Here is a 144,179-nt window from a genome sequence, read left to right as displayed (position 1 = left end):
GTTCCCACGCAATGGAGCCATCCACTGCACATAGCTGCAGCTATACTGGTAAAGTACCCTTGCTCTCATATGTTCTCTCTTCTTCCATTCTCTACTCACTCTGGCTTCCTGGGATTGCACTTCTGCATTTGTTAGCTAAGCAAACAACAAAGTACCACCTGCCAGGAGACTTAAACAACAGAACTTTATATTTCTTGCATTTCTGGAGGCTGGAAGTCTGAGATCCAGGTGCCAGTAGGTTGGTTCATTCTGAGGCCTTTCTCCTGGAGTCGTAGATGGCCGACTTCTTCCTGTGTTCTCACATGGTTTTCCTTCTGTGTTCATCTGTGTCCTTGTCTCTTCTTACAAAGACACTAGTCATATTGGATTAGAGCCTGTTTTACCTAAATCACCTCTCCACGTATAGTCCTATTCAGAGGTACTGAGACTTCGACATGTGAATCTGGAGAGGTAGAATTCAGTCCATAATAGCTCCCTAACACAGTGACAGCCCATGAGTCCTTTGCTTTCTGGGACACTAAGACCTCGTCAGTTTGCTCAGCAAAACTCTAAAAGCTTGGAGCCGTCTTCATATTTGTATCCTTTGTGCTCTAGGCAGAGTAGGTATTAAATAAAACATCCAGGAATGAGTGATGTCATGAGACATAATTCCCAAATGCCCAAAGTTTGTCCATTCATGTACGTCTTCTCTGGGGATAGATTGACTCCAGTGCATGTACATTGTTTGCACTCAACAAATCCCCTATAGAGTAGTGTTTATTACTTTTTAAAAAGATGTCACATGCATTATTTTATTTAGTTTATTGCAATCACACCCTTAGAACCAGGTGTCTGAAAGCTAACAGATGAGGAAGCTGAATACAGATAGGAGGGCTTGCCCCAAATGCTCCCAACAGAAGTGGCCAACATGGCCTACTTGGGTCCAGGGTTCTCTGAACCCTTTTCCCAGCTGAGATGAGTTTGCTGGGTGCCTTTGCCGCAAGCCAGGACGTCAAACCTTGTGCCATGCATTCTAGTTCATAGTATTACCTGATTAGTCACCAGAGAAAAACTCAGAACAGGAAGAAAGGCCTTTGGAGGCTTGGAACCTCCAAAGGAGCTAACTTGCCAAGATTTCTGCAGCCAACAGTGCTGTAATTTATTGTAACTCATGGAGCTATTGCCAGGTATCTGAAGCAGACACCACAAATGAGCACCCAACAAATAAATGTTCATCCACCATCAATAAAACCAGCCGTTTTTTAAAAAAAGATTTTATTTATTTATTTATGAGAAACACAGAGACAAAGGCAGAGGAAGAAGCAAGCTCCCCACAAGGAGCCCGAATTGGGACTTGATCACAGATCCTGGGATCACTCCCTGAGCTGAAGGCAGATGCCCAACTACTGAGCCACCCAGGCCTCCCAATGTGACCGGCTTTATCATCAACATCATCATCAATATCATTGTCATCATCCGCAACCCTGTCACACACACACACACACACACACACACGCACACGCACACATATCTCTCAGCTCCTCCCAGACCAGTTTGCACCCACAGCCCTCACCCATGACTCTCAGCTTGACCTGCACTGGGGTCCCAGAGCTATCCTTAGCCCCTCCCTCCTGGATACTTATTGGAGCCAGTCTGAGCACTTTCTCTGGGGCATGCTGTTGATGATAACCTCTGGCCCCAAACTCTGCAACACAGGGGCCAGACAACAAAAACAAAGCAAGTCAAACATTCTCAGACAAACGGCTTTATCGCTAATACTTCCTAAATAAAATAATAAACATGAGCAAGGGTTTGAACTTTCGTTTGGCACTTCTGACAGAAAAGACAGAATGATGAATGGTCAAAAAGAGCTGATAATACTTGCAGTCCTCATAATTAAAAAGATGGTTCAATCTGAGAGAGGTGTTCCAGTCACCAGAAAGATCTTTTCGCCCGATAGGTTATCAATCCATCGATCCGTCTGCCTGTCTGTCCAGGGGGAAGGCATGAGCCATGACAACCTGTCGGTTTCATTCTAAAGCAGAACCTAAAGTAGCCACGTGTGTTGGGACATTTCACAGGAAAGGTTTCATTTTCGGGTTTTCTTGCTTTTAGGAGAAGATGCCCAAGATAAGGCAGCGAGGGGTGGAACCCGTCAGAGCCACGGCCAAGGGGCTTTGGTCTCAGTGAAACCGAGAGATGGGGAGCAGACACTGCAAGGGAGAGAGGCCGACAATTGCTGGGTTTTATGACCCGAGCACACCTGGCCACACTGTGCACCTTCTCATTAAGTTCCCCTTTCCCAAGCTCGCAGACATGGACATGGTCTTTGGTGGTCCTGGGAGGATGGGCACGGCGTGCGGGCGGCCGTTCCCACGCCGTGGGGGAAGGGTCCCGCGCTCCCTGGAATGCTCCTCGCCCCTCTCCTGGGAGGGGTCACGCAGGCGGGCTGGGCTTTGAAAACGCAGGGGGCAGGGGGCAGGCAAGGCGAAGGCGGTCCAGCCAGCCACCCGGGAGACGCAGCCAGCTAAAGGACAAGCCACTAACGCCACGGGCGAGTTTCCCCCGAGGCCGCCTCACACGCAGGACCGGGAGATGGTGGCGGTCCGACCGCCTTGCACCCGGAGGACCAACGTCGAGCAGGCTCCGGGCCAGCGGGGCCGGCGTTTTGATGTCCTGTTTACACAGCGCAGGCCTCCGCGGCATTGGAATCCGCGTCCGGGCAGCCTGGGGACTGCGCCGGTTCCGCCGCATGTTTGTGCAGCTTTGGCCGCCGCCGCCCCCGCTCTGGGCCGCGGGCCCCGCGGGCTCCCCCGCGCGCTGGGGAGCGAGTGCACCTGCCGCAGCCGGAGCCGGAGCCGGGCCGAGCCGAGCCGAGCCGAGCCGCGGCCGCGCACATCTGCGCCCTGCAGGGAGCCCGCGCGGACCGAGGCCTCCAGGCCCCCAGCAGAGCAGCAGAGCAGCAGAGCAGCACTCGGGGCCGGGCCTTTCTCTCCCTCTGTCCAATTTCAAAGCACAGGACAGTCACTTTGTGCCCCCGGACGGAGCAAACCAAGGTTAAATTATAAACTAGTAGCCAAATGTGATTGAATGGGAAGTCCTGGGCACCGCCCTCAACGCTGCGCACACGTGAACTCCCGCTTTACAAACAAGCAACCAGCAAACCCCCGAGGTCACCCCTGCAGGAGCCAGGGACTGGTGCTATTGGAATTGAGCCTGATTCTGAACCCTTCCTCCCGACTACCTGGTTATTCCAAGTTTAAAACTGTCATCTCCAGCTCCTGTTGGGACCACTTTCCCTGCCTCCCCATCCCGCATGCTCCATTTCATTCGCTCAGTGAGGCCAGCATGGGTTGCAAAGTTCTACATGTGTGGGGCCTCAGAGACAAAGCTCCAGTGTCTGTCCTGCAGCCACAGGGCTTAGCTGGTCTCCCGTTGTGGGAACATCCAGACCTGCAGACAGGCTTAGTATTTCCTCCTTCAGATGGCGTCCTGCCCGAAGCCCAGTGCTCAGAACCCATGCAATCAAAAGCAGATGTGCTATCATGGAATCCGAAGCTCTGGGGTTGGATGTGACCTTTACGATCACATCAAGTTCATCCCTGAGGGCCCTGCTCCAGGCTGTTCTGTGAAACCTCCCCCACCTATTCACCCTGACAAGTTTTAAGTATCTGGATTACAGGCATTTCTACTCCAGTCCAAAAATGAGGAAATGCTCTTATTCCCTTAAGAGTCTGATCACTTACCATCTTCAACCTGACTTCTATGTCTCTTTGAACTTTAATATCCCCTCAGCACCATGGCAGTCTACGTATTTAGGAACACCAGCAAAAGGTAAACGCTGGTGGAGTTGAAAAGAGTCAATATTTCTTTGAAGCCCATGAGTTCTTTTTGCAGGCATCCTCTTGTTCCTGAAAACTATAATGAGACTCTTGTACTACTTATCATCCTCGTCAACAGCAAACATTTTTTTTAGCACCTGCTACATATTCATTCAAGTTAAAACTGGGTAGAGAGGGTGGTACAAATATACAAATCTATGTTAAAAATATCATGCATTGGGGATCCCTGGGTGGCGCAGTGGTTTGGCGCCTGCCTTTGGCCCAGGGCGCGATCCTGGAGACCCGGGATCGAATCCCACGTCAGGCTCCCGGTGCATGGAGCCTGCTTCTCCCTCTCCCTGTGTCTCTGCCTCTCTCTCTCTCTCTGTGTGTGCCTATCATAAATAAATAAATAAATAAATAAATAAATAAATAAATAAATAATTTTTAAAAATATCATGCATTGCCCCAAGGAGCACACAAGAGACACACAGACCCAAACATCCTTGGTATTCATGTGATACAAAATCTGAACGGGAAGACCTATGACAAAAGCAATGATTTCTACTCAGCCACAGTGGAAATGCTTCAAGCAGAGAGTGACCTTTGACATTACAGTTGGAAATAAGGGATACATTCACAGGTAGAAAAATCACCCACAGAGGATGCTTTCTGAGCAAGGAAAGGACACAATACACAGTGACTTGAGAAATCAAGAACGTTCTGCCATAACCAGGGATTAGAAGGGACGATGGAGATTGGGGGAGAGCATGGAGTAGGTGATGGGGCAACTGAGTCATGTTCAGACTCTGGAAGGTCTTGTGGTTCAAGGAGCTGGATATTCATCTCATCCACTGCTTTCTCCCTCAAGATTGGTGTCCTGTCCATTATGTCAATGCTATGGGAAGAAATGGATGGGTTGCCTTGACAGCAGTGCGGATGCCACAGCTTCTTTTCTTGGCTGTTTGTTCCTTTAGGTGAAGAAAGAAGCTCCTCCGAGGCATGTCATTCCATCTGATCACCTGTGCTGCCTTGAAGGTCAGTTAAAAAGTAGCCCTGCCCGACACTCTGTCCCCTTCCTTCCCATCAGGGCCAGTGAGCCTTCTTTCCCTCCACCATCGCAGACACTATATATGCTTTTACTAAGGCATTTAACCCATTTATCATGATGATTTATGGGCCCAATTGTCCTTTTCACTTAAGTGAGAATTTGTCAAGAGAGGGATGGTTTCTTACTCTTCACACCTCACAGGGTCACTTAGGACAGTGTTAAAGAGACCCATTTATTCAGAATCACTTAGCACACAGGAAGCACACAACAACATTCATAGGAGGACAGGGGATGAGAGACTGGGTGGGTAAAGTTTGGCACTTTCTATCCCCAATGGACCCCCAAGGCCATCCATGTGAGAAATTGCTGGAACTCGGGAGGTAAATAACTAACAGAATATGACTACTATTAATGGGGCCCTGGTCCTCCTCCCATGGGCTCTTCCAATGGAGACAGGCTCCAAAAGTACGTATGACCACTTGTCCCAAACCAAAAATAAACATGGAATGAATGCCTGGAAACTCAGCTTCAGTTTGGCCTTGGGTGGGCTGCAAGCATTCATTAAGTATTTTTTAGGGACAAGACGTTCAGCTGGCTATCATGAAGGATGGGAAATGAATCAATCAGGCTCAGATGAGATCAAGTTTCAAAGTCCCTAGAAGGACAGGTAGAACCCTAAGGAATGCCAAGGATTAAAAAGCTTGCCTCCAGCTTGGGAGAAAGAATTGGGGCCTACACTATGGTAGAAGGTGCCTATATACTTCTAAACCATTGTCCTCTTGTGCTGTGATATTATTGTATTAGCTGAGAAATGAGTCTGTAGAGCATGAAAGAATAAATCTCAAATCACGGTGGTAGAATTGATAGATACAAATGAAAACTGGCCTTGTGTACTGATTTAAACATTCACAATCTCTTAAACCTGGAATCTGTGCTATTGACATTCTGGTCTGGTTCTTTCTTTGTGGAGCTCTAAATATGGTAGGGTGTTTAAGAATACCCCTGGCCTCTTCCCCAAGAGACATCAGTAGCATCCCCACCCAAGTTACAACAACTGAAACAAATACTGCCAAATATCCCCGGGCAGTGGGGCAGCAAATCACCCTCGGCTGACAGCCACTTCCTTAAGCCCAGAGAGCATGCCCACCACTCCAGATGGCCCTCATTCCCACCAGATACCTCTGCATGCCTTCATCTGCTATCCACTCTGGCTCAGACGGTACCCAAGCACAACAGATGCTATCCCCATTGACTCTCAGATGTCTCCCCTCTTAGTCATCACAAATAGGGTGGCTCTTTGTTCATTCAGCGATCAGTTCCCGTGGATGACATCCATGTGCATTCTGATGTCACCACCCCACTCTGAGGTCACCTTTCCTGTCACTTGCCCTCTGTGCTCACTCCTGCAGCATAACATCCATTTGAAGTGGCCTTCCCTCATCTGGATGTGTCCTACATTGACTCTTAGCAGACCCCACATTCTGGATTCTTAGAAATACATTCCATGTCTCAACTTCTGTCATCTGTAACTGAGCAATTAGAAAGATCTAGTTAAGTCCCCATCAGGGTGTTACCTAGCTCTAAAGGCTATGCAGGAGGAAAGAAAACAAGCATGCGATCCCCACACAACCTCTTCCCCTGCAATGGCTGCCCTGTGCAGCTGAGCTCCCTGAGAAGAGGAGTTCTGGGTGGCTCTTCTACACAGAGAGGAGTCTTTAAACTCAGTCTCTTATTTGGGGGCACCCAAAGGCCCCAGGCATCTGCTAGATGCCTAGACCTACAAACTAGGCCAGTTTTCACACTAACATCTAAAGGCAGTACTTGGTGGAAATCTATGTATTTTCATAGAAATCCTGGTGAAACCTCCAGCTGGTTTGCATACATCATTGGCTTGCTCTATCAAGCCTCCCAAACAAGAGAGAAGCCATGCCTTCCTGTCATACTTTGACATTTCAATGGGGCATGGAGGCTGAAAAGTCCTCAGTGTGTTTGCCAAGGACAGAGATTTATTTCAGAGAACTTAAGGGGCCATGAAGAGAATACTCAATAACCCTTAACAATTCCACACAGTGTGAGCTGAAGTCTACGGTGCGCTTCGAATCTAGTGGCTCGTGCTTACTCAGCTGAAATGTGTTCACACCCGGAGTGCCAACAACAACAAGGAATGGGTCATCTTCTCAAATATTCCTGACCCACCCCCCCCCGCCCCCGCCATTGCTCCAGGTGGACGGCTACCAGGAGTCACACATCTCGTGCTCTGAAGCAGCATACGGGCTTCCTGGAGCCCCAAGCTTGCTAACCGGACCCACAATGGAGGCAAAGGTCCACTGCACCCCAAGGAGGAGGAATGATGCTGGCCTGAGTGGTGTCAGGTGGTCCAGGCCGCTCCTGGAGTGAGGAGAGCAGCACCCCCCAGCCCACTGAAGGTGATTCAATGAGCAAATGATGCCCCGTGGGTCTCAGGTACCTGGTTCAAGGCCCTTGTTGCAAGGGTGCCCTTCAAACCTCAGTCTCATCATCTGGAAAGTGGGGCCATGCTCCTGTTGATAGTAACCCTGACATCACATAGCCGTGTGATGATGATTAAGTGGGACACAACATGTGTGCTATGATTACAACTCCAGAAACACTAGTGTTTGTGTGCTTAGCACATGCATAATGTTTTAGGTGGATCATGCCCTAAGCTTTCCGAGAGCATTCGCATTCTTGTTCGGGGCCAAGACAGAGCATACACCAAGTAGGAGAAGCAGCTGCAGGAGGCCGTGAGGCCCACAGTCATCCTGGGCCTGGAACTCATCCTAAGTGAGCTTCTCACCCACATGCAGCAACATCTCCAGCAGGTTCCACCAGAGCACAGAAACCTTTTCTCCTCTTACTCTTGGTGTGAGTCATCACTAAATGAAAACAAAATAGAAAGTGTCACTGTTTATTGTTGCAAGTTAGAAGTGGTAATGAGCCAGTTCAAGCCTGGAAATTGAATCTGATTCCACTTCCCAGCCCAGCCCAGATACTGCTGCACTTGTTTCCCTTCACCCCAAGCTGCAAAAGCTGCCTGAATGATGTATACCCATGTGTCTTTATCTACTAAGTGGAGTTTAAATTCTTGGCCATTTTTATTAGAAAACAAACGAGAATTTGTTTGGAGGGACACATCCCAAGTTCTGCACTTGAATGTTAGGTGCCCTTTATGTTAACTTCTTTGCCATATTGGGTCAAAACACCCTGAAATAAAGTCTCTTTCTCTCTCTCTCTCTCCTTCCCTTCTTCCCTCCCTGGAGTAGTCACTGGAACTGCATTCTCTTCACAGGAACTTACTGACCTACACTAAATAAACAATCTGTGAAACAGTCAGAACCATAGAGATAGCAAAAGGTCTAGAGATATATTGATGTTTGGAGTAGGAATTCATGAAACTTGATCGTGGCAGTTTGCCTGAGAAAGAACACAGACGCTTTCCTAGGTGTACGATACTTACACTGAGAAGTGAAGATAGTGTTTCATTTGACCCATGCAGATGCAGGTAGAAACGGAGGAAATTAAAAGCAAAGCAAAACAATCAGGTGCTGTAGTGACAAAGAGAACCATTTCCAAACTCGAGACCAAATTCCCTCCTCGGCATGGGCCACTCATAGGCAGTGCCGAGGGGTGTCAATGGATCAGATGACGAAGATGATGACTGCCAGGCACGGAGCTCTTTGTGGGGAGAGAGGGGAGGGAGGGAGGCCGTGAAAGTGGTCAGTTCCACCGGCTGGAGGCTAAAATCCAAGAATGAGCTGTTAGAACTACTGAGCTCACTGTGATGTGCATTTGAGTAGACCTTTTGAAGAGACCATGGGGCAGAGGTCTTCCAATCTCATTGCTGATCAGAAAAAGAGGCTGTTCTGTCTCCCCAACACCAGAACCTCTCAGGCTGATGCATGGAAATAGCCCCATTCTTGCCCTCTCCTTGCACCCCAATGGAGACATTTGGAATCTCAGACTTCAGGAGAATTCACTGATTCTATATCCTGGAGGGACAGATGCCCAGCATAACCCCAGCTTTCCAGCTAGGCCATCCCTGCACTAAAACAACAGAACAGAAAGATTCCTGCGAGCATCCCTCATCTCAAAACATGTTTCATTTAAAATAATAATAATGATAATAAATAACAGTAACAGGGTCCTGGGAGAATGTTACAAGGATATGATCCAATAAGTAAAGGGTTGAAAATCATAGAACTTTGAAAATCGAGAGGCACTCTATAGGATATTGAGTGACATGGATGCTCCCATGTTTCACCATATTTCTTCTTTAGTAAGAATTCCCCAAACTACACTTTAAAAATGTAGCTGGGGGTGGGGGTGGGGGAATGATGATTAAAAAAAAAAAACAAAAAAACAATTGCCAAAATGCATTATGTTGGGATTTGTCATAAGATCAGCAGCAGCTCAGGGACATGCAAGCAGCCAGAGCCTCGGGAAATATTCTGTATTTGCTCTAGGAATGCTGTTAAGGGTTATATCTCACAGTCACCTCTAACAGGGTCAATGAGAAATATTTCTCTTAAGCCTCAGCACCAGGAATAGCTGTGACTGTCCTGAGCCACTGATTTGGGTTTCCTTTATGTGCACTCTGACACATAAATGATTATGTTACCATCTTTCCACTTGTTGCTAGGAAACTTAAAGCCAAATATGTGGCCTGTCTCTGGTGGTTACAGGATCTTCTGGAATGCATTTTACCTGCCAATATAACTGTTGGGTTTCTCTATTTTCCCTATCCATGCTATACCTTTGCTAGCTTCTTAACTAATATTTGTATATATGGCTGCATTATATTTTTAGCAGTCATCTTAAATCCTTTTAGGATTGAGAACATCAAGAAATCAATGGTTGAAGAAATAAGTACAAATAATGGTTTCTAGGGGTACCTGGGTGGCTCGGTAGTTGAGCATCTGCCTTTGGCTCAGGTTGTGATCCCAAGGTACTAGGATTGAGGCCCGCATCGGATTCCTCGCAGAGAGCCTGCTTCTCCCTCTGGCTGTGTCTCTGCCTCTCTCTCTGTGTTTCTCATAAATAAATAAAATATTTTTAAAAAATGGTTTATTTTTTAAAACCAACAAACAAAGGGGGACCTGAGAAGGTGTACTCACTCAAGGTTCACAACCTAAGTTCAGTGAGTACACACAACATGAGTTGGGTGGTGCAGGACATCTTTAGCAATACCAGTCAGATCATGGTGACCACTGTGACCCATTGCAGACACAATGTTTTAAGAGTAATGACTAAAGACCTCAAACACATCAGAAGAAGAAAAGATAGGAGAAGTATCTGGAAAGTTTGAGGAAGTACCAAAGAAATGTGGTTAATCTGGAAAAGTAAGGACTTGAGAGAATATTCTAAGAAGTCTTAGGATTCTTGGAGAGCCATCACATGGGAAAGAAAAGAATGCACTTATTCTATTTTGATTCAGGCATCAGAATTAGAACCAATGACTGGCAGCCGGAGGGGGTGAGGGTGCAGATTGGGGATCAATGTGAAGCGAAGTTCTGACCAGGATGTCTGTGGAACAAAGGCATCTGTGTGCAGTGCTGGGGAGTGGGGAGCGGGGGGCGGGGGGAAGCAGAGCCTGCATTGCCGGGGGGGTGGGGGGTGGGGGGGCTCTCACAGTGTCTGGGGGACTGTAGTAGTCCTTCTCAAGGTTCTCTCCCCAGTGGGGGAGTCCAGACCCCACCACCCTTCCAGCTAGCTCAGTGACTAAGCAAATTGCTTTCCTTCATGGGTCTCACCATGCTCACGCCAGATGGAAGGCTTGATGTGCTAGGTGTCCCTCGAGCACAGGTAACTGCTCTATTATGCACTACACCATTTTCTAAAGGAAAAGTTTACCAGATTCACTGAGCAAAGCACTGTTATGAGCAGTAGACCTTTCGGCATCAGAGTGATTGAGACGTGCTTGATCAGCCAGTTGTGCGGTCTGCTGCTTGGCCCTGTCCCCTCCACTCCACCAGGAGAAGAAAGAAAAACACGTCCCTCCATGCCACATTGCAGGCCAAGGCAGAGTTCACTCGTAATTGCAGCGGGACCAACCTGGTGCAGGCCAGGCCAAGGGAATTAACGAAAACAAACCCAGGACAGACTCACTCGGGCAGTGCATGGATGAAGAAACCAAGAGGAAATGAAGTCAGCGAGGGTTCCTGTATGTTTATGTCAGAGTTGATAGAGCATAGTCCTAACTCCACAGAGTTTCTGATTTATAAAGTATTTTTATTATATTACCTATTTTATATTATATTGGAGGCTCTGCTCCTTGAACCAGAAAAATAAACAGCAACCCCACAAGAGCCTTTGGTCTAGATAGAAGAATATAAACTCCTACACCCTTCCTGCTCTGAACCAAGATTTCTGCCAAAAGTCAATCTGGGTTTTTGGACTTCTGGAGCCGGCCTCTGTGTATTGGGAAGATGCGGTTCACACAGAATATAAATGTTTCTGTTCTGTAAGTTTTCAGAAGGCCAAGGGTTTAAGGTTTGTTTGACAAAAACCAACAAAAACACTGTTGCCTGCTGCTACAGAAAATGTGGGTTTCCTATTTTGGCGGTGTAGTGGCTACATAGCTCCACTTTGGCACAGCCAATTCCACAAGCGGACAAGATTTTATCAGCCACTCTAGTCTCCCGCCCTTCTTTGGGGATCGCAGCCCGCCAGAGAAGTCAGGGAGCACAGGTCCACCTTCCCTACTTCACATGCGTTTTGTTTTTTCAAAGAAGCAATTCTTCCACTTGAGCAGATGCCAGTTCCAACGGAGAGAGCTCGCCTGGGGCTTTTCTGGCTCCAAAGAGCTGAACTAAGTCATTGTTAGCAGTGAATTAGTAAGGCTTTATGCTAAACATGTGTTACTGGACTTGGAGCATGCCCCTCCCTCAGTGGGTACCTGGAATCTTTCTGTGTGCTCTCAGCATTGGCACCCAAGGTGGGGAGGTGCCCAGGCCCCTGCTGGTGGCTCAGGGGTGCAGATGAAGTAGCAATGCTTTTCCTCCGCAGCTCTCCTCATGGGGACGTATGTGGACACATGCTTTCTGCTCTTTGGCCTCAGCTAGCAAACTCCTGTTTATCTTCCATGAACAGATTAAAAGCTCAATGTCAGAATGTTTACACCCGTTAATTGGGTGAGTACATGCCTATATGTACTTATGGCCCTAGGACCAGGCACTTCCCTGGCACAGTGCTCGCTCCGAACCTGTCCCGCGGGAAACCCCGCTGAATGATGAAGGACAGAATGAACAAGTGAGTAAAGCAACATATTATTGGTACAGATGTGAAATGATCAGCAGCTCACGGTAAGGCAAAGACATCAAACAATCTAACCAACCTCCACTTCCTGCCTTATGATGCTTGCCCTCGGTTTCCTGCCAGGATCTTGAACTAATACTCCTGCTGAATGAGACCCGACAGTGTCGGCATCACCGCTGGGAAGGAGACGAAAGCATTAGATACCTCCACGGCTACAGAGCTCGAGATTCAGAATGTCTAATGGCATTTCCATACCCCTCAGTAAAACACGGTCCGGCTGTACTGAACCTCCCTCTTGTTTTTAAATTGTAAGTTAAATACACAGAACATAAAATTTACTATCTTAACCATTTTTAAATGTACAGGTGGGTAGCGGTAGGTGCGTTCCCACTGTTGAGCCACCCTCACCACCATCCAGCTCCAGACCTCCTTCCATCTTGCAAAACTGAAACCCTGGCCTTAAACACGGGCTCCTGGGACCCGTCCCCAGCCCCTGGCAACCACCATTTCGTTTTCCATCTCTATGATTTTAACTACTCTTCAGTACCTCATATTAGGGAAATCACACAGTATTTACCCATTAGTGACTGGCTCATTTCGCTCAGCATAAGGTCCTCCAAGTGCATCCTTGTTGTATGAGCCTCCCCCCACCTCTTGTCCCTTTCTGTACAGGATGGAGATGGTGCCTCCCTCTCCAGGTTTTCCCTCTCTTCTGGAATCCCAACTCAGATTGGAAGGAAGCCGGACTGGCTTTTTAGGATGGCTGGATGGTGCCTCATTATGCTGTGAGCTAAACTCTGCTTATAAAAATGGGATTTTGCTGTATAACTATGGAAAATACAAGCTTAAGCAAATAGGCATTTTCCCCATTCATGTTAGAAGGTCAAGTTGGTTAAAAGAGAAAAGGCTGGGGCAGATCAGCTGGTGGCCCAATTAGAAAGCTCAGAGACGGTCCAAGCCTTTTTTCACTCTCCCAAATGAGGAAAAGCAGCAGCTAAGGCTATGTGCAGCCGAGGGCCTGGGAACAATGCACAGTCCATCTGGGCCGGCTGGGCTTTTTAGTCCTGTAGCCACAGGATTGAGGAGATGCCCAGAGGGAATGTGTGTTTCCACAGTCTCCAGGCGTCACGGCGGCCCACCCAGCCGCTTGAGGGCCCAGCTGAGAAAGACTGCACATGGTGGGTTAAGACCAGAAGCCCCCTAGTCACATTCCTGGGTGTGCCCTCTCTTTTCTCTCTTCTACCTTGTGGGAACCCTTTGCTTTCTCCTGGCTGAGGGAGGAGAAACCCCCCAGCGCCTGCGCACACCTCTGCACCGCAGTGGCCTCTGAGCTGTGGACCAAAAAGAGCATTGCTGAGGGCTGGGCGCAGATGGATGACGAGCTGGGGGAGAAAAGCCCATCCCACCCCAGTCCCTTCCAGGCTCCACGTGGCCAGTCCAGCCACCCCGGGGCTTGAAGTTATCGCAGCATTCACACCCCAGAGTGGAGGGTGGCACTGGGAGAATCAGCAGGCACTGGTGTGATGGCCTGACCTAGCCTGGTCCTTGAGCTCACCCATTCCCTGCAAGTGACCCATGGGGCAGATACAACTGAGCAGGCCTTTGAGATCCAGGACGCGGTTTTCTGCCTGGCTTTGAGCTTGGAGTGAGGTGCTAAGAGGAGTAAATGCCAGGAAAGAAAGGAGGCAGGAAGTGTCAGGCACAAAAGGGACACCTCTCAAGGAAGACCCTCCAGGCCCATGCTCAGCTGACAAAGAGGCCTGGGGAAGGCATGTGACCAAGGACCAGAGCCTGGCATCTCTCAGCATCTCAAGTCTGTCTATCTGTCTCTCTCCTGATCAGGCTGAGCCTCCATGCTTGCTCTCCTCAACCAAATGCACAAATTAAATCATGCTGAACTAATACCCCTAATATCCAAAAAATCCATCAACAAAGTTCAGTTGTTGCTTGAAAATCACTCCCCCAAGGGAGTGGGTGTGTTTAAAAGTACTTCATAAATTATCTAAAAGGAAATCAGAATCCCTCTAGTTCTTAGAAAAGTCCTACAAAGACAACAGGACACATATGATCTCATGCTGTGTGCGCGTGCGCACACCTATGCAAGTTTCACCCCAGTCTGGTTGGTCAGCATTTCAGGGGGAAACCTGACCCTCCCCATGGCCATTCCCTTCCCTTCCACCCCACGCTGAAATTTTCACTGGCCAAATTTGCAGGATCTTTTCTCTGGGCTTGTTTTCTTGATAAACAGTCAGTGCACAGTGTTTGAATTTTTTAATAGTTTCATTGCTTCATAGGTCCTGGGAAAACAATGCCATGGGGGGAACCTGATAAATGAAGCTGGAAATAATTGAGGAGTGAATAAGAAGTTGGTTTTATTCTTACTCCTTGAATTCCAGGAAAACAGGGACATGGCACGGTCCTGTGCAGAGCGAGTGCCTGGCAGCCAGCCCAGCACACAATGGGATCATCATAGGGTCACCAGCTCCCTTGGTGATGGACAGCGAGAGACAGCAACCACCCAGGCCCTGGAAGTGCTGAGCCGCAGGCAACTGACAGGGCAAGCGCTAGCTCCTCTTCTTCTGCCCAGCATAAGAGTTCAAAAAGGGACCTGGATGGAAGAACTGAAGACCATGTTTTTATGAGGGAATTTGCTACATCACCAGAAAGTGGATTCTGGGATTGGGGAGGAGAAGTCACCCTTAGAAGCCATGAGACATCCTGGGGAAGACCTGGGTCTGAGAGGCAGGTGGCTGGGCCTAGGCCTGCCTCTATCTCTTATCAGATATGCCCCTGGGTCCTGGAGTCCTTCGGTGTGACCCAGTTCCCTCACCTGACAACAAGAGGACAATTCATGTCTTTGGGAGCGTGCAAGTAGTCATGGAGAAAATGTATTTGAACAGTGAAAATTTAGAAGTGGGCAGCTGGACGGACAAGTTAGGCCCCGTATGCCCAGGGGCTCCCTGAGGCTGTTGCCTCCCAGCAAAGTCGACACACTCCAAATCATGAGGAGCCAATGGCTGACCAACACCGGCTCCAACATCTTCTCTTTAGCTCTGCCAAAGTGCCCCAAATGTGGACATGTCTCAGCATTGGCCTGTATTTCGTTTCATGCATATTTCCTTCATTTATATTTTTGAAGACCCAGTGGGTGCTTTAGGAAGAGCCTGAGATGCACAGAATTGGGCCAAAGCCATCCCAGGCTCAGACAGGAGAACTAGAGCAGGGGCAGAGACTGTGGGGCGGCAGCTTTAGGCTCCATGATGAGAGGGGCTATCTAGCAGTGGCACTCCAGCACAGGTGCTACAGCCCTGCAAATGCTCGCACAGAGCTGGGCACCAGGGGATGGGTAGGGTTGACCATATAGCCAACCACGGTTTTCCCATCTCCTAGCCCGGTCACTGAAATTTCTTGGCACCGTAAACTGATCTCAGTTTTGGAAAATTTCCCCTTATCTTTATGTGTCTGACAGAAGGAATGTAAGAATACTGAAAACAATAAGGGACTCTGAACTCTAGGAAACAAACTGAGAGTTGGTGGAGTGGAGGTAGGTGAGGGGATTGGGTAACTGGGTGATGGGTATTAAGGAGGGCACGTGATGTGATGAGCACTGGTTATATGCAACTGATGAATCACTAAGCTCTACCTCTGAAACTAATAATACACTATATGTTAATTAGTTGATTTTAAATGAAATTTTAAAAATAAAGAATAGTGGATATAGGAAAAAAAAAGAATATTGAAAACTAGATATTTTAAATGGTATCCTTGGGCCAATGGCTAAGCTTTTCCTCTCAGTCTCCCTCTAGAAAATTCTCTCTCTCCAGGGTTGTTTAATAGGTATAGGATTCTTATCCCTTCACCCAGAACATTGTGGGGTGGTTACAGAGTCACAGTACGATGGACGCATCAGAGAAGGGACAGAGTCTGTCTTATCCACTGCTGCTCTTTTAGGGCCCAGGACAGCATCGGGCATAGCACTCATGCTCAGTAAATGCATTGGTTGGACAAATGGCTACTTGTGGGCTGCTCATCTCTTTAGATCTTGGAACAGGCAGCAGACAATGATGCAGGAGACCCTACACAGACCTTTCCAGGGAGGTCTGGAATGTGGCAAGTAAGGTCTTTCATCTTTACATCTTAACTCTCTTTGGGGAAACTAGAATATTTCCACTTTCTCTCTAGGTTTCTGTTGACACTTAGCAAAGTATCCCCACTTCACTCCATGCAGGGGTAAGGAGTCTGCCCCGTAGGATCTGGGAACCTTAATTCCGAAGGGGCTGGGCCTCAGCAGACTTATAACCTTGGCAAATTGGCTTCTGTTTCTGTGCCAAAGGGCACCCAGGTCAGGAACTGCTATAAAAATGCTCTCTTGCCCATATTGACTTCAGCTACTGATCCTAGGCTTGTTTTTTCAGATTGAACAAAGGATGGAGAACATCCATTCCTGAGTCTCAGGAGCTTAATGTGGTGATGGTTAATGGTTCAGTAGCCTGGACCCAGAGTAGGGAAAGACATATATAATGGATGCTGCTGCTCCAATGTGCTTCAACTTTACATTCGCCAAATGCTGTGAATGCAATGTTATCATGTCTATTTTATATATGTGTGATAGCGACGCAGACAACTTGGTAACTGGACCTGCCTAGAACTAGTTGCAAGACTGGGGACTCTATCTTTGCCTGCAACTGGGATGTCATGATTCTCTAAATCCCTTTCTGAAAGAAGCACTCAGGGGGTATTTCATGAATGTGTCAGCCCAAACACAGCCCAGGAATAGTCCAGTCAGTCAAAAAGCAGTGTGTACCCATTGCCTTGGCCTGTGACATTTCTATAGGACTAGACTAGAAATCAGGAGACAAACAGTTGGCTCCATCTTTTGAATTTCGGTTTCTGTGACTTTAAGATAGTCCCATCATCTTCTGGCACTTGAGTTACCTCACTTTTCATGCAATGTGTACCTTTCTCCCCAATCTCCTCATCTGAAAATCAGGAAGCTGGGGTCTCAGAAGTGAAATGACTTGTCTAGGCATATGTAGAGCCATATTTTAAGTCCTGGCTTGACCAACTGCAGGTCTATGATCTTTTCCATACACCAAGGTTTACTTACTCCCCAATAAGGAAGCTTGTCGCCACTTGGAAAGGGCCACCATGCAGAATGCCGGAAAGGACACAAAATTCACTTTATTTTCCCCTTCTCAAAAATTATGGCTTACTCTTAAAATAACTATTAATGTTCCTTTCATCCCTGAATGATCTGAATTTCATCAGCTGGCCTCAGAACCATTATAACTATATCTTTATGAAGGCCATGGACATGACATGGAAACAGAATTTCCAAGGAACTACCTTGGGTGCCTAGCCTAGTAAGTAGGCAGACAGGGCTTTCACAAAGGTTTGGATCTGACAGCACCTGCCATCTCTTCCACCACCTGGCAGTCCATGATTCAATGCCTTAGAGCCACTGCTGAAGTTGGATACATTCCCAATGACAATTGTTTTCATAATAAAATTGCACCAGTGGGGTCACAATGTCCATGAAGTACATAAATGCACCTACACCTGTGTTTAAACTTCATGAAGGGATCAAAACTGAAGCAACGTCAAAGCAATGCACTTGAGCTCAAAGTGTATTTGCTTCTGGCTTATTGACTCTTTGAGGCTTTGCTTTTCTTTAGAAAGAACAAGAAAATGTTATTCTAATATCTCTCAGGACAATACGATTACATATCAACTCTAAGCTCTCTTGGTTACCTTGGCAAGCTTCTGATATATCCTTTGGCATCTTCATTACTGAATTGGGAATGGACAAACTAAGATCCACATTGCAATCAGTCTTCCTTTGGTTCAATAAAATATGGGAAATGGAAACGGAATCAATCCACGTGGCACAATAAGTGAAAAGAGCTTTGAACTAAGCATACAATCTCCTCTAATAAAATTCTACTTTGAGTTGCTTTAGTAATCAACAGGTTGAGTTGATTTTTATTTTTCCTAATGTGTGTTCACCATTTACACTTTGCCTTAAATGAGGCTTCTTATTGTATTTTTTAACCTTTTATCTAATCTATTTATGACTTCTTAGATTTTTTTACAGATTTGGAGAAGATTGTAAGAGATTTTTTTCTGTCATACTTGTCACAACTCTTAATTTTAACTTTATTAGTGTTTGTAGAACAGAACCTTTAAAACTCCTTAGGCCCTAAAATTTTTTAAAGATGTAACATCTTTATAGTTTTTTATATTACTTTAATACTTAGAAAATTCTCATTCCTATAGTCTTAAAATGTTTTGTAATTTTATTTTATTTTTTATTATTTTATCCAAATTGATTTTATTTTATTTTATGGAGTATGAATCTTTTTTTCTTAAGATTTTATTTGAGAGAAAAACAGCACAAGCAGAGGGAGAGGGAGAACTCGATTCCAGGACCCTAGGATCATGACCTGATCTGAAGGCAGACACTTAACTGGCTGAGCCATCCAGGCACCCCTAATGTAAAAATCTCAATGACTTTTTCCATATTGTAACAACTTACCCTCAAATCACTTTCTTTAAATGTACATTCTTCATTGATTGTGATAGTTACTCTACATATTAAAATTGTATTTAAAGAGATTCAGTGTTTTAGGTTCCTTGTCTGTACTGGTTCACATTATATTTTTAAAAAATATATTCTAATATCGAATAAATTTGGTCAAAAATTCTTATATCATGTTAGCTTCAGAATGTCATTTGAAATCCTCACAAACTTATTTCCCATATACTTATAGTATGACTTTATTAACCTTAAACAATACACCACTACTTTTCACTTAATTAATTTGAATATGTATTTATGCTCAAGGATATTTATAATAGTGTTATTTCTTAAATGGGGTTAAACTCACCTAAATTTTGAATAAAAATATGACAAATTATACTTTAAATATTTACCATCATAGCACCATTAAAATAGTATAAAGCAACATATAATGGCATAGACACAGCTCTTATTATAATCTTAAGTAAAAGTGACAGAATGCATTGTTCTTTAAATACAACGATCTCTATAAAGTAATGCATTTATACTCATTCATTCATTTAACAGTTATTTATGAAGCTTCTACTAGGGGCCAAGCACTATGTAGAGCATTGAGGTTACAGCAGTGAACAAAGCACACGCAGACCAATGGCCTCATGGGACACCCGCATGGGATTTCCTGGGGTGGGAGAGCCAGTGGTGTGCTGGAGCTGGCTCAAACTAGTCTGCAAGAGCAAATTGTGAAATACTCAGGCATTTGCCAGCCTGTTGTCAAACAGCCATCCTTGCAATAGGCCAAAGCAGGGATACTTACTCCTCCCGCAAACATGGGGAGTGGGATGACCCCACCCTGCCTTGCAGAGACATTTGTTGTCATGGTTACCCATTTACCAGAACCCCATGGGGGGAGTCAAACAATGAAAAAGATACATAAGTATCTTTTTGTCAATTGTCTAGTAACAGGTCTAAAGGGAAAATTTTTTTATATAAATTTATTTTTTATTGGTGTTCAATTTGCCAACATTAGAAACGACAAATACCCACCATTTGCTTCGTCGTGGATGGAACTGGAGGGTATTATGCTGAGTGAAGTAAGTCAATAGGAGAAGGACAAAGATTATATGGTCTCATTCCTTTGGGGAATATAAATAATAGTGAAAGGGAATAGAGGGGAAGGGAGAAGAAATGGGTGGAAATATCAGAAAGGGAGACAGAACATGGAAGACTCCTAACTCTGGGAAACCAACTAGGGGTGGTGGAAGGGGAGGTGGGCGGGGGGGGTGGGGGTGACTGGGTGATAAGCACTGGGTGCTATTCTAAAGGGAATATTAAAGCAGTGTGAGAAGGAGAGTTTGCGGTTGGAGAAGGTGTGGGCTTTGGGATCAGGTGACTGGGGAAGAGCTCACTGAAAAGGTGACATTTAAGTAAAGACCTGAAGAGGCTGAGGAAGTGAGGCATGCAGCCGCATGACTCTTGCGTGGAGAGGACTCCCAAACAGAGGTTAGCCAAAAGCTCGGCCAAGCTGCCTTGCCCATTTTGCAGGCAGGCAGACACACAGAGATTGGGGGAAATTTTGCTTCCTCCCCTGTGCAGTGGAGGGTTCTGCGGGGCTGACTGGTGAGAATTTGAGGTCTAAAGCAAGCGGTCTGTGGATCAAAGATGATAAGACTATTCAGTGAAACCAGGAAACCAAAGCAGAGGTGCAGCAGGAGAACTGCACCCACATGGTGGGTCTGCCTCTATGTGCAGATGTCATTTCACGCTGGGAGACCCAGGTAACCAGGTTTGAGCAGTGGACTGTGGCATCCCTGTGCTAATCAGTGGGAGGCGGGGGAGGGTGGGGAAGAATTTTCAGTAATTCTGAGCCTAGGAAGATTTCAGTTCATCACTGAGGAATTTATAGACACTCGAAGAAGAGTTGGAGCAGGCAAGGGATTCAGTCAGCTTCCTTCAAAGCTTCTAGATTAACAATAATGCCAATAAATCCAACACTCCATACCCCTCTCATTCTAGCTATATCCATGCAAGTGGGGGGTGACAGAGACCCCCCAAAAAAATGAATTGCAAAGCACAGTTCATCACTCTTCCTTTTTGAATTTAGACAAGGGAATCCATGGTTGATCCAGTTCTGGATTACAGGACCCTGGGAAAGATACATGAAAACATTAATAGAGTCAAGTGTCCAAATATATAGTATTCAGGAATGCACATAAGGTAATGCTCTTGAACATTAAACAAACGTAAGGACAAAAAAGAGGAGCCCTCAGAGGGCAGTATGGCCTGGTGGGTTTGGAAGGGCATTAGCCAATGTTTCCCTTCATTCCTCATGCCCAGCTAATCCAGACCACTGTATTTACACAGGACTATTCTAAACCAGCTTCTATTGACTTGTTGACTTAATACCTTTTGTTTTGGGTGGTCTGGTTTCCAGATTGGTTCTTGCCTTTCTGATGGCTGATGGGGTCTCTGGTTTCTCCTGGCTGCCCTAGAGGGCTCTCGACATCCTTTGGTTGTGGAGCTGGGGTCTTCTTACCTGGTCCCCGTGTACCACTGCTCTGATGCCGCATCCTCTCTGGGGGATGGAAATTATTCCCTGTGTTCCAGCTGTGGTTTAGCCTCAGAAATGTGAGTTTCTCAAGATGCTCTGCTTTGCTTTTCCTTTAAGTTGCAAAATACTTTCTTGCGACCAAGGGTTCTGTCCTATGCTTTGGGCTTATTTTGTTTGGTTTTCAAAATTGTTGCTCTTAGGTTTTCTTTTCTTTTCTTCTTCTTTTTTTTTCCCCCAGCGTTTTTCTCGGTGTCTCCCAGACCTTTGACATGTGACCTCTTGTTTTGTGTGGATTTCTCATGCATGGTTCCAGGAAAGATAAGAGCTATCATGAAGCCATTTTTGACTATCAATCTTTGTGGAGTTTCACTTTACAATGTTGGGTGAAGCATTCCAAATTCAAATGAAATGATGAATGTAGAGTGACTAGCTTATAGCAGGCACTCAATAAATATTTACAGAATGTGAGATTGTTTTGTAAGCTTCCAAGATGACTTTAAAATTTTGGACAGTAATAGTCCCTCTGCAAATCCACAACATGCCTCACCTCTGTGCCATGGTTATTCATGCGCTTCGTCTGTCTCACGCAGAGAAGGGAAGTGCCTATCAGAGGCAGAGAAGCAATCTGCTCCTCATGAAAGCCCCTACACTCACCACTGAGCCAGGGAGGAGCAATAAAAGTATCAATGTCCATAGCAACACTATAATAAAGGATCAGTAAAATATAGTCCTTGAGAGAATCCATAATATCTCAGCCACAAAATTGAGTTAATATTTCTTTGAGTAGCTCTACTCTTTTTTTAACCTCTTTTGCCAAGTGAAGCATTTATGGTCTTATTCTTCATGGAGCATTGCCACTGAGATTTTCATTTAAGGATTTTATTTCCAGGGAAAAGAATGATAAACATTCCAAGGTGAAAAGATCTAGTTGTATTTTATAAATCTGCATAATGGTCCATTTCCAGAAGCTGGTAGGTTGATTACCAAAAAAATACACCAAGGGAAAAAGTGCCATTTGGATTTGTTTACACAATATTCCACACAAATCCATCTTCCCCAGCAACTATAAATTTATCTCATTTCCTATAGAAACTTATTTTTTAGCCAGCATAATCACTGTTTCTAAATAAAATCATTATATTTATTCAGCGAAACTATTTTGGTTATTAAAATGACATAAAACATTCTGAACAACATTGAAACCTGGGCATAGAGCAAGTTACAGGAAATCAAGGAGAATAATTGGCTCCAACGTTTACTTGTCTTATAAATATTTTTTCTTCTTCCATCACTTAACATTTTCTTCTTGACATTTTTTGATTGAACTCATGCAGATTCTAGCCCTCCAAGGAAACAACCCACTTGGGCAGTATGAACTCTGAAAGGTCACATCTTTTGGAGTTATCTGCCGCCAAAAAGAATGGCTTCCATTTATTTTTCAAGTTGAAAAAGTTTATTTTTTTCCTGTTCATGAAATTCAAAAATGCCCAGAGTAATTTAACTCAGACTGACCAAACAGAAAAAGCACGTTTTATGCTATGACTGGATCTGGAATGTCTGAATCTGGAAGGAGAATTATTTGGAACTTTCTTTTGGAAACCAGGCTGCCAAATGATGGATTTTGTCTCAAAAGCTGAGCTCTGCTTTTCTACTGCAATTTGTAAGGCAAGAAACCTGAGGGTTAGTAAGGCCAGAATTCTTCTACAATGGATAATTCAGGTAAGCAGCAAAAAGACCAGACCAGTGATTTCCATAACTTTCTGCTTGGACATTCCTATCAGTTTAATAAAAGAAAAATTGGAAACTATCATCCCAATTCACATGTAACAGGATGTCACAGTTGAAGTTTTTGAAATTAACAATGGGTTCGAGACTGTACACTGAAATGCCACCACAAGAATTTACAAAGGGAATTTTGAGAAGAGCCTCCATTTTGAACAAGAGCCTGACCAATGATTAATGGACTCCAAGAGTGGGGAAGAGAAAAGCATGCTGAGTCCACATCTTCGAACAGAACTAGGGACCCCACTGGAGAGAGACAGGTGATGACACTCCCTCCCTTAAGCCTTGAGATGCTACCAAAAGTTCAGAGGCTCTTGGGCTGCTGCCAGACCCACCCCTGAGACACCTACAACAAGCAGTGCACAAGATGAATAAAGCTAGCAGAGAGCCAGTCCACTCCCAGGATCTCAGCTCCAGAAGCCATGATGCTTCTGGAGACCAGCTGGAGGTCACTAAGGAGAAAGAGACAGAGTAGCAGGTGTGGAGTTCTGTCCAAAGGTCCACCTGCACAGACAGAGGGACCAGTAATAAGAATCTCCTGAATCCTAGGTATTAGAGAAGGAGTGCCAGGGAGCCCTCTGGAATAAAGAAGCATCTCTCTTGGTTAGAGCCTTTTCCAGCCAGCTCTCCCTGAAACTCATTGGTGCCAACAAAAGAAAAATCTGCTTCTACCACTGTTCAGGCTCAGAGAGAATGAACCCCCTGGCTAGGAGGCCACCGCCCTACCTGTGATCTCTCCTTCATCCTCCTCCCTGCTCCTCCAAAACAGCACCTAGAAAGTGGTAGAGACAATGGAAGCTGACCACTCTTTTCCCTGAAATAAGCCCCAGCACGGGAGGCATCAGAAACTTTGACTTCTAGTGAAGATCAAAGCTTTTGAACAATATCCTCAATTGAATGGTTGGCTGAAATGAGCTGTATTTTCAGATTAGAGCCACCATAGGTCCCTCAGGCCCCTGAAGCAGGTCTGGCTCTTGGCAAATATACATCAGCACAACCATCCAGACTGCTAAACAGTTGCCCTCCCACCCCAGCTCACCTCCAGGACCTCAAGCTTAAATCGCATAATCTGCAAATCCCTAACCAACTGCAAAGAGATAGCTAAATCCTGGTGTCCTAGAAGCAATAAGATGAATGAAGAAGTACCTGTCACTTGTGTGCTGGGGGCTCCTGCTCAAGCATTGGTGACATCACATTTCTGACTGGAGGACCCCACATATTACCAGGCCTAATGTTTTCCTTCACTAAAGCAATATAGGTCAGTATGTTATCCTGAGCACCACCACATAAGAAGCCATTGAAGCCCATAGTAAATGCCAAGAACTACACTGTGAGGTGGCAGAGATTATCAAGACCTGGCACTTGTCTTCAGGTGGGTCCTCAAAATTATACTAGCACCCGCTGCAGCTCTCCACACCTGGACCCCACTACATGGACCTGTCCTTTGCAGCTGTCAGGATTGTGTCCAGCAACATTCCCTGCCATTTTAGGGCACCCTACCATCTAACATGCCGCAGTGGCCGCGTGGTCTTCAGACGCACACTGCATTGTGCCCCCGCCCCATAGGTCCACTGTCCATCCAGGCTACAGCTCTAAGGTAGCAGAGACCCCTGCCTCGCTCACCATCCCCGGCATTTAAGACATTTGGTACAGGACAGCTCTGAATAAAACCTTATTTACACTGATAACAGATATTTGGACACCAGCTCCCCCAGGGGCCTTCCATTCCAAGCCCCTACTCAGCTCTCCATCCTGGCAAGAACCCCACAGCTTCAATCTAGTGAATGTGGGGCCTCCAGGAAAATCTGTCCCACCAGGATGTGCTTTGAAAGCAGACCTAGGCTGCGATTGCATCAGCACTGAAACAAAAGCATCAGGTCACCATTATTCTGGCTCCTGAAAGGCAAGATGGATACATTTCAGAAGGAATTCCCACAGTTCATGTCTAATGAATTTTTATCAATCTGGAGGATATAGGTCTGCAAAGCCAGGTTTTGCATGAGGACTTTGGTGTTAAGATAGAAAGAAAATTTTCCAAAAAGTTCTTCCCTTTGTTCTAATTGCACTGCAATGTTATGCTTGTGCTGCTGTGGATAAGATGGAAATGTCTCCAAACTCGGAGTTACGATTAAAAACACTTCATGGCTCCTATTGGCCTTCATAACAATTTCAATATCTGCCCACCAATGTGTGGAGTCCTCATTATAATAAATTTTTGAGGAGTCCTTTCCTTTCATTATTTTGCTGACATGTTTCCTCCAAAATAACTGAATCTACCTTTTTTTTCTGAGGCTCTTCACTTCTCTTATGTAATTAATAGTACACTGATTTTGTCATAACACATCAAGAAATACCTCAAAACAAAAAGATGTTCAGGACACAGCTCTAACTCAGAGTCCAAATTCTTGAAGGAAGACAGTTGATTAACTGAAAAAGGGATTTTTCAGTATACAACAATATAACATATTCAGTGATTTGATACAGAAGTGAAGGACATTCGAGTAATAGAAATGAATATGAAAACAGCTCATTTATTACACACTTAGGAGCAGAGAGACATGAAGCTGGACACTTAAAATACAGTATCTTATTTGATCCTCACTGCAGCACTAAATTCAGGTGCTATTATTAGGCCCATTATACAGATGAGTATAGATGAGACTCAGGCTAAGGGATTTGCCCAAAGTCACAGAGCTAATAACGCTGCAGTTCAAACCTAGATGAGTTTGATTCTATGTAACATTCTTGTTGTTTTAACTCACATGCTTATCTCATATATGAAACCCCCCTTGCATCTGCTGTGCTTTGCATCCTTTCCCCCAAATAAGTGGAGAGACCCGACTCTCAGGACAGGCGGAGTCATATTGCTCCCACTGTAATAAATGGCATTTATAAGTCATGGCTTTAAAACTAGATTTTCAAAAAAGAAAAACAAAACATGCTCATAATTTTTAAAAATGGCATGTATTCTTTCATTGCTGAATGCAGAATTTATATAAATATCCATAAGATCAAACTTATTAAAAATCTTTCTAATCTTATTTACCCTTACTATTGCTTTGCTAGTTGACTCATTGGTTTCTCCCCCTGTGGCTATAAATTTTTTTAGGATTGTAATTCTATGAATTTTGACTTCTAGATTTTGAGACCATGTTGTTAGTGACACTTAAGCTGAGAATAATTATATCTTAGTAGAAAAGACATATTTTTATTTTTAAGAACTAAATGGCTTAATTTCCAAAATGCTTTACCTTTTATTTAATGTTAATATTGCTATAATCACTTTTTGTTGGCTAGTATTTCCATGGTATATTTTTTGTCTCCGTTTAATTTTTTCTTTGCCATTTTATTTATTTATTTTGGTATAATTAACATACAGTGTTATATCAGTCTCAGGTATACAGTATAGTGATTCTATACATTTCTCAGTGCTCATCAAAACAAAGGTTCTCCCCTTTATCTATTTTACCCATCTCCCCACCCACCTCTCTGGCTACTACCAGTTTTTTTTTTCTCTATATTTAAGAGTCCGCGATTTTAGTTTGCCTCTTTTTTCCCTTTGTTCATTTGTTTTGTTTCTTAAATTCCACATGAGTGAAATAAAACACAAGCTCAAAATGTATTAAAGACCTAAATGTGAGAGCTGAAACCATAAAATCTCTAGAATAAAACATAGGCAATCATTTATTTGTTATTGGCCATAAAATATTTTTCTAGATATGTCACCTCTGGCAAGAGAAATAAAAGCAAAATTGAACTATTGACACTATACTAAAATAAAAAGCTTTTGCACAGTGAAGGAAATAATCAACAAAATAAACAAGCCATCTATGGAATGGAAGAAGGTATTTGCAAATGACATATCTGATAAGGGGTTAATATCCAAAATATTAAGTTCCAAAAGAACTTTCACAACTCAATACCAAAAAAGCAAATAATCTAATAAAAGTGGGCAGAGGACCTGAAAAGACTTTTTTTTTTTTTCCAGAGAGGACATTCAGATGGCCAACAGACACATGAAAAGATGTTCAACATCACTGATCACCAGGGAAATGCAAATCAAAACCATGATGAGATATCACTATATATCTGCTAGAATGTCTAAAATCAAAAACACAAGAAATCCTAGAGGAGAACGCAAGAAGCAACCTCTTTGACTTTGGCCACTGTAACTTCTTGTTAGACATTTCGCCAAAGGCAAGGGAAACAAAAGCAAACATGAATTATTGGGACTTTATCAGGGTAAGAAGTTTTGTACAGCAAACAGTCAATGAAACTAAATGAAATGGGAGAAGATAATGGCAAATGTGACTTCTCAGCTAAAGGACTGGTATCCAAAATCTATCCAAAATCTATTTATATCTATAAATCTACTTATCAAACTCAACACCCAAAAAAACAAACAATCCAGTCAAGAAATGGATAGAAGACATGAACAGACATTTCTTCAAAGAAGATATACAAAAGGCTAACAGACACATAAAAAAATGCTCAACATCACTTGGCATCAGGGAAATACAAATCAAAACCACAATGATATACCATCTCACATCAGTCTGAATGGCTAAAATGAACAACTTAGGAAACAACAGATGTTGGCACGGATGAGGAGAAAGGGGAACCATCTTATACCTTTGGTGGAAAGGCAAACTGGTTGCAGCCACTCTGCAAAACAGTATGGAGGTTCCTCAAAAAGTTAAAAATAGAGCTACCTTATGACCCAGCAATTGCACTCCTAGGTATTTATCCAAAGAATACAACCATAGTGATTCCAAGGGTCATCTGCACCCCAATATTTATAGCAGCAATGTCCACAATAGCCAAGACATGGAAAGAGCCCAGATGTTCATGACAGATAAGTGGATAAAGAAGATGTGGATATATATACAATATACAATGTATATATACAATGATATATATACCATTGTGGTATATATATAATGGAATACTACTACTCAGTCATCAAAAAAATGAAGTCTTGCCATTTGCAACAACGTGGATGGAACTAGAGGGTATTATGCTAAGTGAAATATGTCAGTCAAAGAAAGACAAATGACATTTGTCATTTTATTTTAGATGGAAGTTTAAGGCTAAGTCTTGTATTTCTTTGTTATAATCAAACATAAAATTCCCTTGATTTATAATGCAAATTTAGAGTTTATATTGCAATATTTGTACTTATTGTCACCGTCCTATTTGGTGCTTTATCTTTAAAAAAAAAAAAAGATTTTATTTACTTATTCATGGGAGGTACAGAGAGAGAGGCAGAGACATAGGCAGAGGGAGAAGCAGGCTCCCTGGACTCAATCCCAGGACTCCAGGATCACGCCCTGAGCTAAAGGCAGAGGCTCAACCTCTGAGCCACCCAGGTGTCCTGATGCTTTTTCTTTACCAGGTTATTCACTGTTTCTTTACTTCTTCTTATCTTCTATCAGATTGATTAGATTTTAATTTATTTTTCCTTCTAATGGTTTTGAAGTTTGCATTCTATTTCCATTTTTGTAGTTACCCTCGAATTTTTATTTTATATACTTAAGTTCATAAATATAAAACTAACCACCTACCTCCTGAACACTACAAAAATACTGGAACACATCACTTCTGATTCTACTCTTTCATCTACCATGTTATTGCTTTTTAACATTTTATTGCACCTTATCTCTAAGCCTTCCAAAATTTCTTTCTTTTATTTTTCAGTCAATGGTCTTTTAGATTTTCTAATATTTTTCTGCCATTTTTTTAGTCCTGTTATTCCTGGCAGCTGACTCCTATCTTGCATTTGATATCCACCTTATTACAGCCTGTCTTTTTGGTAGTTAATTTATTGATGACTTTCTAAGGGAGAAACTTACTCAATCCCTGTTTTCCTGAAAATATCATTATTCCTTTGCTTTGGCATTAATTGTTGCAGTAAACAATCTTTTGTCGGTATACTATCTTTGGGGGGGGGGGGTGGGAATTTACGTCTCTTTCATATCTTCCAGTCTTAATTAATCTGGTATGGTTCTGTTTTATACATTCTTCTCAGAACTCCTGTGCTTCCCTAGAAATGAAAATGTATATTTTTCTTGACATCTGAAAGATTCTCAGCTATTATCTTTTAAGTATTGCTAGTCCTTCATTTGCTTTATTTTCCCTTAAAACTCACATTTCAAGAAATCAGTTCGGTTTCTTCTCCACATCTCTTAGCTGATCTTTCCATATCTTTTCCTTCCTGTGATGCATTCTGTTTGACTTCCTCAGAACTACCTTCCAATTTACTAATTCTTCAGCTGTGTATCTAATCTGTGCTTTATCCTACCCACTGGGTCCTTACGTTCAATGACAATAGTTTTCACTTAAAGAACTTCATCACTTTCCACTCTGACTAATCTTTTCATTGTGGTTTTCATTCATCCTCTTATCTCTTTAGTACTGTGAAATATACTTATACCATTGTTCTTTTCAGATGAATGTACTCTTTCCACTTTTGAAGGTGCTAATTATATTTCATTTGTGGATTCTGTCTCATTGTGGTTCACTTTCTCGAGTGGTTGGTTTACATTTCCCATTGTCAGCTCATCTTCAGTGAAGCTATTTTTTTTTCTATGAGACTCCCTTGACCCTCAGGTTGTTAAAGTTTCCCTACAGCAATAATTTCACATTTGCTTCTGCTAAAAATGTAGGACTTTAATGGTCCTGAACAGTTATTTTATTTCTCTACTTGGAATTCCCACACCAGGCTGGTAGTACAAATTTGGATTGCACATCTGCATGTGCACAGACCTGGCATTTCAATTCTTCATGGATGACTTTCCCCTCTCCCCTTCCCTTGGCAGAAATTTTTTTACAGAATTCTTGAGTATGTTAATTTCTATTAAATGGAAGGGACAGCTCTTTGAGGCTCTAGACTTTATGCAGGGGCCTCAGTTCTAGCCACTTCTCCTCAGCACAGTCCAACATCTGATCTCCAGTCCTACACAAAGGTGAGACTCCCAACTTCTGCCCCAAAGGTCTCTGAGCATCAAATCCTCATTTTGACTCCTGGACATTTCACTTTTTCCTTTTTTGTCTAAAGTTAGCTAAGCATTACAAATAATTTTAGTTCTATCTTATGAAATATAAAGTGCTCTTCGGAATTTCGCCACTAAATATCCTTACACACACACACACACACACACACACACACACACACACTCACTCACATACATTGCTGTTACCTGACTAACTCCTGCTGCTTTTCAGGCCCCAATTTAATTTTTTTTTTCATAATAAATTTATTTTTTATTGGTGTTCAATTTGCCAACATACAGAATAACACCCAGTGCTCATCCCGTCAAGTGTCCCCCTCAGTACCCGTCACCCATTCACCCCCACCCCCACCCTCCTCCCCTTCCACCACCCCTAGTTCGTTTCCCAGTTAGGAGTCTTTATGTTCTGTCTCCCTTTCTGATATTTCCTACCCATTTCTTCTCCTTTCCCTTCTATTCCCTTTCACTATTATTTATATTCCCCAAATGAATGAGAACATACACTGTTTGTCCTTCTCCGATTGACTCATTTCACTCAGCATAATACCCTCCAGTTCCATCCACGTTACCCCAAAGATACAGATGCAATGAAACGCCGGGACACCTACACCCCGATGTTTATAGCAGGCCCCAATTTAGATACATTTTCTCCACTAAGCTTTCTCTGACCTTTCCACTCCAGTGACAATAGGAGGTATCCTTGCCATATACCCCCAGGCCTCCATATGTATCCTATCAGAGCATTTCTCCTCCAGTTCCTACAACAATCTGTAAGATTTCTGAGAGCAGGATTAAGTCTTGTCCCTGTTTATACCCAGCAGTTTAGCTTGAGTTAAGGCACTCTTTACATGTGCTGTGATCACCTCTCACATACTGGATGCTATCCTGGTTGAGGTAGGTGTACAGTGCCATTAGACAGAGCCCAGGATCTTATTGGAAGAGCAGATCCTCTTCTCCTTATCCCTATGGCCCCATCTCAAACTCAGTGTATTTCCTGCAATAATTTGCTTTCAGGACTTTCCCATAGATTGTGAGTTTCTTGGGTATAGGTAAGAGAAGAAGGGTGTGGAAAACAAAACGGAGTCTCTCAGTGAGCCTTAACAGGCTCTCATCTGAGGTCTCAGAACTAATGAGATGCCTCTTGGTCCAGATCTGATGGGTCTGGCCTCATCCATTCTCTTCTTGTTTGCCTCAGTCTCCTGCTGTCCTGGCATCTGGACCAACCAGGAACTGTACAGGCTTGTTGAGCAGAGGATAAGATGAGGGGCCCAGATGCTGCTTAGAATGAGTGTGGAGATGCCATCTTGCTATTCAGATGTGAACTCCTAGCAGCATGAGTGTCTCCCAGGAGCTGGTTGGAAATCCAATTTCATGGGCCCCATCCAGAACTGCTCAATCAGATGTATACTTTTAACACAAAGCTTGTGTGATTCACTTCACATTTCAGTGTGAGAAGGGCTGACCTACAAGAAACCTAAGCTCTGTACATAAGGAACTTGGAGCCAGGTGGGTGTGGACTGAGAAAGTGCCAGGCCTGGGGTTGAAATTCAGGGTTAAGCTTCTCTCTTCTATACAGCACTTCTCCTGGACACAAAAGGTCCCATGGGATTCCCAGCCTAGTGTTAATTCACCTCAGTCTGTTCCCAGCCATAGGACCCCTCAGGCTGAGAATTCCTGGCACCCCTGAGGCCTTTCTTTATGTTCCCAGCAAAGATAGGCTTGCTCCTCACTCTGCCCAGGCACTCACTATAGGCAGAGAAGATTCTGAGGAGAGTGTTGGATTAGGGACTCCTCTCTGTCCTTCCTTCTTGGGTTGCACTGGATCCCCAGGCTCCTCTTGTGGCTCTGGGTGTGAGAAGACAGCCAGGCCAGGAGGAGAGAAGGCCCCCATATTTCAGTCAGCCAGAGCAGCCCTAACACAGTACACAGGCTGGGGGCAGGGGTGGGGTGGGGGGGGGCAGGGAATAGTTGCTTAACCAGACATTGGTTCCTCATGGTTCTAGAGGCTGGATATCCAAGATCAAACTGTCAGCAAGTTGGGTTTCTCCTGAGGGCTACTCCCTGGCTTGCAGCCTGTGTCTTCTCACAGTGTCCTCACCTGGCCTTTTCTCTGTGCATCCCTGGTGGCATTTCCTCTTCTTAAAAAGGACACCAGTCCTCTGGAATCACCCCCACCACCACATGAGCTCCTTTAACCTTAATCACCTCTTTAAATGTCCTTTCTCCCAATATAGTCATATTCTGAGGTGCTGGGGAGAGGGCTTTAACATACGAACTGGGATATACAATTCAGCTGTCTGCAGAGGAGGAGAGTCTGAAAAGTTGCTTTCCCTCTGCACGCTGCATTCTGCATGGCAATTCTTGAGGCTACCCTTGCCATATCCCTGCGGGGCCTGGTGCCTAGGAGATTGGGGCATAGGTTGTGGAGAAGAGAGAAAAATGAATGAGGATATGGATGTTTTCTCTCTGGTCAAACCCAGACTGATCTCTGAGAAAGTAGCCCTGACTTCTGCTCTGCTGTGTGTTCTTAGCTGCTGCTGCCCCAGAACAGGACCTCCTCTTTAGCTCACAGCGAAATTTGGCCCTGTCTCCTTTTTGTTGTTTTTAAGTTAGAGTGCTTATTTTGATCCATGTGCAGTCTACCCGCTGGAACTGAAATGTCCGTGAAAAATTACTTCAAAGACACGTTTTTAAAACCCACTGTCCGTAAGTCCCCTGAGAGGGTCTATGACAACTCTGGAAATTCCTCAGCCCATTATGTTCTCAATCCTGCTTAATGGGGGAGGGGGACCATAATTTATTTTTTAAAAGATTTTGAAGTCTTCAAATGTACCCCCTGGCTAGTTGAAAGTCAAAAGAAATCTCATTTGTATTTCCCTAATGCTCCAAGATTTGATGGCTAAGAAATGCTTCCATCAAGATTTTTGCTTTGGTTTCTCCTCATTTCCTTGACTATTTATTAGCGATTCACAATTAGAATACACAGTTACCCAGAGAAGTTTTAAAAGGACTGAAGTTAAACCCTAGAACAAATTAAAATAGATACAGACAAGCTGTGTAAATAGAGGTTAAAAATAATAATAACGTGCCCCCATAGCTTGAGAGAAAAGCAGACTGGACCTCTCCTTCTAGCTTAAGGGAACGCCTTCCCCAAGACATCTGAGATTCTCCAAGCACTCGCATCCAAACAACCACCTGAAGTCCTCCCCAGATGAGAGGCAGTGAAGGTGAAGCCCCACCGTAGCCCAGGACGTGCTCTGAGGATGCACAAAGGGGCCACGCTGTCATTCTGCCAATGCCAGAAGAAGTGCCCACCGTCTAGGGATTTCCCTCCACAAGCAAAGGCTCTCTCCGATGGTTATCCCACTTTGGTTCTGTCTCAAATATGCTTGTGGGATTTGATTTGACCTTCATAGAAAAGGAAGTACCATCAGACCACATCAGACTTTATAAGTAAGCAGAGAATAGTAACAGGCTGCCATCAGGATCCACCTACCTGGGGACATGCCAGGAGAGCTCACCACTCCTCTCCAGTGGTTTTTCCTCACTTGTTAAAAAGCTACCACACTTTTACCTTTTACCTCTCCCTTTGATGAGATTGCCAACTTCTAGGCTCCCAGACAGCTCTCCTCTTAAAATGGGCTTCCAGCCATGATCACTGTGCAAACCCACCTAATACAGAATTCTATTCCTTTATCTTAGTCGGTGGGGAAACTGAGATAGTGGCCTGGTCAAGAATCGTCAATTCAGAACAGAATGTTCTTGCCATACTACAGGTCAAAGCTTATGTGGATTTGCCAGTGGAATTGGATTCTGGTCCTTTCCTTCAGATGTTATGCACTTCCATGGATTGAGAAAGGGACAATGAGGCGGTTCCTGAAAAAGAAAGATCTGGGAGAATGAGCCCCTTAACCCGTTCACTGAGGTTCAGAGACATAAAAATATAGGCAGTGGTTGAAGATGCCCAACTAAAGTCAAAAAAAGATAAGGGAATTACATTAAGAATGAGGACCAGGGCATGGATATTAGAGAGCAGTGTCATAATGTCCAGCTTACATTGGATCCCATCCTGACACAACACATTGGCGGCATATGCAAGCCCAAGGGCAAAATATATGTCTGTTGTTTAAAAAAAAAAAAAAAGAACTATAATCTTTCGGAATTCAGGTGTATTGTGTATTGCCCTTGAGACACCCCTACTGATGGATCCAAAGCAACCCAGCACCCAAGCATCAGGTGACACCAAGGGCAGTGAGCCTGCACCACCAGATATACAGCCCATGGGTCTTTAGAAGGCACAGTGTCCGTACTGTATTTTTACTGAAAACACCAGAGTTGTGCATAATTTGTATCACAACAATGGCTGGAGGGTTAGGATAAATTTATTTTGTAGGTGAGTGTGAGTCCCCAACACCCACATCAGACAAGCTGTGAGGACAGGCTGGCCTGACATCAAAGTCAAGAGTATGCTCCCATTTGGAAGTCCTGGGAACATTTATGCAGAAGTGTCCCAGGGCACCACTAGAACTCTTGCTGCTGAGGGCGGCAGTAGGAGGGGGGAGTTGCCATTGTAAAGGAATCCAGTGTTTATGGGATACAAATGTAAATGTGACTGCCTTTGTCCTCTCTAACTGATAAAGTGTGGGACTTGCTGGTTTGGCTATGCAGGTATTGTTCTCACCAGGCCACTCCTTGCTACTCTCCTGTCCTGTGTGATATGGCCCTGCGCCTGTGGATGCTGGTGTTAAGGCAATAAATGTTGAGCCTATTTTATCAAGTTTTAGTTATGGTTATTAGAGGGAGGCCTGAAAGGCCAGGTGGTTACTTGAGGTTTCCCCTGAAGGGGGTGGGGGTGGCAGGCATTACTGAAGTCAATAATTAGGAGAAAGAATTTATCAGAAAGGAAATAGGAACTTCCTCTCCCTACTAAGGCAGACAGATAAGGGACCGCTCTGCATCTCACCAAGTTCACTCTGCTTTTTGGATTTGGGAGGGTCAAAGACTACTTGTGGACCTCTGGCTGGGAAGCACAGAGACAGAGCCCACTATCTAGAGGAAACAGGAGCTTAAATGCAAAGGTCCTCAAGCATCTAGAACTGGGGAGCCAGACCACCCAGATCCATGCTACACTATGGTTCATATTTGTCTTCCTAACATTATCCCGGACTCCAGCCAAGTCTTATCTAAGTGTCCTGGCCTCGCCTCAGCTTTGTTCCTAGGAAAGGGGTAACTATCTTCACTTAAGACTGAGTCACTCAGGGCCATGGAGTCCCCTTAAGAAGGATGAGAGAGTAGGGGTAGCCACACAGAGACCCAAAGGTAAAGGTGAATCCTGATGAGACCATGTGCTGAAATAAGGAGAGGAAGAACATGCACAAAACCTACAAATATGATTCTTATTCTACATTTTCATTTTCCAGGTCTGCCAGCAAACCCCACCAGATGACCAGCCATCAGAAGGGTGGGCAAGGTGTACAGGTCCAAGGACACAGCCTGTATCTACAGAACAGATGGAGTTAGAGCCTCCTTCATTTTGAGTAGGGAGCCAGCCTGAAGCTGAGACAGGTGGAGACTGGGAGGGTCAAGTACTGGTGGGGAGGCAGGGGCTATGTAGGAAGAATTCACCTGGGGTAACCAGGCAATAGAGAAGTTGGGATGCCAACTGTAGCATCTTGAGGGCAAGAGAATGGACCCATGCCCTCCATTCTATCATCATTGCCCACACTGAGGAGTCAAGCTCTGGTAGTGGGAAGAAGCTCCTTTGGGATCATTTTGTCCACAGATGGAGCAGTGTAGCTGGGATAATTTAGAAGCAAAAGACCCAGGACAGGCTTCCACCTCTATTGGAAACCCTCTGCCTCCTAGAAAGTTAAACCATCACGTGTTTCCTTCCTAGTCAGTATGTATCCCTCAAATCTGGGATAGGAGCTTAAAACTTAATTGGTAGAGTTTAGAAGAATAAAGATACCTTGAAGGGGAAAAATAAGCTTTGAAAAGATAATGAAAGGTTGGTTGGTTGGTTTTAAAGCAAAGTTGAGCTGTAGGGGTGTTCTATTTTGTAAACAAAATGCCACAGCCTAAACTCAAGGCTAATGGATCAGAAACAATTCCAGGCACCAAATTCTGGGCACTCAGGCAAGAAGATGAAACAGCAAGAGCTCAACTTTCCTGAAGCTTAGAGAAGGAGCTAGAACTGATTTCAGGGCTTCAAAGGCCTCCTGCATCTATGGTAGCCTCCAGGGAGCAAGGATACCTCACCTTGTGTTGGCAAAGGTAGCAGGTTCTAGCTCTGCACTTGAGGATTTTTTAAGACAGATTTGACCTCAGCAGACTGGTGTCTCGGAGCAGAAAAATGAAAGAAGGACCATAAACAGGTCACATACCCAATCTCATTCACTCATCTGTGCCCATGTGGCCAAGGCACAGTCATCACTCAAGAAAAACCCTCTCAGGGACAGTCAAAGCAATTATCCCGTGTCATGTGGTGAGGCGCTAAGCATCTTTCCATTATCCCCATCTTAAAGACACAGAGCTGCAGGCTGAGGATGGGTTCAGCTTGAATCTTTTCCAAGTAGAAAGGCTCGATGGAGACTAAGGTGCGATTCCAAACCTCCTCCCCGGACCTGTATTCTAAGCACTCATGTGCAGAAGCCTCCTGCCCCTGTAGCAGCCCCATGTCAGCTAGTGAACCCATGCCCCTGGCAGGGCTGTGGCAGCACTGCAGGTGACCACCTTCCTAGGTGATTATGAGGTCAAGTTCAGCCATTTCCTCACTCTTCCAGACAGCAGACCCCACTCTATCCAGAATTATTCCCTTTACCTTAAGTTGTGATTTGCAACTAGGCTTTAATAAAATGCATTTAAAACTAAAAGGGTCTAGAACAGAGTTGAGTGTGGCTTTGAAGACAGATTTGGGTCCTTAGTTCAGCCTTGGTACCCTCGCTGTACCATCAGCAGAGTTGTGAAGCATATGCTCCCTGAAGTCACAGGAAGGGCAACAGATCAAGCTGGAAGAATGGGGCAACCTCATGATATTCCAAACCCGGGCAAGCTGCTTCTGCAGACAGATACGTCTCATTGGCTAAGTACGTAGGAAGGCAATTTTTTTCCCCACTAAAAACTTGAAGACCATTCTAGATGTTGGTTTCATGGTTAATTTGCTTCCAGAAAAGCAAGTCAAATCAACTATAGGATGGAGAAAACTTCAGAGGGAGTCACACCAAGGGGTCATGGATGAAGACAGAAGAAAGATGTAGATGTGCACAGTGAAGTCAAGTAGTGTAGCACAGACATGAGAGTGCAGACCCGGAACCACAACACCATGCACATCCTTTGCTCATCCTGTCTTTGTGCATGTTACTTAACCTTTTTTTTGTCTCAGTTTCCACATCCAAGAAATGGGAAAAGTATCTTTTCATGTGCTTGTTGTGAAAACAACTGGATTAACACATACAAGTGCTTAGTCAAATAGCCTGGCGCATAGTAACACTATGTGGGGTAGTTCTTCATATTGTTTTATGAAACTCTGTTCCTTAGGCACGTTTTTTCACTACTGACCTTCAGAGGGATATTGACTGCAGAAAAGATGCCAGTTACAAATTTCTGTGATCTCTTACCCTTGAGTTTGTGGATCAGAGCTCAGAAATGACTGAGGCACTCACCCTGAACTCAGAATGTTTCTGGCAGAACTTTTTCCACTCCAAGGAGTCGCCAACTGATTATATTGAATACATCTCACTCTGAGCCAGAAATGTGATAACACACATTTCCTTAGAGGGATGACCAGCAGGCTTGAAGTGAAAACACGCAAGAAGATGATAAAACATGGAATGCATGTGTCTCCACACCAAAGGGGAGAAAGAAGAGGAAAAGGAAAGAAAATGAGGAGTAAGAAGAGGAACAGAAGTTTTCAAAGGGACTTCAGGTTCATGTTGCTTCCACATGGAGGTAGAAGTATGCATTCAGACCTGCTTCTCCACCTACGGTCTATGCTTGGTCCTTAGTGGCCACAGCCACACATAGGCTGGACAGAAAAGGGTTTACCTTTTCTGTTCACTCTTCCCCCCACCATCTGATATACCATTAAACACTGTTGATTTTGTCTAATCCTGTGCAAGCTCATGATTTCACTTCCAACCAATACCTCACTCAAGGAAATCTCACTACATCTGTCTGGATCTCCCAAGCCACGAGAAGTGGAGAGGGTGTCAGGTTACCTAGCCAAAGTCAGCTAGTCCTAAATGGGGACGGAGAGAGAAGAGGAGAAAAAAGTCAGTATCCACCAACCAAAAATGTTCAATATGCAGCCCCCACTGCAGTGAGGCATCATTCATTCCTCTGTGGCAGACAACAACTGTGCCTGTCCCTTATGGGATAGTTTGGCTTTTCGCCGTCTCAGTGTCTTCTTTTGTTGCTGCCAGTCAAATGCCCCTTTGCTCCCACTGGCTTTTCTGTCTGAGGGCTGCTGCTCCTGAACTGTCTCTCTGTGAGTCATCTGGCATACACAATTCCAATGTGTCCACATCCCTCTGTGTGTCTCATTTTTAAAATCCAAAAGAAAGAGGATTTAACTGGGTCAATATGGTGCCATATGGAGCAAGCCTGCTGGGCAGGGCTGTTGCAACAGGCCACAGCCCAGGAAACCTAAAGACAGCTGCTTTGGAACAGGCTCACACCCAGAGCCCTGTCATTTGTGGCAAGATCATATAAAATTAAAATCTTCACTGACCTTCAGTAGTCAACGTATTAATTTATAAGTCTAGATTTTTTTGGGTGGGGTGTGACTTCAGTGGATATAGGCATTAAGGAATACCCAACTGTAAGTGATATCAGAAAGATAGGAGAGAGGCAAAGAACAACCATTTCATGAACAGTCTGAGATATGCAGGAATATTAAAGCTCTTTTAGGGTCATTTTGCACTTCGCAAATTCAGACCTACGGGCAAGCAGAACAAGAGTGTGTCATCCTAGCCATTCACAAATTTTTTTTTTTAAATGTCCTTTCTGATCAGCAGTTTATGGGAGGAGTTTCTCTACCCCAACAGGTCAGGGCAGCCCCTCATGTGAAGTCAGCATTTAAACATTCAGCGGGGATGTGCTGGACCACCCAGACTCCCCCAGCTCCCACCCCAGCCGCCACACTGAATGTCCCTGTGCTTGCTGGAGTTCTGGGATCCAGGCCACAAAGATGCTTTAAGATTTCTGACTTTGATACCAATGCAACTGATTGCAATAGTACACACATCTAAAGGGAGAAACACATATTTCGGTGAGTGATAGAGGAAGTGGCTTGAGAAAATATTCCAGATCTTGTTAAAATTTTTTTGTGGCCATGGGAATCCTGCTTAACCTTTAGCTCCCTTAGTCATAAAAAGGAGATGTAGATATGCACTCAAATGTGCACACAGATTCCAGCAGAGATTAATAGGAGCAGCCACTTATAAATACAATGGCTGAGGAGGGTCATTTGGCAAGGGGAGGCCAGTTTCTGAAATTGGCTTCAGTTCTAGTAACCATAGAAAGCAGGTGAGATCATCACTCTGGCCTGACAATTCCCTTAGATTTACCCCATTATTCCATCTTGCTCTGTTCATTTTAAAAAAGTTGTAGCTAAAAGTGTGACTTTAATAGACTAGCTCAGTGGCTAATATTATTGTATTGGTCACTCCATTTCCTTCCTGGGGTAGTAAATACCTGTACTTTTATGGTGTAGACTTTTGTCAGTTCTAGTGAGCTTTTCTATGTTCCTCTGGGCTAAGAGCAACCATGGCAGCCACTCGTGACTCAGCTTCCTGTGCACCTGGGCCTGAGTCTGGTCCCCAGGGAGGTCGGCCTAGGGGAAACAGCACCCGCTTCATGAAATCAGTTTTGCTTCCCAAACATGAAAGCACTGGAGCCAAAGCCTTGACCAGTCACTGCCATGTGCTGAGCCCAAGTCTGCCCTGTGTTCACAGATGGAGCCCTCGGCTAGGTGAGCTGGCCTCACAATCTCGTCTTGGCTGCACTTGTCACACAGCCTGGGCTTTTCATGCCAGAGCCAGAAGAGCACCAGACCAGCTGCTTTCACTCTGCAAATAGGATGGAGGGGGACTTCTCCAGTCCCACTGGGACAGGTGAGCTCTTGCTGGGAATCTTCAAGGATATCTGAGAGCCCATGGGCCTGTAGGAGCTCTTCACTATGCTCACAGCCTCCCTCACTCCAAATGAGAAAACAAAATTGTCCAGAAGGCCCAAGTGAAATGGGGCTCACGGGACCAGGCCAAAGTCTACTTCCAACAACCTAGACATTCAAATTCAAAAAGTACACATAATGTTAATAACTGGCTAAAAGCATTTACATACATTTTAAACTTTATCTCAAGCTCCTTTGAGTGAAATTAAAATTAGAGATCAGACTTTGAGCTGAAGGAGAAATTTGTATGGCTTGATGAATACAGATGTGACGGACCTGGGATCTGGCGGTATGTTTGTAAGATCCGTTGCATGCAATGCATTGGAAGTGCTCAGTTATGGAGTGGAACCGCCTTGTTTCAGAATATATGATGCTTGAGGGCTCACAATTATCTGAAAGAAAAATCCCCAGAAATAAGATGTCAACAACTTCATTTTTGTAGCCTATATTGATGACTGTGAAAAACCCTTTGGCATCAATAAAACTTGAGTGATTGCCTTTTCCAATTGTCCAAAATGAGAAGCAGACCCAAAAAGGCACTTTTCTGCCAAGGGAGATTTCTCTTAATTATCCTTGAACCTCATTTGCTACAGGCTTATAAACAGCCAGAGCCTTTCCTCCCTCTCTGTGACCCCATGCATGTGCGCGTGCACACACACATACACACACGTCCACATGTGTCTGCACTCTTGTGCACAAAATGCACACCTATGAAGACAAACTAGCAGGGCCAAGTCAATTGAGAAAGATGGCTATTGGACTTGCTAGGTAAAAACACGGACACTGCAAAGAACAGTTCTAAAATCTTTGCCAAAAGTTTTATCAAAAGAGCCCCAGTTTGCTAAGTGGTCCTTCAGCCTTTATATTTGGATAAATGGGGGTTTAAGTAACTCAAAGTGACTCGCCTTCTAAAACCACACAGAATTCTTCTTTTCCCAATAAAACCTCAAAACTTTTAAATCTCATAGAAGTAAAAAATAAAAAAAAATAATTAAAAATAAAAGTCCCTTAGGACTAAAATAGAAAGGGAAGAAACAGCAGCCAAGAACATTATTTGCAGCTTCCAGGGGACTGCCTTTCTGTTCACATGCCCGTCATGATTTGTCAAGGAGGTTAAGGGTCCAGCTTACCCAACCAAGATGAAAAACTTGAGGCCAAGAGGTGACTGCCTGGAGCTGGGACTGAGTAGGATGGAGAAGAACACGTGTCCTTTCCAAACCACACCAAGGGTGCCTCAGTGCTGAAATCCAAGGAGCCAAAGACAGTTTTCCAAAAGACTGTACTTTGTAAGGGCAGAAGGTGAGGGGAACAAATGATGCTCCATCTCCCTCAGGGTTTTGAAGATTATTAGATTACCATTTTGAGACAGGAACATTCTGACATGATGTAGTAGTTGGACTAAAGAGTGGAAGGCTGAATCAAAAACAAATTTGTTGAGTTTGGATGTTGGGGAAGCTATTTCACTTCTCGCAACCTGACCATTTTCTTCTTCTGTTGATTCATTACTTCTACAAACCCTAACACTTTTACCATATGACTACTATTACCCTCGCTATCTTCCCAAGCTCCCTTATGGGAGGATCAACTTATGCTTGTTAAACATGTCAATACCACAATAGGAACAATCTCAGGCTTTGACGCCAAGCCAGTACCCACTGCTCCTTCCCTCTTACCCATTCTCTTTCTTCTTTGTCCTCTCTCTATCATGGTATTTGGCCCCAGTTGACCCTAGGAAAGGTTCTGCTCCCCCACCCCCCACCACTAGTGCTGAGAGTTTCGGCAAAGAATACCTTTCTGAGTATTTTGTAATATGTGAAACAAACCCTCCGTGGGGACTAGATGATATAGTCACTGAGACTGAGCTCATTTGAGAAGGACTACCCTAATCACACAAGCCCTTTAAAAGTCAAGAGTTTTCTCTGGCTTCTGTGTGGTATGTAGTCCTGTGAGCTCCAAGGGTCTCATTTCACCAAACTTTACCACAGAGCTCCACATAAAAGTCACAGGAGCCTGCTCCATCTGAGGGAGCCAGTCAAGATAGTTTGAGAGCCTTTCCAAATAAGTAGAAATATGGAACAAGCTGGCATACTTTTTTTAAAATCTGACCCATTTTTCAAGATTGCCATTGTTTTCTCAAATTCACTTTCCTTCCTTTGCTTCCTGTTCATGAAGAAAGTTCACACTCACACACTCAAAACACATCACAACACCGAATGTGCATGATGTCACCCCACAAGGACCTCTGTTCAGGGGAATTCCAAGTCAGAGGCCATGTCTCCATTAGGAGCCATTGCCAATCTCTAGCCACTGTCCAGCCTGCTGGCAAGCTGACCATCGCCACCACCCTCAGAGGATGCACACGTGGGTCTGAATGATAGCAGAAGCTGTGTTGGCAGAAGGAAGGAGAAGGGAGCCACAGGAAGACCTGTCTGCTGATGGGCTTTCCAGATAGTGATTTAAATCTTTTGAATTACCTGAGATAACACTGGTCTTACTGTTTTAATCTTTTTCTTATAGACTTTTTAATTCTAATAAATAAAAGGCTTTTAAATAGTTTTACATAAAGGTATAAAATTACCTCTGGAAAGAGAAAAAGAATTAATGCATATAAACAAACCTACACTGTTTATAATTTGGGATTGAATAAAGGCCAGGGATACTTTTGTTCTTTTGTGTACTCTTCCCCCTTCTATTTAGAAGGAATTCTTCATCTTCTTTTCTGCTTTCTCCTGCTATTCACATAGCTCTGAATACCACCTCTTTGATGAAAATATTCATTACACTCCTCTCTCTCCCAGGAAGAATGAGCTATTCTCTATAACTAATGCTTTATTATTTGTTTCATTTCCCACGGCAAAAAATTGATCACCTCTGATTATCTGTGTAAACTCTACTACTGGAGTCACTTAAGGACTTCATGAAGGCTTATAATGCTGATACCATAGGGGGGCTGCTGGTCCTGGAATAAACAAAGCATTAATCTTAGAAGCCACATGACAGAGAAAAGTCTAGAGTCTGGGAGACTGGGGTAGTCATGGTGTTGGTTGATCAGAGCAATTGAGTGAACAAGTCTTTCTCAAGAAAGTACACTGAGTGACCAGAAAGAAAGGGAAAATGTCCTGTTGGATTTTAGGTAGGTGTTGGGGGATCCCTGGGTGGCGCAGCGGTTTGGCGCCTGCCTTTGGCCCAGGGCATGATCCTGGAGACCCAGGATCGAATCCCACATCGGGCTCCCGGTGCATGGAGCCTGCTTCTCCCTCTGCCTGTGTCTCTGCCTCTCTCTCTCTCTCTCTCTCTGTGTGACTATCATAAATAAATAAAAATTAAAAAAAAAAAATTAGGTAGGTGTTGGTCTCTTAGGTAAAAGGAATCATATGCATTTCCACATCACATGGGCCAAGGATAGCAAGAGCTGACTTCTCAGCCTGGTGCTTTTCATGGTTGCTTGTACTGTCCCTTCTCCAAAGGCAAAGCTGTAGCAAGAAGGGAAAGCACTGTGGATTCGAGATGCTCCCTCCTTCCCTGAGAAGGAACTTGAAGAAAGATAGGTTCTCTGAGGCTGACTTTAAAAATCTGCACTACAGTGATCTCTTCATCCATCCAATCAACTAGAAGGTAGGGAGCATCCACTGTATGTAGCTAAGGCTGTGTTAGGTTCTAGGACTAGAAAATTCCCAAACTTTGGAAGCATGCAATCTTCTCAAGGAAGATAAAAGAGGTCTTGTTAAGAAGTTTTCTCAAATCCGGGCAGCCCTGATGGCTCAGCGGTTTAGCACTGCCTTTAGCCCAGGGCCTGATCCTGAAGACCCGGGATCAAGTTCCATGTCAGGCTCCCTGCATGGAGCCTGCTTCTCCCTCTGCCTGTGTCTCTGCCTCTCTCTCTCTCTCTCTCTTTCATGAACAAACAAAATCTTAAAAAATAAAAATAAAAAAAGTTTTCTCAAATCCAAGGAGGAAAGAACAGCCAAAACAAGTGAGACAGGCATAGGAGGGGAAGAACCCCCAGTGGCAGGTCTGAATGTTCATCAAAGGAGATGGATGGCAAAAGCAGGTCCCCCTAGGAGGCCCTGGGCAGGGTCCCTCTGGTGATTATCCCAGGGAATGCAACTAGAAAATGCTCATCTTGAGGTTTAACTCAGAAAGTAGCCCCTAGCTGTAACCCAAGAAGAGCCAAGGCCACCTAAATTACCACTGAGGTCTGAGCACGGAAGTGTCTTAGCTGGAAGTTGCTTTCTTCAATCCAGAGAAACATGCACAGTTGTGAAAGAATTCCTTGCCAATGTTTGGGATAGCAAAGCCATTTTGGTTAGCTTTACCAAAATGAATTTATTAAGATGCTGGGGGAAAGGGAGCCACTGGGGACATTAGGGACGGAGGGACTCATTCTACTCCATTCAGGGAGGAAAGAGTAGAGGTTTCAGAGAAGAGTTAATGTATAGTTAGAGCTAGAAGAATAAATATGCATTTGTCACATAGAACGGAATGGGGTAAAAGCAATCTTGGCAGAGAAAACTCAATGAGCAAACACAAAACAAAAACATAGTAGGATGAAGTGTGACCAGAGCATGTGCTTTGAAAAGACTATAAAAAATAGGATTAGATATAGAGGGCCAGATCCCAGGGGCATTGTAGAATGTACCAGGAAAGCTGTATTCCATTGGATAGGACGGTCTTCAAACTGTTAAGGAGAATGATCTCATACACTCTAAGCACCTTACATCATAGCTGAAAGGGACTCTGTGCATATAATTTATTTTAAATATCTTAAAATATTCCAGTCTGAGCTTCTACTCAATAAAGCATTGATACCTGTTCTAATATTTAAAAATAATTCTAAGCATCAAATACAATTGATACTCCAGAATAATGTAACACAACCTTCAAGAGGCTTCAAGTGCCCTGGAGCCCAAAGAAGTGTCCTCTGGGGTGCTCAAACTGAGTTTGAGAAGAACAGTTATATGCCACTAGAATTCTCCAAAGCATTTTAGGAAGTGGAATAATTCTAGTAAATTAAAAGACCACTTGGATTATGTGATTTGGAGATGAGGAAGAGTGGGAAATACAAAGGTTGTCAAGATGGGAGATGCTTAGGATATGGTGACTGGTGGAAAATGGGAGTGAAGGGAAAAAAGAATGGGTGGATAAGGTGATGTGGATGTTGGCTTCAATGCCTTCCACTTAGGTGAGGAATGTAAGTGAATCAAGACACACACAAGGAATCTTGTCTCACATTTAGATCTTTCATCCATTTTGAGTTTATCTTTGTGTCTGGTGCAAGAGAGTGGTCTAGTTTCATTCTTCTGCATGTGGATGTCCAATTTTCCCAGCACCACTTATTGAAGAGACTGTGTTTCTTCCAGTGGATAGTCTTTCCTGCTTTGTCGAATATTAGTTGACCATAAAGTTGAGGGTCCACTTCTGGATTCTCTATTCTGTTCCATTGATCTATGTGTCTGTTTCTGTGCCAGTACCACACTGTCTTGATGACCACAGCTTTGTAGGACAACCTGAAATCTGGCATTGTGATGCCCCCAGCTATGGTTTTCTTTTTCAATATTCCCCTGCCTATTCAGGGTCTTTTCTGATTCCACACAAATCTTAAGATGATTTGTTCTAACTCTCTGAAGAAAGTCCATGGTATTTTGATAGGGATTGCGTTAAACGTGTACATTGCCCTGGGTAGCATTGACATTTTCACAATATTAATTCTGCCAATCCATGAGCATGGAATATTTTTCCATCTCTTTGTGTCTTCCTCAATTTCTTTCGGAAGTGTTCTGTAATTTTTAGGGTATAGATCCTTTACCTCTTTGGTTAGGTTTATTCCTACGTATCTTATGCTTTTGAGTGCAATTGTAAATGGGACTGATTCTTTAATTTCTCTTTCTTCAGTCTCATTGTTAGTGTATAGAAATTCCATTGATTTCTGGGCATTGATTTTGTATCCTGCCACGCTACCAAATTGCTGTATGAGTTCTAGCAATCTTGGGGTGGAGTCTTTTGGATTTTCTATGTAGAGTATCATGTCATCGGCGAAGAGAGAGAAGTTTGACTTCTTCTTTGCCAATTCGAATGCCTTTAATGTATTTTTGTTGTCTGATTGCTGAGGCTAGGACTTCCAGTACTATGTTGAATGGCAGTGGTGAGAGTGGACATCCCTGTCTTGTTCCTGATCTTAGGGGAAAGGCTCCCAGTGCTTCCCCATTGAGAATGATATTTGCTGTGGGCTTTTCGTAGATGGCTTTTAAGATGTTGAGGAATGTTCCTTCTATCCCTACACTCTGAAGAATTTTGATCAGGAATGGTTGCTGTATTTTGTCAAATGCTTTCTCTGCATCTAATGAGAGGATCATATGGTTCTTGGTTTTTCTCTTGCTGATATGATGAATCACATTGATTGTTTTACGAGTGTTGAATCAGCCTTGTGTCCCGGGAATAAATCCTACTTGGTCATGGTGAATAATTTTCTTAATGTACTGTTGGATCCTATTCACTAGTATCTTGTTGAGAATTTTTGCATCCATGTTCATCAGGGATATTGGTCTATAATTCTCCGTTTGGTGGTGTCTTTGTTTGGTTTTGGAATTAAGGTGATGCTGGCCTCATAGAACGAATTTGGAAGTACTCCATCTCCATCAAAATCCTAGAGGAGAACACAGGCAACACCCTTTTTGAACTCGGCCACAGTAACTTCTTGCAAGATACATCCACAAAGGCAAAAGAAACAAAAGCAAAAATGAACTATTGGGACTTCATCAAGATAAGAAGCTTTTGCACAGCAAAGGATACAGTCAACAAAACTCAAAGACAACCTACAGAATGGGAGAAGATATTTGCAAATGACATATCAGATAAAGGGCTAGTTTCCAAGATGTATAAAGAACTTATTAAACTCAACAGCAAAGAAACAAACAATCCAATCATGAAATGGGCAAAAGACATGAACAGAAATCTCACAGAGGAAGACATACACGTGGCCAACAAGCACATGAGAAAATGCTCTGGATCACTTGCCATTAGGGAAATACACATCAAAACCACAATGAGATACCACCTCACACCAGTGAGAATGGGGAACATTAACAAGGCAGGAAACCACAAACGTTGGAGAGGATGCGGAGAAAAGGGAACCCTCTTGCACTGTTGGTGGGAATGTGAACTGGTGCAGCCACTCTGGAAAACTGTGTGGAGGTTCCTCAAAGAGTTAAAAATAGACCTGCCCTACGACCCAGCAATTGCACTGTTGGGGATTTACCCCAAAGATTCAGATGCAGTGAAACGCCGGGACACCTGCACCCCGATGTTTCTAGCAGCAATGTCCACAATAGCCAAACTGTGGAAGGAGCCTCGGTGTCCATCGAAAGATGAATGGATAAAGAAGACGTGGTCTATGTATACAATGGAATATTCCTCAGCCATTAGAAATGACAAATACCCACCATTTGTTTCGACGTGGATGGAACTGGAGGGTATTATGCTGAGTGAAATAAGTCAATCAGAGAAGGACAAACATTATATGGTCTCATTCATTTGAGGAATATAAATAATAGTCAAAGGAATAGAGGGGAAGGGAGAACAAATGGGTAGGAAATATCAGAAAGTGATACAGAACATGGAAGACTCCTAACTCTGGGAAATGAACTAGGGATGGTGGAAGGGGAGGAGGGCGGGGGGTGGGGGTGAATTGGTGACAGGCACTGAGGAGGGCACTTGACGGATGAGCACTGGGTGTTATTCTGTATGTTGGCAAATTGAACACCAATAAAAAATAAATTTATTATTTAAAAAAAAACACACAAGGTGGGGGCAGAACAAGGAGATGCTTGGTGTACATCCTGCAGATGTTAAGCTTGGTTTCCTGTGGACCATCGGAGAAGAGATGCCTTAGGAAGACAGCAGGTTTGCTGTTTAGGAGAGATCTGTGCTAAAGGTCATACTTGGGATCCATTGGCTTTGCAAGTGGCCAGAGGAAATTGTGGGGAGAAGGATCAAAAAGAAAAACCAATGTATTTGGGCTTCCACAGTGGGTTGGGGATTTGGGAATGAATCAGATGTTCTTCCTTCCCCTGCAGAATTCAGGTTAGTGCAGAAGTCAGGAGGATCTCCTCAAGGCAGTAACTAGGTTGAGAATGGTAAGTAATAGGTAGCAGACAAACTTGGAATACTCCAGTTTGCCTAAAGCAATGGGTCAAGTTAAGAAATCACAGACACTGTGACTAGAAAAGGTAGGTTGAAGCCAGTCTGTGAATGAGCAAAAGGTTTGGAAGGTAACAGGGAAATGTCATGAGCCGGCTCAGGATTCTATGGAGTATTGTCAAATTCAACTGTAATAAGGATTTCATGACACGGTGATTGGCAGCAGGTAAAGAACAGTAGTTGTATAAAGGAGGAGAAGCAGTGAGGGCTGGAGCCAGGCAGGAGAGGCCTTCAAAATACCTAATGACACTAATGACATGGGCACCATCCATTCAGAACAGGTGCCAGCCAGGGCATCATACCAGCACAAAATCAGCCAAAGCAAGCCATTGCCAGAGAATCAGCAATAGGAAGAGGGAGGAGGAGGTACTGCAGAAAGGATCCGACCTGCCTCTGATGAGTGATAAAATATAAAAGGTTATGCAGATGGCCACCATGATGGTTATGATGTAATATCAACAAACAAGGGAAGAATGGTTTCTTGATAAAACAGAGCTCTGCTCTTCACATGTGCTTTCATGGGGCAGAAGAGAAAACTGAGGGGATTCAGATACAGAGAGACCTTGTGGGCTGGGAGCATCTGGGTCACTGAGAAGCACTGCTGGCTTCAATTTCCCGTTCATAAACTTGGCCCGTTTCAGTCTTTGCACATCACTCTCCATAACTGTGGGACCATTTGTCTTACTTTTCCATAGCAGTAAAGCTAACTCAAAAATGTAAAAACAAAAGAAAATAAACAGTCACTTTCCCATTAGCCCTAAAAGCTGATGGAGAAAGTTGGTGGCAAAGGCATTTCGGGGTCCTGCCCTGCCATTTAAGGTTCAGCAGACACTAATTTACCTTGGACAGTAGACTTCCAGAGCCAGGAGAGGTGGGGCCACCCATGCACTGTGGGCAGTGCAGTCTTGCTCCTCCTGACAACATCTGGGGAAGGCTAAAACATGTGTCCTCACACCCCGTGGCGGAAGCAGCATCGCAGGGCTCTGGAACAGAAAATGGGAAGCTGTCCAAGCTGCAAGCAGAGGTGCCTAGGGTGCTTTTTTGCCACATTCACCTTCTGTGCTCCCTTCTTCTGAGTCACAGCAAAAAGTAAGCTCAGGAGCAATGGAAATCCCCATCAAATGGTAGTCTAGCCTCTGCTTCTAAACCTCTGGCCATAGGGACCTCAGTTTCTCCAAAGGAGAACCTACCTTTGAAAATTCTGGATTATAGGAGACTCTCTCTTTGTTTACCTGAACTCCACCTCTCCCTAGCTTCTGCCTATTATTCCCTTTGGAAGGACCAAGAAGCAGTGTGGCTTTATGTGGTTCCTTCTGGAATTTTCGTAGGAGTGGCATGATGAGCCTCTGAAGGAGGCAGCAGGAATAGGTGAAGACCCTGAAGGTTGGAGACTCTGCAATTAAGCACTGATGCTTTCTGTACATGACCTCTGAGCTTTTCCCATTCAATATGCGCTATTCTCTGCTTCACCAGTTGGTTCTTCTGGCAAGTTGCATGTGTGTGTCATGGGGGAAATTCTCCCTTCCAATTTTGGCCATCTCCTCTTGGACAAGCAGATTATCTGGACAAGAAGCCAGCTAATACAAAGTGCAAGCATCTTGCTTGGGTGGGGGGGGGGTGAGGAGGTGGTCTGAACTCACTTATTTCTGTTTGTCAGACTTGGCTCAGCAGGTGCAAAGCTGACTCCCAAGGCATGTCCCCACTTTTCTTCTGCTCTGTTCCACTGCTCTTCCAGTCACTCCTCTCAGTCAGAGAAAATTTAAAAGACCACAAGACTTACTCTTCAGCTTTGCCTTCCTGGATTCCTTTATGTCATGGAAATGAACCCTAAGCCACTCATATCCAGTGCCCCCTCTCTAGGTTAAGGGATGTTTGCACGGGTACCAACCATCTCTTATAACTCCCTGGAGCTAAATTTTCCTCTGGATTAGGAGAGATTTCATCTTCCCTTAACATCTTCCTCTAATTTGATCTATTACCTTATTATTTTTTTACAAAGATTGTCCCCCAACCTGGTTGTTTCATCAACACCAGGATTCTTTCTCTATATTGAAGTCTTTTTCATTTGGCTGCATTGTAAAAGGGGATGTATGTAAATCTGCACCTTTCCTACAAGCTTTCTAGGAAATTTTGCCTTATTTTTCATGATGTCTTACATACATATGCATTTTTTTTAGAAATAGATCCTTTTTAAGATTTTATTTATTTATTTGAGAGAGAGAGAGAGAGCAAGAGAGCTATAAGCTGAGGGGAGGGGCAGAAGGAGAGGGAGAAGCAGAGTCCCTTCTGAGCAAGGAGCCTGATACGGGGCTCAATCCCAGGACCCTGGGATCATGACCTGAGCCTAAAGCAGATGCTTAACTGACTGAGCCTCCCAGGCACCCTTCATGATGTCTTACTTAGTACCTAGAAGTCTTTTCCTATCATTCCTCTATTGCTGATTGCACCTTTTGTCAATAACTTTCTTCATACTACTTAATTTTTTTGCAAGGAAAAAGGATTAAGTTACCTGTGTCTAGCTTTCATTTGGGATGTTTCTGTATCTTTTTAAGTGTTTTCTTTTATGTTGACATAATTGAATTATTTTTCTTAACCTCAGTGATTTAATATATGTATAATTTGTATTTTTGTTCTTAATTCTATCATCTTATCTTATGCTTTCTCTTTTGATATGCTTTTACTCTCTCCTATGTGTTTTTTTCTAAGAACATTTCCTTTGTTATCTTCTCCCAGTGACTTGGAGGCATATATCCTATTCCAAATTTACTTCTGGTCTCCTTTAAGATTTTCCAAATATGTATCTTTTGTTTTCTCTCATCAAATTCAATAAAATGTAATAATCTTTTACTCCCTTGTTAGATGAGGAATTTTTACACACTTTGATCCATTTGCTTATGCCAGTATGATTATTTTCTATTAACTTACTACTGAAATGTCATGTAACTTCTAATTTTTTTTACTTTGCAAACAAGTTTGACTCTTTATAAAACTATTTAGTATCTATATCTATGTGTATCTTTTACCATTCCTAAACATTTGCCTCTGAACTATTTTTTACTCTACCAGTAAATTTTCCAAGAAAGGCACATGGGTCTTGGACAACCATACAAGCCTTTCTGATACCTTCTTACAGGCTGAATATAGAAATTTTGAATCTCTATATCCTTTCCCAAGAAAATCCAGAGGAATCCCTGCATCATCTTTAAATGTTCAGTGTTAGAATAGATGTTCTGAAATCTCTGGAAGATTTTTTTTCAAATATTTCCCTTTGCAATTCTCCTTTCCTCCTGCAAGGGCAATTTTGGATAATTATTCTTTGTTGTTGAAATTAACACATTTGGGCAGGATACATATGCATGCAGATTTCTACTCACAAGAGGATCCATTGTATTTGAAAAGTCCATATTTTCTTTATAACTTCGGGAAAATTTTCTTCCAAGTGATGATTTTTTTTCTGCTCCCTTTTTTTCCTAGTTTTTATTCCACAGAATGCTGATGAGTCAGAAATGGGATGTTCCTTTTTTGGTATCCATTATCTTCTCTCATTATATTCTACTGTGTATATTCATTTTTCCTAGAAAGCCTACATAGTTTGGCTTCTGGGTCATTGGTTTTTTTCCTTTTGCCAACTTTTTTCTTCACTATTTACAGTTCAGATTCTAATTCTGTAAGAGTCTTTGGCAACCCTACATTTCTTTTATGTTTGTTCAATTTTTTATCTCAGTCTTAACCTTAACCTCTTTCATATGTTTATCTCTATCTCATATGCTTCATAATTTCTTATGTATTTTTATTCAGCTATAGAATGCATAAATGTTTATATAGAATACATGTAATCAGAATATATAGAGAGAATGTATAAGGGTACATGGATAGCTTGGTTGGTTAAGCACCTGACTCTTTATTTCAGCTCAAGTCATGATCTCAGGGTTGTGGGATCGACCCCTGCATCGGGCTCTGCACTCAGCACAGAGTCTGCTTAAGATTCCCTCTCTCCGACTGACTTACTTCACTCAGCATAATACCCTCCAGTTCCATCCACGTTGAAGCAAATGGTGGGTATTTGTCATTTCTAATAGCTGAGTAATATTCCATTGTATACATAAACCACATCAGTCGGAGAAGGACAAACATTATATGTTCTCATTCATTTGGGGAATATAAATAATAGTGAAAGGGAATATAAGGGGAGGGAGAAGAAATGTGTGGGAAATATCAGAAAGGGAGGCAGAACGTAAAGACTGCTAACTCTGGGAAACGAACTAGGGGTGGTAGAAGGGGAGGAGGGCGGGGGGTGGGAGTGAATGGGTGACGGGCACTGGGGGTTATTCTGTATGTTAGTAAATTGAACACCAATAAAAAATTTTTAAAAAATAGAAAAAAAAAAGATTCCCTCTCTCCTCTCCATCTGCTCCAGCTTTCACACCCTCTCTCAAATAAATAAATAATAAAATTTTTAAAAAAGAATATGTAGAGATAATATATATACATTTTCTTCTGTTGTGAATGATGACTCATGTAGGAAAAGCATTTCTCTCTTTTAATACCAATGTTTTCACATTATTTCATTAGAATCATAACCAAACAGGAAAAGAACTCAGGATTCTTAGCCAACAGGTGGAGGAGTATTTAGTCCCCTTTTTCTCAATTGTAAGATTTTAAACTGAATTTAGGTTGTTGTGTGCCACTTTGGACTAAAAATCTCCTATGTATCAGGAATCTAACTTGTGTATCTCTGTTGAACTGGGATGAGGTCTCCTCTGCTAAGATTGCCCAGTGCACTACATATAAGCAAAGTGTGCTCCTATTCATCTCTACTGGAGACAACTCATGCACAGAGGCAGTCCCCAGAGAGAGTCGTTCTCCTGCTCCTCCTTGTCTTCATTATCTCTACTGTTGAGTTCAATCCCAAAATGCAGCGAATCACCAGATAAACATTTCCACCCAAGTAGCAGCATCCTTAATTGTGTGGCAAGGTGGGAAGTTCCAACTGGGTGGCCAGAGCAGGGGAGTGGTTGCGTAAGGAAAGACTTAAGCATCTCAGAAAGCAATTCCTCTCACTTGGAGTTGGTGCCCAGGCTTTCTGCTTGACCCCTGGGGACCAGGTCTCTGTGGCAGAACCATACAGATGGAGGGACTGTGAATAGTCTTCTTCCTCCTTCCTCTCCAGTCATGTGTTGTATCAGAGCTTTAAATATGAGCTATGATGCATTTATAAAAGTTTAATGACTGGGCCCAGTGATCAAACTCCTTGTTTCTAGTACTAGAGGCTTTGCACCTTCTTTATTTCCCGGGAATTCCAGTGGAAGAAGAAAGAAATTTACTTAGACATAGATAGCAAGTTCCTTTTTTTTTTTTTTTTTTTTTTGTAGTTTCAAGTTTTTATTTAAATTCCAGTTAGCTAACATACAGTGTAATATTAGTTTCAGGTGTAGAATTTATCAGTTACATACAACACCCAGTGCTCATCACAAGTGCCCTCCTTAATCTCCATCCTCCATTTAACTCTTCCTCCTCCCTTCCTCCCCTCCGGCAACCACCAGTTCATTTTCCAGAGTTAAGAGTCTGTTTCTTTGTTTGCTTCTCTCTCTCTTTTCCCCTCTGTTCATTTGTTTTGTTTCTTAAATTCCACATATGAGTGAAATCATATGGTATTTGTCTTTCCCTGACTGACTTATTTCACTTAACATTATAGTCTCTAGCTCCATCTAAGTTGTTGCAAACAGCAAGATTTCATTCTTTTCTATGGCCAAGTAATGTTCCATTGTATATCTATGCCACATTTCATTCAGAACGTGGACACGTCCTATTGCATGTATTTTATCTTTTACATGGTATATGCTTTTGTAAACTGCATCAAAGATTTTATTGAAAGAAGTATGTTACATGTCAACAAAATGATTAAAACTAAACACACAGGTCTCAGGGAAATAAGACTCTAGTGTTCAATAAAGTCAGAAGTAATTTTTAAATATACTTCACCATATCTATTCTTTACAATTTTAAGGTAATACAAGTTCTGTTAGGTTCTATTAAATGCTTTCATTGGGGTAAATTATCGAAGTCTGCCTTCTGCTTGGCTTGTCAACAGACTAGTCTCCCTGAGCATATCTTCCTGGTATGTATTGAAGAGCAACAATTTAATTTGCAAACCCAAGTTCACTCAGCAAGTCGGGATCTTAATGTCAGACCATTACCATGTTGGTCTGAGGTAGGAAGTATGTCTCTTTTAAAGGCTGACTGAAGAACAGTAAATGGACCTCTAGTTAGGGAATATTTCAAGCAAAATGCCTTCACAGGAGGAATCTTGGCCAGCTTCTCAACAGTGGAGGTCCTACCCATTTGCTGGCTGCCTCACTGGTTGAGACTTTATCTCAGACAGGTTTGTTGCTCAGTACCCCTTTTATACAGTCTTATAAGACACTGAACGCATCTGCCAGGTGCAGTGGATTCCTGTTGTACAAAGACTCTAGACTCCTGACATCAAAGGGAACCTACAATTGCAATGCAGGCATTTAAAAAAGAAAACACTGAAACCAAAAGGGTTTTTCTCTCCCAGTGTTTGCTTTGGAATTCGCCAAAGCCAGACCCAAGGAACGTGATGACATCCTAAAAGCCTGTGATTAATTCATGCTGGTCCCCAAGACTTTGCCCCCAGTGCCACATGGTGAAGCAGTTACTACCACCTGGATTTGCTCCACAGCCAGAAAGCACTTCCAAGAATTCCAGTCATCACTTGCATAGAGATAGGGTGAATGTCTTATTGTGATATTTTATGCAAATCTTTTATCCTTTCCCTCACTGAGATTCCCTTGTATAAACAACCTTGATTACCAATAGATTATTTACACATGTGATTGATTGCTCTTCTTTCGATGAGTTGTTCAATGTGGGGGTTCAGGTCCCTGTTTCAATGTTTTTGTACAAGAAAGAGGCTAAGGCGGCAGGAAATAGGAGCTCCCCAGAGGAGCAATAACCATGATAAATGAGACTATGTGAGGCTATATACATACAGGAAACAATACAAGCAAAGGAAAGAGGTAACTCTAAGTGTTAAGTTGTATTAAATCTATAGTATTAATTTTTCTTGCCAAACTAGGCCTTTTGAAATGTATTATTCATTATCTCTAGTTTAAAAAGAATCAATGTATATAAGAAAAGGTTTATTATAATTATTTAAAGAGTATATGTAATTGAATGTGAGTTTTTCTGCTGGAAAGCATAGAAACTTTGCACAGGAGGGCTGAAATCATATTAAAGAATTTGTGTTAAAGTCTGGAAAATAAGAATGTCAGTAGCAGCGTGACCAAAGCCATAGAAAGGCAGAAGAGTGGTATGTCAACTTTTTTCCAGAAGAAAGGAGGAATATTTCTGGGATTATGCATGTGTGGATGGCCCCACGTGGCCTCAGTTGTCTATAAAATGAGAAGTCAGGCTTGAGGAGATGATGTGTCTACTTATGACCTCACCCGCTGAAGCTTGGCCAGGATACTGAGAACCTCCTGGTCAAAGAGCTCAGCTGTAAAGAAGCCTTGACATGTGTGACCTATTGCTGGGTCTCACTACAACATGGCAAGATCATTTCTACCACAAGCCCACAGAAGAGTTCAAGTTTTCCCAGGGTGACTAGGCCTGTTCTGTGCTGACTGGAGAAAGCATCATTCTTTGAACTCTGGCTTCAGGAAAAAACTAGGGTTCTAGGATTAGGCCTCATCCAATTGTGATGATTCTGGGTCATTGGTAAGGAAGGGGCATTGCTGTATTCTTCAAGAACAGTGCTATCTCAGGGCACCATCTAAGAATGCAAGTCTAAGGCTTTTCCTGAATGACAGAGTATAGGGAGGGGTAGAAGAAAAAGAGGACTGGGGAAATACACAGGTCTGGATTTCAACTTCAAATCTGTCACAGTACTATGAGCAAGGTAATTAGTCTCTCTGAGTGTCAATTTCATATTTACAAAAACAGGATTAACAATATATACCCAGTAGGGCACCTGGGTGGCTCAGCGACTGAGCATCTACCTTTGGCTCAGGTCATGATCCTGGGATCCTTGAATTGAGTCCCACATCAGTGTCCCTGCAGGAGCCTTCTTCTCCCTCTGTCTATGTCTCTGCCTCTCTCTGTCTCTCATGAATAAAATAAATAACATATTAAAAAAATATATACACTCAATAAATTGCTTTGGGATAATTATGTGAGATGCATATAAGGTGATTGACCCACTCTGTCAAGGTTTATCTTTCCCTTTCTCTTCCTGTATCTTGACTAACTGTGTATGTTGGGCTACAGCCAGATGTCTAGTAAAGAGTAGACAGTCCATAAATGTTTTGTTGAGTAAATTAATAAATATATTGTTTTTCCATGTTATCAATTAGGACTTGCCTCTCAGTGTAGTCATTCATTCAGAATAGGGTTAATGTAAGTCCTGAAAAGTTGACTATTATTTCTATTAATTCTGTTCTGGTCTTGCTAATTACTGATGATGATGCTGGTAGAACAAATAAACACTATTTAGGACTTTAGAAAGAACCTCCACCCAAGAAGATCATTCAAATCTAATCATTCAAAATAAACAATTCAATGAACATTCAAATAAAATTCAATAACATTAAAATAAAATCATTCAGGAAAATGGCAGATTGGAAAACATTCAAAGAGCATTCCTTTTTAAAAGATTTTTTAAATTTATTTATTTATTTATTTATTTATTTATTTATTTATTTAGAGAGGGAGAGAGAGGAAGAGAGAGAGTATGAGCAAGGAGAGGGCCAGAGAGGAAGAGAAAGAATCTCAAGCCAACTCCACACTGAGCACAGAACCTGACAAAAGGCTAAATCCCATGACCCTCAGATCATGATCTGAGCTGAAATCAAGAGTGAGCCACTTAATCAATTGAGCCACCCTGGTGTCCCCAAAGAGCATTTCTTAAACACATATAGCAGGTATTTATAAAATACAGCTGTTAAAGAATATCTGATTTAGAATTGGAAAAGCAATTACAACAAAAATGTCAGTGAATAAACAAAAGAAAAATGTAAAGGGCTATATGAGGAAATTTTAAAATTTCTGAGGAATATAAAGGACCTAAATACATAGAAGTTATATTATGAACTTGAATGTCATAAAAAATATCAGCTTCCATCCCATGTATTAACATTTCCTGGAACTATGTGACCTATTCCTAAAGTTCATCTGGAAATATTGCTATTGTGTATAGGCAGGAAAATTCTGGAGGAAGAGTAGTAGTAATGAGGTCAAGGTCTATTAGATATTAAAACATATGCTAAGGCTCTGGTAATTAAAAGTTTTGTTCTAGAGGTAGGAATAGACAAATCGATAATTATAAAGAGAGTCCAAAATTAAATACATAAAGGATTTTAGCACATTCTAATTGCAGAATTTTAAGTCACTGGACAAAAATAGATTATTAAATAAGTGAGAAGGGGACAAGTGCCTCCAATCATAGCAGAATCAAAGCTCAGTTCTTACTTCATCCTTACATTCAAATAAATCCCAGGAATCAATGACTCAAATTGACTTTTTATATGTAAATATATTAGAGAAAAACAGGAAGATTAGACATATAATCTTTTGTTAGAGAAGATTTCTTAAGCAAGAAACAGACACTAGCACTCATAAAGAAAAAGACTGATAAATGTGGCAACAAAAACATCAATCAAAATCAAAAGGCAGAAAGATGGGGGAAATTTTTTTTTAAGATTTTATTTATTTATTCATGAGAGACAGAGAGAGAGACAGAGAGAGAGAGGCAGAGACACAGGCAGAAGGAGAAGCAGGCTCCATGCAGGGAGCCTGATGTGGGACTCGATCCCAGATCTCCAGGATCACACCCTAGGCTGAAGGCAGTGCTAAACCCTGAGCCACCCAGACTGCCCGATCGGGGGAAATTCTTAATATATAAAAACCCCTTGCAAATCAACAAATCAAACAAAAACACTGTGGGAAAAAGTGAGGAAAAATACATTAATGGGCTGTGTACATTAATGGAAATGCAAATTGCACTTAAATAGTTGAAAGGAAGCTAAACATCCCTCATCATTAAATAATGGCAAATTAAGATGTTGCTGTTTAGGAGCTCCTGGGTAGTTCAGTTGGTTGAGCAGCTGGCTTTTGATTTTGGCTCAGGTCATGATCTTAAATTCAAGACCCATGTTGGGCTCCAGGCTAAGTGAGGAGTTTGCTTGAGATTCTCTCTCTCCCTCTTCCTCCGCCCCTCCCCTCACTCACACTCTCTCTCTTTCAAATAAATAAACAAAATCTTTTTTTAAAAACAGATGTTGCGGGCAGCCCTGGTGGCACAGTGGTTTAGCGCCTCCTGCAGCCCGGGGTTTGATCCTGGAGACCTGGGATCGAGTTCCATGTCGGGCACGCTGCATGGAGCCTGCTTCTCCCTCTGCCTGTGTCTCTGCCTCTGTCTGTGTGTGTGTGTGTGTCTCATGAATAAATAAATAAGATCTTTTTTAAAAAAAGATGTTGCAATTTTTCTATTGTTCACTCAACAAAATCTTGATAATATACAATTAAAAGAATATACAGAGACCAGCTGATCTCATTGCAGGTCAATGGGTCCTTATCAAAATAACTTGCTCACATGCTGCGAGCTTGCTGGTCTAAGGGCACCGATGGGATTTCTGCACATACTCAGGCCTAAGTAAAATGTTATTGATGCTGATTTTGTGGCCGTGGAGACTAGAAACAACTAGTCCATCAACAGAGGACTTAGAATCCCAGTATATTCCCACAATGAAATAGAGTGTATCTGTGAAGAAGAATAAATAAGATCAATATGTCCTAATATGGAATAATTACCAAGATTGATTGTAAAATGAGAAGTGTGAAATCCTCTAAAGAGTGCTCCCAAATGCATTTCTTAAAGATGACTAAATGTAATTTTAAGACATTTTTGGAAGACTGAATAAGAAAAACTCTGAAAGAAGTTGCTTTGGGAATGAACCCTAGGAGATGAGCATTCTGAAGAGACAGATGATTTACCTTCTTTTTTAAAAGATTTTATTTATTTATTCATGAGAGAGACAGAGAGAGAGGCAGAGACATAGGCAGAGAGAAGCAGGTTTCCTGCGGGGAGCTTGAGGTGGGACTTGATCCTAGGATCCCAGGATCATGCCCTGGGCCAAAAGCAGACGCTCAACCTCTGAGCCACCCAGGCGCCCAGGATTTATCTTCTTATTCTTTTTGTATTTCTTTGTATTTCCAACCATCTATGTATATATTTTCTCAATAAAAATTCTAATTTTAAAATGACATTATAGAAAGAATTCAGTATTTCTAAGGCTCTTTTGTCCTCAAACTAATACAAAACTCTGTCAGTTGAACCACATCATTTCTAAATTAGAAGGTAACATTCTGGTCACTTTGGTAATGCGATCTTTAAAGTGCATTCATATACGTTATTTCAATTTTTGGTCCCAACCACCCTCTGACATGGATTTAATCTTCTATTTTATTGCAGAAGATGAATTTGCCAACTCATTAATAGCCAGGGTCCCTCAGAGTTGTTTCCCACACAAGGAGAGACTCCCCTGGAGTCACATCTCATCTCCAGAAGGCCTCTGGGGCTGCTGCAGCTGCTGCTTTCAAAATGAGCTGAGAGTCTGAAAGGAGTGCATCTTCTCCGTCACTCACCTGGGACTGGGGCAGTGCCAGTGTGAAGTCAATGCATTTGGAGCCAAGGGACTCACAGCCCATTTGCTTAGGATAACTTTGCTTTGGTTTCATAGCAATCCAGAACCACCCAGCTTTGGAGTGTCAAGGCCAATAGCCCCATGACACCTCACATTGTTTGCGCTCTTGGTCTCTGTCTGTGGTATAAACTTGCTCCCTGGCTCTGTACTGGTCAAATTCCTCTGACCATATTGCTCTGCCCCTCCTCCTCACTGCCACACTGCCTACCACATCCCTTCTTTCCTATCTTTGCCACTGGAGCATCCTTTGTCTGGAGTATCTTTCTTATGATAGGTGCTTTCGACTGTGTCCTTGGCCTCTTCACAGAACAAAGAAGCTCTCTGGCCTACACCGAAATATGACACTGTGCTGAGAAACCCACTTCCTCCCGGATACTCTCAAGCCCACAGAGAGATACTCCTCTCCTGACCTCAGAGACAGACAAGAGATTGGCTTTCCCTCTGCTTGCCGTGGCCATGGTTCCTTCTTCTTTGTAGCATATCTCACTCATTGGCTGCCATCACCCTGTCTTCTCCCTTCCTCTTCTCTTCACATTTCATCCTTGGTTGAAGACTACCTCTGCACCATTGCCTTTCTCTCCTTCCCTCACTCCCACCAACTGTCCTTATCATTGTCTTCACTTGCTTCAGTGTTCATGTGGGCTACACATCCAAGTCAAAAGTCCCCCACCACCATCCTCCTTCAGCTGCCCACTCTTGTAGTCCAGATGGGGGTACCCTTCACTGGCACGGTCCTACCTTAGACATTTTATTCCAACACTCAAAGAGAAAAAGGACAAGTTTGAAAGTTTCAGGCAAGAACTGGAAATTATAAAAAGTGGTGTGGCTGATTTGGAAAGTACCAAATCGAGAAACCAAAGATGTTTTAAGTAAGAAGAAAAATAGGAAAAACTACTTCAAAAAGAGCAAGCAGAAGACAAGGGTAGGTAGAAGACATGGAATAATTTCTTCAATATGCTGAGAGAAAATGACTGCCAATCTAGAATTCCATATCTGGCAAAAAAATATCTGTTAAGAATGTAAGTAGAATAAATACATTTTGGTTGAATGCTGAGAGATTTTATATCAGAAGTCCTGTACAAGAAGAATTATTTTGAGATATTCTTCAATCACAAGATATAAATTTGGAGGTCAAATTTAATAATGAAATATATTTAAATAGATGTTATTTAAAATCACCTAGGGAGGGGAGCCCAGGGTGGCTCAGCGGTTTGGCGCCTGCCTTGGGCCCAGGGCGTGGTCCTGGAGTCCCGGGATCGAGTCCCATTTTGGGCTCCCGCCTTGGGCCCAGGGCGTGGTCCTGGAGTCCCGGGATCGAGTCCCATTTTGGGCTCCCGGCATGGAGCCTGCTTCTCCCTCTGCCTGTGTCTCTGCCTCTCTCTCTCTCTCTCTCTCTCTCATGAATAAATAAATAAATAAATAAATAAATAAATAAATAAATAAAATAAAATAAAATAAAAAAATAAAAATAAAATAAAATCACCTAGGGAAAGTGTAGAGAGAAAAGAGGACTTGGACCAAAACTGAAAGTCCCAACAGTCTGGGAATGTATTACGATGCCACCAGCTACCATCTCCCTCTTGGTTTCAGCTGGGTCTTGTAAGTCATCTCTTAAAGTTCCTCTGCAAATATACTCACTGTCTTGGAGCTCCTGACATTAAATGAACCCACCTCTAGACTTTTCATTACAACTACATGTGAGATGCCGAGCTGTTGGTGAACTCATACAACCTTGAAACTGAGGTCGTTACAACACTTGGTCTCCAAGTTTGCGTTCATAACAACCCTAAACCCATGCCACCCTTCTTTTGGTCTTTGGAAGGTTTTCTTATTCAAAACAAAACTTGTTCTAATCTTCACGACTTAAATTAGTCCCAGAGGCCCACTGTCTTCCTCATTACTCCCACAACCAACTAGCTTACAGAGAAAACAAAGGGTGTAGTGGAGGCTGTGATCTACAATCCAACCCCCTTTACAAGGCTGAGCTACTCTTTGTTCCAGCTGCCAGGAGTGTTGGCAGCTGATGGCTCTCAAATGAATCCCTCTCTAGGAAACTCCTCCATCCAAAAAGGCCTCTACCTGGGAATGGCCTGAATCCAGTGATTGATTAACATAGGGATAGAAAAGCTCAGCCACCTTGCTCAAGGCAGGACTACTCTGAAGGGCCATTTCAGTACCAGAGCTCCCTGTAGGATAAACATGGAGGTTTATCTACTCTGGACACATAAACTAGAACTGTTATACAGCTGGACCAGTTCAATGTCTCCCTCTTTTCCTACTTTGCTCATCCTCATGGTGTTATCCCTTTTTTTTTTTTTTTTTAATGATAGTCACTCAGAGAGACAGAGAGAGAGAGAGAGAGAGAGAGGCAGAGACACAGGCAGAGGGAGAAGCAGGCTCCTTGCACCTGGAGCCCGACGTGGGATTCGATCCCGGGTCTCCAGGATCGCGCCCTGGGCCAAAGGCAGGCGCCAAACCGCTGCGCCACCCAGGGATCCAAGCCACATCCATCTTAAAAGGGGGAAAAAAAGTCTTCAGTTTTCTCTCTACCATCCCTACCTAGTATCTCTTTTTCCTCCCTTCACCATCCAGCTTCTGAAAGAAAAAATTTCTTACCTCTCTCAATCCTGAATTTATTGTAGTGACCCTTCCCACATCAAAATACCTCCAAAGCGGGATCCCTGGGTGGCGCAGCGGTTTGGCGCCTGCCTTTGGCCCAGGGCGCGATCCTGGAGACCCGGGATCGAATCCCGCGTCGGGCTCCCGGTGCATGGAGCCTGCTTCTCCCTCTGCCTGTGTCTCTGCCCCCCCCCCCCTCTCTCTGTGACTATCATAAATAAATAAAAATAAAAAAAAAAAAAACTTCCAAAGCAGTTCTCGTGAAGGCCACCAATGACGTGTTAGTGGCTAATTCCAAACGTCACTTTGAAATAAATCGACATTGGACACCACTCCCCTCTCTTGAGTGCAGAAGATTCCCAACCTTACCTACCCTTCCCTCTTGGACCAAGCATGCCAGGCTCCACCCTCCATCTGCTTCACATCTTTATGACTCCACTTTCCCCAGGACTCCACCCTGTAGGATGATGTCTTCATGCTTTGAGTATATAACCCTCTTCGACTGGATCTCCTACCTTCCCCAAATTTCCCCTAACTCCTACTCATCTTGCAACACTCAAAAATGTTGTAACTTAATGAAAACCCCATGCATTATGGATGAGAGACCAAAAAAAGGAAACAGTCATAATTTACAGGGCATGCCATTGTAAAATGTTTCTTAACATTTTATTTGCTTTAATATGTGTTGAACCTCTGTGAAATAATACCACTGTCTATTGTAGAATATTGAAACTCTAAGTTGAAAAGGTAAAATAACACATCTAGGGAATAAGTGGCAAAGTTGAATTTTTTTTATTGGAGTTCGATTTGCCAACATATAGCATAACATCCAGTGCTCATCCCATCAAGTGCCCCCACACAGTGCCCATTACCCAGTCACCACCCCCCCACCCACCTCCCTTTCCACTACCCCTTGTTCATTTCTCAGACTTAGGAGTCTCTCATGTCCTATCTCCCTCACTGATATTTCCTACTCATTTTCTCTCCTTTCCCCTTTATTCCCTTTCACTATTTTTTATATTCCCCATATGAATGAGAACGTACACTGTTTGTCCTACTCCAATTGAGTATTATTCCAATACTCCAATTGAAGTATCATACTTCACTCAGCATAATACCCTCCAGTTCCATCCACATCGAAACAAATGGTGGGTATTTGTCACTACTAATGGCTGAGGAATATTCCATTGTATACATAGACCACATCTTCTTTATCCATTCATCTTTCGATGGACACCGAGGCTCCTTCCACAGTTTGGCTGTTGTGGACATTGCTGCTAGAAACATCGGGGTGCAGGTGTCCTGGCATTTCACTGCAGCTGTATCTTTGGGGTAAATCCCCAGCAGTGCAATTGCTGGGTCATAGGGCAGTTCCATTTTTAACTCTTTGAGGAACCTCCACACAGTTTTCAAGAGTGGCTGGACCAGTTCACATTCCCACTAATGGTGCAAGAGGGTTCCCCTTTCTCCACATCCTCTCCAAAATTCATTGTTTTCTGTCTTGTTAATTTTCCCCATTCTCACTGGTGTGAGGTGGTATCTCATTGTGGTTTTGATTTGTATTTCCCTGATGGCCAGTGATGCGGAGCATTTTTTCACATGCTTGTTGGCCATGTCTGTGTCTTCCTCTGTGAAATTTCTGTTTATGTCTTTTGCCCATTTCATGATTGGATTGTTTGTTTCTTTGCCGTTGAGTTGAATAAGTTCTTTATAGATCTTGGAAACTAGCCCTTCATCTGATATGTCATTTGCAAATATCTTCTCCCATTCTGTAGGTTGTCTTTTAGTTTTGTTGACTGTATCCTTTGCTGTGCAAAAGCTTCTTATCTTGATGAAGTCCCAATAGTTCATTTTTGCTTTTGTTTCTTTTGCCTTCGTGGATGTATCTTGCAAGACGTTGCTGTGGCCAAGTTCAAAAAGGGTGTTGCCTGTGTTCTCCTCTAGGATTTTGATGGATTCTTGTCTCACATGTAGATCTTTCATCCATTTTGAGTTTATCTTTGTGTGTGGTGTAAGAGGATGGTCTAGTTTTATTCTTCTGCATGTGGATGTCCAATTTTCCCAGCACCATTTATTGAAGAGACTGTCCTTTTTCCAGTGGATAGTTTTTCCTGCTTTGTCAAATATTAGTTGACCATAGAGTAGAGGACCCATTTCTGGATTCTCTCTTCTGTTCCATTGATCTATGTGTCTGTTTTTGTGCTAGTACCACACTGTCTTGATGACCACAGCTTTGTAGGACAACCTGAAATCTGGTGTTGTGATGCCCCCAGCTACGGTTTTCTTTTTCAATATTCCCCTGCCTATTCAGGGTCTTTTCTGATTCCACACAAATCTTAAGATGATTTGTTCCAACTCTCAGAAGAGAGTCCATAGTATTTTGATAGGGATTGCATTAAATGTGTAAATTGCCCTGGGCAGCATTGACATTTTCATAATATTAATTCTGCCAATCCATGAGCATGGAATATTTTTCCATCTCTTTGTGTCTTCCTCAATTTCTTTCAGAAGTGTTCTATAGTTTTTAGGGTATAGATCCTTTACCTCTTTGGTTAGGTTTATTCCTAGGTATCTTATGCTTTAGGGTGCAAATGTAAATGGGACTGATTCCTTAATTTCTCTTTCTTCAGTTTCATTGTTAGTGTATAGAAATGCCACTGATTTCTGGGCATTGATTTTGTATCCTGCCAATTCTTGCCGAATTGCTGTAAGAGTTCTAGCAATCTTGGGGTGGAGTCTTTTGAGTTTTCTTTGTACAGTATCATGTCATCTATGAAGAGGGAGAGTTTGACTTCTTCTTTGCCAATCTGAATGCCTTTTATTTCTTTTTGTTGTCTGATTGCTGAGGGTAGGACTTCCAGTACTATGTTGAATAGCAGTGGTGAGAGTGGACATCCCTGTCTTGTTCCTGATCTTAGGGGAAAGGTTCCCAGTGTTTCCCCATTGAGAATGATATTTGTTGTGGGCTTTTTGTAGATGGCTTTTAAGATGCTGAGGAATGTTCCCTCTATCTCTACACTCTGAAGTATTTTGATCAGAAATAGATGCTGTATTTTGTCAAATGCTTTCTCTGCATCTATTGAGAGGATCATATGGTTCTTGTTTTTTCTCTTGTGGATATGATCTATCATGTTGATTGCTTTATGAGTGTTGAACCAGCCTTGCATCCCAGGAATAAATCCCACTTGGTCATGGTGAATAATCTTCCTAATGTACTGTTGGATCCTATTGGCTAGTATCTTGTTGAGAATTTTTGCATCTATATTAATCAGGGATATTGGTTTTAATTCTCCTTTTTGGTGGGGTCTTTGTCTGGTTTTGGAATTAAGGTGATCCTGGCCTCATAGAATGAGTTTGGAAGTATTCCGTCCCTTTCTATCTTTCAGAACAGCTTTAGTAGAATAGGTATTGTTTATTCTTTAAACATTTGATAGAATTCCCCTGGGAAGCCATCTGGCCCTGGACTTTTGTGTCTTGGGAGGTTTTTGATGACTGCTTCAATTTCCTCCCTGGTTATTGGCCTGTTCAGGTTTTCTATTTCTTCCTGTTCCAGTTTTGGTAGTTTGTGGGGTTCCAGAAATGCGTCCATTTCTCCTAGATTGCTTAATTTATTGGCGTATAGGGATCCCTGGGTGGCGCAGCGGTTTGGCGCCTGCCTTTGGCCCCGGGCGCGATCCTGGAGACCGGGGATCGAATCCCACGTCGGGCTCCCAGCATGAAGCCTGCTTCTCCCTCTGCCTGTGTCTCTGCCTCCCTGTCTCTCTCTGTGTGACTATCATGAATAAATAAATAAAATCTTTAAAAAAAATTATTGGCTTATAGCTGCTCATGATATGTTTTTAAAATAGTTTGTATTTCCTTGGTATTGGTGGTGATCTCTCCTTTCTCATTCATGATTTTATTAATTTGAGTCTTCTCTCTCTTCTTTTTAATAATGCTGGCTAATAGTTTATCTATCTCATTAATTCTTTCAAAGAACCACCTCCTGGTTTTTTTGATCTGTTCTACAGTTCTTCTGGTATCTATTTCATTGATTTCTGCTCGAATCTTTAACTCTCTTCTTCTGCTGGGTGTAGGTTTTATTTGCTGTTCTTTCTCCAGTTCCTTTAGGTGCAAGGTTAGTTTGGGTATTTGAGTTTTTTCCAATTTTTCGAGGGATGTTTCTATTGTGATGTATTTCCCTCTCAGGACTGCTTTTGCTGTATCCCAAAGATTTTGAAGATTTGCATCTTCATTCTCATTAGTTTCCATGAATCTTTTTAATTCTTCTCTAATTTCCTGGTTGACCCTTTCATCTTTTAGCAGGATGCTCTTTAACCTCCACATGTTTGAGTTTCTTCCAAATTTCTTCTTGTGATTGAGTTCAAATTTCAAAGCATTATGGTCTGAAAATATGCAGGGGACAATCTCAATCTTTGGTATCTGTTGAGACCTGATTTGTGACCCAGTATGTGGTCTATACTGGAGAAAGTTGCATGTGCACTTGAGAAGAATGTGTATTCAGTTTCATTTGGATGTAAAGTTCCGTAAAAATCTGTGAAATCCATCTGCTCCAGTGTATCATTTAAAGCTCTTGTTTTGGGATGCCTGGGGGGCTCAGCTGTTTAGTGCCTGCCTTTGGCCCAGGGCGGGATCCTGGAGTCCTGGGATCAAGTCCCATGTTGGGCTCCCTGCATGGAGCCTGCTTCTCCCTCTGCCTCTATCTCTGCCCCAACCCCTCGCCCCTGTGTGTGTGTGTCCCTCATGAATAAATAAATAAAAAATCTTTAAAAAAAATAAAGCTCTTGTTTCTTTGGAGATGCTGTGCTTAGAATATCTGTCATTTGCAGAAAGTGCCATGTTGAAGTCTCCCAGTATTACTGTATTACTATCTAAGTATGTCTTTACTTTGGCTATTAATTGATTGATATACTTGGCAGCTCCCACATTCGGGGCATAAATATTCATGATTGTTAGGTCCTCTTGTTGGATAGATCCTTTAAGTATAATATAGTGTCCCTCTTTATCTCTTACTACAGTCTTTGGGATAAACTTTAATTTATCTGATATGAGGATTGCTACCCCTGCTTTCTTTTGAGGACCATTTGAATGGTAAATGGTTCTCCAACCTTGTATTTTCGGGCTGTAGGTGTACTTAGGTCTCAAATGAGTCTCTTGTAGACAGCAAATAGATGGGTCTTGCTTTTTTATCCAGTCTGAAACCCTGTGTTTTTTGATGGGATTATTAAGCCTATTCACATTCAGAGTTACTATTGAAAGATATGAATTTAGTGTCATCATAATACCTATTCAGTCCCTGTTTGTGTGGATTATTTATTTGGACTTCCTCTTTCTTTTACAGAGTCCCCCTTAAGATTTCTTGCAGAGCTGGTTTGGTGGTCACATATTCTTTCAGTTTCTGCCTATCTTGGAATCTCTTTATCTCTCCTTCTATTCTGAATGAAAGCCTTGCTGGATAAAGTATTCTTGGCTGCATGTTCTTCTCATTTAGGACCCTGAATATATCCTGCCAGCCCTTTCTTGCCTGCCAGATCTCTGTGGAGAGGTCTGCTGTTAATCTAATAGTACTCCCCATATAACTTAGGGATCTCTTGTGTCTTGCTGCTTTAAGGATTTTCTCTTTATCTTTGGATTTTACAATTTCCCTATTAAATGTTGAGGTGTTGAATGGTTTTTATTGATTTTAGGGGGGACCTCTCTATCTCCTGGATCTGAATACCTGTTTCCCTCCCCAAATTAGGGAAGTTCTTAGCTATGATTTGTTCAAATATGCTTTCTGGTCCTCTGTCCCTCTCGGCACCCTCTGGAACCCCAATTAAATGTAGATTTTTACTTCTGAATCTGTCATTTATTTCCCTTAGCCTTTCCTCATGGTCTTATAACTGTTTTTCTCTTTTTTCCTCAGCTTCCTTCCCTTGCCATCAACTTGTCTTCTATGTCACTCACTATTCCTTCTACCTTATTAACCGTTGTTGTTAGGACCTCCAGTTTGGATTGCATCTCATTTAATTGATTTTTAATTTCGTCCTGATTAGATCTAAATTCTGCAGTCATGAAGTCTTTTGAATCCTTTATGCTTTTTTCTAGAGCCACCAGTAGCTTTATAAATGTGCTTCTGAATTGGCTTTCTGACATCGAATTGTAATCCAAATCTTGTAACTCAGTAGCAGAGAGTACTGTTTCTGATTCTTTCTTTTGTGGTGAGTTCTTCTTTGTAGTCATTTTGCTCAGTGCAGAGTGGCTAAAAATGAGTTGTACTGGGAAAAGGAAGAAAAAAGAAAAAAAAAAAACAAGGAGGGGTATACTCTGGTTCTATATACTGTAAATCCTTCACTTCCCCTGGAGCTTTCCAGCGCTGCTCAGCCAAGAACTTGCTCTTCCCCTGTCCTTCCAGCTGGTCTTCTGGGGGAGGGGCCTGCTGTGCTGATTCTCAGGTGTGTGTACCTGGGGAAGCTGCCCCGCCCCCTGTCAGGTGCATGGCTCAGTAGGAGCTGTTTATCCTGTGAGGCCCTTGTTCCCTGACCGCCCCACTCCATCCCAGGCACAAGGTGACACCAGGAGGAACAACCACACTGGCAGCGGCCAGCTCTCCAGCCGTGGAGTCAGCTCCCGCAGTAACTACCACAGTCTCCCACCCCCTCTGGCCTGGATGCTCCCGGCGGCAGGAGAGTCCTCACTGTCCTGTGCCCTCCCCTGCTCCGCCTGTCCCAGGGGGAGCCCAGTATCGTGGGCGGTGTCCCCCGGCGCCCTGGGATCCGGGGCCTGCGCTGCTGGATCGCACTCCCGGGGAACAGCTCCCCAAGGCAGCAGGGCGCAGCCCCCTCTGCCCGGAGCCGCCGCCGAGCTGCTCCCGGGGCCCCGCCGGGCGCTCCAGCCCTTTACCGAGCTGGGCCCCACGGTGTGCGGCGCGCTCTCCCCGGGCGCCCCTCCTCTGTTAGGGACCCCGGGGGACTGGAGGCCCCCTGACCCCCTGCGGTTCTGCCCGATTTCCCTGCTGAGCGCCTTTCCCTCCGGGAAGAATCCGGTGCGGATATTTAAAGTTCCTGCTTCTCCGGGGCTGGGCTCTCCTGTTCTGGAGCCTTTGCCTCCCGGCCTTAGCCCGGCTCCTCGGGGGGGCCCCTCCCCAACTGGATTCTTTTTTATTATTTTTTTCCCATTTTCCTACCTTGTTAGAAATGCAAACTCTTCTCTCTGTAGTGTTCCAGCTGTTCTCTCTTTAAATCTCAAGTCGAATTCATAGGTTTTCAGGATGATTTGAAAGTCATCTAGGTAAGTTAGTGGGGACAGGTGACTTGGGGACCCTACCCCTCCACCATCTTGCCCTGCCCCCGGCAAAGTTGAATTTTAAGTAAGGGTTTTAAATTCCAATACTATTTTGGGTCAGTCTCTGAACATAGTTAGCCTTAACAACCCTGTTTATAATTGGAAAGTAAAAAATATATATAAGATTTATAATCAGTTTAACAAATTTATGCATAAAAATTGGTTATCTGCTATGGATAAATAAACCAGAAACCACTTGTATCTTTCAGGTACCTTCCAGATATGTCTTGTTGATACTCAACACCCACCTGTCAGAGCCATCCCCACCACCACACTCACCAAAGACAAAGTGGGTAAAACCTTACAAACTACATGCTCATTCCCTTGGAATCTTAGCTTGTCCCCACCACTAGAAGGTCTCCTACAATATTTGGAAGGAGAAGAGAAGGAGAAGCCATCTAATTCTCCCACAGCAGCTGAGGGCAGGCATGGGCCTTGGCAGATGGAGGTCAAGGGACTTTCCCTCTTCCAGGGGGCATCATAGAGAAACAACTCACTTCGGTGTTGTCCTCAACTCCAGGGTATTGTCCCTGACTATCTGTATTGAAGCCCCAACATCTAGGCATTTTTCTGAAAGGCCCTGCTCAGGTGCTACAGATGGCTAAGACCATGGAAACTTCCTCCCTTCAGGATTTTCCAAAAGCAGCCTTGACCCTTCACAGTCCAGGTTTCTGATGCTTGCCTAAGCCTCTAATAACCTCTATTCCTATCTTATTCCTTAAAATACTTAACGTGGTACTTGGATTCTTGACTAAACCCCAACTGAAAAAAAAAAACCTACATACTCATTTATTTCCATAATCCATTAGAGAACAGTTTCCCAAATAATGATAATCGGAGTCCATGTGTGGATTAGACAATTTGTAAATAGTGGAAGAGTGAAGAAGAATCATTCAATTTGGGTTTGGGTATGTTTGAAATATATCTTTTCTTTTCATTTTAGGACATGTATTTTATATAAATCATGGAGGGACTGGTTCCATTATTTAAAATAACAATTTTATTTGATGTCTTACCCACAGCATAGACTTCTTTAACTCACCCAATCCATCTTACCTGCATATTCTGGGTATGAATTTCATTACACCACATGGAATGCTCTGTCCAGAGTGAAAGCTGTCAGCATGATGAGCTTCCTCCCTGACACAACTGCAGGGAAAGGCTGCATCGGAGCACCACCTTCCTGCAGACCAGACTCACTGTGTTTAAGTGGACCCAGGTTTCTTTATGGCCTATGGGCCAAGAAATATAAAAAGGCCTGCCAGGTAGATAAATCCTACAATCCATTAGGTTTTCATCATACAGACAAAAAGATGAGGGAGAAGGTACTTTCCTTTGAAATAATAGGGACTAAAGACTATTTTTTTGCATTACGTTGGGAGATAAAGCATTTTGCTTCTAGAAAAATTTCTGGGAGTGTGCAAGAGTAAACCTCTAACTCCACTTAGCTCCTTTCTGCATTGGAAAAGGATTTCAGCCACAAAACCTACTTTAGTTCAGGGACAGCTGAATCATGGTCTTCACCTGCTTTCTTCTCTAGAGCCAGGTCAGTAAGAGTTTTGCACTCCTGGGCCTGGAGAAGAACCTCTGCCCCTTGCTGCCCACTCAGAGCCTCCTAGGTGTGCAGAGTTGCATCGCTCTTGCACTGGGATCTGCGTGTCCTCCCTCCTCCCTCCCTTCTTCCTTCACATTCTCTTCCTCTCCTCTCCCTTTCCTTCCTTCCCTTGCTCCCCTCTCCAATCATTTTTTAGCATTTTCTATGTGTAAGTATTAGGTGCCGGGGATTCTGTTGGCTAGGATCCAGCACACCCCTTCAAGAAGCAGACTCTATGGGAGAAGACAGTCAAGCAATTACAGGGCAGTATGCTGTACTGGGAATAAGGACAGGGCACTTTGGGAGCACATGGGAGGGGCTGCTAACCCGTCTAGGGCAGTGTTGCCCAATAGAAATAGGATGCAAACCACATATGTAATGTCAAATTTTCTTGTGGCCACATTTTTTTGAAGTTTTAAAAGATTAAATTAATTTAATAATATATTTTATTTAACTAAACATATCCAATATGTTATTTGAACATGGAATTGATATAAAAATTATGCTAAATCTGCCATGTAGTTTACACTTAACAACTTAGAAATTCAGTTCTCGGTCACACTGACCACATTTCAAGTGCTGCACAGCCACAGGAGTCTGGGGAGCTGGGGAGGTGCTCCCTGGCTGAGCTGAGCTAAAGGATGGGGATGGGGATGGTGCGACAGGAGGAGGGAGCAGAAAGGACACTCCAGGGTGAAGGAAGCACATGTGCAGTGACTAAAATTTACAGGACAGAGAGACTAGCAGGTTCAGGGCCACCAGCAGGGTGGTACAGGAGAGGGAGAGGGGAGGGCTGTTTTCTGCCCTTTGCATTGTCTCTAAAGGCATCTTCCAGAAAGAAAGTCACAGAATGAAGTCCTGTTGTTCACAGAGTCCTCATTCTGCTATTTAAGGCCCTTGACAACCTGGGCCATTCTTCATCACAAATCTTAAATCGTAAGCACAAAATCCTTCCCATCATCCCCTAAACCTGCCATTCCTTCTTTACCTCCAGCTACCTGAAGTGTGGACTCACCTCTGAATGGCTGGCTGCCCCCACCACCCCACCTCCCGCTTAGAAAGCAGCAGCCCAGGCCACCGTACTAGCACAGCAGATGTTCACCATCAGTTACCCATGCCATGCAGAAGAGGGGGCAGCGGCACTTCATGTGACTCCCCAAAGCAAAGCTGAGGCCAGCCAGTAAGTGTTGGAGGACAGCTGACCTATGATCGATCTACAGAAGCCCGCTCCAGGGCAGTGCTTTCCCTGTGGAATGTTTGTGGGATTGTGGAAAGGTGCAAATTCTCGCTCAGCATGTCCAGAGTGGGCCTGAAGCTCTGCATGTCTAGTTCTGGCCTATGGACTCTGCTTTGACTTGCACTACCCAAGTCCTCTCCAGAAATGTCTCAAACACATGTGAGTTCTCTGGCACGGGAGGTATCCAAGCACAGACTGGAAGGCCATGGGGGTGCACTCTGGGATTCACAAATCCGTGATTCTTTAGGGGTCGAATTCAGGCCCTGAGGACAGCGGCAGGGCGGGACGGGGAGGGGGAGGGGGGAAATTTTCTCTATTCCTCTGCCCAGAGAGTATACAGTGGAAAGCCATGGCTGAGAATAGCGAGGGGGGCCTCCTCCTAGCTATCCTAGGGCCACCTCCACTGCCAGCCCTGAAGGTATCTCCACAGGCTGTAGGACACTCTACAGAAAACACCTTCTGGCTGTCTTCATGCTTTTCTTTGTGACTTCCTTGTCACATCTGTGCTGGCCATGAAAAGGCTCATCCAGATCCTGACCCCAGGGAACATAATGGCCCAGGGACCCTAATGGCCCAGGGCCCCAGCTTCTGGCTCAGCAGCCCAGGCTGCACGTGGGCAGAGGCCCCCTCCCACCCATGAGGTGGGCAGCAGGGTGACAAGGCCTGGCCTGCTCTTGGAAGCCGGGGACTCCTCCTCAGAATCTGGCCTCAGGAACCCTGGGGCACCCAGGACACTTCCTCCCCACCTTGTCTTTCTCCTTCCCTCCAGTCTGACTTCCTGTGGCTCCCTGGCTCCTTTTCACCCTCATTTCCCCTAATTCCCATAGTTCTTCCCATCTCTGGCTCCTCTCAGAGGACCCTGACCCAAAGTCCATAACAAGTTTCTCTTGGAGCGCAGGGAGCAGCAAGAATATGCCACCTAAACCTTGATCATCTTTGCTGCAAACATTGTCCTCAGTGCTTTATTTACTTTTATTTTTGCTTGTGGTACATTTTGTTGTTGTTGTTATTTCTCAGAGGTTTTTAATTTTTACAAAATTCAAACCAATCCCCCAGGACATCTCCCCTAAGACTACCAAAACCTCAACTTCCTTCTGCTCTGTTGTGCTGGGCCGCATATTTGTCCCTGAATTGACTACCAGTACTCAGCGGAACATAATGTCAGCTCATTAGGAAAGTCCTCCAGCTTTCTGGAAAGCAGTTTTAATGCCCTCACCTTCCTTAAGCATCCTGGGGTCTCCCTCCCTCCCAAATGGGTCCCAGGCTGGCAACCAGGACACAGGATCCTCAGCCTTCACCAGAGGAGGTGCCGCAGGCTCTAAGGACATCTTTCCAAACAATTGCCATGCTCTTCCCAGGGGAGCATCTGGTGAATTAATTTTCTCCAAAATATTACAATTACAAAGCACCCATTCACTCTGGAATCTGATAAATATTCATTTCTCTTCCCCTAAATTGTTTTCATTGCTTTACTTCTACATTTGACTCTTTGCACCATGTGGAATATCTTTTTTTTTTGGGGGGGGGGGAGATACTTTTGAAATACCATCTCAGATGATTCTTTAATGATTTCTAATTTAATAGATATTAAAATTTGTGATGCTATCATGTTATATCTCCAGTAGAGAATTGCAAACACCTTGTTTGTTTTTTGCTGCCTAAGCTGTGAGGACTCAGAAGCATCAAGCTGTCCCAGGTCTAGAGGGGCTAAAACCTGGACCAGGTGCCCACCAGACAGACCCTGGAGGAAGCTGGGCTATCTCAGCCAGCTGAGACTTAGTGTGCTGATGGAGGTCGGTCATCAGCCTCGACAAGGCCACCCTCAGAGGATGGTAAGTGTCTTGGCAGGGTGCAAGAACATAGCTCATGAGGCCAAGGAGCACCCAGTAGACAGTGATCCTGGCAGGTAGGTGGGGACTCCAAAGAGACCAACTGTTAGGGAGGAGCCAAGACAGGGAAGGGTCAGGGCAGGCCGTGTCCCCAATAGGCCTGGAAGACCCCTCCTCTAAAGGTGAAGGGACCATTGCAAAACCCAGCAGTCTGAGATGAACACCAAAGTGCACCAGCAGCAAGGTTGACAAGACGCTGAACCATCGAGAATAGGCAGTGCCCCCCAACAAGTGCCCCATCTGTGGGAAGAAACATCGAAGGACAGAGAGAAACACTGTGGAGCCTGGAGCTGGCTCTTTCTACCACCAGAAGGCATCACTTGCAGTTCCAAGAGGCCAATGTCGCCAACAGAAATAGGTCTTAGGCTGGCAACCAGGACAGAGTCCTCAGCCCCCACTAGAGAAGGTGCACAAGATAAAAGTGGTTACAGGGTGGGTCAGAAAAGCAGCCCCACAACCACCCATGAAAATTCCATGGCAGCAGGTAGAATAATGGCCCCTGAAGATATCTGCATCCGAATCTCACACCTTGAACCTGTTTCCTTACTTGCACAAAGGACTCTGCTGCTGTAGTTGAGGGTGGGGCTTTGAGGTGGAGAGAGGATCCTAGACTCTGCAGGAGGCATGAATTATAATCTCAGTGGAAGGCAAGAGGGTAAATCAGAGAGAAGTTCCAAGGCCCTGAACCACTGGCCCTGAAGATAGAGAAAGGAGCCACTCACCAAAGAATATGGGCAGCCTCTGGAACCTGGGAAAGGCAAGGAAGCAGATCCTTCCTCCTAGCATCTCCCAAAGGAAGCAGGCCTGCCTGTACCTTGATGCTAGCACAATTAGAACCTCTGACCTACCAAATAGAAGATAATAAATCTGAGTTGTCTGAAGCCACAAAGTCTGTGGTGATTTGTCACAGCAGCATAGGAAATGAATACACACATTTGGATGCGGATGTAAAGAGAAAAACGTTACCAAACTGCCCAGATGCTGGTTCCTTTAAAATCCTGCCCAATAGAATTACCTACCTGAATGCAGCACTGTGCATCCCAATTGATCTTTCTAAAATAAAATAAAAGATTATGGGAAAGATAGGCTGTGATCTCAGATAGCACATATCTATTGCAGCTCAGATCACATGAACCAATATGTGCATTTCCATCGCTGCTCCTGGTAGTGCATTTCATTGCAGTAATGTGGAGGGGCAGGTCTTCTTTACCTCCTTGCATTGAATATTGAATGTTGGAAAGTCAAAGTTAGATCATAAATAAGGATTCTGTGAGCTTTGGGAAAAAAAAAAAAAAAAAGGACCGCCTGATCCTCCATTTAAAAAAAAAAAGTAAAATATACCCCAAAGAATAGAAAATGTTTCAGAAAGTGCCTTATACACAGTAATTAAGCATAGCCGAATTATATGTTTCAATCAGAATGATTCCCAGAAGTGAAAACATGTTTTAATTGACATTTATGGTTTATCAGCCTCTTTCTGCATTGTAAATTCTTTTAAGGAAGGTAGAAAGGATGCGTGCAGCTGTAGCTGGAAGCATATTACCCATTCGTCCCAAAACCAATCATTTCCACATTTATTTGGACTACATGGTTTTCTACCCTTTGAAACCTAATCAAATTTTGTGGTTTACCTCTGTAATAGACTTTTATGTGAGGCTATACCAACAAAATTTAGAGCCTTAAAGAATGGAAAAATAGAGTATGTGGAAAATGTGTACTTTAACTTCATTAAACCTTGGTCAAGCAGAACTTTGGACAGCCTTTGGTGCTTATCTGAGATAATCATGGGATAAAAGACATGATTTGCAGTAGTAACCAACCTGATCCAGCAGGCTTGGAGTCCAGCTTTCAGTACAAGTCCACATTTATACTTACTTGTGTGACCTTGGGACAGTGACTTGGGCTTTCTGGTCTTCAGCTTCTCCTTTTATGATAAAACACATGTTTCATCGTTCACTAGTTTGTCATGCTTTGCTTCAGTAAACTGGAAGGGACACAGGCAGGCACCAAACCTGTTCTCTTGCCAAGAAACATGGTCTCAACCAGCACTTGGCACAGGGGAGAAACTCAGCAAATGATCTGAAAATCGTGGTTGGCATTATTTGCTCAAAAGTGTGCACCACACTCAATGGATGGCTGTAGCTATTCAACCTGGTGTCACCGATTTGCCTAGGGCTGATGGGTCACCATGGCTTCATTTACATCCGACATGCCCAGTGAGGCAGTTGGAATGGTTGGGGACTTGGCGGGCCTCATTCTCCAGCAAGGGTCTCAGATTTTCTATGGATGAGCTACTTTCAAGAGGGCTAAGGGCAGCATGGCCAGGCTTCTTCCGGCCTAGCTAGAAACAGGCAGTTCTGTTTAGGCCAACTCTGCTATGTTGTCATTAAAGAAGAAAGGAAACGTACTGCCCTTGATGAGAGGTACAGCCAGTACAGGCAGGGAGAAAGGCCTGGGTGGGAGTCACCTGCACATACCACCCACCCCTGCAGGTGATCTTGGCTTCTGGGATCCCTATATAACTTAGAGTAATAACCTCACAGGTCCCAACACTTGAGAAATTAGGTTTGGGGGTATGTTATTGTATTAGCTTCCTGTTGTTGCTATGACGAATTAGCCCAGATTTAGTGACAACATAAATTTATTATCTTATAGTTCTGGAGGTCTGAAGTCTGAAATCAGTTTTACTAGACCAAAAACAAGCCAGGCTGGTTCCTTCTGGAGTTTCTGGGGTGGGGGGAGCCCACTTCCTCACCAAATATGGAACATTTTTGGAGGCTTGGCCCATAGCCACACCCTCTATCTTCACAGCGGACAGGCCACACTCTGGCATCACTCTGACACGGATTCTTCTCCCTCCTTCCTCCATTTTCAAGGACTCTTGTAATTACATTGGGCCTATGTGGATAATACAGAACACTCTTCCCATCTCAAGGCCTACTGGCTAGATACCCTAATTCTATCTGCTGCCTTAATTCCCCTTTCCAATGTAAAATAACATATTCAGTTTCCAAGGACTAGGACATGGACATCTTTGGGGGCCATTATTCAGCCTACCATAGTTACCATTTCTGGTGCTCTTTAAAAAATATTTTAATCACTTTGGATATTTTTTTAAAAGTTTCCATAAATATGTAGCCTCTTTTCTCCATTCTAATCTTCTAAACTTGTTAGATGTATACAAAAGTAAAAAAAAAAAAATAGGCTTTGAGTGAAGGTCCTAGGGAATCTTCTCTGCAGAACATTCATAATTTTTAGCTTGGGGGAACAGAGTAAGAAAGGAGAAGTGGAACATGGTGGGACCTGTCAAGAGTAGAGGGTCAGTGGAGGGTAGGGGTGGGGGAGGTAGGTAAAGTTCCCAGAGCCTTGTCCTGGGAATAAGCTGGCCCTTCCACCCAGTGTCTGTGTGTCATTCCCAGGACAAAACCTGGATACCAATGCATGAAGGCTGTAATGCTGCCAGCCAACTCCCCTGTTCTCAGAGCAAGAGTTTGTCCAGCAGGTGCTTCCAGCAGAATGTGTGATTGAGGTACTTTAGAGGTTATAAACATGACAAATGGAAGAAATAGAAAGGGCATTTTCTTCTTTCACAAGCAGAACATAATTTCCTGAGATGTTGCTGATAAGTTTAAAAGTTGTAATAGAAATCTAAATGTCAATTCCTTTCACTTTCGGATTACAAGGGAAGCAGAAGGACTGCAAATACATCAATCCAAACCTGATCATTTAATACAGTCATTAAAGATAGAACTAAATTATTCTGCTGAGAAAAATTAGGGGGTAGTCATACAACCAGCTCATGTTGCAGACAAAACTACTGCACTTGTAGCAGGGGAAACAGCATGAGAAAGTATGTAAATGGCTTTTAGAGAGGCAGAGGGCTGGCTAAGAAAACCCTTGCACAGCAATCTTGTCATCTTACTTGTCTGCCTAAAGCTGAGATTTGGTGTTCCACTTCATCTGTTTAGTGTCAGTCATTATAACACGGGTAAGACCATTGACGTTAGTGTAAAACCTACACATGGCGTCAGCTTGATAACTAGGGCACATTCCACGGGAACTTGACTTTGCAGTCCAGGAAGGCAAAGAGGTTTTTCAGAGAGAGGCTGTCGGACCACAGGACACTTTAGGCTGCCTGTCAGCAGCATGCTGGATGTACCCAACATCCTAATCAAACCTTATAGTGCACTGTGGGGTGAAGCTCTGAGTCTTCATCTGATCTTCCATTTAGAGGGTTTTATTGGATCACAAAACTTGCTAAGCAGCCCACCAGACACCCCAGGCCCAGGAAGACCATACATGTCTGAGGCTCAAGTATATCTATCAGAAAACATGTTCAGAGATCTCTTCTGCCAACCTCATGCTGCCTTTGGCTTTGTTAGCCCCAGCCTGATGTGAGTTGTTCCACCACTAAACCATCTGCACACACAATCCTCTTCTATAGGTGACCCCAAGTTTCTAGTATCCACAAGAAAGCTGTCTCAGTTTGTACTAATGCTAATGTCCTGCTTCAGAGTATACCACTGCAGCCCCTGATGATTAATCAGAAAGAGAAACTCCAGGCCTGCATAACAGAGTCATTATCCCTTCCAATGCCAAATGCAAACCAGATGTTCTCAATCCACCAACATGCCCCTCCACCCTCTACTTTCTCCCACAGTCCTCGGGCTAGGAAACAAGGTACAGTCCATTAACGGACATTCTCTGTCAATAAAGATGAGGTTGATAATATGAAATGCTGAAGTGGTCCTACTATCATTAATTCAATCAAATGATATAGATATTATGTTAGGCAAAAGCAGTGGCTCAAACATCAGAAGTTTTAGAATTCTCATCTCAAATTTACTTCTCCAAGTCCATTTCCTTGTCTATAAGACAGAGATAAATAATCTTGCCTTTGATTGCTTCCTTCATAATGATGTTGTAGGGATCAGTGAGATAACAAAAATGAAAATTTCTGAAACCAACAATATTTTCACAGACTAGAACAATCCTAAAATTTGCATGGAACCACAAAAGGCCCCCAATAGCCAAAGAAATCTTGAAAAAGAAAAGCAAAGCTGGAGGCATCACAATTCCAGATTTCAAGGTATATAACAAAGCTATAAAAATCAAAACTGTATGATACTCACACAAAAATAGACACATAGATCAATAGAACAAAATAGAAAACCCAGAATTAAACCCAACATTATGGTCAATTAATCTTTGACAAAGCAAGAAAGAATATCCAAATGGGGAAAAGACAGTCTTTTCAATAAATGGTGTTGGGAAAACTGGAAAGCAATATGCAAAAGAATGAAACTGGAACACTTTCTTACACCTTTAACAAAAATAAATTCTAAATGGATTAAAGACCTAAATATGAGACCAGAAACCAAAAAGTCCTAGAAAAGAACACAGGCAGTAACTTCCTTGACATCAGCTCAAGTAACTTTTTTCTAGATATGTCTCCTGAGGCAAGAGAAACAAAAGCAAAAATAAACTATTAGGACTACATCAGAACAAAAAGCTTCGGCACAGCAAAGGAAACAATCAACAAAGCTAAAAGGCAAGCTACAGAATGAGGGAAGATATTTTCACATGGCATATCTAATAAGGAACTTATAACTCGACACTCTAAAAGCAAATAATGCAGTTAAAAATGGGGAGAAGACATGAACAGATATTTCTCCAAAGACATACAGATGGCAAATAGACACATGAAAAGATGTTCATCATCACTTATCAGGTAAAAGCAAATTAAAACTACAAACTCACACTTGTCAGAATGGCTAAAATCAACAACACAAGAAAAACAAGGATGTAAATCAAAAGAACCCTCTTGCACTATTGGTGGAAATGCAAACTGGTGAAGCCACTGTGGAAAACAGTGTGGAGATTCCTCAAAAAGTCAAAAATAGAACTACCCTATTACCCCAGAATTATATGCTAAACATTTACCCCAAAAAACACTAATTTGAAGGGAAATAGGCACCCTTAAATTATGGAAGCAGCCCAAGAGTCCATAGGTTGACTGATGAATGAATAAAGAAAATATGGTATATATCTGGTGTGTGGGTGGGTGTATTCATATGCATATATAGTGAAATATTATTCAGCCATAAAAAATAACGAAATCTTGCCATTTGCAACAACATGGATGGAGCTAGAGAGTATAATGCCAAATGAAATGAGTGAGTCAGAGAAAGACAAGTACCATATGATTTCACTCATATGTGGAATTTAAGAAACATAACAAATGAACAAAGGAAAAAATGAGAGAGAGAAATAAAAAAGCAGACTCTTAATTATAGAGAACAAACTGATGGTAACCAGAGGGGAAAGGAGTAGGGGGATGGGTTAAATAGGTGATGAGGATTAAGGAGTGCACTAGTTGTGATGAGCTCTGGATGTTGTATGTAATTGTTGAATCATTGCATCATACACCTGAAACTAATAAAACACTGTTATTTTTTTTGGAAAATGAAGAGGATTATTATGCCCTTTATTTTAATACCTATGTATGACTTACATGCTAGCAGTTCCAATAAAGAAAAAAAATAACACTGGAAAAGTAGAAAATAATTTGTCTCACTGGACTCACACTCTATGGTTGACCAGAGGGCCTGGAACCTAATTATTCTTTAGGAAAATTCCCTGAGAGTCAGAAGGAGGTAAGGATTCCAAGGAGATATGTGTTCATGATCTTGACACAAACCTCAAGAGATCCTTGCCAGTTATGTTGTAATGTGGTTTATCTGTTAACTCTAAGAAAAAGGTTTTTTAAATTGATTTAGCTTGCCAGTTCCAGCCAAGGTAGAGTAGTCTCATTTCCCTAGTCCTCCCTCCTAAAAATAAAAAATGCTGGACCAACACAAAAAGTCAAGCATAAAAATTAAACATAGAATTACCTATGATCCAGCAACTCTGTTTCATGGCATATCCTCAAAAGAATTGAAAGCAAGGTCTCAACAGATACATGTATACTCATGTTGACAGCAACATTATTCACAATTGCCAAAAAGTAGAAGCAACCAAAGTGTCCACTAATAGATGAATGGAAAAACAAAATGTAGTATATACATACAATGGAATATTAATCAGTTTTCAGAAGAGAGGAAACTATTGACACATATAAAACATGGATGAATCTTAAAACATTATGCCAAATGAAATAAGTCCATCACAAAAGACAAATATTCAATGATTCTACTTATATGAGGTACATACAGTAATCAAATACATAGAGACAAAAAGGAGAATGGTGGTTGCTAGGGACATTATTAAATGAGTACAGAGTTTCAGTTTGTGAAGATGAAAAGATCTGGACATTTATGGAGGTGATGGTTGCACATAGATGTGAATATACTTAATTCCACAGAACTATACACTTAGAAATGGTAAATTTTATGTTATATATATTTTATCACAAGTTAAAAATCAAACATAGACTCTGAAATGTGGAAAGAATAATGCAACTTCTGGGGTGACTGGCTGGCTCAGTCAGTAGAGTATGAGACTCTTGATCTTGAAGTTGTGAGTTCAAGCCCCATGTTGGGTATAGAGATTACTTAAAAACTAAAGAAAACGCATACACACACACACATACACTTAAAAAAGAATAATTCAACTTCTTAGGAACCTTGGGACTTGAGGAACAGCACAGCAGTGAAATCCCTAGATTTTCTTTATGCTTCCATGTAATTCAGCCAGGGCACTGGAGAAGCCTGCAACATGGAAGTACCAAGAGATGCAAACAAAAACCCCCAAGCAAAGTCTGATTCCTATAGCTATAGGACTGGTAAAATGGCAATTTAACAGAACAGACAGCCTTTCCAACAATAACTGTTCTACTCTAGCTAATATCAATGGAAAACACCCTCAACTCACCACTCTTATCACAGTGTCTGGAGAGTTGACTGGGGAGCTGACCTTCCACTCCAACTCATCAGCAACGAGGCAATACTAGGAGCTCCCATTTCTAGCCCCTCCCCATCCTGATATAAGCAGAAGTGAGTGGGGTGAAACATCTATCCCTACCTAGACCTATGTACTACATACAACCAGGGTGAGTGGTTTTGATTTGTATTTCCCTGATGGCAAGTGATGCAGAGCATTTTCTCATGTGCTTGTTGGCCATGTCTATGTCTTCCTCTGTGAGATTTCTCTTCATGTCTTTTGCCCATTTCATGATTGGATTGTTTGTTTCTTTGCTGTTGAGTTTAATAAGTTCTTTATAGATCTTGGAAACTAGCCCTTTATCTGATATGTCATTTGCAAATATCTTCTCCCATTCTGTAGGTTGTCTTTTAGTTTTGTTGACTGTATCCTTTGCTGTGCAAAAGCTTCTTATCTTGATGAAGTCCCAATAGTTCATTTTTGCTTTTGTTTCTTTTGCCTTCGTGGATGTATCTTGCAAGAAGTTACTGTGGCCGAGTTCAAAAAGGGTGTTGCCTGTGTTCTCCTCTAGGATTTTGATGGAATCTTGTCTCACATTTAGATCTTTCATCCATTTTGAGATACCACCTCACACCAGTGAGAATGATGAAAATTAACAAGGCAGGAAACCACAAATGTTGGAGAGGATGAGGAGAAAACCCTCTTACACTGTTGGTGGGAATGTGAACTGGTGCAGCCACTCTGGAAAACTGTGTGGAGGGTCCTCAAAGAGTTAAAAATAGACCTGCCCTACGACCCAGCAATTGCACTGTTGGGGATTTACCCCAAAGATACAGATGCAGTGAAACGCCGGGACACCTGCACCCCGATGTTTCTAGCAGCAATGTCCACTATAGCCAAACTGTGGAAGGAGCCTCAGTGTCCATCGAAAGATGAATGGATAAAGAAGATGTGGTTTATGTATACAATGGAATATTACTCAGCCATTAGAAATGACAAATACCCACCATTTGCTTCAACGTGGATGGAACTGGAGGGTATTATGCTGAGTGAAATAAGTCAATTGGAGAAGGACAAACATATGTTCTCATTCATTTGGGGAATATAAATAATAGTGAAAGGGAATATAAGGGAAGGGAGAAGAAATGTGTGGGAAATATCAGAAAGGGAGACAGAACATGAAAGACTCCTAACTCTAGGAAATGAACTAGGGGGGGTGGAAGGGGAGGAGGGCAGGGGGTGGGGGTGAATGGGTGACGGGCACTGAGGGGGGTCCTTGACGGGATGAGCACTGGGTGTTATTCTATATGTTGGCAAATTGAACACCAATAAAAAATAAATTTATTATAAATAAAAAGAACGCAGTTAGTTGAAAAAAAAAAAAAAAAAACAGGGTGAGTGCCTTCCAGAAAAAGAAAACAAAATTGGATCTAAAAACTCTCAACATAATACCCCAAATGTCCATGATACAATTTAAAAACATGCACATCATAACAAGACCAGAACAATCACGGCATGAATAATACAAGGCAATCAACAGAGTCTAAGAACATAACTCAGATGTTCGAATTATTCAACAAGGATTTTAAAGCAGCAATAGTAATTACTCTTCAGTGAGCAATTATGAGCCATCTTGAAACAAATGAAAAAGCATAAAATCTCAGCAAAGAAGTAGAAGAAATAAAAAGAAATAAAATCCTTTTTAAAATAGAAGAAATACATGAGAGTTTTAGAGCAAAAAACTACAACAACTAAATTTTTAAAACTCACTGGATGGTCTCAATAGAAGAACAGAGGGGACGGAGGAAGGAATCAGGAAATGGAAGATACAAAAATATAAATTACCCAACTTGAACAACAGAGAGTAAACAGACTGGGAAAATAATGGCAACAGCCTCAGGAACCTATGGGATCAACAAAAAATATCTAATATTCATGCCATCAAAGACCCAGTTGAGAGAAGAAAGAGTGTGGAGCTGAAAAATATCCAAAAAAATAATGGCTGAAAATTACATGATGAACAATATAAGTTTATAGATTCAAGAAGCTGAGCAAACCCCTAAACAGGAAAACTCAATGAAATTCATGCCAACACACATCATAGTGAAATTTCTGAAAACTAAAGAAAAAGAAAACATCTTAAAGGTGGATAGAAATGATACATTACCAGTAAGGGAACAATGACTCAAATGATAACAGATTTCTCATCTAAAACTGTGGAGGCCAACAAGAAATGACAAAACATTTTCAATTCCTGACTGAAAAGAACTGTCTACTCCAAATTCTATCCCAAGTAAAAATATTCTCCAGGAATGAAGAGAAAATAGAGACATTCTCAGATGAAGGAAACTAAAAGAATTTTATATCTGTAGACCTACTCTTAAAGAATGGCTTAATGTACTCCAACCACAAAGGAAATTAGAACAGAAGGAAATGGGACAATGAATTATAAAATGGGTAAAAATTGGAGTAGACTACCTTTTTCCTCATGATGTTTTTAAATTATGATGGATGATTTTAGCAAAAATTATAACATCATTTGATGTGCGTTCGATATATGTAGGAGAAATATTAAGAAAAGCATATTTTTTAAATGGGGAGAATAGGGGCACTTCGGTGGCTCTGTCAGTTAAGCAGCCAAACTCTCGATTTCGGCTCAGGGTTTTGAGATGGAGCCCAAGGAGCAGCTCAGTGCTGAGCATGGAAACTGCTCAAGATTCACTCTCTCCTTCTCCCTCTGCCTCTCCTCATTATCTAATAATAATAATAATAATAATAATAATGGGGAGGATATAGGCACCAAGTGGATGCAGGGTTTCTATACTTCACTCAGTGACATAATGTTGATACCAATAGATAATTTGAAGTTGTTTATACATGTTATAATATTAAGAGCAATCACAAAAAAAAAGGAAAAATCACACACCACACAAATATACTCAAAAATACAAGTAAATAAATCTCTTTTTTTTTCCAGATGTGCCTTCACGGAGCCCTGCCTCTGAGCACAGCAGGTGCATCTCCACTAAGGCAAGTGTGCACCTGACAATCAGCGCAATGGGCCCCTCTCCCAGAAGACCTGCACAGACCACTGACTCCCAAGAGTACTGATCACAGAGGCCTGCAAGGCTTCAGCTCTATGGAGAAAGTAGGATCTAGCTTCCTTTGTACTTTATTCTGTATAACTATGTTTCATTTATTTTGGTCAATTTTTTTATTAAGTGTTAATTTTATTTGTTAAAGACATATATTTATTATTTTTATTACTTTCTTTGTACTTAAATTTTCTTTATTATTTTGCAATCTAGATTATCTTAATAATTAATTAATAATTGAGAAGCAGCCTAAAACACACACAGGATATAAGATTTTGGGGGGGATTGTGGTTATTGTTGTTTTTCCTGTTTTTCTTTTTCTTTCTTCCATGTATTCTGGGAAACATAGTGATATGATGAAATTTGCCTCCAAAAAGAAGAGGAGGTAGTACTCACAGCCAGGGACTTAATCAATTCAGATATAAGTAAGATGTCTGAACTAGAATTTTTTTTGTAATAATAAATTTATTTTTTATTGGTGTTCAACTTGCCAACATACAGAATAACACCCAGTGCTCATTCCGTCAAGTGCCCCCCTCAGTGCCCGCCAACCAGTCACCCCCACCCCCCGCCCCCCTCCCCTTCCACCACCCCTAGTTCATTTCTCAGAGTTAGGAGTCTTCCATGTTCTGTCTCCCTTTCTGATATTTCCTACCCATTTCTTCTCCCTTCCCCTCTATTCCCTTTCACTATTTATATTCCCCAAATGAATGAGACCATATAATGTTTGTCCTTCTCCAATTGACTTACTTCACTCAGCATAATACCCTCCAGTTCCAACCACGTTGAAGCAAATAGTGGGTACTTGTCATTTCTAATGGCTGAGTAATATTCCATTGTGTACATAAACCACATCTTCTTCTAAATAATTCTTAAATAACCTCAAGGACGTCAAGGAAATGGAAATTGAGGAATAGGAGAAAGAGAATAAATAGAAGCAAATAATAAAAAGTCACACTTAAGCCTTAACATATCAGTAATTACTTTAAATGTAAATTGTCTAAATACATTAATTAAAGGACAGAAATTGGCAAAGTGAATAAGAAAACATAACCTACCTGTATGTTGTCCATGGGAAACTCAATATAGGTACCTGAAATGTTGATAAGAAAAGATGTATCACGAAAATATAAATCCGATAAGAAGGACTTCAGAGCACACAAAATTGTAAGGACAAGGAGGATATTATATAATGATAAAAGTAGACAAGAAGATGTAGCAATTCTAAATGTGTGTGCACCAAACAATAGAGTTTCAAAACACCTGAAGCAAAAACTCATAAAATTTTAAAGAGAAATATACAAAATATCAATTATAACCAGGGATTACAATAGTTCATCATGCAACTAGACGTAAACGCATACACACACAAAACTCAGCAAGGATGTAGAACTTAATAACCCCATCAGCCAGCAGAACCTAATAGACATTCATAGAACATTACACCCAAAAGCAGTATAATATGCATTCTTTAAGATGTGTGGCTTCCAATATTTTACCCCAGTCCATATCTTGTATTTTCATCCTTTTAACATTTTATATCTATGTGGTTACCTGAGGTTGTAAATAGGATAAAATTATATAAATCTACATACATGTAGGATGATTGGGTGGCTGAGTCGTTTAAATGTCTGCTTTGGGCTCAGGTCATGATCCTGGGATCCTGGGATCAAATCTCATATTGGGCTCCTTGTTCAGCGAGGAGCCTGTTTCTCCCTCTCCCTCTGCCTCTCTCTCCCTCCCTCATGTGCTTGCTCTCTCTCTCAAATAAATAGATAAAATCGTAAAAAAAAAAAAAAAAAAAAAAAAAAAAAAAAAAAAAAACTACACACATGCATATGTTCACACAAATGAACGCATGTAAAAAGTGGTGAAAACTTAATACAGTCAGTAGTCCAGTCTAGTATTGTACTGTATCCATTTCCTAACAAGGTACCCTAAATTGGATGGCTTAGAACAACATTGTATCACACAGTTCTGAAGCCTAGAAGTTTAAAATCAATGTGTCAGAAGGGACATGCTCACTCTGAAAGCTGCAGGGGAGAATCTTTCCTCACCTCTTCTTAGCTTCTGGTGGTTTGCTGGCAAAACTTAGCATTCACTTGCTTGCAGCTGCATAGCTTAAATCCCTGCCTGTCATCATATAAAATTCTTCCTGGGTGTCTTTGTCTTTATATGGCCATCTTTTTGTAAAGACACAAGCCCTAGTGGATTAGGAGCTCATCCTACTGTAATATGATTTCATCTTAACTAATTATATCAGTCAACCATATTTTCAAAAGAAGTTCACATTCTAAGGTACTGGGAAGTTAGGACTCCAACATATATTTGAGAGGAGGGGACAGACACAACTCAACCCATAACATGAATCATGCCAATTCTCTATTTAATATTATACTATAGTTAATAAAATATCACCATTGTGGGAAGCTGTGTGAAAGCACATGAGACTCTGCGTACCATTTTTTGCAAGTTCCTATGAGTCTACAATTACATAAAAATTTTACGAATCTAGCAATTTTGCTTGATAAGCAGAGATCAAGCAGGGATCTTGCTCCATTTTCTATCTTCACTAATACATTTTTGTGTTTTACATTTCCAACTGTATTTGACAGGGAATTAATTTTCTCCTCTATTTTTCTGTGGTTTCCCCTAAGTGCTCACTTACTATATAGCATATTTTTAAATAGGCTGGTCAGCAGCTCTAAGACTTTGTTGAGATTTCTCTCATTGCAATCCCTCTTAAGAATTTCTCGAATAAATCACCAAGCCTCCTAAGAAATGATGGTCGATAATTTCTCAACCCTGCAGATGGGAGAAGCCACTGTAATTCAAAAAAATGTTCACTCCTCTCTGGTCTCAAGTTACTGTGGTCTGGGTTTGAAGAAAGAGCAACATTTTTTTTCCCTTCTTGGGAAACCTTGGGAGAGAGTTCTTGATCTTAAGTGGCTAGGTTTTGTTGTTCCTGTAAGTTCCTAGAAATGATCTGATGGGAACTAGGAGCATAGCTGTGTGGATTGGAGCCTACTGGGAAAAAAAACATGGGATCCAAACCTTCTCCTTCCTTCTATTCATTCAGGCTGACCCTAGGGAAGATTAACTATAGCCCAGGACCCAGTGTTTGTCATGTACACCATGGGCTCAGGTTGTGTCTGAAGGATGGCATTCCAGGATGCAAGCCAATCGAGAAGTCAAACAGTGGCAGAGAGAACAACGATGTTCTAATAGCTGTGGTAAAAAACAAAACAAAACAAAACAAAAAAACACAACCCCTATATGCTGGGTAGAGATAGAAGTAGGGGCACTACACTAGTTTTCTACTGCTATATACGAAATCACCACTAATGTAGCAGCTTGAAACAACTTGTGTTTATTATCTCACAGTTTCTGTAGGTCAAATGCCTGGGCAGTGTCCCTCACAAATCTTGCATCAAGGTGTTGGCCAGGATGCATTCCCATCTGGAGCTCAGGATCCATTTCTAAACTTACATGGTTATTGGCCAAATTTAGCTCTTTGAAACTGTATGATCCTGGGCCCAGATTCCTTGCCAGCTGGAGGTTGTTGGCTAGAGATTGCTCTCAGCTCCTGCCAGTGGCCCACCCACAGACCCTCTTAGGACACAGAGACTTACTTCCCCAAGGCCAGTGATAGGATCTTTCTCATGTTTGAAATCTCTCTTTAGACAGGGCCCAGGCACTTTTAAGGGCTTAAGTGATCTCTCTTTTAATTATCAAAGCCAACTGATTAGGGACCTTAACTTCATCTATAAATTGACTTTCACCTGAAACCTGATCAGAGCAGTTAAACCCATCATTTTCAGTATTGCTCAAGAGGAGATTACTTGGGGTGCCAAGTAATATACCAGGGGGTGGATATCGGGGAATCCTGCTCACTACATATGTAGAACCCCAGGAAGAGGTTTGAAATGTCAGGCCCAGCACTGACTGGAGTCCAGACCAGGACAAATGGCAAACTCTTCTGCAGAAGGCAGAAAAGGGAAAGAAAGTGGCACCCAATTCTACATTAAACCAATGCAGGTAAGCTAAAACTCAGATGCTCCACACCACCTCAAGTCTTAAGACAGGTGGGTGTTGATGGCCACCAAGGGTTAGTTAGGAGCCTGGGAGTCCTGAAGCTAGCAGAGCATAAGTAGATTATGAGCCACACTAAAATTCAACACATAATCACCAAACCTCCTCAGAATAGAAGACCAATGATTTCTCAGTGTTATAAGTGGTAGAAGGTATCATAAATCTCAAAAATGACTACTTCTCTCTATTGTTCAGTTAGCATGACCTGGACTTGGAAAGACAGTGGAATTTTCTGAGCCAGGTTGGGAAAGACAGCCACTGATATTCTTGACCACAGTTGGCTGAGGTCTACAGATGGTGGAGATGGTGGCTACTCCCTACAGACTCAGATCCTGGAAAGCAGAAAAGCCAGGGAAGTCAGAAACAGGCTTTCCTGAAAAGGAACTCTCTTTATCTCATGGATTTGAGGGAGCCCCCTTCTTCCCTTGCCCAGGTATAGAATAGTGCACTGGGCCGAGTTACCCAGGGTCCCTTGTGCTGGGCCAGCAGAACAGAGATAATGAGGCAACTAGGAATATGCTATGACACAGGCAAGAGATGACCAAGGGGATATTTGTCCTGTGCTAGGAATCAGCACAGCTGCATGAGCTTTGGGAGAATATGGTCTTCCCGGATCTTAATTTTATATTTATGAAACAGAGACAATAACACAATGCAATGAAACAAAAAAGCTTGTGAAAGTAGTCAGGAAACTGTAAATGACCATAAGTGAAGGTATGATTGTTACTGCAATAACTCTTTAACAAATAGGCAACAGAGGTAAATAGAGACACTTCTGTTTTGCATGCAGACAAAATGTCCTGCTGTTCTACACATGTGATTATACCGAAAGGAGGGCAACACATAATTTTTAAGGCTGGTAAGTACAATTTGCTGTCTCTAGTAATTAAATAAGACAAAGGGAGATCTCAAGTCAATGATGTCCACACTCAAGGCATAGTTGCTTCAGATCTGTGACCTTGCCCTTTCTGTGTCTGTGCCCTTGGAATTCCTCAGTCAAGGTGGAGGCCAAGAAAGAGGAGGCCATGGAGGATAAGCCACCGGAGCAGAATGCAGGGACACCAAGGGGCAGGAAACACACTCCACTGGAGCAAGACCTGCAGGCCTGGGACTCAGGGTCCTGCACCTCTCAATCCTGTCTTGACTCCTCCCTGTGGAAATGCCCCCCAAACTGTACCTCCTAAATCAAGGCAGCTGGTGTAGGATAGGCAACACAGTGGGGCCTTCAATGTGGCTATGAGCGTGGTCTCCAAATCCTAAAATTGGCAGGCTCCGAACATGGGGAAAAACACAGGAAACGTGAAAAAGGAAGATAACCATGGGCTTTTGGTGTTGTTCTGCCAAATGAACACTGACTCAGCAGGAGCCAAACATATCAAAGTCAGTGTGAAGGCCATTAGAGGAAACCAAGGGTAAGTTAAGTCACCACCTGTGGCCATTCATTAGTGTTGCCATAACACAATCCCTCTGACTGGGGGGCTTAAACAACAGAAAGTTATTTTCTCACAATTCTGGAGACTAGATGCCTATGATCAAGGGTTGACAGAGTTGGTTTCTTCTAAGGTTTCTCTCATTGGCTCGTAGATGGCCATCTTTTTCCTTTGTCCTCACATGGTCTTTGTATATGTGTGTTTGCGTCCTGTCTCCTCTTTGTATAAAGACACCAATCACAGTGGATTAGGGCCCACATGAATGTCCTCGTCTTACCTTAATTACCACTCTAAAAACCCTATCTCCAAATACAGCCACATTCTGAGGTCACGAGGGAATAAGACCACAGCACATGAATTTGGTGGGTACAAAATTCAGCCCTGGAGGCACTGAACTCAGAAGTATAGCACTGGTCAGCAAATCACCCTGAATTTGCCCATGCTCCTTCTCTGACATCCAATGTCCTTTGAAAGTGACAGCAAGTTGCTGGGAGGCAGTGGAATATCTCTTCTTTTGGAGAGCTAATGTTCCAATGGGTCTATGACTATAACCACGGCAATATGCAGATGAGAGAACTTTATGGAAAAATAAAAGTAAGCCTGGAGATCAGTTCACTAAAATGCCCCATGTGACATTCCACTGACCTGGTCATTTCTCATGGATGGGACTCTGGCATGGGAAGGATGAGAAGGAGCCATCATTTAACCAACTGACCATTTCTAATAGGGAGAACCAATGGGAAGAAGAATTTGGCCTCCCTCCTTCACTGGACACCATGTGAGTTGCCCTGGTTCCACACAAAGAACCCCGCAGAGGTGGGAAAGATGCTCAGAAGCAGAAGCTGGTGGCTGCAATCAGCCAATGTTAGGTGACCAGGTATATGTCAGTAGGGCCCAGAGCACTGCTGGATCCTAATAATTAGGACCCACAAATCAAGGCAACAGCCAAAGTCTGTCCTTCAGTTGGAAGAACCTGGATCCAGAATAGAAAGACCAAAGAGGCCAAGACACCCGTGCCAAAAGGGAGCAAAAAGACCACATCTCTTTCTAGGGCTTCCCAGCAAGAAGCCGCACAAGTCTGCAGAGCCACAGCTGCTTTGAGAGGATCTGCCTTCCCCTAGGGTATACCCCATCTCCATGCCCTTCCCCTGGGGGCATACCCCATCTCCAGACCATCTGATCAAATGAAGGCATCAGAGAAGTTACAGCCATCAGAGTGAATCCTATCCCTGAGTACCTACCCTAAGAAGTAGTCTCATGACAAAGGGAACCCCCAGAAAGCCTAGCATCTTCCAGCTGTGGGAGACCAGCCAGGCCTTGTTTGGCTCTGAGTCACCCCATCAGGAACCCTGCCATGGGATATCAGCTTGAAGATAATGAAGCCCCCAAATGAGCCTGTGTTCTGCAAGTAGCTGAACTTGCAAAGAAGAATCCAACCTAGTCCCTGGCCCAGCCCAAAAGGGAGAAAGGGCAACCTGCAGGTGGGCCTCAGTAAGGGCGCTGCTGGGCAGAAGGGCTAGGACCTATGTCAGATATTTACCACAGGGATCTGGCCAGATGTAGTCTATGTGAGGGTGCTGTTCCTGCATCTGATGCCAGAGCCCGGAGTGTGCAGGACAGGCAGTTGGAGAGGGATGCAAAGACAACCAGAACCCCTTTTTGGCAGCATCAGACCCAGAAGGATCAACTGGAGCCACTCTGATCTCTAGTCAGAGAGGCAGGGGAAGAAGAGAGAGTGCTGGCGGCTGCCCCACTCAGACTGGGTGGGCCAGTGGGTGGGCGATGACAGCCTGCACCGACCTCTAAACAGCCAGGCTGCTCCTTCACTGCAGCCTCCCATGTCTCATGCCAAGTGCGGTCCTTGCTCACCCAGAGCAATTCAGAGCGGAAAATTCTGAGGAATAATGGCCCAGCTTAGCTAAGGTGGCACAATATGAATTCACCCAACACAAATGCATGATGCAACCTAGGTAGCGATCGTTTCTTCTAGGAAGACAGAGTCCTGGAGCTCTGAGACACAACTGTGTGGCATTCAAGTGCCTTTTTAAAATAGGATAGAGGGGTCAGAAGGCTCCATGGAGGTGACGTCTGAGGTGAAGTGGGCTCCTGGATGTGGGGGTTCAGATGCAGCTGGCCTAGTAGACAGATCTTATGGCAAGTCACAGACAGCAGCAGAGAACGGGAGCCAGGAGTGGGCAGAAGCAGCTCAGGGAGGCCAGGGATGCAGAGATGAGCCTCCTGCTTCCTCCCCCAGGGCAAATAACCAGACGTAAAAAATGTTTTACAGGCCATGAAGTTTCCTACTCCCTTGTGTGAAATTAAAATCTTTGGACTGGAATCACAGTATCTTTTTTTAAGATCATGTTTCAGATAGCCCATTTTAGGTCTTGAACTCCCCCTGATACCTTACTTTATTTTTCCCCAATTTTTTACTACACTAAGTAAATATTAAAACACAAATGGAGCTCGGATCTCCTTTCATTATTCATCAACTGTAGCTGCCTTATAATTTGAAGGGATTATCTTTTGCCTGCAGCCCAGATAAGGTTGACCTCCCTTCCTTTGTCTTCTCTCCCTTTCTACCTCTTTCCCTCCCTCACTCCTTTTTATCAGTCCTTTGTTAATTTTTCATGTTTTTATTGCTTCTTAAACCAAAAACCAAAAAATATAACCATAAAGGATATGTAACAAAAGTAAAGCAGCGAACACATTGCCGTTCAACTCTGACAAGAAAAAATGTCTTCTAAGCTTTACATTCCCCTCCCCCCACCCCCACCAGTACTGTCCACAGGCGTCTGCTGTTGTACCTAGTGCCCTACACAAGAGCTATAATTTCATACTTTGCTTATTTGCTTGATAATATCCTAAAGATTTTTTCCACTTTGCTGAATTGGCTTGTCTGTTATCATTTGCAACAAGCCTGCAGTTTTCGAGGAATGGTGCCTTGGTATTGGTAGCTGTGGGAGGAGCTTTTTAGCCTGATCATGATTTATAGAGAGCTTGCTCTCCAGCTGATCCTTTTGCACAGTGATAGTCAGGTCCAGAAGAATTCTTTTGCCACTCATGTACCAACCTCTTAACATGCCTGAAGTAAGAGAAAACTTGAGGAGCTTTCTCTAAACAGGTGCAGGACAGGAAGAGTGGTGGCTGAGGTGCTAGTGGGTGTTGCCCTAATTACAGCTCATCCCCCCTACCAGAGGCATGTGACTTTCCCAGGAGCCTTTCTGGGGACCCTCAAACCCCTCCCCAGAGCAGCTCACCAGGACCTGCAAGGTGAAATAGAGGTTTTTGGGTTCCTCATAAGGAAGACTTGAGGGAGATTCTTGCATAAAGGAAGGAAAGCAAAAAAATATTGTTATTAAATTTTGCACCTAAAACCTAAATTTATAGTTTTGTAACATGCCCTTTTAAAATGCTAACCCTGGAACAAAAAAGATAGGCATATAGAAATTGAAAAAGTAAAATGGCAGATATAAATCCATCTATAGCAATAATATTAAATATGAATGGATTAAATAATCAATCAAAGACAGATTATCAGAATGGATAAAAATAAAACAGTTTATTGCTATCTATCAGAGACATACTTTAGATTCAAAGATATGAAAGGGCTGAAAGTAAAAAGATAGAAAATATATACCAAGCAAAAGGCAACTATAAGAAACTGGAGTGACTATATTGATAGCAGACAAACTTTAGGACACAAAATGTTACCAAAAAAAGACTCTAATATCCCATTTTCAATAATGGTCAGAACAACTAGGCAAGAGGTCAGCAAGGAAACGAGAACTTGAAAACACTATAAAATGCAAAACTTTCCTCAGCGAAAGGAACTTCTTAGTTCTTAAGAGTAGAAAAGTAAACTTCTAAGGGTGGCATGGAGGAAGGGGGCTGCTAGGTGGGGGTTAGGAGACCTAACTTTGAGTCCTGCTAGGCCATGCACAAGCTGGGTGGCCTAGAGCCATTTACTGGAAGCCTCTGAGCCTTAGCTTCCTCACACATTAAATGAGATAAGAATGCACCATTCATAGAGATTTTGTGGGGATTTCTAAGACAAAGTACATTTAGGAAATTAATTCCGAGGCTGTCGAGTACAAATGCAAGATAAGCTGACCTGGACCTGTCTGCCCTCAGAGCCATTCCAAACCTTTTCCCTCTCTGCTTTATGGGGATAGAATTTAGGGCAGGAGGCATTGACCCTTTAGGCTATGTTGCCTGGACTCTTGTGCCGGCTGGTCTGTGGCAGGGTTCACCCACAGAGAGATGCTAGTAAAGAGAACACATGAAGGTGGAAGCCAGGGTATTTCTTTCTCACCATTTCCTCACACTTAGGTGGTGTCTCTGGCAATCTTCCTAGGTCTCCAGCTCCTTCCAGGTAAGCCAAGTTCCCAGTTTCCTAGGATGACCCTTGAACTTGAACCTCAGTAGCAACACCTGCCCCCTTGGTTCCTCTAACTGAGGGGATTTATAGGTCCTTCCAATGTCTCTGTGCTCTGCCTTGAAGCCATTTTATCACCTGGGCAACCAGGTCCCTCTGTTATAAATCATTAGAGTGGTTTCTCTTCCCCTGGTTGATCCTTGGATGATCAATAAGATTTTGTTTCCAAACTATGAAAAGAGAGAAGTGTGAAGATAGAGATCCTGTCTTCATTTCAACCAAAAGACATTGAGTTTCTGTTATTTGTGAGACCTTGAACCAGGAGACAGAGCTGAAGCAGCCGGAACAGTGGCCTGTGCTCCTGAATGCAGTCTTACTCCTCTTCACCCTGGTGCGGAGCCTGGCATAGAGTTAAGCATCAATGTGTATTTGTCCCTAAATGACTATTTAAACAATGTTGGCACTTACTGTTTGCTCTCTGTTTGCAGCTTCTTGGATGCTTTAAGTAAATTTTCTATTTGAGCTGCACAACACACCTGAGAAACTGAGATGGCTTGCACAGCATACTGCAGTGCTAGGAAGCCCATGCCCTTTACTACCCACCACCACCACTGCTAGACCCTACCAGGGCACCAAACGATGAACCCCTCCCTCTAATCTCCTGCAACAACATACAACAAAATGAAAGCAGAATGCAAATAGGGACATTTGGGGGACTTTTGCTTGGGATCACTCTGAGATTCTGAATGTACAACACCACGTGCTATTAAAACCTGAGCAGCTGTTTTAGATGTTCCTCAGACCCCAGGGGAACAGGGTGCCTATGTGGGTTTCAATTATATGGCTGCACCATTTAATTCCTCTACCCTTTCTTTTTACACACCAAGTGACCTCCAGGCACAGACCTATAGGGACAAGTCATAGGGCACTGAATATGTCCAATGTGACTAATGACTTGGGACATTTGAGAACATTTCTGTACTGTTTACATTAAAAGAACATGTATTTTATTTCATAACACAGAACTGACATTTGACATGTTGAGTCAATGCAAGTCACTGGAGCAGTCCCTGAATTATAGCAGACAAGTAATTAGTCCCTAGAGGCCTATTGCTCCAACAATTTTCATTTATCTTCTTTCAGATGACAATGTGGGTTTTTTTTTTCCTCTAAATCTTAATACCTACAGATACCCCCACCCCCACTGCATCCTTTCACACACACACACACACACACACACAACACTTGTCCATCTCCAGACTCAGCAAGATAGCACAACAATAACCTACCTCAATGTAAGGCTTTAGGTCTGATGGCCCTGCTGCCCCTGAAGTCTTCACAGAGTCAGTTTGCCTGAATCAACAACTTGATTCTATTTACTGATAATGCTGACTCCACTTCATGTTCTGGCTTCTAGTAGTGTTTTCACTGATCATCCAAATATTTTAACTTCTACATAGAAGAGAATGACATTTTCCCCAGACCAGAGTACAATGCCGAGGCCAGTCTCAGAATCACATGTACAGCAGTACAGCTTTCCTATTTATGTAAAAAGGAAACCAACTTTTCCTGGATCTGGTTGTAAAAGCTCAAGACATCACCAATGGGAATGGGGAGTTGCCTTGGTGATTCACAGAACAGGGGCTCTCTTATTTCCAATCTAAACAACAAATTCTACTTTGTTAATGGGCTTAGGTTTAAATTACTGATAAATATGACAGAAACACTAAAAGCTCAAGAATGTGATTGTCTCAAGTCTTAGAGACATTAAAATGGAATAAGACAAACATTTGCAATTTTTTTAAGATTTGGGTTTGGGTTTATTGAGAAGGAGAAATCTAGTCATTGATTTTGATTTTTCCATGCAATAAATTTACCAATTCAAACAAATTGAGGACAAGGACATTTTAAATCAACTTAATTCTGCATTCAAGAGTATTTTAAACATTTTAAATATTTCCAAGTTCACACAGTAACTCAAACCATGTTGGCAATATTCCTTTGTTAGAACAAAGAGGTCTTTAATGGTGATTTGTGGATAGCTCTGGGATTCTGAGCAGAAAGAAGTTACTCAGGTCCTGAGGTGGTTTCTGACAGAAGGAAACAGGCAGAGTTTAATGTTAGAGGTGATGTTTTCATGGGAGCAACAGGAAGGCCATTCCCAAAAAAGAGGGTGATATTTAAACAAACATGGAAGCAGAAAGCTAGACAGATTCTAAAGGATATGGGATTCCTGACTTGGTGAGCATACAGAAGGGAGAGTAGAGCAAAAATGAGAACAAGCTGGGATTAGGCCTTTTCCTTATGCTCACCCTGATTTTGTTAGGAAGACCTTCCAGAAAGGAACCATGTAGGTAAACCATTTAGTGAGCACTATTTTGACTTAGGGCCATTTCTAGAGCTCAATTTTTTTCCCTTGGAAGCTATGGGACATTTGGGGTGCACATCTGGGATGACACAGGCAGAGAGAGTAGAGCTGGACCTTAGATCAAAGCACACTCACACTGGGGTTCCAGGTTGGGTGGAGCCCTGCAAATGTTCTCGAGTGAACTGAAACATGCTGAGGGCATTGCTGGTAAAAGTAAAGGCACCCAGAAGTGAGTCAGGCACAGATGTGTCCAGATGAGTGCTAGCTGAGCTAGGACTAGCTCTCAGAATAGGAGCTGTCCTCCGAGGCAGGAGAGTAAGTAAACCCTTCAAAGGACTTCACAGGCTTGACTGAGTGCTGAGAAACTTGAGTGATAAGACAGGGCAGCACAAAGCCTCTGACTTCACAAGCACGGACCTCAGGGCAGCTGCTGGAAGCTGCCGTGGTAGCTGGGAGCCACAGGGAGGTAGGACTTTTGTCCGGATGCCCACCTGTGGACCAAGGCTGCTCCCAGAAAAACAGTGAGCTCTTGGAGTGAAGAACTCAAATGCTTGAAAAGCTCAGATATCTCTGCCTTCCAAGATAGTATCCCCCCAATGGAAATCAGCTCAGTGCATTTTGTTTATTCTTATTCTGAGCTTCACCGAGAAGATACAAAGGAAATCTTCCCCACTCCACCTCACCCATAGAACTCCCAGACTGAAAGTTCAGACTCTCTGAACTGTACCCACACCCTCCAATCTATAACTTGTAAAAAACAAACAAACAAACAGCTCTACGGTAGTATTAGATACACCGTTAGGAAAAGTAGCATTGAAAAGAGAAAGTGGGGGTGCCTGGGCGGTAGAGTTGGTTGGGTGTCCAACTTTTGGTTTTGGCTCAGGTTATGATCTCAGGACTATGATATCAAGCCCTGTGTCAGCTTCTGCACTGGGCACAGAGTCTGCTTGAGATTCTCACTCCCTCTCTCCCTGCTTCTTCCACTTGTGCTCTCTCTCTCTCTCTAAAATAAATAAATAAATCTTTTTAAAAATCATAAGAAAAGAAAAAGTCACTCATCAGACCCTGTTATCACAACCATTCCCTTTGAGCCCACCTCAAATTCCAACCATATTTTAGCCTCTGTGGTTAGAGGATGTATATGGGAGTGCGTGTGTATGTGTGTGTGAGTGCAGTCTTTGATTTCATTATTTCTTCAGGTCTCAAGATAGGATTAAAAAGCTGCCATTCAAAATATAGGCCAGGATATCAAGATGTGATGCTCACCTGGATATTTTTGGCCTCCATGAATTTAAAGGACTCTCAAGATATGTCACTTCTTGCCGCCAACTTTGAGTTGGGTTTCCCCCATCAGCATTTAACTTTATCTTCATAAATTACCTCCCTCACAACACAATATTCCTGTGCATTCATCGCTCTGTTTGTCTCCCATAAATCAACTGCAGGCCTGTTTTAATTATCCCTCAGCAATTTTAAACAACCAACATTTTTAATGAGGCAAAGAATGCATAAGGCCAGCAAATAGAGTTTTAAGGGTCCATTGTGGGTCGCTCTGTGTATATTTTTCAAAGTCAGGCATTCCTGAGATAAGTCAAATATTACCCAGATCTCAAGGCTTGGCCAATGTCCTTTCCCACTGCATGACCAGTGAGACTCTTGGTCATCAGCAGGCTGCTTTTTGTCAATGGCCTTGAAGTGTGTCAGTTACTATAAACACACATGATGAATGAGTGTTATGGTTATGAGAGGAATTCAGTCACCTTGGCTCAGGATGTGAACATGGCCAAGCTAGGGGTGGATAAACTGACGGGCCGTGCCTACCACCAGAGCCCTTGCTGGTGTTTGAGTGCCATTAATACTGAGACTTTTTCCTGAAACCCACAAATTTCTCCATCTGGTTTTAAAGTCAATGCGATGTCTCAGTGAAATAGTCCCCAATCTCCTCTCGCATATGGGAAACATCCTCATGACTTTTTCAGAAGGGAAGTCTAGCTTCACTGGCCCCACCTCAATGAGGGAAAGCCCTCACCTGTTGGCTCCAATCTGACATACAAGCAGGATGTTCTCAGGTGAATGTCTCCAGTTGGTCCTCTCCTCCTACCCCCCACCATCCCTCAGTAGATATGGCTGGGAGGATATTGCTCAGCCAGGCCCCAGGTGACAGCTATAGCTGTGCAATGGTGAGTGCCTGAGCCCAGGCTAGGAACCACACACAGACCTAAGGGCTGATGCTTGCAGCTGAAAGGCCATCCCAAAATCCAGAAAATGGACAAGGCTGAAGAGGAGGGAAAGAGGTAAAAGAGGAGTGGTGACTGGGTACCAGGTCCAAGAGGAGAAAGGCACAAAGGAATAGATATTTAAGAGCCTTTCTGGAAATCTTTTTTTTTTTTTTTTATTCTTATGACCACAGAAATGGAAGCAATTTCAAGAGAACAAACTTATCCTATGCCCTAGCAGACCCCTACCACTACCACCACTGCTGCCTTCCCTCCCCACCCCCCACTTCTTTTCCATCTCTTCATGTGCCCACACTCCACGTTGAGCTCTGTAATGAAATATCTCAATTAAACTTCAGAATAATCCCATTTTACACACGAGGAAATCGTGAACTTAGGGCTCCACTCTCGAAGAGCTGCATTCAGATCCAAGTCCGGCCCTATTCCAGAGCCCATTTTTGCTGTCCCCAAGGCACACTGGTCCCTGTTCTGGAGTGAAAGACATGAGATCCTTCAGAACACATCTCTGTGCCTCCCTCAGCCAACCTTTCTGAACTTGAACCTCAATAGGTTATTGTTTCTAATTAGGGGGAGTGTTAAGAACAGGGCTCTAAAATCAAATGCAGTCAGTTAGGATCTCAGCTCTATGATCTGGGAAAAGGCACCCAAGTGCTCTGTGTCCCAGGTGAGTCATCTTCTGGGCAGGAATCATGGCAGAACCTACCAGAAGTGCTTGAAAGATCACTTAGGCAAAGCACTCAGAAGAGAAGCTGGCTCAGAATGAGCACTCTAAAAATTGGCTGTTATCAGTAATTACTCCTTCATGTCCACCCTGCCTTGTCCCTCCTCCAGTTCTCCAAGACAACTGCAAAGAGCTTGGGATTTCTGTCCATTTACAGCAATTACTGATTATGTCACAGCTGTTTACTCGTGGCCCCAGGATACTGGGACAAGTTAGAAGCCTGCACAGGAATCCAGGAAATTGTTATTTTGATCTTTAATGTGAGTTTTCTTGCCAAGCTAAGTAACCTTTGCAAGCCCTGCAATATGTTAACATTTAGGGAAAGAGTTTATGAACTGCTCTAATCCATTTTTAGTAAGGCCCATTACCTTCAAATACAGAGTCAAGGTTCCAATTAAAGCTCTCCATTACAGAATGAAAGTTATTTGCCAAACCAGGAGAAAAGACAATTTCTCATAGTTTTAAAGTTTATCTCCCCCAAAATGGCTATATTCTCACAGCCTCCACATACAAGCAATCAACTCATTCAATGCTTCAGAGCATCAACTGTGAAATGGAGAGAATTCTGGAAGCCTGGGCAAGACAGTGCCTCTTCCCTATGGGATGACAGATGGCAAGTGGGACACACACACACACACACATGCTCAAATAGTGTGTCAATATCCTAACATCTGAAGCCAAGGTATGTCCAAACGTTTTTGGGAAAAAAAAAAAACAAAACAAAAACAAAACCTAACTTCTTTAGTCTTGGAAGCTCACAGAAGATAGACTTCTTAGGGAGAGGTTGTTTCAACTGGGATTTCAAGTTTTTTACAATTTTGCTGGATAACAAAGACAGAGAAACATTGTAGGCCAAGTAAATGGATGTGCAAAGACACAGAGGTTGAGAATTGTGTGGGCACCTGGTGATGGTCGGTGATGCTGAGGCACTGAAAGAATGTGTCCCAGAGACAGCAAGTGTCCCAGACATTCAGAACAATATGTGTAAATCCCTGTTACAGAATTCACTTTATTCTGACAAGTATGTTCCACTTACGACAGTTCTCTGTAAAAACCTCCTGCCCTTGCACTCCTGGTCTTTCAGAACTATATAGGGAGCCATGCACAGAGCAGGCAGGGCATGATGCTGCCACTGGACACAGAGCTGTCTGGCCATGGGCCACACATATGCTTCTCAGTGGCTGTGGTTATTATGCTACCCACATTAGTAGTGCTGGCTTTAGGAGAATGGTGGGGTATCTTTGATAACTCTTTCTTGGTCTCCTTGATTTTATATTTATTCCTGACTGCAAATTGTTTCCTGAAGCCCCTTGCTACTCAGAAAGGCATGACTCCTCTTGTCAATGTGCCTAGTGATCTTTGTTAAGGGCTAAACTCTTTCCCTGTGTTCCCTGACCCCTTTGAAGTTCTAAGATGATAGGAATTCCTAATATGCGAAGGTTTTCAGGATGGCCAAGGACATGGCTGTGCAGTACCTTCCTCTGAACCCCACAGACCTGGTAGACTGTCCAGAGAAGTGGAATGAAGACAGATACTCTGCCTCTTTTTACTCTAGTCTCTCCAATAGAGAAACTATTTGTGGCAGATGGGCTGCCTTCCTCTGCACAAGACAAAGAACACCAGAAAAAAAATACAACCACGGCTCAATTCTGAGATACCTGAAGTCTGCTTAACAACAAAGGGCACTGCATTCTGAGATGGGAAATGGGGACCCAGGAATCCTGTCCATCACAATGACCCTTGACTTCTGAAAGTGGGGAGTGTTCCCCACCCAGCTCAGCTGAGCAGTTAAGATTCCTTAGGAACATTCTCAGTGCCATCCTGCTGTGGACTCCCCAGGCCAGATGGAAACCCAGAGCACCACACTGAGTTTTGTACCTTCAGGCCGCTCCGTGGACTAAAAGTGTGGTCAGGAGATACCTCATGATGACTGCTCTATGCTGGTCACTGCGTGTCTGTGCTCTGGGGTGAGGAGCCCAAGGCTCTGTCAAGTTGTATCACTCATAAATAAGTATGAGGCCACTTTGTGACCTCAGATGTTCCTATCTACTGTATGAAAATCACATACCTTGAGAAACACATTTGTGTCTTTAGCAATCATTCATTGCGCACACATGGCACCTGACCTTAAGCTCACAATCTAATAAAAATAAAAATTAAATCATTTAAGTAAATAAATTTTCACCACTGAAATGATTATTTTTAGGAAATTTCTACATTCAGGAAAAAATATTTTTATATTCAGGAAATGTACTGAAAATTATTATATGCAGTACCAGACATGTCCACGTGACAGAGATTGTTACAAAGGGGTAGGGAGATTAGCTTCAGGCAACCAGAAAAGTAAAGAGGGAGGTTGGATAAGCTTCCCCATCAAGGCGATGCATAAGCAGACTGCGGAGTAGGAGTTCTCCAGGCAGAGGATATCCATGCAGATTAATTCCAGGAGAGCATACATACACTCTGTTGTCCAGATCTTAGAACCTTGGAGAGTGAAAGGGGATGGTGTCAACAACAGTGCTTGACTGATAGACATAAACCTAGGCTATCCTGAGCCATCTGGGTCATAGACTCATCCTACATCTAGGCAGAGTATACACATAGGTTTGGAGGCTTAAATCAGCATCTTTCAGATTTGGGCTGCAAATATTTATTTGAAACCCTTGCCAAAATTCACATGATTAGGGGCCTGGATGGCTCAATGGTTGAATGTCTGCCTTTGGCTCAGGGCATGATCCAGGGATCCAGAATCGAGTCCCACATCAGGCTCCCTGCATGAAGCCTGCTTATCTCTCTGCCTGTGTCTCTGCCTCTCTCTGTGTGTCTCTAATGAACAAATAAAATCTTTAGAAAAAATTCACATGATTGATGTGCCATTCACTAGCTTCATGTCTCCACATGAAGACCCATATGCCTCTTCTATGTTTCTGTGTTTTGTTAGTTTCATCCCAAGGCTGCCTCTGTGTCCACTCTCAATATAGTGATCGGAGGCAATGGAGCCATAGGCTTCATTATTCACTCACAGCAAGACAGAAAGGGAATGAAGCCCCTCTACAAAGTCACCTTCCCTTCAGTCTCTCTGTCTACTCTGGACCAATTATGGAGCAGGGAAATATCATGCATAAAAAGGTTTAAAGGAAAGCAGCCTTCCTTGAAGAAGCTTGCCCTTGTGAGGAGGGCAATAATCCAATGGGGTTCTAGGAAGAAAGAGGGGAGATAAGAATGGGATTGAGGTGAGCAGTGAACAGTGTCCATAGCAAAAGCAATTAGGGGTTGCTGAAGCTTAACATAGATAGAAAGATGATGGAGAGAGTTGATGAGCATGCAAGGAGAGATAGGTAGGGAACAAATTCTGAGGGATCGTGTCTGCTTTGTAAATATGGAATGTCATAGTGGATTTTACAGTAAGTTCTGCATTTTTAGAAAATGTGGGGACCATGTGGTGGGTGAACTAGCAAAGAGCAGGTTATAAGTAAGAAATCACATCCAAGCTGTGGCATTAGTTCAGGTAGGGGGTGATGTGGCTGTAACATTGAAAGTGAGAAGGAGAGAGATATTCAGATACTTCTATATCTAAAAGAGCACATGGGGAAATTCAAGGGCAATCCCTAGAATTCTGGATCAGGGAGCTGGGTAAGCATCCCCACCATCAACAAAGTATGAAATTCAGAAAGATAAATGTTTCTTTAGTGTGGGAAGCTACAGATTTGTTGAATATTGATTCCGAGACAAGTTGAGCTTGAAGTACCTTTGGAATATGTGAGGGGACAGATATAGAGTTCAGGAAAGGGTGAGAGCTAAGGATATCCTTCTGCGAGTCATCAGCTTAAGGATGGTGGGGCCCCAAGGCTGAAGGTGGTTAAGAATGGGTACTGGAGAGCACTGGCATCTAAGGGCTGGCTTTATCTCCTTGGTCATCAGCTAAGAGTGAAGTGGGAATATTAAAGCTAAGCATCTGGAAAAGGTCTGAAACAGTCTTTTAAGGAATTGGGAGAAGGATCTTCCTCATGGTAGGATCCTGTGAGAGCAACAATTCAATCAACTTCAGATAGGCCTGGAGCCAAAACCTTCTGCGGTCTGTGTCTTCATCCAGACTCAGGTATCTGAATCTAGGTTAACTGCTTTCTGCTCTGAGCTCCCAGATCTGGATTTATACCCACCTCTATTGTAATAACCCCAATACTAGGACATTTTCTGGGTGTCTGCTTCATTAGAATCAGGAGATCTCCTTTCTCTTTGTCCCTGTGGTAAGATGATGGTCATGTACACAGTTGATGCTTGATAAATATTTGATACCTGAGTGAATAATGAAATAGGTGCCTATAATTAAGGGTTCTGTTAAATTTTGACCTGTCTGGTAGACTCGACTTTCTTGTCATATATGTCCCAAAGCCATTATGGTCTTTGTTTGTAGCCATGAGGTAAGGCACAAATCCAGAGGCTCAGAGAATACCCCTGCTCACTGGGGTCCTGAGGTATCAAGACTCAGCTTCCTTCTCTGATCACAGACTTAGAGAAAAAGGCAGGATCCTACATGGCCCCAACAAAATCTCATCCTCGCTGTGACAGAGTACTGTCTCAGTGCAGCTGTTGCTTCACTTCCAGTCTGGGTGGGAGGCCCAAGGTGACCTAAGCAATGCCAGTGACCAGGAACACAGACGCAGTGAGTTTTGCTCAGTGTGGGAGCAGCTGAACATCTAAACTTTATCTTTCTTGGATGATTCCCAACACTCTGAGGACTTTAATGAAGAACATCAAATTCCTTCACATGGTATCAAGGCTCTTCGTGGCCGAACCTCTGATTACCAACCTTCAGGTTCACTTTAGAGTTCCTTGTTTCCTATGGTTCAAACCCAAGGAAATCATTCTCTTGCCTCCTCCAGACTTTTCTACATGATGTCCCTGACTCCTAGAATCCTTCTGCACTTTTTACAGTGGTCACATCCTCAGGGAACAGCCCGCCAGTCTGGGTTAGGTAGCTGCGCCCAGAATTCCTCCACTCACAATGCTGGATATAAAAGCCTGTATCTATGAGATTACAAGTTTCTTGGGAATTGCTTTCTTGTCATGCTTTTTATGCACTTTGTATGTGGTTAGTCAACCATAATAAACAGCAAACATATGAAATAATGGCCCTCTGAGATATGAAGGGCCCTTAGCCTTGGGTTCACTTCCTGACTCCAGGAATTCCCTTCAGCCTCCATTAGATACACTCCAGTCTTCGGGGTCCAGGCATGGATTCACTGATGGTAACTGCATCCTGATTAAAAAAAACAAAAAAACAAAAACAAAACAAAACAAAACAAAAAACCACTTTGCAATGCAGAGAACACTTGAATGGTACAAAAGACCTGGCATTACTACTAATGAATCATGTGACCTTGGAAAAGTCACATGACCTTTCTAAGCCTCTATCCTACCCTCTGTGTAAAGGAATCTATTGTACATTGTTCTTAGAAAAGTGCCCAACACACACCTAGAAATAATGGACTTTGTCCAAGTACTCCACATCAGCTGATACTGAAGCCACCAGGGGTCTAAACCTGCCTGGCAAAGACACAGTTCAGGCTTGCCTTGTTGACACAGCTGAAATAAGAATATTGCAGTCCTCCCAGTCCATCCTGAAATGGGCTCAAACTTGGCCTTAATGGGCCTAGATGATGGTATGTCTGGGTGTATGTCAATGGCAGTATTTTATTTGAAGGATACTAGATTGAAGCACTTCTTTGGAATAAGGGTACTTTCCATTTTGAGTGGTTCTGAACTAAAGCACATTTCCTTGAGTTCAGTAAGTCACCCTTTCTTCAGAGAATATGGAGTGAAATGTTCTTCAATTAGATAGGTATAACTCACTGTCATAGATGTCTGACAGATAAAGTACCACCTCCTGGAAATTGCTCTACAAAAGTCACTAACATGGGTTGAATCATGGCCCCAAAAAGATATGTTGAAGTCCTGCCTCTAATACCTATGAATGTAACCTTATTTGGAAATAAGGTCATTGCAGATATAATCAAGTTAAGATGAGGTCATTACATGGATGGAACTGGAGGGTATTATGCTGAGTGAAATAAGTCAATAAGAGAAGGACAAACATTATATGGTCTCATTCATTTGGGGAATATAAAAAATAGTGAGAGGGAATAAAGGGGAAAGGAGAAAAAATGAGTGAGAAATATCAGAACGGGAGACAGAACATGAGAGACTCCTAACTCTGGCAAACTAACTAGGGGTGGTAGAAGGGGGGGTGGGCGGAGGGTGGGGGTGACTGGGTGACAGGCACTGAGGGGGGCACTTGATGGGATGAGCACTGGGTGTTATTCTATATGTTGGCAAATTGAAAATAAATTTATTGAAAAAAAAAGACGAGGTCATTAGGGTGGGCCCTAATCCACTGATTGATGTCCTGATAAGAAAAGAAGACACACAGACAAGGAGGGAATGTCATGTGACTATGGAGGCAGAGATTAGAATTATGCTGCCACAAGCCAAGAATACCTGGGGTTACCAGGAGCTGGAAGAATCAAGGAAGGATCTTCCCCTAAAGATTTTGGAGAGAGCGTGGTAATATAAACGCCATGATTTCTGATGTCTGGCCTATGAGAAAATCAATTTCTATTGCTTCAAGCCACCCATATTGTAGGACATTGTTATGACAGCCCTAGGAAACTAATATAGCCACCTACAAGTACATAGAAGATTCTGTTCTTTCCATGACTGAGCTTCTGCTCTGTTTGACAAGATCAGCCAGCTCTGCTTAAACCCTTCTGCCTTCTAAAGCAAGACTCTGTCCACTGTCTTTCCCAGGTGCCACCCCTGACACCTTCTCTGCCATGTCCCTTCTCCTCCTCCATGTCCTGCTTGGATGCAGTATCTCCCCACGGTTCTATTCTAGCCTACTTAATGTATACATCCTTGTCATAGCTGAGAATAGATGGGAGGATCTGGCTTCATCTGAAGGTTTTTAGTGATATTTTTACTCTTATCATTATTTATTGAGTGCCTGCTACATGACAGAGATTGCTTCTGGCCCCTGGGATTCAGCATAAACTAGGAAGACTCATAGAGTTTATGACTAGTGACTGTGGTGGGGAAGCAGGGGTGAAAGGAGAGGGACATTTCAGGAAACAGAAATTCATAAGCAAATAAAGGATTTTCTAGTCATGGAAATACTCTAACAAAATAAAATCTCGGGTAATAGAGAGTGGCAAGTATCAGGAGAGTTTTCTCAGAGGAGGTCAACTTTAACCTTTGACCTGAACAACAAAGGCATTCTATGGGGTCCTTTCCAGGCAGAAGAAATAGCTTCTGCAGAGGGTCCGAGGGAAGAACAAGAATGTTCTCATAAAGGAAGAGAGAGAAATGGGCCAGAGAGAAAAGGTTACGTGGAGAATTTGAAGACATGGATTTTGAGGAGTAGGTGTTTGTGTTCTTTTCTGCTACTTTTTAAATTATTTTTAATTATGAAAAAGTAAAAATACAAATTAAAAACTGCAGGAAAAAAAATTAAGAATCAGCTTCAGTGATCTCCCCAGGGATGACAGCTAGAACCATTTGGAGGATGTTACCTTCTAGATGAGTGGTTTCCAGAGTGTGATCCCTGGACTAGTAGCAACAATATCACCGAGAAAGTTGTTCTGCAGATATTTGGCCTCACTTTGGACCCACTGAATCAGAAACTCTGGGGGTGAAGCTCTGCACTCTGTGTATTAAAAATCCCTCCAAGTGATTCTGTGCCCGCTGAAATTTGAGAAGCACGGTGATTGTTTACCATCAGGGCTCCATTGGGTTGCTCACTGAATAAGTAAGCTGGGAGAAGTCAGGACTTTAAAAAAAAAAAACAACATACAAAAACAAAACTCCCCGAGTGACATTGCACATTCAATTTCTAGTAGACTGGTTGTAAGACAGGATCTATGCAAGGCCACAGGCAAGAGTCACAGCAAGCTGGTGGAACACACAAGGCAGATGAGATCCAACAAAAAAAAAACCCAGATATAGGTATGAGAGACCCTCATGCAGTTGAACAGCAGGCAGTGAACTCAGGAAAGCTTGTCATTGATAACTGGGTCCAACTGTGGGATGCTGTTCATGCAAATCTCTGAGAAGGACACTAAAAAGGCAAAATATCACCCCACAATGTGAATGCTCTGAGAAGCAGCAATCTTTCATAGCAGTACTCAGAAGCATAGAAAATGCAACAGCTGGATTATTGGAATCACAATATTCCAGCCATGGGCTGGACCAGCAGCAAAGCCACTGGTGGTCCCTTTAGTGTTGGACAGAATGTCTCCCCTTCTTGCTTTACCTCAGAACTGATTGTCGCATGCTATGAGCTCTGAGGCAAGGTGTTCCTTTTCTATCCTAAATGATCAGCTCTCTCTGATGGTCACTGTGTAACTACACTCACCTCTTGACTGCTTGGCTCAATCATCACTGCTAAAGCTGGAAGCAGTCTATGAGGTCCCTCAGGAGCCCCTCCTGGCTGGAAGGTCATCAACACCAGGAAGTCAACAGACTAAACAAAGGCTACTCTGGCTAGTCTTCATGGAGTGACATGAGTTAGAGTTTAGACATTTGGTTCATAGGTGATTTCTCTGGACACTCACTCAGTCAGTATGTTTTCACTAGAATTGTCCATCACTCTGACCGTCTCCTGATCAGCTTTGAATCTGAAAATTAGAAAGCATAAAGAGGGTAATGACAGACATGTAGGCTACTGAAATAAAAGGAAATGGCTGGCTGTCAAAGGGACGTGAAGAAGTGAAAACTGTGAAATTCAAGCTACAAAGTTCTAAGGCCATATAATGTCAGAGAAGAAACCCATGACATTCAATAGAGGAACTGTGTGATAATGGTATTTGAAAGATAGAGAAGAGGGCAGAGTATGATCCATCTTCAGTGAGTGAAACATATGCAAAATAGCAGTATGAGAGCATTGGTAGACTCTCTTTCCAACAAAGCAACCATTCAACTGGAGAATGTCATATAAAACAATTATTAAAGTCTCTGAGGATTGTCCTAAGGGCATAAATGAAAAATATTTGTTCATGAAAATCTACTAAATCTCAATAATAACAGTGAGAGTTTGTGGTATATAAGTCACAACCAGCTCTCATCCGTCAGCTCAGTATAATAGTAACTCTACTCCAGGTGGGTATTGCCAAGAAGATATGGGTCTCCTCAAGATCTCAGTCTAAGATTACAGCTTCACCCCAAAATGAGGAAGTTGTCAGCAAATTTTATTTCCTTCCTAGCTTCCTTCCACAGGAGTTCTGATCCAGGCAGCCATGCCAAAGGGTACTGAGTCTCCTTTCTCCCACTGAATCCTCACTCATAGGGCCAAGGATACAGTGCCCTGATCCCCCTGCCTCAGATGACTTTTAGAAGAAAGGCCCATGCCAGGAGGAACAAGACGATAAGGCCTTTTGCTCATAGAACAGGGATGTCTCTGAGGGAAAAGAGGGCTACTATCCTTAGCCTTTGCTCTGGTTTAGTAACACAGACCTTCTGTCTAGTAGGAGAAGCAGATTTTTTTAAAATTTTTTATTTATTTATGATAGTTACACAGAGAGAGAGAGAGAGAGAGAGAGAGGCACAGAGACATAGGCAGAGGGAGAAGCAGGCTCCATGCACCGGGAGCCCGACGTGGGATTCAGTCCCGGGTCTCCAGGATTGTGCCCTGGGCCAAAGGCAGGCGCCAAACCGCTGCGCCACCCAGGGATCTGAGAAGCAGGTTTTAAGAACACAGAGGTCCTCATCTCTCCCTAAAACAATTAACTTCATTTATAACATAGTTTAGGAAGAGCATGCCTAAGGACATTGTTTTAAAATAAAAAATGGAGGGACACCTGGGTGGCTCAGTAGTTGACCATCTACCTTTGGCTCAGGTAGTGATCCCGAGGTCGTGGGACCACATAGGGAGCCTGTTTCTCCCTCTGCCCATGTCTCTTCCTCTCTCTGTGTGTCTTTCATGAATACAAAATTTAATCTAAAAAAAAAACAATGGAGATCTTAGTGGTAAGAAAACGCTGGTGGCTCCATGATGCTAGTAGCAGCAAGGAAAATGGTATACCAGCTAGCCATTCAACAGAGAGAACTGAGGAAAGAGATGGCCAAGAAGTGCCCTTCTGGAGTCAGAGTGAGACCCAAAGACTAGGAACACCCTACCTCTGAAAAGAAACAGGACTTTAATCAGATCAGACCATGGAACAATTTATACTGAAGTATTGTCGAACTATACCAAGATAGTATCAAAGCAATAGAACTAACAATTAGCAGAAGTCAGCATCTAGGTTAGATACCAATAAATAAAGGCAGACCAGCCAGAAACTTAATGGGCATATCAGGGAAAGAAATTTAATGATGCCCAAATAAACCACTTCTGGCAATCAAGGAGACTGTCACATTCCCAAGAAAGAAAAGTCCTTTCAAACATCGTATTTGGATGATTGGATATCCAGTGCAAAAGAAAAAAAAAAAAAAAAAACTAGAACTCCACTGCATACCATGTTAAAAAATCAACTCAAAATGGTCAGAAGTTCAAATGTAAGAGTTAAAACTATAAAACTCTTAGAAGAAACTTTAGGAGTAAATCTTTATAACCTTGGGTTAGATACCTTGGGTATCTTCAAAATGACACCCAAAGCACAAGTAACAAAAGATAAAATAGATTGCTGGACCTCATCAACATTAAAAAGCTCTGTGCTTGAAAAGACATGAATAAAAGATGAAAAGACAACCCCAGAATGAAAGAGTTTGCAAATCTTATACTTGATAAGGGACTAATACCCAGAATATAAAATGCGCTCTTACAAATCAGTAATAGAAGATAAATAAACCAGTTAAAAATGGACAAAGGATCTGAATAGACACTTCTCTAGTGAAGATGTGCCAAAAAGCATATGAAAAGCTGCTCAACATAATTAATCACTAAAGAAATGCAAATCAAAATCATAATGTGATACCACTTTATACCACCACCACCTAGAATAGCTATAATCAAAGACACACAGTTACAAGTGTCGACTAGGAAGTAGACAAAAATGGAACTCTCTTATGTTAGTGGAAAAGTAAAATGATGCAGCTGGTTTTGAAAAATACTTTGGCAGTTCCTCAAACACTTAAACCTCTGGGGTAAGGACAATTCTTCCAAATGGCTGTCTGATCCTTGAATATTGGGGTAAGGGGTTTGCTGTTTTCCCACTTAGAGTTACCAGATGATCCAGCAATACTCCTCCTAAGTACATACCCAAGAGCAATGAAAGCATATGTCCACACAAATACTTGCACATGAATGTTAACAGCAGCAGTATTCATAATAGTCAAAATGTGGAAACAATTCCCGTGTCCATTAACTGCTAAATGAATAAATAAAATGTGATATGTATAAATATATATATAAAATGGAATATTATTTAGCTATAAACAGGAACGAAGTATTGATAGATGCTATACAGTAAGCGAATCTTAAGTACATTATGCTAAGGGAAAGAAACCCATCACAAAAACCATACTATCTATGATTAATGTACATAAATTGTCCAGAAAAGGCAGGTCAATGGACAGAAAGTAGTTTAGTGGCATACAGTACATGGTGGTTGGGAGGATTGGGAGCGAATGCTAATGAGTAGAACTGGCAGCAAAGGGTGGGAGAATGACAAAAATGTTCTAAAATTAAATTATGATGGTGGTTGCATAACTCAATGGACATACTAAATCATTAAACGTATATTTAAGTGGGTGAACTGCATGGAATGTGGCTTATATCTCAATAAAAGTGTTAAAAAATAAAGATGTGGAGATGGGTATTAGCTTTTAAAGAGATTTGAACTGAAAGAATGAAGACGGATTAGTTCTCTAGCTTTTTAGGCAAGCTGGCTTTAGAAAGTATAATTCCAATGAGGCAGCACAGATACGGGGCTTGAGAAATGGGTTCAAATCTCACTTCCAGGGCTGGTAGCTATTTTCTCTAAAATAAGTGACTTAACTTCTGTGAGTCTTTCTTTAGAGAAATTGGGGTCCATTTCACTGAGTTGTTAGAAGTATTAAAGTAATTCCCATGTCTAAAGTGTTTAGCATAATACCTGACAAATGGTAGTTTTTGACAGCCACTAACTATTTAATAGTATCATTGTTATTATTATCAAGAGTTACAGGAACCGAACTGGAACATAAAAATCTTTTAGGCACCCAATGGCTATGTATATGCTCCAATCATCCAGTTTTTATTTCATGCTGAGTAATTTCATCTTAGACTACGAAGCAGAGGTGGATGTCATTTATTAAATATTCAATATTTACAGACTCCTGTTAAAAAGAACCTCTGACTCTAATCTCCAAAGTGTTATTAGGAAACTACAAGAAAACACATTGGGATTTGCTTCTAGTCTTGTCATCAGCAGAAGGTGTTGGCAGCCAAAGGCCAGCTGTGCATCCAGTTGAACTTAGCAGTTGGATTCTGGTAGCTGATGGGGTAAGGACAACACTTCCAAATGGCTGTCTGATCCTTGAATATTGGGGTAAGGGATTTCCTGTTTCCCAGTGAGAATATGGGAATGGAAAGCGGATCAGGGATCTGAACAAGAGTATCCAGTAGGAACCAGTGTCTTATCACGCACCTTGCCGTACAGATTCCCTTGTCCTTATTCTTAACACTGTCAAGGAACAACTAGAAGTGACAAACAATGTAGTAATTCTGTTTATGTTTCCTCCAAGAGGAATTATCTCAAGCAACAAACCCTTTCAGGATCAGCACCATATCTTAAATAATTCTGCCATTACCTAGAGCCACCTGTCCATGGGTGGCACACTGGGCACACCTTCGAGGTGATACTGATGACGCTGTCATTGACCATAGGCAGTCAATGCCTTCGCACTGCTTGTGTATTTGGTCATAACTTCTAATCCTGTCTGCTCATAATGGATGGGGTAGTGTGAGCCATCAGGAGCTAGGGGGTGGGGAGGGGTGTCAGACCAGTGCTGGACAGAGGGCTGAAAAGGCTTCTCTGGGTGGGGAGGGTTAGGTGAGCCAAAGTTGACTTCCTAGGGCTGGGACTCACCCAGAACCTCAATAAGGAGGAGGGCAGAAACTTTGGCTTTAGCTTTAGCTTCTAACAGCTAAAAAGTTTTTCAAGAAGGATGTGTCCTTTGCGACTGTGAGAATGATTTTTTCCCAACTGCATTTGTCTGGGGATTGGAGGCCTGGAGAGAGGGGGACCCCTGAGCAGGAAGACTGCTGTTAGTCTCCCCCATGTGGAAGCAAACACACTTAAGGGAGGTGATGACTGATGAGCCTTCTCTTGCTAACAGATGGCCTCCAGTCAGGTCACTTGGTGTGTTTTTACCTGATGGTGTTCTCGGTGTAGGTCAGGGACAGATTCTGGGAGTTCACATGCACATGCACACACACACACACACACACACACACACACACACTGGATATGATTCTTTGGGCTGTCTAATTTATTTTTACTTTAGGATTTGCCTGCTGGACTAGGTTAAACCATCTGTCACCTTAACGATGAGGACTGGGGGGCTGAAGTCTCAAGAGTGAGGGGCTAACCAGACTGTGATCTTTCACTCAGATCACATCCCCATAAAAACACATGGCTTCTCTTCCACCCTCAGATTCACAAATCACAGAGCATGAAGGTCATTCAATCCAATCCCTTCATCTTCCAGCTGACAAAACTTTAGCCCAGAGAAGGGAAGCATCTTGCCCACAGTTATAATGTGATTGGTGACAAGGCCATAAGAAGACCCTGGGTCTCCTGCCTTCAAACCCATCCCTTTACTGCTATCTCCCCACCGTCTCCCCACCCCATATGCATATGCTCCCTGGCATCCTTAGAGCAAAAGGAGTGCTCGTGGCAGCTTAATTAGCCATAAATACTCTGTTAATAAACTCACTCTGTTATGGGTTGTTTCAGTTAGAAGGAATTATTATTGCCACAACATAAATTTTCTGAAAAAGATATGGTCAGGTCACACAATGCAGCCTATTATGAGAACCAGAGTAATAAAACAGCCAGATAATTTATGTGTCTCTCTGGGTTCCTTGTGCTTATCTCAAAGAAATGAGCCAAGATGTTGAGACAAATGGAGAAGTAAATATGTGTGGCTGGAAATAGTATGTGCAATTTTTTTCAGTACCATTTTTGCAAAGGCACTTTTAAGATGAAGGCCTGACACCGCTAATGATGAGCACCACTTCACTGAGAAGTGGCTGACCATTCTCTATCCTCACTGAGGACAAAGGAAATGGGATTAACCACAACAGAAATCTTTTTTTTTTTTTTTTTTTGCCTCATAATGAGGCAGGGTCACAAGAGTTTAGGGTCCAAAGGCATTTTGGGTTCATGTGAGTTGTGTGGCCCTCCTTCTGTGCTTGGTTGACAAGCACACTCCTCACTGTGGTACAGAGGGCTGGGGAAGGCTGTGTGATCCCTCCTCCCAAGGGCATTTACCCTGACCAACTAGGGGATCCAGGGAACAAAAAGGCAGTCATCAGCCCCAACTTGGCCACTGTCCTGAGCCCAACTTCTTACCCAGTTGCTGCTGCTCACAGACATCTTCCTAGACCATGAGTTATTTTCAGGTTCAGGATTCCCCACATGCCTTTGTGATAGAGCAGAGGGCAAATGAAAGCCAGTCTCCTGAGGTGGCCCAATGCCCCCTTGCCAGACAGGAATGGGGGAAAGAAGTGGGTCTCTCACCAGTTACCTCAGGACCCAAATCACTGTGACTTGTGAAAGAAAAAAAAGAAAAAAGATTCTCTTCCTAAACAGAATTCCTCCAAAGTGCTGTATTTACCACAATTCAACAAGAACCTTCTCAATAAACTGAGTCTTCTTGACAAATCGAACTTCTGATCATCCACAGAGTTGAGGGTAGGAGCACAGTTCCAGAGATACCCCACCCACCTTCCCCCACCTGGTGACATCCCCCATACCCCACACACACACACCTCCAAGGCACTGGGACTGGCTGGGCACAGATTGGTGAGACTGTGGCTGCTCCTGCTATGAGGTGACACTCATGTTTATCTTACTTTTAATGTACATCTTAGGTTTGTGATGGTATATAGCAGGAAAAATAGAAAGATAATTTGCTTTCCCTAAGAATGGCTAAGTTCGTGTTCTCTCCCACTACAATGAGAGACAATTACTCACCCTCACTCCCCCTTAAATGGGACGTGGGAAGAGGTGTCAGTGTGACTTCACCCTCTGAACCCACACCTCTGTTGGGTAGCACTTTGGTTGACCCATATTCTTGTTAGCATATGATTGCAAGCCTAGACTTCTCACAAAATACTCATTTTCAAAGATGTAGAACAATCAACACAATGACCACTAACACTATATTACACAGACTTAACCTTTCATACACTGTAGGATCCTCTGGTGCCCCAGGATCAGCTAGAGGCTTCCAGCTTTTATTAGTCCACAGTTTGCTTAGAAACTCCATGTACAGAAGAAAATAGGATGTTTCCCTCTGGTGGGATCCCAGGAAGAAACACTATTTAGCAAGAAAGGGTGAAGACCTTGCCTTATGTTAAGCAAAATCCATGCAAACTCTGAGCCACTGAACCAAAGAGAATGTTTTACCAGTGCTGATTTAGGTTCGGTATCAGAGTTTGTAGAGAATAGTCCAAGAAAAGCTGATATAATCAGCTTGCGTCTTACAAGTGACAGCTTTATGTCTTTCCATAAGATGGGAGATGCATCTTCTTAAACCACACACTCACCCTACGGTGCTAAGAACACATGGCTAGACAGACTCCCTGGTTCTTGGTGCCTCCCACCCTCCCCCTTGTGTAGGGTTCGAGATACTCCCTGCTCAGAGGTGCTAGTTCTCTGCAAACCACCTGCATGCCAAGAGGCACAGCACACCTGAATGGCAGGATCTCTGCAAAGCTGCTGAGGCCACGAGGCTCTCCTGAGCACACTGAATTCCCCCAGACAGATCCAGAACAGAAGTCCTTTCAGAAGCCCCAGGGCTCACAGGATGTGGGGAGGCCTCCGCGATGGCAGGTGAGCCAGGAGCAGTTTGGGCCCTGCCCAGACTTCTATCATCATAGCCTCCCTCACTTGCTCCCCAGTGAATCCTTTCATGGTCCCCACTGACGGGTTGGGCCCTCCAGAGTGGGCACCAGAAACTCTCTTTGGTGTTCATTTCCAGGAGTCCCCCTGGCTCTGTCCCTCCATCTGCCTGTCACATGCGATACTGTTATACACTCAGTGCATATTCCTACTTCTGTATTTCTGCCCAGTTTTCCTTAGATGATAAACTCCTAATCATCCTTCTGGGCCTGGATGGCCTTCCCTCACTGCCCGTCATCCCCTGTCCTTATTCTGCCTTGAACTGCTCTTTCAGCTATGCTCCTTTGGCGCTTTACACCACGCCTCCGGCACATTGCAGTTCCCTGGGGAACGGTCTCTCCACTGAACTGTGGACATGGACTGCATCTCTGCTGCCCTGCCCCTAGGAAAGCCCCTGGCACATTCTAGGAGCTCAGTTAACAAAATGGAGTATGTACTTCAATTAGCATTGCTAGACTCCCCTAAGCATTATCAGAGGAATACAAACATGCGAGGTTTGGCTAAATGTTCACATGGAGGAAGATGGCCTTGCCGAATATTGTTGGAGCACATCAGAGAGCACATACAGTAAGGCACAGATCAATGGCCTGAGGCCAAGAGGGGCCAGCAGCAGGGTAGCGAGCCACTAAGTGTCAATCCACTCTTGATGTCTTCTGGAAGCCTAACAGTAGGAAGTGTCCTGCAATGGTGGGGCAGGCTGATCCATTGCAGGGCAATCCTACCCAGACACTTGGAAGCTGGACAGTGCAGTTCACCTCACAGGGATGCCCAGAGACATGGGTCCTCGGCAGCATGCCCCACTCAGGCCCACACACGTTTGCATAAAATAAAATACAATGGACAAGCCCCAAGTCTGCTCTGACAGCGATTTTTGTACACTACAATGCAAATTGCCAGCTGTAGTTTAAATGGAGTCCCCAAGTGCCTTGTTAATTCTGAGCTCTTAATGCTTCTACTTATGCAGCATCTTTAACTGAAGGTGTGCAGAGCCCTTTGTAAGCAGAATATTATCGCACTTCTTTCCTGCCTTCCCATGCAAGATCCCTGAAGGAAGGAAAGCTGCTGTCCAGGTGCCCCACCCTTCAGGGGGGACGGGAGGCCCAGATGAAGAGAGGTACCACAACCTTCCAAATGTCCCTAGCTTGGTAGAAAACTAGGCTTGGTCACCTCGGAGAGCAGGTTAGAGGAAGGAACCATTAACAGAGAGAGAAAGTAGAAGAGACGTTCACCTCAAAATTGACAAAACTTCGAATGCAAAACAAACTCACTAGCCAAAGAGACCTGGGTGCAGGGGGAAGCTTCTTCCAGAAGTATAGCATTCTGGATATCTGAGAGTGAGGACTATGTATTTTATGTATGAATGTACTGGCAATGGGCATTAAAAGTCACTGTGGCCTGTTGAAAGCTGCTTTGGGATATCACCACAGATGGAAATAAAAAGAGAAAGTCAGACTGTGCTAATGATGCCTTCTTATTACTCACAGGCCAGAACTGCAGGTCGTGATAAATGTCTTTGATTCCCCCCCACCCTCCCGCCCACCTCTGCAAATGACTTCACTTTGAAACCTTAGCTCTGGCAACAATTACACACACACACACACACACACACAGAGTATGCACTTCCATGTGACCCTATTCAACAACAGAATTATCTTCTACCATCCTTACTAAATCCATCTGTGTTTCTCAACTCGTTTCTGGAAGACATCCGAACGACATTTACGGCCCTCCCGGCTGGTGAGAGAGCACGTTAAACCATCTCTTGACTGCCAGCTCTGGGACAAGTTCCATTGCTGTCTCTTTGTTCCTTCACTCACACACATACCAACATGTAGCTCCCATGCCCCCCTCTCTGCAGCCTCAACATCCACCTGAAAATACCCTTCTCTCCAGGACGAATAAAAGCTTCTCTCAATCCCCCATCGCTCTAGTTACTACCATCCTTTCCTCCTCTTGTTCAGAGGCAAATTCCTGCACTGCATCGTCAAATGGACTGGCCATTTCCTCACCTCCTGTTCCTCAACCCACATCACCTCTGCCCCCCACCCCCACTGAAGCTTCTCTAATCACAAGCTATCAGGGACCTTTGGGTCCAAAGCCAATGGTCCCTTTCCAGTTTTTCTCTTATGTGACATATAGGCCATTACATCCTTAATAGAACCTATGACACCACACTCACCTCTTTCACTGCCTCTGACCACCATGAGTGCCTCTATCTGCTCAGCCTCTTCTAACAAACCTTTGGATATTACTCATGGTTTCCAAGAATCTAGTACATGGCTGCCATCACAGTGTATGCTGGTGACCTGCCCATCTGCCCTCCAATCCAGCTCCCTCCAGGCACCAGATCCATGAGAAACTAGCCGCCTACTTGTCATTTCACTGACCATTTCTCAAGTTTGTTAAACTCTGCATTTTCAAAATGTCATTTGTCTATACTTTGCTCCAAATTTCTTTTCCTCAAAGATTTCGTCTCCGGAAATGCCACCAAGTACCCTCTCAGTAACTCAAGCCAATTTCCTGAGAGTCATAGTTAATTCCTTAGCCCTGGATCCGATCTGTACCAGTTATCAATTCAATGCCTCTCAGCTCCAAATCCATCCTTTATTTCCTGCTCAGCAAAGACAGAGCCATAAGCATTTCTTGGTTGCAACTGCTACACACATGTTCAGCTTTGTCAGTAGAGAACACTGGAGGGACACTGCAGGGAAACCAGGCTTCTCTTTCTGGTGCCGGTATACTTCTGTTTGCTTATTCTTTCCTGCCAGGTAGGGGTAGGGGCATCTAGTGGTACTCTGCCCTCACCTAACCCTGCCCTGATGTCCAGAGTGCCACAGTCCTTTGGCATGCTCACAACCTTGGTCCAGCCCAGCAACACTTCACCTCCTTCCTGGCAGGGACATCTCACTCCTGGGCCTCACATGACCCTGGCTGGCAAGCAATTTCCTAACACTTTTTCCATACCCCTACCACCTGCCTCAACCCACCTGGTCCCCAAAGAGGTGCTTCTCACCTCTTGGTTGTGACTATAAGCCTCTAGCCAACCTGCCAAAACCATAGGGGGCTGCTGCCTGCTTGCTTAGCAACTAGACACCTGTAACCCAGACAACCCCAAGCTTCTCTCCACACAGTGGGCTGTAAACACATCCTCTCCAATGAAGTCTGAACCCCAGCCTTGGGGAGGGTCCCCACTTCCAAGTTTCTACCTTCTTGGGTACTTTCTCTCATCCTCAGGGTATTTAGTTATATTTTAATCCTGTAGAGCTGCTCTCCTGTTATACTTAAGAAATCCTTACATCAAACTTTCCTAGTCCAAATTATCATGTGACTTCTATCTCTTGATTAGACCCTAACTGATACACTATCAAACCAAATTGCATTTACTCTATCATTCAAATTTCTATCGAATCTATATGCTCTTCAGTTTTTCTGCTTCTTCCCTTATTAAAACCACCATCATTTCCTGCTTGAATTCTGCAGTCATCTCTGTAATTGATTTCTCCTAACTAATCAAACTGACTCCTCCCCAATCTATTTTCATCCTCTTCAATTTATATATATTTACTATCTACCTACCTTCTAGAATTTCCCATTGCTCCAAAAGAGAGCCTCAAATCGTCCTGACAAAACTCTTCAGTTAAACAAAAATCTGAACATCCCCTGGCCACATTCCAACCTCAACTCAATATCTGCCCACATCGTGAAAATTGGTGATTTGTGCTTTCTCTCCTGCTTAATCAATCTTCTGGCTAGAATTGTACCATTCTAGAAAATGGTACATTTCTAGAAAAAAAAAAAAAAAAAGCTTTTGGGTTGTTTTGTTTTAATCCTGTATGATTTTTAAAAAATATATATCCCATTTCATTTACTTCCTCTTAATTATTTTTTATACCTTGGGATTATTCCATTTCTTTTTAGGATTTTTATCCATATATTTAAGAGAGAGAGAAAGGAAGGTGCCCCAGACTACTCAATTTCTATGTTAGCTTTAAATGACTATACAGCACATTTAAAGTATCATTATCCCCCTAAGTATTGCTTTAGCTATATTCCATGGCTTTTGATATGAAATACTTACATTGTTACAAAGTTCCAAATTTGGGGGAATATTCACAATAACATCTTTTGACCCATGAAATATTTAGAGGTGTGATTTTTAGTTTATCAGATTTTGCTGTTGTTCTTTGCTTAGGCATTTTTGCCTTTTAACTACTGACATCTAATTTTAATCTATTGTGGTTAAAAAACATGGCCTATTTGATAATGATTCATTGATACATGCTGCGATTTCAATCTTTATACATTTCTGAAGTGGCTACAAATAATGACTATTTCTCTTTGTGTTTCATGCAGTTATTTCTATGTATCTGTTATATTAAGCTTATTCAATTAATTTAAATCATAAATTATGGCAGAGGTATATGAAAACCTCCCACAATTATTATGTTTATAAATATTTATGCAAAATTTTAGTAAGTCCTATTTTATCTCTTTGCTGCTGTTTTTCATATATACACATTTTTCATTGCTTTATCTTCCTGATGAATATTTTTTTAATCATTGAATAATTATGCTTTTTATTCCTATTAATGCTTTCTGGCTTACCAGTATTTTTAATTTAACATTAGTATTGCTTTAGTTTTCCATTTTTACTTTTATTCTAGGTTTTAGATTTAAGTGAACCTCTAGTAAATAGAAAAAAAAAAGTGGGAAATATCAGAAAGGGAGACAGAACATGAGAAACTCCTAACTCTGGGAAAAGAACTAGGGGTGGTGGAAGGGGAGGTGGGCGGGGGGTGGGGGTGACGGGGTGATGGGCACTGAGGTGGACACTTGACAGGATGAGCACTGGGTGATATTCTATATATTGGCAAACTGAACACCAATAAAAAATAAATTTATAAAAAAAAGAAAACAGCTGGATTTTTAAAATCTAATTTAAAAAAGTTACCTCTTAAAAAAAATACAAAAATAAAAAAAATAAAAAAGTTACCTCTTAACTAAAAGATTAATTTTATTTATTATAAACATTGACTCATGTTTACATTCTATTTTTTCAACTTTAAATACCATATATTTTCCTTCATTTTTCCTTTCCTACTTGCCATTATATTTATCCAGACATAGTTCACCCTCCTCCTTTCTTCTCTAATAACACAGAATTATATATTCTACTTCTATTATTTTATCAGCTACCATTATGTTTTAGTGTGCATACTACACTTTACAAAATATAAAGTTAAATTTTTTAACTTCCTCTGGGATGACACCAAGAAGTTTAGAGTGTTCTTGTCCCAATACATCTCCTCCTCCCACCTGCCAACTTATTTTATGGTCTAGAGTTTGGTGCTACCTTTATTTTAATCCCCAATATTAGCCATTTTAAAAATGCCAGCAGTTGTACTGTTTTTTTCATGATAGTTTATTGAGGGACCTTCCTTCTGATTTTAAAACTTCCTTCTTGCTGAAGAATATTCTTCAGGTATTTCATTAGGTTTTGCAAAATCCATTGAATCTTCTGCATTGGCCATCATGTCCTCTGTGAATAAAGAGAGTTTTGGTATTAGAATAAAGTTGCCCTAATAGAATGGATTGAGAGGTATCTGTCCCACTTCAATTTTCTGGAATAATGTCTGCAGAATTGGTATTATTTCTTCCTTAAATGTTTGGAAGAATCACTAATGAAGAGGGGCTGGAGTTTTCTTTGTGGCAAGGTTTCAAAAACAGATTTTTTTTTAATGTACATTCAGGTTATTGCCACTTGAGTGAGCTTAGTAGTTTTTATTTTTCAAGGAATTTCTTCATTTCATATAACTCCTTGGTTTCTTGGTGTAAAGTTCACAATATTCCTGTTATATTTTCAATATCTGTGGAATCTATACTGATGTCACCTCTCTCATTCCTAATATTGGTAATTTGTGTCCTTTTTCCTAAGTCTGAAATAAGGTTTATCAATTTTGTTAATCTTCTCAAAAAATAGCTTTTCATTTCATTAATTTTCTCTATTTTACTTTTGTTTTATATTTTATTGATTTCTGCTTTGATCTGTATTGTTTTCTTTTGTTGACTTGATTTGGGTTTAATTTGTTTTTCTTTCTCTAATTTCTTAAAAGTGATGTCATTGATTTGAGACCTTTTCTATCATAGATTCACAATGCTATAAATTTCCTCCTAGGTACTGCACTTAGTGGAGTCCTACAAATTTTGATACATACTATTTTCTTTTTATTCAGTTAAAAGTACTTTATACCTTCACTGCAGATTTCTTTCTTTTTGACCATGGTTTATTTAGAAGTGTTTTTAGTCAGTTCCCAAATATTTGAGGACTTTCCAGAGATTTTTCAATTGATTTCTAATTTAATATATTGTGGTTAAGGAACATACCTTGTATAACTTGAATGATCTTAAGTTTATGGACACTTAATTTATGTCCAAAATATGGTCTAACTTGGTACATATCTTGAGTGCTCTTGAAGAGAATATATATTCCACTGTTGTAGGAAGGAATGTTCATTATATGTGGACAGTGTTGTTCAAATCTTCTATATCTTTATGGATTTTCTATCTACATAGTCTATCAGTTAACTAAAAAAGAGGCATTGAAATTTCTGACTATAACTGTTGCTTTGTCTGTTTCTCTTTGAAGTTCTCCCAGCTTTTGCTTCATGTGTACTGAAGCTCTCATATTATATAGATTTAAACTTAAGATTATTATGTCCTGGGCAGCTGGGGTGGCTCAGCAGTTTAATGCCACCTTCAGCCCAGGATGTGATCCTGGAGACCCGGGATCAAGTCCCACGTCAGGCTCCCTGCATGGGGCCTGCTGCCCTGCCTGTGTCTGTGTCCCTCTCTCTGTGTGTCTCTCATGAATAAATAAATAAAATCTTTTTTAAAAAGAAAGATTATTATGTCCTCTTGATAAGTTGATCCCTTTTTTATTTTGAAATGACTTTCTTATCTCTGGCAATATTTGTTGCTCTGAAATCTATTTTGTCTTGTTAAAATAGTCACTCCAACTTTATTAAATTAGTGTTAGGATAGTATTTTTTACATTTTTACAATTTTCATTTATTTATATTTTTATATTTAAAGTTGGTTTCATTTAAGTAGCATACAGTCTTTTTTTTATAGCCCAATGTCTTTTTTTTAGATATTAACCCATTAATATTTAATGTGGTCATTGATTTGGTTAGTTTAAAACTATCATGTTGTGTCTCCCTTTCTGATATTTCCCACACATTTCTTCCCCAGAACGTAAAGACTGCTAACTCTGGGAAACGAACTAGGGGTGTTGGAAGGGGAGGAGGGCGGGGGGTGGGAGTGAATGGGTGACGGGCACTGGGGGTTATTCTGTATGTTAGTAAATTGAACACCAATAAAAAATAAAAAAAATAAAAAAATAAAAAAATAAAAAACTATCATGTTGCCATTTTGTTCTATTTTTCCCTTCTGATCTTTGTTACACTTTTTTTTCTGCCTTTGGATTAATTGAACATTTTTATGATTTCATTTTATCTTCCTTATTAGCCTACCGCCACTCTTTTTCTTTTGCTACTTTGTTTCTTTATGGTTTTTAACATATATCAACAAGGGTCTTATAAATTTATAAGAATATTAACAGTGCACTTCCATTCTTGCCATTCCATTTTTTGTATATTCTACTATCATTCAGTTTACTTTTTTAAATGTCTGCATTGAAATGTAATTCATATACCATATAATTCAATCATTTAAACTGCACAATTATGGGTTTTTGTATATTCACAGATAAGTGCAACCACAACAATGAATTTTAGAATGTTTTCATCACCCCAAAAGAAAAAGAAAAGAAACCCCTACACCCTTTAGCAATCACCTAGTTACTCCCTTCCCTCACCTTCAACCCTAAGTAACCAACCTAAAGTAACCCTAAACTACCTCTTGTATCTGTAGATTTTCCTGTACTAGACATCTCATATGATCAGAACCATATAATTTATGGTCTTTTGTGACTATCTTCCTTCATTTGGCATAATGTTTTCAAGGCTCATTCATGTTGTGGTATGCAACAGTACTTCATTCATTTTATAGTCAAAAATATTCTACTGCATAAACATACTTCATTTTGTTCATCAGTTAAGAAGTTGATAGATATTTGAGTTGTTTTCAATTTTGGGCTATTATGATTGTGCTGCTATAAATATTTGTGTGCAAGTTTTTGTGTGGAAATGTTTTTTTTTTTTGTCTTGACTTTATACCAAGGAGTGGAATTGGTGGGTCATTTGATAATTCTATTTTAATTATTTGAATCACTACCTGTTTTCCAAAGTTGCCATGTCACTTTAGATTCCTGCTAGCCTATGTCTTATTTCCAAAGAATTGTCAGTAAAGGATCATCAATCTTCCCCATTGTTATGTTCTCCCTGATATGGCATTTTCTGTCTAACCAAGGCAAGGATCCCAGATAACATCTTATTCAGATGCAGTTTCTGTCGACCAACATAGTTGTCATAATTTGTACTTCAACTTAAACAAGTGTTTGTTTTTCTTTTTCTGTTTTTCCCCCTGATGAGGAGGTATAGTAGAGGGAGAGTGGGAGGAATCAAGTACTTATAGAAGCCTAATCAAGTATAAGGCATCAAGTACTTATAGAAGCCTAATGTATAAAAACATAAGTGTAAAAGTAAAGACACAGCCAGAGCGATTAGGCAAGAAAATAAATAAAAGACATCCAAATTGGAAAGGAAGAAGTAAAATTATCTCGGTTCACAGATGATATGATCTCATATGTAGAAAAACCACAAAGACTTCATGAAAAGACAGAACTAATAAATGAATTAAGCAATGTAACATAATACAAATTCAACAGACAAAAATCAGCTACGATTCCATACACTAACAACGAACAATCTGAAAAGGAAATTAAGAAAACAATTTTGTTTAAAAGAGTACCAAAAAAAAAAAAAAAACAAACCCTTGGGAATTAACTTGACCAAGGATATAAAAAACTTGTACAACGAAAGCTATAAAGCATTTCTGAGAGAAATTAAAGAAGACAAATAAATGCAGACATCTCATGCTCACGTTCTGGAAGACTTAATCTTGCTAACATGTCAATATCAAAAGCAATCTCCAGATTCAACACAATCCCTGTCAAAATTTCATTGATATTTTTGTAGAAATAGAAAAATTCATCCTAAAATTCATATGGAATCTCCAGGGATCCTGAATAGCCAAAATAATTCTGAAAAAAGAGGAAAAACCTGGAAGACTCATACTTCCTGATGAAAACTTACTACAAAGCTAATCAAAAGTAATCAAGGCAATGTGGTAAAGACAAAAATATGTACCAGTAGAATAGACAAGAAAGTCTAGAAATAAACCCTCACATTACAGTCCAATTATTTTTAACAAGAGTGCCAAGATGATTCAGTGGAGAAAGAGTCTTTTCTACAAACAGCAGTGGGAAAACTGGATATCCACCTGCAAAATTTTAAAAAATGAAGATGGACATTACATAATATTATATACAAAAATTGACTCAAAATGATCTATAGTCTACATGTAAGACTTAAAAGTTAGCTATACAACTCTTAGAAGAAAATATAGCACAAAGCTTGATAACCATTGTCTTTGGCAATGAGTTCTTGAATATGACACTAAAGGCACTAGCAACAACAAAAAAAGATAGAAAAATTGGGCTTTATAAAAAATTTAAATTTTTTATGCATCAAAAAATACTATCACAAATGAGTAAAAAAGCATCTCACTGAATGAGAGGAAATATTCACAAATCATATATCTGATAAAGGGTTAATATCCAGAATAGATGACTCTTACAACTCAGCAATAATAAAACAACCTGATTGAAAAAAATGAAGAAAGGACTTGAATAGATATTTCCCCCCCAAAAAAGATGTGCAACAAATGGCCAGAAAGAACATGAAAAGATGCTCAACATCACCAATCATCAGGGAAATGCAAATCAAAACCATATTAAGATACCATTTCAGGCAGCTCCAGTGGCCCAGCAGTTTAGTGCCGCCTTCGGCCCGGGGGGCGTGATCCTGGAGACCGGATCAAGTCCTGTGTCGGGCTCCTTGCATGGAGCCTGCTTCTCCATCTCCTTGTCTCTGCCTCTCTCTCTCTCTCTCTCTCTCTCTCTCTGCCTCTCATGAATAAAGAAATAAAATCTTTAAAAAAAAAAATACCATTTCACACCATTAGGCTGACAGCTATCCAAAAAAAAAAGGAGAGAGAGAGAGAAAAGTGTTGATAAGGAGATAAGGATATACAGAAATTGAAACACTTGTGTGCTATTACTGGGAATATAAAAGTGTATATATAGCCCCTAATGAAAATAGTATGATGGCTCCTCAAAAAATTAAAAATACAATTACTAAATGATCCAGCAATTCTACTTCTCAGTGTATACCCAAAAGAACTAAAAGCAAGATCTTCAAGAAATCTTGATACACTCATGTTCATAGGGCTATTGTTTTCAATAGCTAAAATGTGGAAGCAAACCAAATGTCCATTGATGGGTAAACGGACAAACAAAATGTGGGATATGGAATATTATTCAGCCCTCAAAAGGAAGGAAATTCTGACAACTGCTACAACATGGATGATCCTGGAAAACATTATGCCAAGTGAAATAAGCCAATTACAAGAAGACAAATACTGTATGATTCCACTTACATGAGTACAGTGTAAGCCTTGACAGTTGGCTTTTCTCTTTTGTAATAAAAGTATCTGACTTAAGTTTTGCATGCCTAAGCATCTACTCCAAAAATGGCTATCTCAAATAAATACACTGCCAGCCACATGACCAGATAAAGAGCCAGCCTCCACCCTAGACTCCTTCGTTTTAGAGAGCTGGTTGCTTCTGAGATAACTGACCATTTGGGCCACTGTTTTTTCTCTACCCACACTTTAAATTCCCACTCTTATTTCTTAAGTTCATCAATAAAGAATGAGTCTGAAAAACCCTAGGCCTTCACTATCAACCCCAATAAAAGCAGAACCCCTGTCACACACTGGCATGCTCTCTCTCTCTCACTCTCTCTGTACCTGGGACCTCACTGTGGACCAGGTGTGCCGTATGCTTTCCAGGACTTGTGAGTAATAAACATTTTTCCTTCAGAGTTTTCTGACCATTATTGCTGAAGGACATCTTGCAATTATAATAAGAACTACAAGGGCTGGTCCAGCCACAACATTGGTTCTTGATAAGCTGAGGCCAGCACAAAACCATGAGGAAGATAGAGTAGTCACGTTCATAGGAAGAAAATAGAAGAATGGTTGCTAGGCCCAGCAGGAGGGAGAAGTGAGAGATTATTAGTTAAAATGTTCAGAGTTTTAGTTCTGAAAGATGAAAAAATTCTAGAGATGGATAGTGCTGATGGTTGTACAATAGTGTGAATGTGCTTAATGTCATGAACTGTGCACTTAAAAATAGTTAAGATAGTAAATTTCATGTTATGTATATTTTACCTCAATTAAACTGAGAAAAAATTAAAAACATTCTTTAATCAGATATGTTTGTCTGGGTCAGTTAGGTCTCTTGGCCTCACTCTACATACTAGAGCTCAGGTCATGGGCCCAGGCTCCCTACTGGTCATTCGTGAGTATAAGTAGGGTTTGTTCTCCTTTCTTTTGTACACTGGAAATTTGCTAAGAAAGTAGATCTTAAGTGTTCTCACCACACACACACACACACACATACACACACATGGTAACTGTGAGGTTATATATGTGTTAAATTAACTTGCTTGTGGTAATCATTTTGAGATGATAGATGATAGATAGATAGATAGATAGATAGATAGATAGATAGATAGAGATATGTGATATATATACATATAAAATCATCACATCGAGGGGCTCCTGGATGGCTCAGTCAGTTAAACATCTGACTCTTGGTTTTGGCTCAGGTCATGACCTCAGGGCCCTGAGATCAAGCCCCACATGGGGCTCCATGCTCAGTGCAGAGTCTACTTGTCCTTCTCCCTCTGCTCCCCTCCCTGCACTCTCTCTCATTCTCTCAAATAAATAAATCTCTTTTAAAAAATCATCAAATTGTCCACCTTTAAATAAAATCATCTTGTATAAACTAAATATATATAATTTTAACCAATCATACTTCAATAAAACTGGAAAATTTTTAATAAGTTTTATTAGATTGAATATTCTTTTTAAAAAAGCAACCCTGTCTGTCCCTCAGTGCTCTAGTGAGTACCTAGAGGGAAATGGCAACCATGCTGAGCAACTCTGAAGAACTGGAGGCCTAAACAGGCAGAATGAATGACTGAGACACGTCAGCTCTTCTCAGTTCCAGAGGAAGGAACTAATCACCCACTTCATCGTGGAGCATGAGTCGATTTGGCCCAGGAAATACCTAAAATTTCTAAGCATGTATTCATGTATTCAACAAATATTTATTGAGTGACTACTCTGTTAGGCAGTCTCCCAATCACTAAGTGCAGCGATCTTGCCTATTAATCTTTGCTTGTGATAGGTGTCACATCCCATGACATTCTGAGGAAAATAATGTATTAAGGGGACTTCTCCTTGTCCAGGACCACTGAATTGGGTTGGTCCTGTCTCTGGGGCATTAGACATTTGAGACAAGTATGTCCAGGCAGGAGGAGGCAAGGGTCCAAAGGGGGGCCTCTGGTATTTCAGAAGGGAGTGAAATAGAAGCTTGTATAAAGGATAGTATGGTATCCAGAAACTTCCTGGCTCTCCTTTGTCACGCACCCACAGGCCAGTGCTCCTTTGGACTCTGACCTGGTCTTCTCCTTCTCACCCCCAAACTCTCTCTAGACAGACTCTTCAGCATCCCTAGCATTGTATACACCTGTCTGTCTGCTGATTGCTCCCACCCTCAGGCCCAGTCTCTAAGCTGGAAGCTACCTGCAGTACATTTGGTCAATGTCTCACAAAGATACAGACTCAGCCTTTGCAGAGTGGGACTCATTCACCTTGCTCTCACTGTAAACCTGCTCCTCCTAGGGGATGTTATCTCAGGGATAGGGCCCTCCACACAGGTCCCCAAGCAGGCACCAGGTCACCATTCCCCACACCCCTTACCTAGTCTCAATTTCCAGGTCCTAGGCCTAAAAATGTGGAATCTGTCTACCACCCATCACTCCCCTGGATTCAGGCCACCTTATTCTGTAAATTGCAAATGCTAATTTTCAGAAACCCAGGGATCCACTTTTCTTGACTCCCTTCATTCCCCACCCCCTTCCCAATGTGGGATCTGCCCTTTACTCTGCAGTTAGAGTGGGGATGGGATTGAGTCACTTTAGCCCTTTGGATAGCTTCTACCTCCAGATTTGGCCCCAAGGATGGAACGCAGCTTCAGCTACTCTCTCCAGGATTCAGACTCTGTCTTGTCTCCTCATATTCCCCAAGCAATCCCCATTCTCCAGGCTGGTAGGACCCCCTCAGAAGCACCTCGTCCAGCCTTCAATCAGCTCTGCTTGCTCTGCCAGGAGTGCTCAGTGGTGGCCATGCTCACATGTCTATTTCCACTCATCCTTGAGACACACTTCAACCCTCACCCCTGAGCACCCACATGGCCTAGGTACCACTTCTGTCCCCTATGTGTAACCTGCACTCCCTCTTCTAAAACTCATAGCCTACATTGGCTCTGTCTGGATCACAGTCATCTTCCCAGTGGGCTCCACAAACCTCTGATAACCATAACCTCCAGCAAAGTCACACAGTTTAAAAGCATCAGCATCACATAGAAGACTGTTATTCCTAAAAATAATCAGGAGATTATAAAAGCTACAGAATGTTTGGAAATGAAGACGAATGAAGGCCCAGGCCATGCCACATGCTGGCATAAACATGTGGAAGCTAAATGAAAACTCGGGCCTGATGACTCGAGGCTAGACCGTGAACTCTCAGAAGAGACAGGTGGGTTCTTAGCATCCTGCTTATTAATTCAATGGGAATCAACTGGCAAGACATAATTCCAAGTTGATCTGTTCTTGCTTACCCCCAATACTCACAGAAGAGCAAATGACCATGGGAAGTCAGCAGACAGGGGTCTCTCAGGAAGCTGTGACTGCACATCAGTTGTCACCTGCCCAGCTCTTTTCAAAGATCACACAAGAGGCACCCACCATCAGAGATTCTGATAGGTCTAGGGTGAGGATGGTGTAAGATAAGCTACATAATTTGCAGGTCCAGTGCAAAATTCAAATCCTAGGCTCCTTGTTCAAAAATTATTAAGAATCTCAAGATGATGACAGCAGAACATTAAGCCAAGTGTGGGGCCCTTTTGAGTACAGGCCCACAATATGCATTCTAGAGATGATGGGCTACAGTGACACAGCTGATCTCCCCTGATACCCACAAACCTTAGCTCTGTGTCATGAAACACCTCCCTGTGCAGGGCCTGGAGCCGAGCAGCTGAGACTTCATGGCACTGCAGGGCATTCAGAAAGAAGGTCCCCTTCCTCTTTCTACTACATACTCTGCCGTCTTGTTTTATTCTTTTTTGTTTTTAAGCTATTTGTTTAGGGAGCTCTAGAGATTTCTGACATGGTCTTTTAGAATTACTTTTCTCATTACATGCTTTCTGCAAATAAATAAATAGAGTCCTGACCAGTCAAAACCTATTGTGTATTACAGTGATTTTATTAACTCGAGTGCTATTTTATAATTAGTTGATACTCCATTTTCTGAGTATTACTATTAGAGTATTAATAATAAAAGGAAGGAAAGTCTTGTTTTATAAATTAGAAAAAAAAAAAGAATTACTACTCCCTCTAAAAAGACCAAGTCCACCAGTTGTCCATGGGATTCAAAGGCCAGAAGAAGTATGCTAACTTGTCTCATGAGGGGAAATTGTACATTTTTATAGTGATCTAGTCTCTGAGGAAAGATGAGAGAGAAATGTAGACCTAATGTTAATTCCTCTGGTCAAAAAGCTGATAGTCTAATAAGCGCAGTGCTGTAAGCACACAAAGAGATATGAAATAAATTGGCCACTACTCCACCAACAGACTGAGAGGATGACACCAGCCTGAATGAGTCACATGCACTGCTCAACTTCAGAATCCAGCCATCCTCAAGTTCAAGGAAACATTTTGGTCAGGGAAAGTGAGGTTGACATGATGACAAGTCTTATCCAAAGCCCATTTGTGGGGATAGAGTCTGGAACACGGGCTCAAGCCCAGCATTGGCCTGCACAGCTTCCGTTCAATCTGCTTCCTGTCCAGATGTCTCCTAGGCTGAGACTCTGAAACAGGCCTGCTTCACATTCACTCATGACCCCACCCCCAAAACATTTATGGAACTGTAATCTGTGCCAGACACTCTTGAAGCACTTGGTTGTTTTATTCAAATGGTGCAGTAACCTTGTGAGCTAGATAACATCATTACTCCCACCCCACAGACGAAGATGTGGGATTTGGAGCAGTAAAGGGATTTTTCAAGGGTGTTATAGCCACAGGACTGAGCTGGAATATAAGAATGGATGGCACCAGATTCAGGAAGAAGACAGATTGCAAAGTGGGGTTCCAATAGAGTTCCTGGAACAGGAGAAAATGAACATAGGGATGCAATGATATGAAGGGAGTGGGCTCACTAGAGCCAGGCTCAGGACTGATGCTGTACTGTGCTACCTCACTTAATCCTCACAATGGCTCTGTTGGTAAGTACCAGTTTCCCCATTGGAAACTGAGGTGTAAGCATTAACTAAGAAAGATTAAGTAACATTCTGGCATAGCCACACCCTTGAGCCAAGGTCTGGTTGTGAGACTCAACTGGCTGACCAGATGGAGATAAAGGAAGACAAGTGGTAAAATGTGGAAGGACTCAGCTGCTCACCTGAGCTGCTCCCAGTCCAGCAGAAGGGTGGTCTCAGGGAGGAATGCAAGCCCTGCCAGGGAAGCCCTGAGGCCAGGGCCTGAACATGTCAAAGGTCAGGAAAGCTCACCTAGAAAGACCGAACCCTAGCCCAGGACAGGATGGCAACGGGCAGGGGGAGATACAGAGAGTCACCCTGTAGAATAGTGTCAGGGGACTGGGCACACGCCAGCTTTGGTGGAAGGAACTAGAGGGAGACAGAACTCAGACTGGAAACACTGAAGACAGATCCAGACCCGTCTTCAATGGGTGGAGAATTTTCATCTGGGGGCACCACCCCACATCTCCTCTTGGCCAGGCAGGAAAGGGAAGGTGTCAGTGAAGGCACTCTGACACCTGCCTTTCTTCTCTAAATCTGGCACATGAACCCCTCCAGCTTTGGTGATTTTAGTGACTTGGCTGTGGGCAGTCTTCCTCCTCGGAGTGCCCAGTGCTTTTACAATGGGCATGTTGACCTCTTTCCATTTAAGACTTTTGGAAATTATACTCAAAAACTACATGCAAGCAGCACATTTTATCCCTCATCTCTTAAAAATCAGATTATTTTCATGCTTCCTCTGTTCCAAAATCCTTCTGTGGTCTCCAGGGGTCTCTAGGTGAGGGGAACAGAACACACCTCCAGGTGAGTTCTGTGCCGGTGTGTGGCAGCTGAGCCCCCACTCCCTCACTCTAGAGGGGTAGGAAGAGGAGAGAGTGCTGATGCCACACACAGCATCTGCTCAGGGTTACCCTCAGGTTAGTTCTCTGGGTCAGAGTTCAAGTACACACCCTTTATTTTCTGGAAGGGTTTGGCTGCCCTGAAAATGACATGCCCTCCTCAAAAAAAATTGTTACTTATGGAATCCACACCAAACTTTGTGCTGGTCACTAATGTCCATCAACATCTATTTGAGAAGGCCAGCTTTTTGCTCCCTTTGGAGAAGCAGCAAAGCAAGATGATGCCAGGAGTTTGGTTTGGAATGGGAAGTATTCATGGCAGCTTCATTTGGAGAACAGATCAGTGATGTGCGTTCCATAGGTCCTGAGGTTGGTTTAGTTTAGCCAGAGCCCAATAATGTGCCCTGAATCTTCTTTTAATTGATAGAAAAGACTAAGAAAACTCTTCAGGACGGCTGAGATCAGTGTCCATTACCCATGCTCCCTCCCAGGTCTGGCTTAGGTGGGCCTGGAGCCTGGCATGGAGTAATGAATATTTCCTGAGGCAAGGGGCTGCCCGGGACCACAGAGAACACAGGTCTATATTCTATTTTCTCTTTCTAAAAATTGTGCTTCCAGTAATAAACCCTGTGAGACTATGAGGCCAAAACATTCCTTGTCTTCCTGATAGTCTTCCTGAGTGCCTGTAGAGACTGCCATCTCAGTGACCCAAAACAATGCATTTCCAAAAGCTGGTGATCAGCAGACCAGGCTGAGGTATGGTCACCAAACAAGTTAAAGCATGACTTCCCTACACCCTTAATCTGGAGCCCACATCCCTGGGGCTAGCAGCCTCTCCTGCCCAGTGCCTGTATTCCATCCTCTGTGCTGGACCCGTCTCACCCTCAGTCTTCTCCTCATGAAAACATTTTGTTCAAGGATTCACAGAGGGCCAAATGTAGACAAAGCCCCATGGAAGGGAGGTGAGCTGAGATACACATTGAGAAATAAAGAATCTTACATTTTCCTTTATAGAAATTTGGTATCTTTTTTAAATAACAAAACTAAATATACAAGAATAACCAAGAGAAATCAGGAAAATAAATAGTTAGGAGGAGTACTAGTTTGCCACAGCTGCCATAACAAAATATCACAGACTGGGTGGCTTAAACAACAGAAATTTATTTTCTCACAGTCTTGGAGGGCAAAAGTCCAAGATCAAGGTGTCAGTAGTTTGATTTCTTATGAGGCCTCTCTACTTGGTTTGCAGATGGCTGTCTTCTCCCCATGTCTTCACATGGTCATCCTATTGTGTGTGTCTGTGTCCTAATATCCTCTTTTTATGAGAACACCAACCATATTGGATTTGGGCCCACTGCAATAGCCCCATTTTAATTTAATTACCTCTTAAAATGGCCTATCTCCATACATTCTGAGGTACTAGGGATTAGGACCTGAACATATGAAATTGGTGGTGGCAGGGGACACAATTCAATCCATAGCAGCATACCCTTGTATGCTGTTGTGACCCCATAGCCCCTCTTCCCCTCCTGCTCTCTCCAGGCCTCTGTCCCACCCCTGAGTACCTCTGCCTGGGGTCTCAGAAGCTGTCAGCGGGAAGAAAGGATCCTATTCATCCATCCATGCAATCACACAGCACCCGTGTTCACTGCCTAATCCACCATGTTTGTTCCTTTCTTGTTGTCCCTGGTGTAAGTCCTGGTGTGTGTTGGGGGTATCTCAGACAATAAAGAATTTCTATGATAACTTCTCCCTAGTATAGTCCCATTTCAGTCACGAAGCATCCAGTCACCAGGAATAGTCACAACTAGGAACTTGTTAAAGTTGAAACTCGTCCTTAGCATGGCTCCATCCCAAGCCAAAGCCCCATGTGAGCACCTGCTCTATTACCCCACCTTGCCTGGTTTTTCCACCCCATCCCTCTCCCCACTTTGCTAGACAAGACTTTCACTCCTCTGGCTTTAAGCAGAAAAGGAAGGAAAGGTGAGGTATCTTAAAGGTAAGGTATCTGAAAGGTGAGGTACAACTGTTTTACTTGGTAGGCCCTGCCATCATCCAATGGTGTTTGTCCCTAGGGTCCCTCAGGGTGATTTGTGTACTCTCCAGAGAACCTTGACTCTAAAAATTCTCTCCTCTTCAGCCCCTTTGACTGGGCCTCAGTAACCCACCATACAAAGATCCTCTGTTGGAGAATCACTGCCCTGGGAGATGACCCACCCAGGGAAGTCTTGAAGGTGTCTCCAGGCTGAGTCTCCTCAGGTAGAGGGGAGCACTCATGCGTCCTTTATTTTGACAAAACCCAGAACATGAAGCCATCCCTGAGACAGACAGGCCTGGATACGGCCATAGCCCCACATGCCTTACAAGACTCAGATTGAAGACCTCTGATTAATCTCCTCAGGCTCCCCGCTTGGCCTGAGGAAAGGAGGAGCACAACAAGGAAGGAAAATACAACAGCTCACCAATGTGCTTCCCAAAACTAAATGGTCTCTTTTGGGCTCTTTAACTCCCTACTCCTGCCAGAATGAGCTGGCATTTCATTTGCCACAAGAGGCAAACAAATCCCGGTGTAACATCCTGTTCCATGTTTCAGGCCCTCCCTTTGCAGACACCACCCTTCCCCTCTTGAGGCACATCCCTCAACCTCAGGCCTCAGAACCTCCTTGTGCACACACACACTGAACACTCAGGCTCCACTGCCCGTCCAGCTCTCCCCAGAGCAGCTCCAGCTTTGGGTCCCCTAATCCAGACGAAGGACTTGGCTCCTTCTTACCCCCAGAGAAAACTGATGCTTGAGAACAGTGCTGAGTGGGGTGCCTTTGAGGAACCAGGATCCTAGAAAGAAGATGTCCAAAGAAGCACCAGGTCCTCAATGACACATCTATAATTCTATCATCCAACCAATAGTTTATGAAACCCTACTGTGTACCAAGCCTGGTTCTAGATGCTGTATGTGTGATAAAACATATAAAATCCCTTCCCTCCTAGAGCTTATCTTCAGTGGGGGACACAGACAAGAAGCACCATCTGAGATAAATCCAAGAATTACACAATTGGGCCTGAGGAGGGCTATGAAAGATGAACATGAAATGCTGGGAAGCTTTAAACAGGGAAGCAGGTAAAGTCACCAATCAGAACTGCCCTTTGCACAGATCAGAGGGAGATGGGGACTCACATGGTCCCAGAGGGCATCTGGAAGGGAGGCTGTTGGCAGGCGAGCAACTGGAGCCGGGGTGGGTGGGTGTCCTCAAGAGAAAACATACAGAATGAGAGGAGAAAAGGAAAGGATGGAGGATGAAACTCCGAGAAATCCTGTGTTTAAGAAAAAGATTACAGGGATCCCTGGGTGGCTCAGTGGTTTGGCGCCTGCCTTTGGCCCAGGGTGTGATTCTGGAGTCCCGGGATCGAGTCCCGCATCGGGCTCCCGGCATGGAGCCTGCTTCTCCCTCTTCCTGTGTCTCTGCCTCTCTCTCTCTCTCTATGTCTAAAATAAATAAATAAATAAATAAATAAATAAATAAATAAATAAATAAATCTGAAAAAAGACATTTATTTAAAAAGAAAAAGTTACAGGATGCCAGGAGGAAGGCCAGCTAAGGTCAGGAGGGAAAATGGGCAATCGTGCGGACGGGCGCTCTGAGGATAATAAGATGGGAGATGAAAATGAACTGTGCTTGGTTGTTGGGGTGGTCACACAACTCTTATCACTCATTAATATTCACTGGACACCAAAAAGAGTGGATTTTATCATATTTAAATTTTTTAAACTAAATTGAACCCAAAAAGCGTACTAGATCTGCCACTGGGAGAGCACTGGGGAATCCCGAGACTTCAGAGGAGTGGCAGGTAAGGGGGAGATGTCATTTTGGTGATGAGGCAAGTTTAGGATGTGGTGGAAATCCAGGCTTCCAGACTCCCCAGCTAGGAGGCCCCCAGAGGCTTCTCATTACACTGAAATGCCCAGCAAGGCATCGGCATGCTCTCGCGCACCTTCATCTCTGTGACCACCCTCGACGATGCTCCTCTTGCATCATCCTTCTTGAAGGGGCCCAACACACTACACATGTTCTACATGGCTCCTCAGAGGCCTTCCCTGATCACTCCTAAGAAGCACCCTCCATCCTACTATCACATCCTGGTGCTTTATCTTCATCAGACGCTCTGTCAGTTTCTAAAATGATTTAATATTTCTGCTACCATGTTTATTATCTAGCTCCTTCACTAAAAGCCATGCTCTAAGAAACCAGGAACATGTGAGTCATGTGGCTCACCATATCCCAGGTGCCTAGAACAGTGCCAAAAACCTAGTAGGTGCCCAATAAAAAGTACCTGCCGCTATTTGGATTAATATAAAGTTGTAACTTCTGTTGAAAGTTGTGAAAGTTGAGCCACAGATTTCATTTGGCACTTCCCCATGGCCATGTTAAAACAGGAAAGTAATGTGATTGATACTATCCTTGAAGTAAAAACAACATAGAAACCTTTCAGGGCAAGGCAAGATGTCTGAGAACTTGTTTGGTCCAGATCATCATCGATGAGAAACACAGGAGAATATATCTATAACTTTATCTTTTCAGTAAATAAACAAGTCCCATCCAAGTATTTCTTCCTTAATCCTTTCAAGTAAGACAAAGTCCAAAGACCAAAGAATAGCTGTGAGGTTGGAATTATTTCTTTTTTTTTAATTTTTTAAATATTTTATTTATTTATTCATGACAGATACAGAGAGAGGTAGAGACACAGGCAGAGGGAGAAGCAGGATTCCCCGTGGAGAAGCATCCACAGGGATGTGGGGAGCTTGATGCAGGACTCGATCCCAGGGCCCCAGGATCATGACCTGAGCCAAAGGCAGATGCTCAACCACTGAGCCACCCAGGTGCCCCTGGAATTATTTCTAATTCAGCCTCACACACACGAGGAAATTCTTGCATTGACTTCATTTATGGTGTGGATCTTCCTCTCTGTTTCATTTTAGGGGCAGACATTTAATTAGTGCTTCAGAAGCACTGCACTTCATCTAACCCTCAATACCTCTTTAAAATATGTGCTATAATGACCATTTTACAGATAAGGAAAGTAAGGCTCACTGCCTGCAGTCCCTCAGAGTTGATAGGTGGTGTAGACAAGGCTTAAACTGAAGTCCATTTGACTCTCCAGAACAGGGATTGATAAACTATACTTGAGAGCCCAACCTGCCTGGTTTGGTAAATAAAATTGAGGGAGGGGGGACAAAAGCTAAAAATGCTATGGCCCTTTACAAATAAATTTTCCAACCTCTCCTCTGGCCTCTGTGCTTTACCCCCACCCAGCAGTCTGCCACTTTCACAAATATGTCTGGGTATATCCATTCCTCTGAAGGAGGAAAAAAAAGCGTTGTATAAAAATGTAAGAGAATGTAAATTAGGAGCTCTCCATGCAAGATTGTTTTGCTCCTAAAATATCAAAGGAAATAGTTTTGTAGGTAAATTTTCTGGAGAGAAGTTTTTATCTGTTTTTTTTTTTTTAATTTTGGGGTTTTTTTCCTGTTTTGTTTTTAAAGATTTTATTTATTTATTCATGAGAGACACAAAGAGAGAGGCAGAGACATAGGCAGAGGGAGAAGCAGGCTCCCTGCGGGGACCCCAATGCGGGACTCCGTCCCAGGACCCCAGGATCATGACCAGAGCCGAAGGCAGATGCTCAACCACTGAGCAACCCGCACATCCCTGTTTTTTCTTTTTTGGATCCCAGATGCTTCCAGCCCACTGAGGTGAGCAGCACACATAAGAAGGATACTAGCAAATACATCAGTAAGATCATGGCAGTGCAGTATATGCAACAAATCTCACAGGCAGCTCGAGTTTTGAACTCTGTGGCTTCAAAGCAGACAGAAATAAATGAGCCTGCTGATATTCATGAGGATAACACAAATCTGCAGCCTGTCATTTAAATGTCATTCTGTACTTAATCAGTCAGGTTAGTTCAAGTAGAGTAAGCATAACTAAATGAACAGGTTTTTAAGATGACTTCCCGGTTCATCTAATTTTCATTTTTTCTATGTATTTCTGGAAGATAAATCAGTCATAGTGCATGTGTTAAAGTCAAGTGATGAGTGCCTTCAAAGGGAATGACACTCCAGAATTCTACAAGGAGTTTCACTTAGGAGGAGAACCTTCATCTTTATTTTCAGAATGTTCTTGGTCACATTACTGATGAGTATGATGATGGTCAAGATGCATGCAGCTGGGTCTTCCACTATTTTGTGCTATAAATCAACGCCCTAAGGGGACAGGAAACAGAGGAACCCATCGGGGTGGCCTGTCTCAAGAACAGATGTTTCCCATGCAGTCACACTCAGCAAGGATGCGTATAGAAAGTGTGAGGCCATTGATTAGAATCTGGGTTAAGATTCTGGCTTCTGCAGAGCTCTGTGTAAGGGCTAGATGGAGCGCTACATCAGACTAGAAAGTGGTTTGGGGTTGGGGACCATTCCAACTGTATGCAGATCTTGTGGATAAAATGAGACCAGCCCCAAGGTCTAGTCACCTGGGGGTGGAGAGCACAGGCTGGGGTGTGAGACACCTCTGGGGGTTCAAATCCAAGCTATAGGCTTTCAGGCAAGCTATCTACATGCTCGACCTCCATGTCTCCATCTGTAAAATGGATTTAGCAGTTTCTCTGAGAGTTATTGTGAGGATTCAGTACTGCATGTGAAATGTCTGGACAAAGGACACGATTAATAATTTCCCATTATTTTTATTGTTACCTCAAAGTTACTTCATTATGTTGATAGTCTTTCTGTAATTATTAGTACATTATATTAAAATATGGACTATTCATTTATGTAATAAATATTCCCTGGGCAACTATTATGTATCTAATTCAGACTAGTTCTAGGCTATAGAAAAATGTATAAGAGCTAAATTCTATCTTCAAAAAGCTGGCAACATAGAAGAGAAAATAGATGTTTGTGATCACCCAAAATAATGAGAACAGCAACAATAATAACCTGGCACCTCAACATGTGCCTCTTCCTGTGGTGTGTGAGCTACAGACCATACAGCCTACAGTTTGCACACTCACATTTTTAAACCTCACAACAATCACTGGGTTAGCCACTATTATTCCTCCTTTATAGATGAGGTCCATGAAGTTCTTTTTTTTTAAATAAATTTATTTTTTATTGGTGTTCAATTTACCAACTTACAGAATAACACCCAGTGCTCATCCCGTCAAGTGCCCCCCTCAGTGCCCGTCACCCATTCACCCCCACCCCCTGCCCTCCTCCCTTTCCACCACCCCTAGTTCGTTTCCCAGAGTTAGGAGTCTTTATGTTCTGTCTCCCTTTCTGAGATTTCCCACACATTTCCTCTCCCTCCCCTTCTATTCCCTTTCACTATTATTTATATTCCCCAAATGAATGAGAACATACAATGTTTGTCCTTCTCCGATTGACTTCACTCAGCATAATACCCTCCAGTTCCATCCACGTTGAAGCAAATGGTGGGTATTTGTCGTTTCTAATGGCTGAGGAATATTCCATTGTATACATAGACCACATCTTCTTTATCCATTCATCTTTCGATGGACACCGAGGCTCCTTCCACAGTTTGGTTATTGTGGACATTGCTGCTAGAAACATCGGGGTGCAGGTGTCCCGGCGTTTCATTGCATCTGAATCTATGGGGTAAATCCCCAACAGTGCAATTGCTGGGTCCTAGGGCAGGTCTATTTTTAACTCTTTGAGGAACCTCCACACACTTTCCCAGAGTGGCTGCACCAGTTCACATTCCCACCCACAGTGTAAGAGGGTTCCCTTTTCTCCGCATCCTCTCCAGCATTTGTGGTTTCCTGCCTTGTTAATTTTCCCCATTCTCACTGGTGTGAGGTGGTATCTCATTGTGGTTTTGATTTGTATTTCCCTGATGGCAAGTGATGCGGAGCATTTTCTCATGTGCATGTTGGCCATGTCTATGTCTTCCTCTGTGAGATTTCTGTTCATGGCTTTTGCCCGGTCCCTGAAGTTCTGACTGACCAAACATGTCCAGGGTCATCAGCCAGCACAAACAGAAATGGAACCTGGATTGAGGTTTGTCACACACCTAGAGTAGAGCAGTGGCAATTGGGAAATCTTCTCCCAGTATAGGAAGTAAATTACAGACTGGGGACCTGTAATGTTTCTGGGACCTTTGCAGCTTTATCAAAGGATCCCTCACCTATCCCCGGGGCCCTAGAACATAAACATCAGTTTCCCTGCCATCCCCCAGAATGGGAACAGGAAGAGCTCCAATCTGGCCATTGTCCAGGGGCATGAACACGCCGCCAGGTTAATCCTCCGGTGCATACGCCGCAGTCTGTGAGCGCTAGCTCAGGCAGTAGGTCCCCAGCACGCTGAGCTCAGCCAGGAGGACCCGGGAGGTCGAGCCGGGCCCAGAGCATGCCTTGGTCTCAGCGAGGCCTCCTCAGCCAACAGCACTTTTCTGGCTAAAAGACTGAACTCTTTTATTCCACCTGCTGAAGATACTGCTCAACTGCTCAAGGGTCCTCCGTCAGAGTCCTCAGAGATGGAGACTATGTCTTTGCAAAGTCTTTTTTCCAGGATCAGTAAATGAACCCCCTTTCCAAATGTCTCCCTTGAGAAGGTGCCCAATTGTCCCCTAATCAACAATAGCTAATCCAAAACTCCAGTAGACCAGGGATGGTTCCAAAGAGCCTGGGAGAGCCAGACCTCCAGCACCTGCCTTTACCCCAGCCCTGGAGTCACAGGTTTTAGGTTTTCAGATCCACTGCCCTAGACCAGGCCTCACTCTGCTGAGTCAGAGTCCAACTCCCTCAGCCTGGCTTACAGGCCCTGAGCCCAGAAGCCCTGACCAGCCCCTGCCAGACACAGCTTTCCAAAACAGGCATTTTCATGATTGTTGTTTTTAATCCTGTTATAAGGAGCACACAATTTCTCCCCAGTTCCTTCCGGCAGACACTAAGGAAAACTGTGTGTGTTTGTGTGTGTGTGTGTGTGTGGCCAGAAGGCCTGAGTTCCCCAACTAAGCAGGGTTCCTCCCATCCTTCTTTTCATAGCTAATTTAGTTAAGTGGTTAAACAATGTAAATCTGGCAGCTCCCCTTCGTTAAAGCTGCAAGATTGAGGACAGCTGCCGCCCAGCTACCAGCCCAAGGATAGAGCCTCCACCAGCTTTCCTGAAATAGCAAGGCTCACTTCCGTCCCTGCTTCCCTGAAATAACCCTGGGGGAAGGATACTGCATTTCCTACGCCCAGACCACTTTATTTATTACCATCTAATGAGTCCATATTTGGAGAAAAAAATCACCACCATGTGGAATGAAATCACATGGTTATAAAGATACCGATGTTAAGTGTTTAAATTCAAAGGAGCGCTCAGTGAGATTGTGTATGTATGTAAATAGGCGTGTACTTCTCAGATGGGGAGTGTGTGAACTGAACTCAGTCACTGACAAGCAGGGGACCTGGCAGGACCAGCAGGATTCCTATAACCTCAGGTGAGGCGCTTTCCAGGACATTCTTTCATCTTAGATTCAACTAACCTGGCTGAGGATAGCAAGGGAGTTCAGCTCCTTAAAAACACAGTCATGGGGTGCATGGGTGGTTCAGTCAGTTAAGCGTGGGACTCTTGATTTCGACTCAGGTCATGATCTCAGGGTCCTGGTATCAAATCCCGCATTGGACTCCTAGCTAAGCAGGGAGTCTGCTTGAGATTCTCCACCCCCCTCTCTCTCTCACTCTGTCCCTCTCCCTGCTCATGCTTGCTCATGTTCTCTCTCTCTCTCTCAGATAAATAATCTTAAAAAAAAAACACACAAAGTCACTTCCACATCAGTGGTTAGCCCTTGCACTGTGTTGGAGGAACTATTTCCATGCTACCTCTCAATTATCTACTTATTTAAAATAATTTACTCCTTTTGCATCAGGCGACTTTGTCCGCAAGCACACATTCCTCCTGACACATGCTCCCTTCATTTGATGTTCTGCTTAAGGCTGTGCAGAGCTTCAATGACTTTTCCTCCTAGGTGCACACCAGCTCTACCTTGTGTACTAAATGCATTCCAGAAAAGTTGCATGGAAACCTAATCTGATTTGCAACATACTCACAGTGTTCAGTATTTACGGTCCCTTGAGTTGGTTTGTGCAGTGAAGAATCACTTTATAAATCACTTAAAAATCACTTTATAAATCTATAAAGGATCATGCATGCTCCCACAACGTTTCTCAAAATGAGACGTGCCTTTACTAGCTTACACAGCTAATATTTTCAGAACAACCTAGGCTCCACAATAAAAATCGTTCTTTCTGGAACACAGCCCTTCTAGAGTTGAGCAGCCCTCCAGAGTGACTCATTCTAGAATCTGGAGCAAGAAAGAGGGTCAGTATGGTTTCTGTGTTTGTGTTGGAAGTGCAAATAATGTACTCCAGAGATGCTAACTAGATTTCGGTTCCATCATTGAACGGTCAGCAGTTACTACCTGAACAAAGAACTAAAGTTGGGGAACCAGGAAATGGTATTTTTCCAACTGACCAAACCTCCCCTGACCTCCCAGTTGATGGCACACTACAGAGGGACATGCCTACTGCAGAGCCTAGTTCAGAGTTTCATAATGCC

General features: G+C 42.7%; 2 long non-coding RNA genes across 3 annotated transcripts; one reads left to right on the top strand and one right to left on the bottom strand.

Annotated features, from left to right (window-relative positions):
• Positions 1–44,234: 44,234 nt before the first annotated feature.
• LOC144301452 (uncharacterized) lies at positions 44,235–91,743 on the bottom strand. 2 transcript variants are annotated; one of them, XR_013368280.1, is made up of 5 exons: positions 91,511–91,743; positions 86,770–86,804; positions 49,991–50,091; positions 49,191–49,333; positions 44,235–46,797 (listed from the first exon to the last, which is right to left on the bottom strand). It is a non-coding gene; the product is annotated as an uncharacterized LOC144301452 (long non-coding RNA). The 2 variants fall into 2 exon arrangements; XR_013368279.1 differs by lacking the exon at positions 49,991–50,091.
• A 72-nt stretch (positions 91,744–91,815) lies between these two features.
• Positions 91,816–99,377, top strand: LOC144301453 (uncharacterized). The gene is made up of 2 exons (XR_013368281.1): positions 91,816–92,011; positions 99,179–99,377. It is a non-coding gene; the product is annotated as an uncharacterized LOC144301453 (long non-coding RNA).
• Positions 99,378–144,179: the final 44,802 nt, after the last annotated feature.

This window comes from Canis aureus, chromosome 29 (genome assembly GCF_053574225.1).
Source record: "Canis aureus isolate CA01 chromosome 29, VMU_Caureus_v.1.0, whole genome shotgun sequence".
Lineage (NCBI taxonomy): Eukaryota > Metazoa > Chordata > Mammalia > Carnivora > Canidae > Canis > Canis aureus.
Note: the sequence above shows the minus strand (reverse complement) of the source record. Positions and strands in the feature narration are given on the sequence as shown.